At 49.6% G+C, this 137,818-nt stretch overlaps 6 protein-coding genes and 3 long non-coding RNA genes across 14 annotated transcripts; 7 read left to right on the top strand and 2 right to left on the bottom strand.

Moving 5' to 3' along the window:
- The first annotated feature begins 9,604 nt into the window (after window positions 1–9,604).
- Window positions 9,605–14,235, top strand: LOC138849087 (uncharacterized). The gene is made up of 2 exons (XR_011387506.1): window positions 9,605–11,686; window positions 13,733–14,235. It is a non-coding gene; the product is annotated as an uncharacterized lncRNA (long non-coding RNA).
- Window positions 14,236–17,462: 3,227 nt separating this feature from the next.
- Window positions 17,463–22,285, top strand: LOC138843259 (glutathione S-transferase kappa 1-like). Its single transcript, XM_070071383.1, has 8 exons — window positions 17,463–17,738; window positions 18,112–18,193; window positions 18,386–18,511; window positions 18,811–18,911; window positions 18,993–19,028; window positions 20,593–20,709; window positions 21,083–21,176; window positions 21,490–22,285. The coding sequence occupies exons 1-8, from the start codon at window positions 17,667–17,669 to the stop codon at window positions 21,531–21,533; spliced, it is 672 nt and encodes a 223-aa protein (XP_069927484.1). The 5' UTR covers window positions 17,463–17,666; the 3' UTR covers window positions 21,534–22,285.
- Window positions 22,286–23,294: 1,009 nt separating this feature from the next.
- Window positions 23,295–28,336, top strand: LOC138849086 (uncharacterized). The gene is made up of 2 exons (XR_011387504.1): window positions 23,295–25,771; window positions 27,827–28,336. It is a non-coding gene; the product is annotated as an uncharacterized lncRNA (long non-coding RNA).
- Window positions 28,337–31,636: 3,300 nt separating this feature from the next.
- On the top strand, window positions 31,637–36,894 carry LOC100349830 (glutathione S-transferase kappa 1). Its single transcript, XM_002711954.5, has 8 exons — window positions 31,637–31,967; window positions 32,341–32,422; window positions 32,615–32,740; window positions 33,040–33,140; window positions 33,222–33,257; window positions 35,214–35,330; window positions 35,702–35,795; window positions 36,111–36,894. Exons 1-8 carry the CDS (start codon window positions 31,896–31,898, stop codon window positions 36,152–36,154), a joined length of 672 nt encoding a protein of 223 aa, XP_002712000.3. The 5' UTR covers window positions 31,637–31,895; the 3' UTR covers window positions 36,155–36,894.
- On the bottom strand, window positions 33,508–50,750 carry LOC138849085 (uncharacterized). The gene is made up of 3 exons (XR_011387503.1): window positions 50,263–50,750; window positions 49,251–49,393; window positions 33,508–33,640 (listed from the first exon to the last, which is right to left on the bottom strand). It is a non-coding gene; the product is annotated as an uncharacterized lncRNA (long non-coding RNA).
- On the top strand, window positions 49,628–52,560 carry TMEM139 (transmembrane protein 139). Of its 2 annotated transcripts, none has more exons than XM_008258096.4 (3): window positions 49,628–49,762; window positions 50,609–50,858; window positions 51,059–52,560. In XM_008258096.4, the coding sequence occupies exons 2-3, from the start codon at window positions 50,626–50,628 to the stop codon at window positions 51,459–51,461; spliced, it is 636 nt and encodes a 211-aa protein (XP_008256318.1). In that variant the 5' UTR covers window positions 49,628–49,762; window positions 50,609–50,625; the 3' UTR covers window positions 51,462–52,560. The 2 variants fall into 2 exon arrangements, with proteins under 2 accessions (XP_008256318.1, XP_002711999.1); XM_002711953.5 differs by having other exon boundaries at window positions 49,762–49,884.
- A 199-nt stretch (window positions 52,561–52,759) lies between these two features.
- Window positions 52,760–76,023, top strand: CASP2 (caspase 2). Of its 4 annotated transcripts, XR_011387500.1 has the most exons (13): window positions 52,798–53,021; window positions 62,921–63,071; window positions 63,347–63,514; window positions 63,643–63,724; window positions 64,272–64,366; window positions 64,597–64,773; window positions 65,057–65,198; window positions 69,536–69,664; window positions 69,809–69,899; window positions 69,985–70,045; window positions 73,325–73,471; window positions 73,621–73,730; window positions 73,894–74,545. XR_011387500.1 is itself a non-coding variant. In XM_002711952.5 (11 exons), exons 1-11 carry the CDS (start codon window positions 52,948–52,950, stop codon window positions 74,023–74,025), a joined length of 1,356 nt encoding a protein of 451 aa, XP_002711998.1. In that variant the 5' UTR covers window positions 52,798–52,947; the 3' UTR covers window positions 74,026–76,023. The 4 variants fall into 4 exon arrangements, 1 of the variants encoding a protein (XP_002711998.1); XR_011387498.1 differs by lacking the exon at window positions 65,057–65,198 and having other exon boundaries at window positions 52,760–53,021; window positions 73,894–76,023; XR_011387499.1 differs by lacking the exon at window positions 69,985–70,045 and having other exon boundaries at window positions 73,894–76,023.
- On the top strand, window positions 69,485–115,238 carry CLCN1 (chloride voltage-gated channel 1). Its single transcript, XM_002711951.5, has 24 exons — window positions 69,485–69,499; window positions 81,175–81,491; window positions 84,407–84,527; window positions 84,915–85,046; window positions 85,484–85,612; window positions 85,832–85,965; window positions 87,914–87,991; window positions 89,006–89,084; window positions 95,626–95,751; window positions 96,072–96,156; window positions 96,392–96,493; window positions 96,812–96,896; window positions 97,469–97,618; window positions 102,294–102,363; window positions 102,541–102,651; window positions 105,262–105,475; window positions 105,712–105,845; window positions 108,145–108,377; window positions 108,676–108,796; window positions 109,035–109,114; window positions 109,312–109,350; window positions 112,466–112,570; window positions 112,662–112,748; window positions 113,227–115,238. Exons 2-24 carry the CDS (start codon window positions 81,312–81,314, stop codon window positions 113,605–113,607), a joined length of 2,976 nt encoding a protein of 991 aa, XP_002711997.2. The 5' UTR covers window positions 69,485–69,499; window positions 81,175–81,311; the 3' UTR covers window positions 113,608–115,238.
- Window positions 115,239–117,666: 2,428 nt separating this feature from the next.
- FAM131B (family with sequence similarity 131 member B) lies at window positions 117,667–124,032 on the bottom strand. 2 transcript variants are annotated; one of them, XM_051849011.2, is made up of 7 exons: window positions 123,872–124,032; window positions 121,249–121,358; window positions 120,904–120,939; window positions 120,515–120,608; window positions 120,063–120,260; window positions 118,497–118,640; window positions 117,667–118,288 (listed from the first exon to the last, which is right to left on the bottom strand). In XM_051849011.2, exons 1-7 carry the CDS (start codon window positions 123,897–123,899, stop codon window positions 117,816–117,818), a joined length of 1,083 nt encoding a protein of 360 aa, XP_051704971.1. In that variant the 5' UTR covers window positions 123,900–124,032; the 3' UTR covers window positions 117,667–117,815. The 2 variants fall into 2 exon arrangements, with proteins under 2 accessions (XP_051704971.1, XP_051704972.1); XM_051849012.2 differs by lacking the exon at window positions 123,872–124,032 and adding an exon at window positions 123,361–123,380.
- Between the last annotated feature and the right edge of the window lie 13,786 nt (window positions 124,033–137,818).

Below are 137,818 nucleotides of genomic sequence, written 5' to 3'. Positions count from 1 at the left end.
CCACCGGACCAGCAGAACTAGAGCAAGGCTATGCCTTGACCTGGGGGAGCGCTTACCCTTTCAGAGTTTCCTCCCCCGGCCCACAATTCACCTCCTGGGAATAAAAGCCCAGTGCTTCTCTCCCTGGCCTGGTATAACCTGCCTCTCCTTTCACATATCTCTAGCCTTCCTTCTCCCTCAATTCTTTGTCCAAAGTCACTGCCTCTGTCTGTGTCCACTGTGCAGTAATCAGAATGCCCAGAGTTTCAGGACTGTTTGACTCTGGGAATACTCCTTGATCATAAACTGGAACCGCACCTGGACACCTGTTGGGAGGCAGGTGCAGAGCCTTGGTTTGCTGTGAAGCTGAGGAGCGGCTGGCCTCTTACCCTTGCTCCTTTCCCCTGGCCTTTCTCATTCCATGCCCCATTTTCCCCGTAGTCCCCCACCACTGCCAGTCTTCATCTTCACTCCCCTTTCCCATGATTTCAGCATCTTCCATGATGTCGAATCATCTTTACCTGCCAAAACTTCCTTTTATTCAAAGTTTTGTGACATGTATGAAGGTAGTACAAAAAGTCTGTGGAACATGGAAATAAAGAGAAGTTTCTTTTGGTGTAACAGCATCTTGAAGTTGCCTGTGTAGCTAATATAAATAAAAATATGGGAAGATGTACAAACTTTAAAAAAAAAGGCAAATTAAAACAAAATATAGGAGCCCACGCTGTAGCGCAGCAGGTTAAAGCCCTGGCCTGAAGTGCCGGCATCCCATATGGGTGCCGGCTCTAGTCCCAGCTGCTCCTATTCCGATCCAGCTCTCTGCTATGGCATGGGATAGCAGTAGAAGATGGCCCAAGTCCTTGGGCCGCTGCACCCATGTGGGAGACCTGGAAGAAGATCCTGGCTCTTGGTTTCAGATCAGCTCAGCTCCGGCTGTTGCGGCCATCTGGGGGAGTGAACCAGCAGATGGAAGACCTCTCTCTCTCCATCTCTACCTCTCTCCATAACCCAGTCTTTCCGATAAATAAAATAATAAATAAATAAAGCTTCTCATAGATCAAACCTACCCAAAGCATAAGTAGACAAGTGTATGAGGGAAGAGGCTTCCTGTTGATATCCAAAATTGTGAATGACTTAAACATCTAATAGTCTGCTTGAATAAACTATGGTACATTAAGGTGGTAATGTTTCATAAACATTAGGAATTGTATCTGTTAAGAATTTTTAAGAGCACTGGAAATTCTAAAGATGTAAAATTACTGGGGAAAGATGAAACTAAATTGTGTGATCTTATTATGTCTTTTTTTTTTTTTTTTTTTTTTTTTTTTTGGACAGGCAGAGTGGACAGTGAGAGAGAGAGAGACAGAGAGAAAGGTCTTCCTTTTGCCATTGGTTCACCCTCCAATGGCCGCCATGGCCGGCGCGCTGCAGCTGGCGCACCGTGCTGATCCGAAGGCAGGAGCCAGGTGCTTCTCCTGGTCTCCCATGGGGTGCAGGGCCCAAGGACTTGGGCCATCCTCCACTGCACTCCGGGGCCATAGCAGAGAGCTGGCCTGGAAGAGGGGCAACCGGGAAAGAATCCGGCACCCTGACTGGGACTAGAACCCGATGTGCCGGCGCCGCTAGGCGGAGGATTAGCCTGTTGAGCCACGGTGCCGGCCTAGTATGTCTTAATGTATAAAAATATATTACAAAGAGAACTGACGCATTCTTAAAATGTATCAAAATCTTTACATTTTATCTATATACTTTCCATTTTTACTTGTAAACGTCTGCTTTTTTAATGATCACATTATGGTGAGCAAAAACAGATATTTAAGTGAAAAAAATTATAGACTGACATTTGAATATAATTGTGCCACTTTCCCATTTTCTCTAAAAGTATCAATTGCTTAACTTCATCCTGGTTCTCCTCCCAAGTTTAAGTGGCATAATCCCTTATGGTACATGCATATTTCCCAGCTCCACCCAGTCTTCCTTCAAAAATTTTAGCATCCCCTTTTCCTAACTCAATGGCCAACTTTAACCTTCATTGGAGAAACTCGACAATTATTTGATTAATCCTCACACTCATGATCCAGATTGAAATTTCTGAATTCCTTCTACCAAATAGAATTGAAAACAACAAAGGAGAAAGCCCCCAAATATAGCTGTATTTTTGTTAATAAAAGAACACATCCTCTTTTTTTTAACTTTTATTTAATGAATATAGATTTCCAAAGTACAGCTTATGGATTACATTGGCTTCCCCCCCCAATGACTTCCCTCCCACCCGCAACCCTCCCCTTTCCCGCTCTCTCTCTCCCCTTCCATTCTTATCAAGATTCATTTTCAATTTTCTTTATATACAGAAAATCAGTTTAGTATACATTAAGTAAAGATTTCAACAGTTTGCACCCACATAGAAACACAAAGTGAAAAATACTGTTTGTGTACTCGTTATAGCATTAAATCTCAATGCACAGCACATTAAGGACAGAGATCCTACATGAGGAGTAAGTGCATAGTGACTCCAGTTGTTGACTTTACAAATTGACACTCCTGTTTATGGCATCAGTAATCTCCCTATGCTCCAGTCATGAGTTTCCAAGGCTATGGAAGCCTTTTGAGTTCACCGACTCTTATCTTATTTAGACAAGGTCATAGTCAAAGTGGAAGTTCTCTCCTCCCTTCAGAGAAAGGTACCTCCTTCTTTGAAGACCTGTTCTTTCCACTGGGATCTCACTCACAGAGATCTTTCATTTAGGCGTGTTTTTTTTTGTTTGTTTTTTTTTTTTTTTTTTTTTGCCAGGGAGTCTTGGCTTTCCGTGCCTGAAATACTCTCATGGGCTTTTCAGCCGGATCCGAATGCCTTTAGAGCTGATTCTGAGGCCAGAGTGCTGTTTAGGACATCTGCCATTCTATGAGTCTGCTGTGTATCTCGCTTCCCATGTTGGATCGCTCTCCCCTTTATTTATTCTATCAGTTAGTATTAGCAGGCACTAGACTTGTTTATATGATCCCTTTGACTCTTAGTCCTTTCATTATGATCAATTGTGAACAGAAATTGATCACTTGGACTAGTGAGATGGCATTGGTACATGCCACCTTGATGGGGTTGAATTGGAATCCCCTGGTATATTTCTAACTCTACCATTTGGGGCAAGTCAGCCTGAGCATGTCCCAAATTGTACATCTCTTCCCACTCTTATTCCCACATTCCAGTTAAGTTTTAGCACTTAAGAATAACTGTGTATTAATTACAGAATTAAACCAGTAGTATTAAGTAGAACAGACAAAAAAAAAAAATACTAAGAGGGATAACGTATTAAGTTGTTCATTAACAGTCAGGGCTATGCTGATCAAATCACCGTTTCTCATAGTGTCCATTTCACTTCAACAGGTTTCCTTTTTGGTGTTCAGTCAGTTGTCACCGATCAGGGCGAACATATGATATTTGTCCCTTTGAGACTGGCTTATTTCACTCAGCATGATGTGTTCCAGATTCCTCCATTTTGTTGTAAATGACCCGATTTCATTGTTTTTTACTGCGGTATAGTATTCTAAAGAGTACATATCCCATAATTTCTTTATCCAATCTACCGTTGATGGGCATTGAGGTGGATTCCATGTCTTAGCTATTGTGAATTGAGCTGCAATAAACATAGGGATGCAGTTAACTCTTTTATTTGCTGATTTCATTTCCCTTGGGAAAATTCCAAGGAGTGATATTGCTGGTTTATCTTCAGGTTTCTGAGGAATCTCCAGACTGACTTCCATAGTGGCTTTACCAGTTTGCATTCCCACCAACAGTGGGTTAGTGTCCCTTTTTCCCCACATCCTCACCAGCATCTGTTGTTGGTAGATTTCTGTATGTGAGCCATTCTAACCAGGGTGAGGTGAAACCTCATTGTGGTTTTGATTTGCATTTCCCTGATTGCTAGTGATCTTGAACATTTTTTCATGTGCCTGTTGGCCATTTGGATTTCCTCTTTTGAAAAATGTCTCTTGAGGTCCTTGGCCCATCTCTTAAGTGGGTTGTTGGTTTTGTTTTTGTGGAGTTTCTTGATCTCTTTGTAGATTCTGGTTATTAACCCTTTATCTGTTGCATAGTTTGCAAATATTTTTTCCCATTCTGTCGGTTGTCTCTTCACTCTCCTGACTGTTTCTTTTGCAGTACAGAAACTTCTCAATTTGATGCAATCCCAATAGTTGATTTTGGCTTTGACTGTCTGTGCCTCCCGGGTCTTTTCCAGAAACTCTTTGCCTGTGCCAATATCTTGAAGGGTTTCTCCAATGTTCTCTGATAACTTGATGGTGTCAGGTCGTAGATTTAGGTCTTTAATCCATGTTGAGTGGATTTTTGTGTAAGGTGTAAGGTAGGGGTCTTGCTTCATGCTTCTGCACGTGGAAATCCAGTTTTCCCAGCACCATTTATTGAATAGACTGTCCTTGCTCCAGGAATTGGTTTTAGATCCTTGATCAAATATAAGTTGGCTGTAGATGTTTGGGTTGATTTCTGGTGTTTCAATTCTGTTCCATTGGTCTATCCATCTGTTTCTGAACCAGTACCATGCTGTTTTGATTACAACTGCCCTGTAGTATGTCCTGAAATCTGGTATTGTGATGCCTCTGGCTTTGTTTTTGTTCTACAAGATTGCTTTAGCTATTCAAGGTCTCTTGTGCCTCCATATGAATTTCAGCATCATTTTTTCTAGATCTGCGAAGAATGTCTTTGGTATCTTGATTGGGATTGCATTGAATCTATAAATTGCTTTTGGGAGAATGGACATTTTGATGATGTTGATTCTTCCAATCCATGAGCATGGAAGATTTTTCCATTTCTTGGTATCCTCTTCTATTTCTTTCTTTAAGGTTTTGTAATTCTCATCGTAGATCTTTAACGTCCTTGGTTAAGTTTATTCCAAGGTATTTGATAGTTTTTGTAGCTCTTGTGAATGGGATTGATCTTAGCAGTTCTTTCTCAGCATGGAATTGCTTGTGTATACAAAGGCTGTTGATTTTTGTGCATTGATTTTATATCCTGCCACTTTGCCAAACTCCTCTATGAGTTCCAATAGTCTCTTAGTAGAGTTCTTTGGGTCCTCTAAGTAAAGAATCATATCGTCTGCAAAGAGGGATAGTTTGAGTTCTTCCTTCTCAATTTGTATTCCTTTAATTTCTTTTTCTTGTCTGATGGCTCTGGCTAAAACTTCCAGAACTATGTTAAATACCAGTGGTGAGAGTGGGCATCCTTGTCTGGTGCCAGATTTCAGTGGAAATGCTTCCAACTTTTCCCCATTCAATAGGATGCTGGCCGTGGGTTAAGAACACTCTCTTCTAATCCAAAGAATTTCACACTTGTTCTTCGTCTCTTCCCACCTCCCCATCTCAACAGTAGTTACAGTGTGATGCTGGTTGACCATCCCTAATCCAAAATCTGAAACTTGCAGGGAAAAGTAGGTGGTAAGGGAGGAGGAGAGGTTGGATTTTATTTCACTTATTTAAAAACATTCTATGATTTGAGTGGTGACATGACACAAATGGAAAATGCCACAATGACTTCACATGAAAGATCACAGTCAAAAACATGGACACACTGAAAATACTGTATAAAATTACTTTCAGGATGTGCTTAGAAGATAGATATGAAACACAAGAGAGTAAATACTCTAAAATCCAAAACATTGAGTATAAATGATATCCATTCTGTATGGAATTTATAATTATATCAATGCTTAGGATTCAATACTGAACCATTTTCTTGCATTGCAATACAAATTCCAAGTTTACGAAATTGTTCTATGCTTCCAAAGCAAGTTTTTAGTATATGTATTTCTCGATTAAAATTCCTGGAGGTGATTTCTTTTAACAGGGTCAAACACAAGTAGTAATTTAAAAAAAAATAACGCATGTGATAAAAACATAACAATAAAAGCAAGGTATCAAGTGACAGGTAGATTCCTCCCTTGTCACTGCCATTCCTACTCTAGATTTTTGTGTATCCTTTATAAGGCATGCCACAGGTTTCACATACTCTCTTGATCCAATTTCTCCCAATGGTTGCCTGCTGCAAAACTGTAGTTCAATAACACAGGCAGCAAATTGACATTGCTAAAATTCCTTAACTTTAGTCAGCTTTCCCCATTTTACATCCATTAACTGGTGTGTTTATATTTAGTTCTATGTAACTTTATTACATGTAGTATGCTGTAACCACCACACAGTTAAGATGTAGCACATTTTGGGGCAGGCATTGGCACAGTGGTTAAAATACTCTGAGATTCCAGCCTGGGTAAGTGTCCTTGCTCCACTTCCAATTCCAGTTTGCTACTAATGTACACCCAGGGAGGTATCAGGTGTTAGCTCAAGTACTTAAGTTCCTGTGACCCATGGTAAAGAACTGAACTGAGTTCTGAGCTCCTGTCTGATCCAGCCCTGGCTCTGACAAGCATCTAGGGAGTGAACAGGTGGATGGACAATCTCTCTCTATTTCTCTGCTAATCAAATCAAATCAAATCAATCAATACATAAAAAAGACAAAACACATTTCCAGCATAAGGATCCCTCATGGTACCTTTTTATAGTGACAGACACCTCTGTCCCTCCCTCCCGCCTCCCTACCATTGGCACTCACTGATCTACTCTTCATAAAATGTCATTTGAAAAATGCCATATTGGGATGGGCATTGTGCCAAAGCCTGTAGTGCTGGTATCTCATAGGGATGCTGGTTGGAGACCTGGCTGCTCCACTTCCCATCCAGCTCTCTGCTATTGTGGGGAAATTAGGCACAGGAGGCAATTCAAAGATGGCGACTGCAGGGAAATTAGGCACACTTGGCAATTCACAGATGGCACCCAAAGGAAGTAAGGTGGGCGGTACCCAAAGTCATTTACCACCAAAGCTGATTGGCCATGCAGCATCAGGGGAGTCGACAACTGATGATGAGTGTACAGACATATGGCTGGTCCTGTAAAAAGTCACCCCATAAAATGACCTTTTAAGTAATTGGTTGGTCCTTATGCCCTGCTCCAGTAATCCTGCCATCTTGTGCTTTAAAAGGCTTTGCTACACACGCAATAAACTGAGGTCTTGCTTGCTTGACTTGGCTCCCCGCTGCGTCTGACTGTCTCCGGGATTGGGAGGCTAGGGAATGGGCGAGCGGCGAGCGGCACACTTAGCTTTCTTCGGACCCAGTCCATCCTCGTTTGGGTGGATTAAGACCCTGCATGCTATGGCCTAAAGGCCGTGGAAGGTGGCCCAAGTCCTTGGGCCCCTGTACCAATGTAGGAGACCCAGAAGAGGCTCGTGGCTCCTGGCTTCAGATCTGCCCAGCTCCGGCCGTGTGGCCATTTGGGGAGTAAACTAGCAGATGGAAGACTTCTCTGTCTGTCTCTACCTCTCTGTGGATCTGCCTTTCAAATAAATAAATAAATAAAAGAGAGAGAGAGAGAGAGAGAGAGAGAGAGATCCAACTTCTCTTCATCCTCACCAGCATTTGGTGTTCTTATTTTCTATTTTAGGGATCATAATGAATGTGCAGTGACAGCTTATTGTGTTTGATTGATTGATCAGTTAATTTAAAATGTAAAGTTGGGGGAGAGAGACAATCTTCCATCCACAGGTTCACTCCCCAGATGAGCACAACAGCCTGGGCTAGATCAGGCAAGAAGACAGGAGCCAGAAACTCCATCAGGCTGTCCCTCTTGGATGACAGGAGCCCAAGTACTTGGGCTGTCACCCACTGCTTCTCAGGCATATTAACAGGGTTCTGGATCATAAAAGGAGACAGCAAGGGAAATTTTGCATGAGCTGAATAGTAGGTGAAATTAAAGAATGAGTATAAATTTCATTAAGTGTGTTCATAGCAATATGGCTATGCACAAAAAAGTTCTGCTATGTGTTGTCCCCAGCAAAACTCCCATTGAAGCTTAATTCCTCAATGTAGATGGATGGATAAAGCAATTGTAGTACATATGTACAATGAAATACTATTCATCCTTTAAAAAGAAGGAAATTCTGTCATTTTGCAACAACATGGATAATCCTGGAGAGCATGATACTAACTGTAATAAACCAGGCACAGCAAGACAAATACCTCATTATCAAATTTATATTTGGAATCCAAAATGTCAAACTCATAGCCGTAGTATGGTGGGTACTAGAGGCTGAATGGAGTGGGGGCAGCAATAAGGGATATTGTAAAATCTGTACAGAGATTCAGGTAGATAGGATGAATCAGTATTTGACAACTGTTGCACAGTGTGATGATGACAGTGAATAATACTCTATATTTTAAAATTGTTAAGAGAAAAAATTTCGGGTCTCATTATTGTAATTGGTAAGTAAATCAGGTGATAGACAAGTTAGTTAGCTTGGTGTAATCATGCTACATTGAATACATATGTCAAGCATCACACCATATCCCATAAATATACGTAATTATGATTTGTCAATTAAAAATAAGGAATATATACACAAATGTTTGAATATATCTTCATAGTATATCACATTATTTATAAGGAGCCATATTTATAGTATGAGTTCTTTTTTAATTAATTTTTTAAATTTTATTTAGGTTATACAAATTTCATGTATTTCATATATACAGGTTTATGAACATAGTGATACTTCCCACCCTACACTCCTCCCACCTATGCTCCAATCCTTCTTCCTCTTCCCTCTCCCCTTCCCACTCTTAATTTTTACAAAGATCTACTTTCCGTTCACTTAATGATCATATAATTAACCCTGCACTAAGTAAAGAGTTCAACAAATAGTATGAAGAAAAAAACACTGTTCCTCAATGGAGGAAGAGACTAGGGCTGTAAACAATCATTGAATTTCAAAATGTCCACTTTACTCCAATACATTACATTTTAGGTATTCTATTAGTTATCTCAGATCAGGGAAAACTTATGGTATCTGAGTTTGGGGACTGGCTTATTTTAGTAAGTATAATGGTTTTCAGTTGTGTCTATTTTGTTGCAAAAGACACATTTCATTTTTTTTTTACAGTTGAGAAGTACTCCATAGTATAAATTCTTTAAAATGCTGAGTCACTCACTGGGATTAAACATGACAATAGGTCTGATCTGATTTCATCATCATTTAAAAAAAAATCATCTATTATTTTTCACTTTATGTTTCTGTGTGGGAGCAAACTGTTGAAATCCTTACTTAAGGTATACTAAGCTGATCTTCTGTATATTAAGATAATCGAAAATGAATCTTGATGTGAATGGAAAGGGAGAGGGAGTGGGAAAGGGGAGGGTTGTGGGTGGGAGGGACGGTATGGGGGGGGGAAGCCATTGTAACCCATGAGTCGTACTTTGGAAATTTATATTCATTAAATAAAAGATTAAAAAAAATGCTGAGTCAAATGGTTTGTGCATCTGCAAAGCAAAGATGTCACTAAACTGCCCTCTCTGGAGGTTGTACCAATATATACTCCCATTGATTATCTAAGAGAATGGCTTACCAAGATTCTCTGCCAATGCTGAGTCATCGAACTTTTTGATCTTTGCCATGATAACAGACAGAAAAAAAAAAAAAGACCCACAGTGTAATTTTAACTACCAATTTCTGTATGGTAGTTAAGGTTTCTTGTTATCCCTGCCTTTTTTTTTAAGAAGTTGAGATATCTTTTTTTTTTTTAAGATTTATTTATTTATTGGAAAGTCAGAGTTAGACAGGGGAGAGGCAAATGGCCGCAATGGCCAGAGCTGTGCCAATCCAAAGCCAGGAGCCAGGAGCTTCTTCTGGGTCTCCCACTCGGGTGCAGGGGCCCAAACTCTTGGGCCATCTTCTACTGCTTTTCCAGGGCATAGCAGGGAGCTGGAGCAGAAGTGGAGCAGCCAGGACTAGAACCAGCACCCATGTGGGATGCCGGCACTTACCAGGGCTTTAACCCACTGCACCACAGTGCCAGCCCCTACCTCTGCCTTCTTTCAAGAGATCAGCTCCATCTCACACCCTGTGTTGTTCCCCACCCCAGCTCCTGTATTCTTCCCCAGGTTTGGAAGCCAGTGGGCCACACCTGAAGAACCAGTATGTGGGCCGGCGCTGTGGCCCAGCGGGTTAAAGCCCTGGCCTGAAGAGCCAGTATCCCATATGGGCGCCACTTGTAGTCCCAGCTGCTCTGCTTCCTGCCCAACTCTCTGCTGTGGCCTGCAAAATCAGTAGAAGATGGCCCAAGTGCTTGGGCCCCTGTACCCTTGTGGGAGACCCGGAAGAAGCCCCTGGTTCCTGGCCCGGATCGGTGCAGCTCCGGCCGTTGCGGCCATCTGTGGAGTGAATCAGATGTCTCTACCTCTCTCTGTAACTCTATCTTCCAAATAAATAAAATGAATCTTTAAAAAATAAAAGAGCCATTATGGAGAAGCTCATCTCTGCCTACTACCCCCCACCTGCACCCCAGCCCATCTAAGATATAAAAGGGCCCAGCCTGCTGGGTCGAGGCCTCTGCCCTGTGTTTGGTCTGTGAGTATGATGGCAGTTGGTCAACCTCTGCGGATTCACTTTCTCTGAATAAATTGGCTCTGGCTGCGAGTTTGTGTTCTGTCTCCTCTCTGTTCTGCACTCTTTTTCCTAACATTTTGGTGCCCTGTGTGAGGAGGCACCAATCTGCACTCTTTTCCTAGTGGTATCGCTCTCTTATTAAAGTTTTTCTAATTGGTATTACAGGTAGCAGGAAAGTCTGTACTCCTAGATTTATAGTTTTTCCATAAGTCCCTCAAGTACTCTACTGGTTTCTTTTTAAAAACATTTGAATATTTGGCCCATCTAAAGTTGTTCCAAGTGCAAAGTCTAAGGTATGGGTCCAAATGCATTTTGTTGAAATCTCCCAGTTCTCTCAATACCATCTCTTACTGAATTGAAATGCAATTCATTTTTTAAAGATTTCTTTGTTTGAAAGGCAGAGTCACACATAGTTAGAGGGACAAAGACAGAGAGAGAGAGAGAGAGAGAGAGAATCTTCCACCTACTGGTTCACTCCCCAAATGGCCACAAGGGCCAGGGCTGGGCCAGGCAAAACCAGGAACCTAGAACTCCCTTTGCATTTCCCACATGGGTAGCAGGGCCCAAGCACTTAGGCCATCATCTGCTGCTTTCCCAGGCACATTAGCAGGGAGCTGGATTAGAAGTAGAGGAGCCAAAACTCTACCTGGAGCTCATATAGAATGCAAGCGTTGTAGATGATGGCTTAAGCCACTGTGCCACTATGTCAGCCCCAAAAAGCAATTCATTTTTAAATGAGTTCTAAATGATCATTTATTTAATCACTTGTCAATCATTAACTCCAAATTGCATGATTAAAGTTCGACTTGTTGAGGTTTCACGTGCAGATGATATGACTGGCTCATCTACGAAAGATGAGTATTTGGCTTTCGTTCACCACTCTTTCTCTCCCTCCTCCAATTCTGTCATGTTGAGTTCCTCTGCTGAGTCCTTCAGCTGCTTTAAATAATTTACTTACACCATGGTTTCTTGGTTCAACTGTTCTAATCAATATTTAGGTTAAATTAAACAAGCAGGAGCTATTGGCCTGAGGTTGTCTCAGTATGTTCAGTTCTTGCAAAATGAGCTGCAATCTAACTTAGTGTATGAAAAAACTGAACTTTACCTTAGGAGTCTCTTTTTCCTAAAAGAGCCAGGTGTCAATGACAAGGAGCCAGACTTCAGCCAATCACAGACGTTCCACTGATGAGCCCATGGCCAAATAAGGTAGACACCACCTCTTGTCAGCCAAGCTGTTTCTGTATTTGACTTTCCTGTTCTGTCTATAAACACGCACTGCCCACTTTGTGGAGGAGCTTTGTGAACTTTCTCTGGTGAGGAGTGCTTCTCAGTTTTGCATCCTTCTTTGCTCCAATGAAATATTCCATTTAATTTGTCTATACAGATTTTCTTTAAACACTAGATATCCCCTCGTCAATATGAATTTAATCACACATAGTAGTGTATATATTTTCGTTGTTGTTCCCACTCTATATTATCCACAACAGTACCCCACATAGTAATAATAGTAATAATAATGCCATATGGAGGTAGGGTATATAGACTTAGACCAATGTCCTATGATAGGTAAAATGTCCCTGATTCCACACTGATATAAATAACAGACTGAGTAAGTAAATAAATGAGAAGAAAGGATAACTCTCCTTTCATAATAATTCCAATGATCTTTTTAAAAACATTTATTTTTTATTTGAAAGGCAGAATTACAGAGAAAGGGAGACACACACACACACACACACACACACACAGAAAGAAAGAGAGAGAGAGAGAGAGAGGGAGATCTTCCTTCTCAAATGGTTGCAAGAGCCAGGGCTGGACCAGGCCAAAGCCAGGAGCCAAGAGATTCAACAGGGTCTCCCATATGGGTGCTGAGGCCCAAGAACCTGGGCCATCCTCAGCTGCTTTCCCAGGCATATCAATGGGGAGCTGGATTAGAAGTGAAGCAGCCAGGACATGAACCAGCACCCATATGGGATACAGATGTTGCAGGCAGTGGTTTAACCCACTATGATACAATGCCAGCCCCAAGAGTTCCAACAATTAAATGTAGAAGAAATGAAACAAATAGAAAATCGGGGCCGGCGCTGTGGCGCAGCAGGTTAAAACCCTGGCCAGAAGCGCCAGCATCCCATATGGGTGACGGTTCTAGTGCCAGCTGCTCCTCTTCTCATCCAGCTCTCTGCTATGGTCTGGGATAGCAGAAGAAGATGGCCCAAGTCCTTGGGCCCCTGCACCCATGTGGGAGACTTGGAAGAAGCTCCTGGCTCCTGGCTTCGGATCGGCGTAGCTCCGGCCGTTGTGGCCATCTGGGGAGTGAACCAGCAGATGGAAGACCTCTCTCTGTCTCTACCTCTTTCTGTAACTCTGTCTTTCAAATAAATAAAATAAATCTTAAAAAAAGTAGAAATAGAAAATCACTTGAATCTCACAGTCACAATGGCTGAAGGCAAGATCCACTGCTGGATGCTATAATTGTTGGTGAATGTTGAAGCCGTGGATTATTTGCAAAGCTATAAACATCTCTTAATTGCTGTGGTGTTTTAACACATGACCAGTCCTTTCATGTTCTACCCTTCAGAAGGTGAATTGACTCTCTCCAACTCCCCATCCTCACCCTGCACTGAGTAACCCCAAAGAATAGAGTGTGGAAAGGGAGAAATGGTGACTCTGGTGTAAACAAGGAGGTAGTCGGCAAGGAGAGCTGAGGTCCCCATACCCTCCTTGAAGCCCCACCTGTGCTACTCAAACTCTCCCCTCCCCATCCCCAATTCGACTTCATTCCTCCCTCCCCTGGCATGCAGCATAAAATCACAGTTTTGGAGAAACTATCACTCAGAACCAGCACCAGCCAAAAATAACCAGCACGGCTGCTGACTGCATCCCTGAGATGACCTTCAGTTAACAATGTCATTATGATAAAATTACCATAGCTGACACTCCTACTCCCATAATACACCTGATACCATGACACTTCTGAGATTGGCAAAGGGAGGCGGGCAGAGAAATAGGTGATACTCAGATTCCATCCCCAAACCCTGCCTCCTATGAATATGCAATTAAACTCAGCCCCAGACAGCACCCCCAATATCTCTAGATCACACACAGAGATGACCTTGAACATTTTTGAGTAGAGCTTACCTTCTAGCATGCCCAAACTTTCTCTGGAATGGGTACTTACGCTTTGCATGCAAATAAACATTGTTCCTCTGCTAACTTTACCAAAGTCTCCTCCTTGAATTTCTTGTTGTGAAGGAGAACAAACCCTGGATCCGGCCATCGGATGACACCTTGACCCAGCAACCCCACCACAAGTTGACAGTGGAGAAACTTGACAGTCATTCCTCCACCTGAACCAAGGGATCAAAGTTAACATCACCAGCGACTGCCCTTTGCTATGATGTGAGGAGAAGCTCATTCCACCTCTGGGATACTCTTCCTGAAAAGCCATAACTCCACAGGCCAGCGCTGTGGCACGGAAGATTAAAGCCCTGGCCTGCAGCGCTGGCATCCCATATGGGCACTGGTTCAAGTCCCAGCTGCTCCACTTCAGCTCCAGCTCTCTGCTATGGCCTGGGAAAGCAGTAGAAGACGGCCCAAGTCTGCACCCGTGTGGGAAACCTGAAAGGAGCTCCTGGCTTTGGATCTGCCCAGCTCATCTGGGGAGTGAACCAGCAGATGGAAGATCCCTCTCTGTCTCTACCTCTCTCTGTAACTCTGTCTTTCAAATAAATAAAATAAATCTTTATGAAAAAAAATCCATAACTCCACCCCAATCCTTCGGAACAGCTGACCAATACTTTTCAAAATGTTGGTCAGGTGTCAACAAGAAAAGGTGGAAGGTCAGTTAGACACCAGGTAAGACACACAATTCTACATTCTGTGTCAGCCTGCCTGGCTCCTGGCTTCTCCACTTGAGGGCACGGGGGAGTGAACCAGCCAATGGGAGTTCACTCGCTCTCTCTCTCTCTCTGTCTCTGCCTTCAAATGAATAAATGTGTTATAAAATTATTTATCAATAAAAACAAAACAAAAATCAAGAAATCTTCATAGGTAGGAGAAGATTAAAAACATGTCAAGTAAACGCTATGTGGTATCCTGGATTGAGTCCTGGACCAGAAAAGGAGCATTAACAGAATAAGCCAATGAAGCCTGAATAAAGTCTGTAATTTAGTTAACAGTAAAGGACCAATGTTAATTTCTCAGGTTTCATCTTTATACCACATTCATGTAACACATCACATTACGGGGAGCTGAGTGAGAAGTAATCAGAAACTCTAATCCCTTTACCATGTGACCAAGACTGTAGGACTTGGGCAGGGGAGTGTGGAACCACAGGAGCAGGAGCAGTGAGAATTGTGCTTGTTTTTCAAAGGATGTTCCAGGAAAAGCTGACTTCTCAACACTGTTCTCATGAAGCAGCAGACCACCACACACACACAAGCTTCAGAAACTACTTGGAGTCGTAATTGTGAACATACAACATATAAAGATGCACACTGCAAGCACGCAGGGCCCTCTTTTCTCCCCTTTCTACATCCTGGACAATCCCAAATGCCTCGCTGTAAAAGGCTTAGCAAACCTCTTCTCGAGAGGCAGTTTCCTTTTAAGAGGTTCACCTTCCCACCATCTCCTTTACTTCTCACAATAAGCTTTCTGCCATCAACTCAACTGGAAGCTGATGTTTGGCGATGCCAAGAGGGAGACTTACCGTATCTGCCAACAACTCTTCTGTAGGTCTAACATTATTTCCAAATGTATGTGCTTTTACGGGTCTGGTGTTGTGGCTCAGAGGTTAAATCACTGCCTGTGATGCCAGCTTCCTACATGAGCACAGATTCCAGTCCTGGCTGCTCCATTTCTGATCCAGCTCCCAGCAAATATACCTGGGAAGGCAGGAGAAGATGGCCCAAGTTCTTGGGCCCTTATCATCCACATGGAAAACCTGAATTGGGTTCCAGGCTCCGGGCTTCAGCCTGGCCCAGTCTTGGCCCTCGTGGCCATTTGCAGAGTGAACCAGCAGATGGAAGACCTCTCTTCTCTCTCTTTCTAACTCTGCCTTTCAAATAAATTAAAAATCAATCTTAAAAAAGAGTAAGTGATTGGCTTACTTTTAATATTACTGGTTTCTGTGGTTTAATGTGATTGTCTCCACTAAAGCTCATCTTGAGACTTGGTACTGAATGCAGCCGTGTGGAGAGGTATCAGGACCTCTAAGAGTGAATGGGTGGCTAAATAGGATGAATGCTGTTATCACAACAGTAACTTCCTCCTCTTGCTGGCTGAATTGGTTACGGAGGCAACTGGCTTGTTTCACAGTAAGGCTGGCACCCTCTCTCTCTGGTACATCTGCTTGTCTTCTAAAAATGCCTGCTCAGCACTGTTGCATGCACTTGTGCCCTGTGATGCTATCTGCCCTATTTGAACACAACACAAGGCCCTCCTCCCGAGATGCACTGCTAATCTTGGACTTCAGCCTCCAGAACCGTGAGCAAACTAGCCTCCTTTTGTTACAAATTACCCAGCATCAGGTATGGTGTAATAGGAACAGAAATTGGACTTACATTGTAGACAAACTTTCCATATTGTATATTCTATTTCATGTGGAACTATTCCTTGTTTCCTTGTTTCCTGATGGCCTGGAGTCAATTTTCTGGTGAATACAAGTAAGAAGGAGAATATTATGTGTTTTCAATAAATTTAGTAATGTAAAGAAAAAACTTGGGGGCTGGCATTGTGGTGTAGTGGGTAAAGCCACCACACATGACACCAGAATCCCATATGGACGCTAATTACTCCACTTCCGATCCAGCTCCATGCTAATGCACCTGGAAAAGTAGCAAAAGATAGCCCAAGTGCTTGGGCTCCTTCACCCTCATGAGAGATCTGAAAGACACTCCAGACTCCTGGCTTTGGCCTGGCCCAGATCTGACCATTGTGGCCACTTGGGGAATGAACCAGCAGATGGAAGATTCTTCTCTCTGTCTCTTCCTCTCTCTGTGGAACTCTGACTTCAAATAAATAAATAAATCTTTTTAAAAAGAAAAAGAATAAGATTAAGGGGATTTTAAAAATTCTATCTTTTTGCAGTAAATGTAAGCCTAATACAAAGCAATAAACTATTTGCAAACAAGTGGATCAAGTCCTAAAGTTATTGCTGCAGTAAAACCTCCCTACGCCCTTATAGTCCCTCTTTATTTCACTCTATAGAAAGAGAATATATTGATTGTCAAGTATGTGCCAGGCACTGCGCCAAACTCTGAGAAAGGGACCCCAAGAAGTCTGTAACTTGGGAACTTCTTACTCTGGCCCTCCCAAGCAGTTCACGCAGCTACCAAGGCGCAGTCCTAGTAGGCGACGGTTACTGCAGCCCCTCCGATCATCAGAACTCCACCCGACCTGGGTGGTGTGCAGCCCCATTTGCAGGACAGATGGACGATATGAGGTGCACAGGGGGCCAGGGGCCTGCCCAAAGGGCAGCACAGCGACCTGAGCTGCGCTGCAGGACGCTCAGACCCCGTCTGCGACCCTGAATCCACCCCAGAACAGGGCGGCGAGCCAGGTGCCTGGCGTCCTACTCGCCACACCTACTGCAGGGCCCTGTGATCTCCTTCTGCTGCCCGCGGGGCACCCGCGGCTCGCCCCGCCCTCGGCCCCGCCCACCTTCGGGCCCGCCCCTCGGATCCACCTAACGCCCCGCTCGGCCCCGCCCCCCTCGGCCCCACCTCACGCCCCGCCCCGCCCTCGGCCCCGCCCCTTGGGCCATCTCACGCCCCGCCCTCCCTCGGCCCGGCCCTCGGTCCCACCTCACGCCCCACCCCGCCGCCGCCCCTCGGGCCCCACCTCACGCCCCGCACCATCCTGTGGGTCCCTCCCCGCTGCACCCCTGCTGGGCACACGCGGCTCGCCCAGTCCTCGGCCCCGCCCCTTGCACCTCGCCCCACCTCCCGCCCCGCCCCTCCCTCGGCCCCGCCGCTCGGGCCCCGCCTCACTCCCCGCCGCCTGGATGGGCCCTGGGCAGTTTCTCGCGACTGCGGCTGCGCGGCCAGCGCCCTGGGCGGTGCACCCGGGCAGGCCGGAAGTTTCACGTAGCCCGCTGGGCTCCTAAGGAAGGTCACGGGCGCGGCTCTTTTGCCGGGCCTGCTTCACCTTGAACTTTGCCGTGACCTGAGCCCACAGGAGCTGCAGCATGGGGCCCCTGCCGCGCAGCCTGGAGCTCTTCTACGATGTGCTGTCCCCCTACTCCTGGCTGGGCTTCGAGGTGACCCGCGGAAGCCCCTCGGCAAGGCCTGGGGGGCGAGGGCACAGGGAGGGGTCCCGGCCGCAGTGCGCTGTTGTGCAGGGTAGAGCCCGGTCCCAAGATGAGCCTTTGCTTCCTGAGAGGATATAGTTCCCCACGGTGCAGCTCCAGCGGATGGAGGGGTCCAGCCACCCCTGGCCCCGCTGGCAGCATTGGGGTCAGGAGCATGGGAAGCGCCCGCCGGCGCCTGGGTCCTGGAGTGCGTTTCCAGGAGTGCATGGAGGGTTGCAGGGCGCCCCGGGGACCGGGCCCCGCGCGTGGGGCCTCAGCGGATCGGCTGCCATCGCCGGCCCTTCAGTCTTGGCCTGACCCGCTGGCCCTCCTCGCGCCACAGGTGCTGTGCCGGTATCAGAAGCTCTGGAATGTGCAGCTGCAGCTGCGGCCCAGCTTCCTTGGAGGGATCCTGAAAGACAGCGGTAGGAAGAGGCCTTTGGGGAGCGGGCCTGGGACCGGGTGGAGATCTGTGTCTCAGAGAAGCTGTCCTCAACTGGTCTTTCAGTGGCACCTCAGCCAGTCATTTGTCCTCTGCCTGAGACCCAGGACGGGTCCCTCCACGCCTGGGACCCCTAGGTCTTCTCTCACCGGGGCACCCACCTGTCCCCTGCCAGGAAACCTGCCTCCAGCCGAGATTCCCCGCAAAACACAGTACATGAGAAGCGACCTTCAGCGCCTGCAGCAGCTGTTCCAGGTTCCCGTCCGATTCCCAAAGGATTTCTCTGGGCTTGTTGGAAAAGGTGAACAGAGTGGGATGCGGGCTGACACTCACGTTGAGGGCAGAGAAGTGAAGAGAACGAAGTGCAGGAATTGGGGGCCTGGGACAGCCTTCCTTGGAGCACAGTTGGGGAGCTTCAGGCCCCCAGCTGGGTGGGCAAAGGGTAAAAGGAGGGGAGGAGGAGCAGGGCGAGTTGGGTAGGAGAACCGCGGGTGAGAGGCTGCAGGTGATTGTCTGGGGCAGTGTCAGAAGCGGGAAAAGGGAGGCCCTCCATCAGGACACAAGAGAGGAGCTCTCACCATGAATGGCTGTATTCCACAGGAAGTCTGTCTGCCATGCGATTCCTCACTGCCGTGAACGCCGAACAGCCAGAGATGCTGAAGAAAGTATCCAGGGAATTGTGGATGCGCATCTGGTCCCGGGTGAAGGCTTGACTCTGCAGTCCACCCTCCAGGCCCTCCCTGTCCACACCCCTTTCCTGCTGAGTGTTCTCTCCTTCCCAGGATGAAGATATCACGGAGCCCCAGAGCATCCTGGCTGTGAGTGTCCCATACCCACACCCACTGCTGTTGCTGGATTGAGGTCACTCGGTATTTAGGGGTGAAGAGAACCCATAGATAGATTTGAGAGCACACCAAAGAGATCATTTTCTTTGGGAGAAAGGATGAATGTGTTTGAAGAAATTACTGAAAAGCTGGAACTAAGGATTCTCAGAAGAATAGTTCATGATTGATCTCAGAATAGTTCATGATTGAAAAGGCAGGTGCACAAGAAACAATGTGTGGGTAGGATTTATTTGATAAAAGAAGTAAATGAGAGGTGATAAACAATGAGAGCTTCCGATGGGGACAGATAGAGAATTCACGAGTGTCTGAAGCCGCAAACACAACGTCACTAATACATGCGGACTGGAAAGCAGGAGCTAAAAACAAAACAAAATGAGATAACTGATTCCAAAATGATACACAAGCTGAGTGAGAACACATGGAAAGAACTCTGGAGGCAGCCAAAAACATGAGCATAAAGGCTGGGTTTTCATATGGGATTAAGTCAGGCAATGCATTACAATATTTGTCTTCCAGTTTACAATAAAATACTTGAGGCACATTCAATTTCAATATACAAAATGTCACATCACATGAAAAAATGTGATCCATGTACAAAAACAGGCTAATACATCTTTAGTGTCTCTACTCCTGCAAACTATATATGTGATTTTTAGCCTTCTTTTTTTCTTTACTGAGTATTCAACAATCATTTGCCATGCCATTTTTAACTCTTTGAAGGTATAGTTCTCCATTCTACATGGCCTTTCATTCTGGCCTTATTTTTGTGTCCCTGACCATTCTCTTTATCCATTGTTGAATGCTTGGTCTGGGACACGATCCTCATTTAGCCAGGTCAGTGGCAGTGCCTCACTGGCATGGACTGCATGGCTGCGTGCATCCCCTTCCGGGTCTAGGATGTCAGGTTGCAGAGGCTGTGTGTTAGCCTCACCCCCTCATAAAGTCTGATGCAAACATTCTAGAAAAGAATGCATGGCGGGATTTTCAAAATTGTCCAAGAAGGTTCTCATGAGAACCATTGAGCCCCAAGTAGCAACAAGCCCTAATGAAGCCTGGTCATTCCCTGGAAGCCAGGCAGTGGCTGCAGCCTTGTGGATCCTTGTGAGGTCCCAGGATAGTTCCTGGGATGAGAGCCCAACCCTTAGTTCAGACAGCATGAGAGACTACAGAATTCTAAAATAGGAAACGCAAGTGCCCTGGGCTTGAATTCTGGGGACCTGGCTTCTAGCATTGGCTCTGCTAAAGACAGGCTCTGTACCTCTGAACAAGAAACGTGTCCCCTCCCACTGTAGGCATTTGTGAAAGGAAGCGGTCAGGCTATGTTCCCCAGGACCCCCACATTCAGTTTCTGTGAGTGACTCACCCTCTGCTGCATCCACTCATTTGAAGGTTTGGGCTAAAGGAAGAGATCCACACTTGTGGCAGATGAGGGCATTGCCAAGAATACTTTAGTGCAGAGATGGAAACCCCCGAGTTTTCTCCAGAGCTCCAGGCCCCACAACGCTGACATGGCTGTCCTCCCACCACCTGCCCTCAGGCTGCAGAGAGGGCTGGTATGTCTGCAGAGGACGCCCGAGCACTGCTAGAGAAGACAGCCACACCGCAGGTGAAGAACCAGCTCAGGGAGACCACGGAGGCAGCCTGCAGATACGGGGTGAGCAGCTGTGTGTCTTCCCAACCCGCACCCTGAAGACAGAGACAGACTCTCTGGCTGTGTCCCGCTTTCCTGTCCAAAAGGCCCCTTCCCAGCCTGCGTCTCCCTGTGTCTTCCCGGACGCCCCTCCTCTTCCCCCTTCTTCTGCCTGAGCCTAGGGGGAGGAAGGGAAAGGGTTAGATGGTGAGGGAAGCATAACACATCTGAGACTTAGACACAGAAGTTGCACCTGAGGCCATGGAGCCTCGTATCAGTCACCTCTGGCTGCTTTGCTTCTGTGAGCCCAGACAGTACTTGTCTGGAAGGCTTCAGCCCCAACCCTATAGCACCTGCTCCATCGTCTTCCTCCCTGCACTGTAACTGCTTTCTGCAGGCCTTTGGGCTACCTATCACCGTGGCTCACGTGGATGGCCAGACCCACATGTTATTTGGCTCTGACCGCATGGAGTTACTGGCGCACCTGCTGGGTAAGTTAAAAGTTCCACACCTAACTAACTGTGATCCCAGTCCCACCCCTGTTATTCCATGTGAACAGAAGAAGAGGTTCAGAGCAAAAAGAATGTCCTTGCAATTCCAACAACATGGTCTTGTACAGGCATGCTGCTCAAAGCTGAATGTGGAGGGATGCCCCTCCCCAGCCTCCATCCCATCTGAGAAAAGGAGGCCTCTGGTGTTGAAGCCAGCAGGGCTCTTCCTAGAAAGCCATGGCCCCTTGGGCCACCCTGTGCTGTCAGCACACCTAAGAATCGTGTGCGGACTAATGTGAATTTCTTCATCCAGGAGAGAAGTGGATGGGCCCTGTGCCTCCAGCCCTGAATGCCTGACTTTGAGACTGCCCTGGGGAAACTCCTGTTCAGAAGTGCAGAGCTTCTACTGAACCACTCCTCCACTATGGTACTGGGATCGGGTTTCTCTGTCGGTTGGAGGTATCTCCTGTGGCCTTGGGGATTCACATCCCCACTTCCCTCAGGGGTGCCAGGAAGGGCATCTACCAGGAATACAGCCTGATGGAGAATGGTATGGTTGTTCCTCAAAGAATTTAAAACAGAACTACTGAATTATCCACTCGGATTCTATGTCCAAAAGAAATACGAAATCCAAAAGTATGTGAAAAAGATACCTGCACTGTCATGATCGTCTCAGTGTCAGCCAAATTGTGGAAACAGTTTAAGTGTCCACCTGTCCATGAATGATAAAGTAAATGTGGAAGGGCCGGCACCACGGCTCACTAGGCTAATCCTCCGCCTGTGGCCCAGGCACCCAGGGTTTTAGCCCCGGTTGGGGGGCCAGTTCTGTCCTGGTTACTCCTCTTCCAGTCCAGCTCTCTGCTGTGGCCCGGGAGCGCAGTGGAGGATGGCCCAAGTGCTTGGGCCCTGCACCCGCATGGGAGACCAGGAGGAAGCACCTGGCTCCTGGCTTCGGATCGGCACAGCGCACCAGCCACAGCACACGGGCCATGGCAGCCATGGGGGTGAACCAATGGAAAAGGAAGACCTTTCTCTCTCTCTCTCTCTCTCTCACTGTCTAACTCTGCCTGTCAAAAAAAAAAAAAATAAAGAAAAAGAAAGAAAGAAAATGTGGTATATATACTTGTGGCATGAGTTTCAAAACTTTTCTGGGGGCTGGCATTGTGGCACAGTGGATAAAGCTGCCACATGTGATGCTGGTGTCCCAATGTGGGCCCAGGACCGAGTCCTGGCTGCTCCGCTTCCAATCTAGCTCTGCTGATTAGCCTGGGAAGGCAGTGAAGATGGCCAAGCATTTGGGCCCCCGCACCCACATGGGAGACCTGGAATGAAGCTCCTGGCTCCAGTCTCGCCCAGCCCTTGCTGTATTGTGGCCATTTGGGCAGTGAACCAGCGGATTGAAGACCTCTTCGTCTCTCCCTTTGTTTCTCTCTAACTCTTCGTTTCAAGTAAATAAAATAAATCTTAAAAAGCCTTTTTTTCTGCACTGTGATAAACTTTATTTTTTAATCCGTATTCTCCACAAAATTTATACAAACTTAATATTATTCAGTCTTAAAGAAGAAAAATTATGTCATTTGTGACAACATGATGAACCTTAATTTAATGAACCTTTAATTTAAAAAAAAGAAGATACCAAAGTGTATAAACCAAAAGGTCTCATTTATATGTATAATCTAAAAGAGTAGAACTTAACACAAATAGTAAATATAATTTCCAAATGCTGACATGGTGAGATGTTGCTCAAAGCAAATAAAGTTACAGTTACAATAATACAGTTGAGAAATCTGCACATCGTGGTAACTGTAGTTAATGTCTATTTTTAAATCACCGAAAGAACAGCTATCAAATATTAGTAATACATAAATATGACATGTAAATGAGGTTCAGAATGAAAGTAAAAGTCCAAGTGGAAGGCAGGGTTTGGGGGTCCATTGTTTTCCTTCTCCGAGGAGTCAGTCTTTCAAACTGATTCCTAGGTACAAGTGTAAGTGAACGCAGGAAGAGTAGTGACTCAGACCTGCGGAAGAATGGAGTAGAGAGGCTGGAAAGCCAGCTGGTTCGTGCTCCTGACTCATCTCCTGCCATCAGCCCTGGCCTAGAGAGCCCCTCCAGTAACTGGGGAAAACTAAGCCCATGTTCAAGGGTGTGACTGAGTAGCTGTATCATCCTGGAAAAGACGAAAAATGGTGTTTGGGGCAGGGAAAGAGAATTGAGGGAGATCGGGGATCATAAGATCTGAGTCATTGACTCAGTATCCACCAATTGCCCATAAATGATATGACAAGCATTTACTGCCTGCTCCTTGTGTCATACTGAGATGTGAGCAAACCTTACTCTCCCATGACGCACTTCCAATCCCCACCTTCCCAGCAGTCTCCCCTCCCCAGAGTGTAATTTTAACTACCAATTTCTGTATGGTAGTTAAGGTTTCTTGTTATCCCTGCCTTTTTTTTTTTTAAGAAGTTGAGATATCTTTTTTTTTTTTTAAGATTTCTTTATTTATTGGAAAGTCAGAGTTAGACAGGGGAGAGGCAAATGGCCGCAATGGCCAGAGCTGTGCCAATCCAAAGCCAGGAGCCAGGAGCTTTTTCGGGGTCTCCCACTCGGGCGCAGGGGCCCAAACTCTTGGGCCATCTTCTACTGCTTTCCCAGGCCATAGCAGGGAGCTGGAGCAGAAGTGGAGCAGCCAGGACTAGAACCAGCACCCATGTGGGATGCCGGCGCTTACCAGGGCTTTAACCCGCTGCACCACAGTGCCAGCCCCTACCTCTGCCTTCTTTCAAGAGATCAACTCCATCTCACACCCTGTGTTGTTCCCCACCCCAGCTCCTGTATTCTTCCCCAGGTTTGGAAGCCAGTGGGCCACACCTGAAGAACCAGTATGTGGGCCGGCGCTGTGGCCCAGCGGGTTAAAGCCCTGGCCTGAAGAGCCAGTATCCCATATGGGCGCCACTTCTAGTCCCAGCTGCTCTGCTTCCTGCCCAGCTCTCTGCTGTGGCCTGCAAAATCAGTAGAAGATGGCCCAAGTGCTTGGGCCCCTGTACCCTTGTGGGAGACCCGGAAGAAGCCCCTGGTTCCTGGCCCGGATTGGTGCAGCTCCGGCCGTTGCAGCCATCTGTGGAGTGAATCAGATGTTTCTACCTCTCTCTGTAACTCTATCTTCCAAATAAATAAAATGAATCTTTAAAAAATAAAAGAGCCATTATGGAGAAGCTCATCTCTGCCTACTACCCACCCCCCGCCCCCCGCCGCACCCCAGCCCACCTAAGATATAAAAGGGCCCAGCCTGCTGGGTCGAGGCCTCTGCCCTGTGTTTGGTCTGTGAGTATGATGGCAGTTGGTCAACCTCTGCGGATTTACTTTCTCTGAATAAACTGGGTCTGGCTGTGAGTTTGTATCTGTCTCCTCTCTGTTCTGCACTCTTTTTCCTAACATTTTGGTGCCCTGTGTGAGGAGGCACCAATCTGCCCTCTTTTCCTAGTGGTATCGCTCTCTTATTAAAGTTTTTCTAATTGGTATTACAGGTAGCAGGAAAGTCTGTACTCCTAGATTTATAGTTTTTCCATAAGTCCCTCAAGTACTCTACTGGTTTCTTTTTAAAAACATTTGAATATTTGGCCCATTTAAAGTTGTTCCAAGTGCAAAGTCTAAGGTATGGGTCCAACTACATTTTGTTGAAATCTCCCAGTTCTCTCAATACCATCTCTTACTGAATTGAAATGCAATTCACTTTTTAAAGATTTCTTTGTTTGAAAGGCAGAGTCACACATAGTTAGAGGGACAAAGAGAGAGAGAGAGTGAGAAAGAGAGAGAGAGAGAGAGAGAGAGAGAGAGAGAGAATCTTCCACCTACTGGTTCACTCCCCAAATGGCCACAAGGGCCAGGGCTGGGCCAGGCAAAACCAGGAACCTAGAACTCCCTTTGCATTTCCCACATGGGTGGCAGGGGCCCAAGCACTTAGGCCATCATCTGCTGCTTTCCCAGGCACATTAGCAGGGAGCTGGATTAGAAGTAGAGGAGCCAAAACTCTACCTGGAGCTCATATAGAATGCAAGCGTTGTAGATGATGGCTTAAGCCACTGTGCCACTATGTCAGCCCCAAAAAGCAATTCATTTTTAAATGAGTTCTAAATGATCATTTATTTAATCACTTGTCAATCATTAACTCCAAATTGCATGATTAAAGTTCGACTTGTTGAGGTTTCACGTGCAGATGATATGACTGGCTCATCTACGAAAGATGAGTATTTGGCTTTCGTTCACCACTCTTTCTCTCCCTCCTCCAATTCTGTCATGTTGAGTTCCTCTGCTGAGTCCTTCAGCTGCTTTAAATAATTTACTTACACCATGGTTTCTTGGTTCAACTGTTCTAATCAATATTTAGGTTAAATTAAACAAGCAGGAGCTATTGGCCTGAGGTTGTCTCAGTATGTTCAGTTCTTGCAAAATGAGCTGCAATCTAACTTAGTGTATGAAAAAACTGAACTTTACCTTAGGAGTCTCTTTTTCCTAAAAGAGCCAGGTGTCAATGACAAGGAGCCAGACTTCAGCCAATCACAGACGTTCCACTGATGAGCCCATGTCCAAATAAGGTAGACGCCACCTCTTGTCAGCCAAGCTGTTTCTGTATTTGACTTTCCTGTTCTGTCTATAAACACGCACTGCCCACTTTGTGGAGGAGCTTTGTGAACTTTCTCTGGTGAGGAGTGCTTCTCAGTTTTGCATCCTTCTTTGCTCCAATGAAATATTCCATTTAATTTGTCTATACAGATTTTCTTTAAACACTAGATATCCCCTCGTCAATATGAATTTAATCACACATAGTAGTGTATATATTTTCGTTGTTGTTCCCACTCTATATTATCCACAACAGTACCCCACATAGTAATAATAGTAATAATAATGCCATATGGAGGTAGGGTATATAGACTTAGACCAATGTCCTATGATAGGTAAAATGTCCCTGATTCCACACTGATATAAATAACAGACTGAGTAAGTAAATAAATGAGAAGAAAGGATAACTCTCCTTTCATAATAATTCCAATGATCTTTTTAAAAAGATTTATTTTTTATTTGAAAGGCAGAATTACAGAGAAAGGGAGACACACACACACAGACACACACACACAGAAAGAAAGAGAGAGAGAGAGAGAGAGAGAGAGAGAGAGGGAGATCTTCCTTCTCAAATGGTTGCAAGAGCCAGGCCTGGACCAGGCCAAAGCCAGGAGCCAAGAGATTCAACAGGGTCTCCCATATGGGTGCTGAGGCCCAAGAACCTGGGCCACCCTCAGCTGCTTTCCCAGGCATATCAATGGGGAGCTGGATTAGAAGTGAAGCAGCCAGGACATGAACCAGCACCCATATGGGATACAGATGTTGCAGGCAGTGGCTTAACCCACTATGATACAATGCCAGCCCCAAGAGTTCCAACAATTAAATGTAGAAGAAATGAAAGAAATAGAAAATTGGGGCCGGCGCTGTGGCGCAGCGGGATAAAACCCTGGCCTGAAGCACCAGCATCCCATATGGGTGCCGGTTCTAGTGCCAGCTGCTCCTCTTCTCATCCAGCTCTCTGCTATGGTCTGGGATAGCAGAAGAAGATGGCCCAAGTCCTTGGGCCCCTGCACCCATGTGGGAGACTTGGAAGAAGCTCCTGGCTCCTGGCTTCGGATCGGCGTAGCTCCAGCCATTGTGGCCATCTGGGGAGTGAACCAGCAGATGGAAGACCTCTCTCTGTCTCTACCTCTTTCTGTAACTCTGTCTTTCAAATAAATAAAATAAATCTTAAAAAAAGAAGAAATAGAAAATCATTGAATCTCACAGTCACAATGGCTGAAGGCAAGATCCACTGCTGGATGCTATAATTGTTGGTGAATGTTGAAGCCGTGGATTATTTGCAAAGCTATAAACATCTCTTAATTGCTGTGGTGTTTTAACACATGACCAGTCCTTTCATGTTCTACCCTTCAGAAGGTGAATTGACTCTCTCCAACTCCCCATCCTCACCCTGCACTGAGTAACCCCAAAGAATAGAGTGTGGAAAGGGAGAAATGGTGACTCTGGTGTAAACAAGGAGGTAGTCGGCAAGGAGAGCTGAGGTCCCCATACCCTCCTTGAAGCCCCACCTGTGCTACTCAAACTCTCCCCTCCCCATCCCCAATTCGACTTCATTCCTCCCTCCCCTGGCATGCAGCATAAAATCACAGTTTTGGAGAAACTATCACTCAGAACCAGCACCAGCCAAAAATAACCAGCACGGCTGCTGACTGCATCCCTGAGATGACCTTCAGTTAACAATGTCATTATGATAAAATTACCATAGCTGACACTCCTATTCCCATAATACACCTGATACCATGACACTTCTGAGATTGGCAAAGGGAGGCGGGCAGAGAAATAGGTGATACTCAGATTCCATCCCCAAACCCTGCCTCCTATGAATATGCAATTAAACTCAGCCCCAGACAGCACCCCCAATATCTCTAGATCACACACAGAGATGACCTTGAACATTTTTGAGTAGAGCTTACCTTCTAGCATGCCCAAACTTTCTCTGGAATGGGTACTTACGCTTTGCATGCAAATAAACATTGTTCCTCTGCTAACTTTACCAAAGTCTCCTCCTTGAATTTCTTGTTGTGAAGGAGAACAAACCCTGGATCCGGCCATTGGATGACACCTTGACCCAGCAACCCCACCACAAGTTGACAGTGGAGAAACTTGACAGTCATTCCTCCACCTGAACCAAGGGATCAAAGTTAACATCACCAGCGACTGCCCTTTGCTATGATGTGAGGAGAAGCTCATTCCACCTCTGGGATACTCTTCCTGAAAAGCCATAACTCCACAGGCCAGCGCTGTGGCACGGAAGATTAAAGCCCTGGCCTGCAGCGCTGGCATCCCATATGGGCACTGGTTCAAGTCCCAGCTGCTCCACTTCAGCTCCAGCTCTCTGCTATGGCCTGGGAAAGCAGTAGAAGACGGCCCAAGTCTGCACCCGTGTGGGAAACCTGAAAGGAGCTCCTGGCTTTGGATCTGCCCAGCTCATCTGGGGAGTGAACCAGCAGATGGAAGATCCCTCTCTGTCTCTACCTCTCTCTGTAACTCTATCTTTCAAATAAATAAAATAAATCTTTACGAAAAAAAAAAAAAAAGCCATAACTCCACCCCAATCCTACAGAACAGCTGACTAATACTTTTCAAAATGTTGGTCAGGTGTCAACAAGAAAAGGTGGAAGGTCAGTTAGACACCAGGTAAGACACACAATTCTACATTCTGTGTCAGCCTGTCTGGCTCCTGGCTTCTCCACTTGAGGGCACAGGGGGAGTGAACCAGCCAATGGGAGCTCACTCGCTCTCTCTCTTTCTCTCTGTCTCTGCCTTCAAATGAATGAATGTGTTATAAAATTATTTATCAATAAAAAGAAAAGAAAAATCAAGAAATCTTCATAGGTAGGAGAAGATTAAAAACATGTCAAGTAAACGCTATGTGGTATCCTGGATTGAGTCCTGGACCAGAAAAGGAGCATTAACAGAATAAGCCAATGAAGCCTGAATAAAGTCTGTAATTTAGTTAACAGTAAAGGACCAATGTTAATTTCTCAGGTTTCATCTTTATACCACATTCATGTAACACATCACATTACGGGGAGCTGAGTGAGAAGTAATCAGAAACTCTAATCCCTTTACCATGTGACCAAGAGTGTAGGACTTGGGCAGGGGAGTGTGGAACCACAGGAGCAGGAGCAGTGAGAATTGCGCTTGTTTTTCAAAGGATGTTCCAGGAAAAGCTGACTTCTCAACACTGTTCTCATGAAGCAGCAGACCACCACACACACACAAGCTTCAGAAACTACTTGGAGTCGTAATTGTGAACATACAACATATAAAGATGCACACTGCAAGCACGCAGGGCCCTCTTTTCTCCCCTTTCTACATCCTGGACAATCCCAAATGCCTCGCTGTAAAAGGCTTAGCAAACCTCTTCTCGAGAGGCAGTTTCCTTTTAAGAGGTTCACCTTCCCACCATCTCCTTTACTTCTCACAATAAGCTTTCTGCCATCAACTCAACTGGAAGCTGATGTTTGGCGATGCCAAGAGGGAGACTTACTGTATCTGCCAACAACTCTTCTGTAGGTCTAAGATCATTTCCAAATATATGTGCTTTTACGGGTCTGTTGCTGTGGCTCAGAGGTTAAATCACTGCCTGTGATGCCAGCATCCTATATGAGCACAGATTCCAGTCCTGGCTGCTCCATTTCTGATCCAGCTCCCAGCAAATGTACCTGGGAAGGCAGGAGAAGATGGCCCAAGTTCTTGGGCCCCTGTCATCCACATGGAAAACCTGAATTGGGTTCCAGGCTCCGGGCTTCAGCCTGGCCCAGTCCTGGCCCTCGTGGCCATTTGCAGAGTGAACCAGCAGATGGAAGACCTCTCTTCTCTCTCTTTCTAACTCTGCCTTTCAAATAAATTAACAATCAATCTTAAAGAGTAAGTGATTGGCTTACTTTTAATATTACTGGTTTCTGTGGTTTAGTGTGGTTTGTCTCCACTAAAGCTCATCTTGAGACTTGGTACTGAATGCAGCCGTGTTGAGAGGTATCAGGACCTCTAAGAGTGAATGGGTGGCTAAATAGGATGAATGCTGTTATCACAACAGTAACTTCCTCCTCTTGCTGGCTGAATTGGTTACGGAGGCAACTGGCTTGTTTCACAGTAAGGCTGGCACCCTCTCTCTCTGGTACATCTGCTTGTCTTCTAAAAATGCCTGCTCAGCACTGTTGCATGCACTTGTGCCCTGTGATGCTATCTGCCCTATTTGGACACAACACAAGGCCCTCCTTCCGAGATGCACTGCTAATCTTGGACTTCAGCCTCCAGAACCGTGAGCAAACTAGCCTCCTTTTGTTACAAATTACCCAGCATCAGGTATTGTGTACTAGGAACAGAAATTGGACTTACATTGTAGACAAACTTTCCATATTGTATATTCTATTCTATGTGGAACTATTCATTGTTTCCTTGTTTGCTGATGGCCTGGAGTCAATTTTCTGGTGAATACAAGTAAGAAGGAGAATATTATGTGTTTTCAATAACTTTAGTAAAGTAAAGAAAAAACTTGGGGGCTGGCATTGTGGTGTAGCAGGTAAAGCCACCACCCATGACACCAGCATCCCATATGGGTGCTGATTACTCCACTTCTGATCCAGCTCCATGCTAATGCACCTGGAAAAGTAGCAGAAGATAGCCCAAGTGCTTGGGCTCCTTCACCCTCATGAGAGATCTGAAAGACACTCCAGACTCCTGGCTTTGGCCTGGCCCAGATCTGACCATTGCGGCCACTTGGGGAATGAACCAGCAGATGGAAGATTCTTCTCTCTGTCTCTTCCTCTCTCTGTGGAACTCTGACTTTCAAATAAATAAATATATCTTTAAAAAGAAAAAGAATAAGATTAAGGGGATTCAAAAAATTCTATCTTTTTGCAGTAAATGTAAGCCTAATACAATGCAATAAACTATTTGCAAACAGGTGGATCAAGTCCTAAAGTTATTGCTGCAGTAAAACCTCCCTACGCCCTTATAGTCCCTCTTTATTTCACTCTATAGAAAGAGAATATATTGATTGTCAAGTATGTGCCAGGCACTGTGCCAAACTCTGAGAAAGGGACCCCAAGAAATCTGTAACTTGGGAACTTCTTACTCTGGCCCTCCCAAGCAGTTCACGCAGCTACCAAGGCGCAGTCCTAGTAGGCGAAGGTTACTGCAGCCCCTCCGATCATCAGAACTCCACCCGACCTGGGTGGTGTGCAGCCCCATTTGCAGGACAGATGGACGATATGAGGTGCACAGGGGGCCAGGGGCCAGCCCAAAGGGCAGCACAGCGACCTGAGCTGCGCTGCAGGACGCTCAGACCCCGTCTGCGACCCTGAATCCACCCCAGAACAGGGCGGCGAGCCAGGTGCCCAGCGTCCCGCTCGCCACACCTGCTCCAGGGCCCTGTGAGCTTCCGCGGCCCGCAGGGCACCCGCGGCTCGCCCCGCCCTCGGCCCCGCCCACCATCGGCCCGCCCCTCGGATCCACCTCACGCCCCGCCTGGCCCCGTCTCCCTTGGCCCCACCTCACGCCCCGCCCCGCCCTCGGCCCCGCCCCTTGGGCCATCACGCCCCGCCCATCCTCGGCCCGGCCCTCGGTCCCACCTCACGCCCCGCCCCGCCCTCGGCCCCGCCCCTTGGGCCATCACGCCCCGCCCATCCTCGGCCCGGCCCTCGGACCCCACCTCACGCCCCGCCCCATCCTGTGGTTCCTCCCCGCCGCACCCCTGCGGGCACACGCGGCTGTCCCTGTGCTCGGCCCCGCCCCTTGCACCTCGCCCCACCTCACGCCGCGCCCACCCTCGGGCCCGCCCCGACGTACCTCGCCTGGGAACACACCACTCGCCTGGCCCTCGGGCCCCGCCCCTGGTCCCCACCTCCCGCCCAGCCCCTCCCTCGGCCCCGCCCCTCGGGCCCCGCCTCACTCCTCGCCGCCTGGATGGGCCCTGGGCAGTTTCTCGCGACTGCTGCTGCGTGGCCAGCGCCCTGGGCGGTGCACCCGGGCAGGCCGGAAGTTTCACGTAGCCCGCTGGGCTCCTAAGGAAGGTCACGGGCGTCGCTCTTGTGCCGGGCCTGCTTCACCTTGAACTTTGCCGTGACCTGAGCCCACAGGAGCTGCAGCATGGGGCCCCTGCCGCGCACCCTGGAGCTCTTCTACGATGTGCTGTCCCCCTACTCCTGGCTGGGCTTCGAGGTGACCCGCGGAAGCCCCTCGGCAAGGCCTGGGGGGCGAGGGCACAGGGAGGGGTCCCGGTCGCAGTGCGCTGTTGTGCAGGGTAGAGCCAGGTCCCAAGATGAGCCTTTGCTTCCTGAGAGGATATAGTTCCCCACGGTGCAGCTCCAGCGGATGGAAGGGTCCAGCCACCCCTGGCCCCGCTGGCAGCATTGGGGTCAGGAGCATGGGAAGCGCCCGCCGGCGCCTGGGTCCTGGAGTGCGTTTCCAGGAGTGCGTGGAGGGTTGCAGGGCGCCCCGGGAACCGGGCCCCGCGCGTGGGGCCTCAGCGGATCGGCTGCCATCGCCGGCCCTTCAGTCTTGGCCTGACCCGCTGGCCCTCCTCGCGCCACAGGTGCTGTGCCGGTATCAGAAGCTCTGGAATGTGCAGCTGCGGCTGCGGCCCGCCCTCATTGCAGGGATCATGAAAGACAGCGGTAGGAAGAGGCCTTTGGGGAGCGGGCCTGGGACCGGGTGGAGATCTGTGTCTCAGAGAAGCTGTCCTCAACTGGTCTTTCAGTGGCACCTCAGCCAGTCATTTGTCCTCTGCCTGAGACCCGGGACGGGTCCCACCACGCCTGGGACCCCTAGGTCTTCTCTCACCGGGGCACCCACCTGTCCCCTGCCAGGAAACCTGTCTCCAGCCGAGATTCCCCGCAAAACACAGTACATGAGAAGCGACCTTCAGCGCCTGCAGCAGCTGTTCCAGGTTCCCGTCCGATTCCCAAAGGATTTCTCTGGGCTTGTTGGAAAAGGTGAACAGAGTGGGATGCGGGCTGACACTCACGTTGAGGGCAGAGAAGTGAAGAGATCGAAGTGCAGGAATTAGGGGCCTGGGACAGCCTTCCTTGGAGCACGGTTGGGGAGCTTCAGGCCCCCAGCTGGGTGGGCAAAGGGTAAAAGGAGGGGAGGAGGAGCAGGGCGAGTGGGGTAGGAGAACCGCAGGTGAGGGGCTGCAGGTGATTGTCTGGGGCAGTGTCAGAAGCGGGAAAAGGGAGGCCCTCCATCAGGACACAAGAGAGGAGCTCTCACCGTGAATGGCCGTATTCCACAGGAAGTCTGTCTGCCATGCGATTCCTCACTGCCGTGAACGCCGAACAGCCAGAGATGCTGAAGAAAGTATCCAGGGAATTGTGGATGCGCATCTGGTCCCGGGTGAAGGCTTGACTCTGCAGTCCACCCTCCAGGCCCTCCCTGTCCACACCCCTTTCCTGCTGAGTGTTCTCTCCTTCCCAGGATGAAGATATCACGGAGCCCCAGAGCATCCTGGCTGTGAGTGTCCCATACCCACACCCACTGCTGTTGCTGGATTGAGGTCACTCGGTATTTAGGGGTGAAGAGAACCCATAAACAGATTTGAGAGCACACCAAAGAGATCATTTTCTTTGGGAGAAAGGATGAATGTGTTTGAAGAAATTACTGAAAAGCTGGAACTAAGGATTCTCAGAAGAATAGTTCATGATTGATCTCAGAATAGTTCATGATTGAAAAGGCAGGTGCACAAGAAACAATGTGTGGGTAGGATTTATTTGATAAAAGAAGTAAATGAGAGGTGAAAAACAATGAGAGCTTCCGATGGGGACAGATAGAGAATTCACGAGTGTCTGAAGCCGCAAACACAACGTCACTAATACATGCGGACTGGAAAGCAGGAGCTAAAAACAAAACAAAATGAGATAACTGATTCCAAAATGATACACAAGCTGAGTGAGAACACATGGAAAGAACTCTGGAGGCAGCCAAAAACATGAGCATAAAGGCTGGGTTTTCATATGGGATTAAGTCAGGCAATGCATTACAATATTTGTCTTCCAGTTTACAATAAAATAGTTGAGGCACATTCAATTTCAATATATAAAATGTCACATCACATGAAAAAATGTGATCCATGTACAAAAACAGGCTAATACATCTTTAGTGTCTCTACTCCTACAAACTATATATGTGATTTTTAGCCTTCTTTTTTTCTTTACTGAGTATTCAACAATCATTTGCCATGCCATTTTTTTGTGTGTGTGGTTTTTTTTTTTTTTTTTTTTTTTTTTTTTTTTTTTTTTTTTGACAGGCAGAGTGGACAGTGAGAGAGAGACAGAGAGGGAAAGGTCTTCCTTTGCCGTTGGTTCACCCTCCAATGGCCGCCGCTGCAGCCGGCGCACCGCGCTGATCCGATGGCAGGAGCCAGGATCCAGGTGCTTTTCCTGGTCTCCCATGGGGTGCAGGGCCCAAGCACCTGGGCCATCCTCCACTGCACTCCCTGGCCATAGCAGAGAGCTGGCCTGGAAGAGGGGCAACCGGGACAGAATCCGGCGCCCCGACCGGGACTAGAACCCGGGGTGCCGGCGCCGCAAGGTGGAGGATTAGCCTATTGAGCCACGGCGCCGGCCTGCCATGCCATTTTTAACTCTTTGAAGGTATAGTTCTCCATTCTGCATGGCCTTTCATTCTGGCCTTATTTTTGTGTCCCTGACCATTCTCATTTCCATTGTTGAATGCTTGGTCTGGGACACAATCCTCATTTAGCCAGGTCAGTGGCAGCGCCTCACTGGCTTGGACTGCATGGCTGCATGCGTCCCCCTCCAGGTCTAGGATGTCATGTTGCAGGGGCTGTGTGTTAGCCTCATCCCCTCATAAAGTCTGATGCAAAAATTCTAGAAAAGAATGCATGGCGGGATTTTCAAAATTGCCCAAGAAGGTTCTCATGAGAACCATTGAGCCCCAAGTAGCAACAAGCCCTGATGAAGCCTGGTCATTCCCTGGAAGCCAGGCAGTGGCTGCAGCCTTGTGGATCCTTGTGAGGTCCCAGGATATTTCCTGGGATGAGAGCCCAACCCTTGGTTCAGACAGCATGAGAGACTACAGAATTCTAAAATAGGAAAGAAAGTGCCCTGGACTTGAATTCTGGGGACCTGGCTTCTAGCATTGGCTCTGCTAAAGACAGGCTCTGTACCTCTGAACAAGAAACGTGTCCCCTCCCACTGTAGGCATTTGTGAAAGGAAGCGGTCAGGCTATGTTCCCCAAGACCCCCACATTCAGTTTCTGTGAGTGACTCTACCCTCTGCTGCATCCACTCATTTGAAGGTTTGGGCTAAAGGAAGAGATCCACACTTGTGGCAGATGAAGGCATTGCCAAGAATACTTTAGTGCAGAGATGGAAACCCCCGAGTTTTCTCCAGAGCTCCCAGGCCCCACAACGCTGACATGGCTGTCTTCCCACCACCTGCCCTCAGGCTGCAGAGAGGGCTGGTATGTCTGCAGAGGACGCCCGAGCACTGCTAGAGAAGACAGCCACACCGCAGGTGAAGAACCAGCTCAGGGAGACCACGGAGGCAGCCTGCAGATACGGGGTGAGCAGCTGTGTGTCTTCCCAACCTGCACCCTGAAGACAGAGACAGACTCTGGCTGTGTCCCGCTTTCCTGTCCAAAAGGCCCCTTCCCAGCCTGCGTCTCCCTGTGTCTTCCCGGACGCCCCTCCTCTTCCCTCTTCTTCTGCCTGAGCCTAGGGGGAGGAAGGGAAAGGGATAGATGGTGAGGGAAGCATAACACATCTGAGACTTAGACACAGAAGTTGCACCTGAGGCCATGGAGCCTCGTATCAGTCACCTCTGGCTGCTTTGCTTCTGTGAGCCCAGACAGTACTTGTCTGGAAGGCTTCAGCCCCAACCCTATAGCACCTGCTCCATCGTCTTCCTCCCTGCACTGTAACTGCTTTCTGCAGGCCTTTGGGCTACCTATCACCGTGGCTCACGTGGATGGCCAGACCCACATGTTATTTGGCTCTGACCGCATGGAGTTACTGGCGCACCTGCTGGGTAAGTTAAAAGTTCCACACCTAACTAACTGTGATCCCAGTCCCACCCCTGTTATTCCTGTGATCAGAAGAAGAGGTTCAGAGACAAAAAAAAAAATCCTTGCAATTCCAACAACATGGTCTTGTACAGGCATGCTGCTCAAAGCTGAATGTGGAGGGATGCCCCTCCCCCAGCCTCCATCCCATCTGAGAAAAGGAGGCCTCTGGTGTTGAAGCCAGCAGGGCTCTTCCTAGAAAGCCATGGCCCCTTGGGCCACCCTGTGCTGTCAGCACACCCGAGAATCGTGTGCGGACTAATGTGAATTTCTTCATCCAGGAGAGAAGTGGATGGGCCCTGTGCCTCCAGCCCTGAATGCCTGACTTTGAGACTGCCCTGGGGAAACTCGCTGTTCAGAAGTGCAGAGCTTCTGCTGAACCACTCCTCCACTATGGTACTGGGATCGGGTTTCTCTGTCGGTTGGAGGTATCTCCTGTGGCCTTGGGGATTCACATCCCCACTTCCCTCAGGGGTGCCAGGAAGGGCATCTACCAGGAATACAGCCTGATGGAGAATGGTATGGTTGTTCCTCAAAGAATTTAAAACAGAACTACTGAATTATCCCCTCGGATTCTATGTCCAAAAGAAATACGAAATCCAAAAGTATGTGAAAAAGATACCTGCACTGTCATGATCATCTCAGTGTCAGCCAAATTGTGGAAACAGTTTAAGTGTCCACCTGTCCATGAATGATAAAGTAAATGTGGAAGGGCCGGCACCGCGGCTCACTAGGCTAATCCTCCGCCTGCGGCCCAGGCACCCAGGGTTTTAGCCCCGGTTGGGGCGCCAGTTCTGTCCCAGTTACTCCTCTTCCAGTCCAGCTCTCTGCTGTGGCCCGGGAGCGCAGTGGAGGATGGCCCAAGTGCTTGGGCCCTGCACCCACATGGGAGACCAGGAGGAAGCACCTGGCTCCTGGCTTCAGATCGGCACAGCGCACCAGCCACAGCACACGGGCCATGGCGGCCATTTGGGGGGGTGAACCAACGGAAAAGGAAGACCTTTCTCTCTCTCACTGTCTAACTCTGCCTGTCAAAAATAAAGAAAGAAAAAGAAAGAAAGAAAATGTGGTATATATACTTGTGGCATGAGTTTCAAAACTTTTCTGGGGGCCGGCATTGTGGCACAGTGGATAAAGCTGCCACATGTGATGCTGGTGTCCCAATGTGGGCCCAGGACCGAGTCCTGGCTGCTCCGCTTCCAATCTAGCTCTGCTGATTAGCCTGGGAAGGCAGTGGAAGATGGCCAAGCATTTGGGCCCCTGCACCCACATGGGAGACCTGGAATGAAGCTCCTGGCTCCAGTCTCGCCCAGCCCTTGCCGTATTGTGGCCATTTGGGCAGTGAACCTGCGGACGGAAGACCTCTTCGTCTCTCCCTTTGTTTCTCTACAACTCTTCGTTTCAAGTAATTAAAATAAATCTTAAAAAGCCTTTTTTTATGCACTGTGATAAACTTTATTTTTTAATCCGTATTCTCCACAAAATTTATACAAACTTAATATTATTCAGTCTTAAAGAAGAAAAATTATGTCATTTGTGACAACATGATGAACCTTAATTTAATGAACCTTTAATTAAAAAAAAAGAAGATACCAAAGTGTATAAACCAAAAGGTCTCATTTATACGTATAATCTAAAAAAGTAGAACTTAACACAAAGTGTAAATATAATTTCCAAATGCTGACATGGTGAGATGTTGCTCAAAGCAAATAAAGTTACAGTTACAATAATACAGTTGAGAAATCTGCACATCGTGGTAACTGTAGTTAATGTCTATTTTTAAATCACCGAAAGAACAGCTATCAAATATTAGCAATACATAAATATGACATGTAAATGAGGTTCAGAATGAAAGTAAAAGTCCAAGTGGAAGGCAGGGTTTGGGGGTCCATTGTTTTCCTTCTCCGAGGAGTCAGTCCTTCAAACTGATTCCTAGGTACAAGTGTAAGTGAACGCAGGAAGAGTAGTGACTCAGACCTGCGGAAGAATGGAGTAGAGAGGCTGGAAAGCCAGCTGGTTCGTGCTCCTGACTCATCTCCTGCCATCAGCCCTGGCCTAGAGAGCCCCTCCAGTAACTGGGGAAAACTAAGCCCATGTTCGAGGGTGTGACTGAGTAGCTGTATCAGTCTGGAAAGACGAAAAATGGTGTTTGGGGCAGGGAAAGAGAATTGAGGGAGATCGGGGATCATAAGATCTGAGTCATTGACTCAGTATCCACCAATTGCCCATAAATGATATGACAAGCATTTACTGCCTGCTCCTTGTGTCATACTGAGATGTGAGCAAACCTTACTCTCCCATGACGCACTTCCAATCCCCACCTTCCCAGCAGTCTCCCCTCTGAACCCCAGGAGCACTTTGCACCTTGCTCTCAGCGTTTGTCACTTTGTACTTTGTCTTCCAGATAGTTGGGTCTGTCTTTGCTCCCTGGGAGTCTGCTTGTTGTCTGATCTATTGTTGCGTGCACCTTAGAGTATCGTCTTAGCAAGCAGAGGGTAGCAGTTTGTGGCACCCAAGTTGGATAACTCACTTCCTCTGAGCGTGAGGAAGCAGGTGCTCCTGCACTGATAGTCAGGGTATGAACTGTTACAACCTCTTTGGGCAATTTGTGACCTTATCTGTCAAAAACTTCACTTTGAGGAACTTTACTTATCCATATATGTAAATAAGGGTACCTATAGAAAGGTATTAATTGCAAAAGTCTAAAACAATCTGGTTATCAGTTGAAAGCCATTAGAAAAATTACAGTGATATATATGCATTTTAAAAGAACATAATGGGTAGGAAGAGATAGCAATTTTTGCCTTGGGATTGACTGGGAAGGGATATGAGGGGTCTTTCTAGGTGATAGTCATGCTTTGAATTTTAATTGGGGTTGAGGTCACATACAGTAGTATGTGTCTTTATCAAAACTCATGGAATTGGCCGGCACCGTGGCTCACTAGGCTAATCCTCCACCTAGTGGCGCGGGCACACCGGGTTCTAGTCCCGGTTGGGGTGCTGGATTCTGTCCCGGTTGCCCCTCTTCCAGGCCAGCTCTCTGCTGTGGCCAGGGAAGGCAGTGGAGGATGGCCCAAGTACTTGGGCCCTGCACCCCATGGGAGACCAGGAGAAGCACCTGGCTCCTGCCTTCGGATCAGTGTGGTGCGCCGGCCGCAGCGCGCCAGCCATGGCGGCCATTGGAGGGTGAACCAACGGCAAAAAGGAAGACCTTTCTCTCTGTCTCTCTCTCTCACTGTCCACTCTGCCTGTCAAAAAAACAAACAAACAAAAACTCATGGAATGGTCCACTTAAAATTTGTGTGTTTCACTAGGAAACTTTTCCTTCAAAGGAAAACATTAACTGTGAAAAATACTGGACTGTGAATACTCTCACACATAATGAAGTTTTCAAACAGAAGTCTGATAGCTGCAGCTTTGAAGTATGTCAAAAAATAAGATGTATTGATCATATAAGGATTCGACAAATGAATACAAATGTAATAAGCCAAGTAGAACGTAATGTTAATTGTCAAATATAGGTGGTGAGTACATGCTCTGTTTTTAATAATTCATAATAAAATCTATACATGTTGATCTGTACATATTGATAAGGAGAATCTTCAACACAACATTGTTAAATAGAAAAAGCAAGTGTAAAGCAGTATCTATGGCATGTTCCCATGTGTATACAAGCCTATATTGTTGCATATTCATCAGCTCTTGGGGGCAGGGATGGAGGGGATGGGTTTCAGAAAAATCTGGGAAATTGATCGTCACTATGGGAAGGAGACTGAGACAGGTTTGGGGGCATTAAGGAGTAAACTGTGTACTGTAGCTCTTTTACCTTTTAATTTTTACATCACGATTATAGATTATTTTTAAGTAACTAAATCATATTTAAGTAACCTACATCTTTAATGTTTGTGGGTTTTGTTGTTAACATCCACACATGGTACTGTCTTTCAAATGAGTGTTTCATATCTCTACCTACATCCTAAAACCATGGAAGCCAAAATTAAATGGATTACCTCCCCTAGGCCGATACCCTTAGAGTTTAGCCCAGCACCACTTGTAAGTTACAAACCAAGGCTCCACAAGGAAATCAGGTCCCAGCTGTAGGACGGTGCCCCCTACTGGTCCACACAGATTTGTCTGTTACACTCAAACCAAGACTGTGGCCTTGGCTGCAGTTCACCATGCTGGAAGAGGAGATGGGAAACTGGAAAGCTTGGGCTTATTTTCACTGATTTATAGATTAGAAACTGAAGCTAACTAAGGTTATAAGCTAAATAAAGTTATTTACCCAAGGTCACACAACTAGTAAGTAGAACTGAGATTTGAAACTACGCTTGACCATCTCCAAAACATATACTCTACCATGACTCCTCTTTGTTCATACTTAGGATATACAGGTGGGACTCTGTTTCCGACATCTATAGATATTTCTAACAAACAGTGCTTTCATTGTTGTTACTCTGCAATAACCAGGCTCAATTTCTCAAATTCTGGTGTTGCTTTTTGTGGCTTGGTGCTGAATATCTGAGCTAGAATGATTGCCTAAATCCCACTGTTGACTCAACTCTCTCCTAACAAGCATTGTACAATATTAAAACTAACAACTGGGGCTGGCGCTGTGGCACAGTGGGTTAACGTCCTGGCCTGAAGTGCCGGCATCCCATATGGGTGCCGGTTCAAGACCTAGATGCTCCATTTCCGATCCAGCGCTCTGCTATGACCTGGAAAAGCAGTACAAGATGGCCCAACTCCTTAGGCCCCTGCACCTGTGTGGAGACCCAGAAGAAGCTCCTGGCTCCTGGCTTTGGATCGGCACAGCTCCGGCCGTTGCAGCCAACTGAGGAGTGAGCCATAGGATGGAAGACCTCGCTCTCTCTCTGCCTCTCCTCTCTCTGTGTAACTCTGACTTTCAAATAAATAAATAAATAAATCTTAAAAAAAGATTAAAAAAAAAAAACAACTATGGCAATAGCATATATTTATCATTACATAAATCCCAGAGGCGTTATGGTTGGTTGGAAGCAATGAGGCAATAAACGGAAAAACACATTCTGCTGAATTAAAAGTTCAAGGGGGCTGGCATTGTGGTATAGTAGGTAAAGTCACCACTGGTGATGATGGGCACTGGTTGGTCTCTCCTTCTGTCTCTTTGATTTTCAAAAAAAAAAAAAAAAAGTACTGAGTTTGTCTTAGCAAAACAATTCATCTATGTACTTTCTCTGGGTTGATTTCTTTCTCTGTAGATGAAAAGTGGGAGTCAGACTTATCCCATGTGATTGCCATTAAGAACCAAATGAGATAAGGTATGTGGCCCAATCAATTATTTCTACCCAAAGATGTGTATCTGTGACCACCAGTGTCCACTTAAAAGTCACCTGCACTGGGTTCTATGATTGTTCAGTTAAAATTGCGATCTTTTGTTATCGTTCCTAATTAACTGGTAACAAGTAAGCATCCTGATGGAGAGCCTAGAGTCTCATTTCCCCATGTTTCCTTCTACATGGATAACCTTCCTTTGTCTTCTGACAGTCTCCTTTACTCCTCTTGCTGTCTGAAAGCTTAGTCTTTGCTCAAGATGCCAAAGAGTGAGGGAAAATAGCATTGAATGGCTCCTCCAGGGAAGATCACTGTAATGATCTTAGAATACCACATGTGCTTTGTTAAACTGCCATTTTGAAAGCAGCCAGAAACTATGTTTGAAGCGGGATGATGCTATGGTTATGAACCAGGGTTCTGGGCTCAGATTGTGAGTTCCAATCTTGACCTTGCCCCTATATAGCTACCCACTTTGCTCAAGTTTCTCACCTCATTCATAAAACAGATATAATTATGGTAACTACCACCTATTATACACACCACAGTGACTTAAGTTGTATACCAGCACAATGAGCAGCACACACTAGACATTCCACATGTATTGGCCACAGCTATAAAGCTGATCCAGATTCAGAAGCAAAATTAGCAAGACAAAGCCATAGGGACAAGCACACAGTGGGAGGAATCCAAATCTCACAAGATGTCTGTCAACCATCTTGGCTTCCCTCTTGTTCTCCTTACCCTACCACCTCCCTTCACCACCACCCTGCAAAATGACATTTGTGGGAGTAGTGGGTGGAGTGGAGTGAGTCAACCTCTCAAGGGGTTTGTCAAAGGCAGGCACGAAGAAGGTGGAGTAACCAACGGAATAAAGTGGTGCCTTCACATTTTGCTAAGGATATAAATTGATGAAGATAAAGCACAACCTTGGGGAGACAGTTTGGCCACTTTTTTTTTTTTTTTTGCAGGACAATAAAGACTCATATTCTCCTATTTCAATGATATCACATTGTAAAATCATCCTGAAGAAATAATCCAAGAAGGAAAAACTACACAGAAGACATTCATTGCATTGTTTTTTCAAGTTTAACTGAAGTATAATTCACCTTTCTAAAGTGTACAATTCAGTGGGCTTTCTTTTTACGGTTTATTTACTTATTTGAAAGGCAAAGTGAAAGAGAGGGATCTTCAATTTGCTGACTCACTCCTCAAATGCTTGCAACAGCCAGGCTAAAGCCAGGAGCCAGGAACTCCATCTGGGTTTCCCACATGGGTGGCAGGAACCATTATCTGCTGCATTCCAGGTACATTAACAGGGAACTGCATCAGAAATGGAACAGCTGGGACTTGAACTGGCACTTCAAAACAGGATGCAGGCATCCTAAGCAGCAGCTTAACCTGCTGTGCCACGTCTGCTCCCAGAGTGTGTGTGTGTGTTAACTACCTTCATAGAGTTGTGTAAGCATCACTACAATTTTACGTTTCAATTGCTCCAAAATAAACCCACTATCAGTTCTGCTCCATTCCTAACTCCCTCTCCTCAGCCCTAACAATTTCTTTTTGTTCCTTTTTTTGTTATTTTGACTTTAATTAGTTTTTAACAGACTCAATGTGATTTACAGAGGCAATCCTTTTTTTTTTTCTTCAAGATTTTATTTATTTATTTGAAAGGCAGAGTTACAGTGAGGCAGAGGCAGACAGTGGGGGGTCTTTCATCTGCTGGCTCACTCCCCAAATGGCCACAATGGCAGGCTGCGCAGATCCAAAGCCAGGAGCCAGGAATTTCTTCCTGGTCTCCCATGTGGGTAAAGGTGATGTAGGCAGGCATACAGGATAAAATTGATTGGGTTTGTGAGCTGCAAGACCACGCCTTCACCACGCCCCTGTGTGACCTCATGCCTCTACCTGACCACACCTGTGTGCCCCATGCTTCCTGGCCTACATGTTCCTCCACATGGCTGGCTCCTGATACTCGGTATGAACCCAGATTTCTATTTTATACAGGGCCCTCACTCTCCTATATATTTCTCTCATGAATAAAAAGCTTAAGAACTTATCCATGCTGCCTTGTTCATTTATGCCGGTATTCAGAATTCTCTGAATATTGGGCAGAACCCACACAGGCTTATTAATACTGGGGATTCATTAATAAGTACACAGTGATATCATATGGCACCCCATATTCTGATATCACTCAGTCCAAGGACCTGTGTCATCTTCTGTTGCTTTCCCAGTGGCATTAGCAGGGAGCTGGATTGGAAATGAAGCAGCTGGGACTTGAACCGGCATACATATGGGATGCCCGCACAGCAGGAGGCAGCTTCACCTACTATGCCACAGCGCTGGCCCCATATAATTCTAAGAATATAATGATATTCCCTTCCTCTCTCCTTCCCCCCACAATTCTCACTTCTCACTTTCTTTTTTTGTTTTTGAGATAACATATTTTAAAATTACATTACAGTAAAAAAGCTTGATACTTCTCCAAATAAGAAGTTTAACAATAAGAAGTTTAACTCCGGTGCCGCGGCTCAATAGGCTAATCCTCCGCCTTGCGGCGCCGGCACACCGGATTCTAGTCGCAGTCGGGGCGCAGGATTCTGTCCCAGTTGCCCCTCTTCCAGGCCAGCTCTCTGCTGTGGCCAGGGAAGGCAGTGGAGGATGGCCCAAGTGCTTGGGCCCTGCTCCCCATGGGAGACCAGGAGAAGCACCTGGCTCCTGGCTTCGGATCAGCGCAGTGCGCTGGCCGCGGCAGCCATTGGAGGGTGAACCAACGGCAAAGGAAGACCTTTCTCTCTGTCTCTCTCTCTCACTGTCCACTCTGCCTGTCAAAAAAAAAAAAAAAAAAAAAGAAGAAGAAGTTTAACAAGTAAAAAGCAAAAAGATCCCAGTTTAGTGGGAATATAGACAACTGCTATAAATAATAATTGAAAGGAAAATGACCATTTCACCCATATACAGTAAATTTTTTTTTTTGACAGGCAGAGTGGACAGTGAGAGAGAGAGACAGAGAGAAAGGTCTTCCTTTGCCGTTGGTTCACCCTCCAATGGCCGCCACGGCCGGCGCGCTGCGGCCGGCGCACCGCGCTGATCCGATGGCAGGAGCCAGGTACTTATCCTGGTCTCCCATGCAGGTGCAGGGCCCAAGTACTTGGGCCATCCTCCACTGCACTCCCTGGCCACAGCAGAGAGCTGGCCTGGAAGAGGGGCAACCGGGACAGAATCCGGTGCCCCGACCGGGACTAGAGCCCAGTGTGCCGGCACCGCAAGGTGGAGGATTAGCTTAGTGAGCCACGGCACCGGCTCGCAGCATCATTTTTAATAACAAAAAGAAATTGAAAAAAGTCCAATGTTATTGAGTAACATATCATAAAGATATGCTGGTGAAATTACGGGATATCCATTCAACAAAACACTGTAAGGTTGTTAGAAATTACTATAATACAAAGTATATCAATAGGCAAAATGCATACTATGTAATGCCATTCCTGATTACCATTGTTCCTCATTCCTACCCCATCTGAGCAAGCACTCCTGTGGTCTCCCCATTTTGAGCGCTGGTTAGTCAATGACGGGTAAGATCCCCGGGGGACAACCTAAGACAGGCACAACCACGTACGGAGACCACATGGAAACGGGGTCAACAATGGTATGACCAAGGATCATGCCTTCCATTGCTCAAAAATAAACAAAAAGGGGGAAATATGGTGGAATGAAAAGGCCATGCCAAGATGGCCCCTGGCAACGGAGCCTGCCTGGCAACAGGGTGTGATTGGATGGCTTCAGAAACTGCCTGGCAACAGGCTGTGATTGGTTAGGGCATAAACCGCCCCTTGACCAGATTGGCTGCCTTGGCTAAATAAGCTGCTGTAGCAACTGAAATAAACGAGTCTGCAGGCTGCTCGCCTCTGGCCTGCTTTCAACCGACTCCCAGGGTCTGTGTGGTGACTCCATGCCTCTTGCCCCCACTGTGCTCCTACTCTCAGAACGAATCCACAGCAACAACAGAGAAATATGGGGAGAGACAGAGAGATTTTCCATCTGCTGGTTCACTCCCCAAATGGCCACAAGGGCCAGTGCTGGGCCAGACCAAAGCCAGAAGTCAGGAACTTCTTTCAGGTCTCCTACATGGGTGCAGGAGCCCAAGCACTTGGGACATATTCCATAGCTTTCCAGATACATTAGCAAGGAGCTGGATCAGAAGTGGAACAGCTGGGATTTGAACTGGTGCCCACATGGGATGCCAACATCACAGGTGGTGGCTTTCCCCACTACACCACAATGACAGCTCCGTGAATGTATTCTTAACTGGGATATACTCTGGTTTGTATGTGGCCAGTTAGGAAGGAACTGTAAACATTTTAAATGGCCAAGTTAGGATAATGAGATTGTAGATCTTCTTTTCTTTAGCTCTTAAATATTTTGTAACATTTATTTTAGCAGATGTAATTTTTATAAAATCTATTTTAAATTATTGGAATAGAGAATATATTAAAGAGCACAGCAAGCTCACAGTCCAGCTTCTCTAATTTAGAGCCAGTTTTTTTTTTAATTACTTGCTTATTTATTTGAGAGGCAGAGAGACAGAGAAAGGGAATCTGTTGGTTTATTCCTCAAATACCTCAATAGCCAAGGTAGGGCTAGCCCACAGCTCCAAGTCTGGAACTCAATCCAGGTCTCCCACATGGGTTGCAGGGACCCAACTATTTAAGCCATCATCAGCTGCATCCCAAAAGATACATTAGCAGGAAGCTAGAATCAGGGGTAGTTGGGATTTGAATCCAGGCACTCCGATATGGATTCCCAGTATCCCAAATGGCTGCCCATACATCCAGTTCTTATCTCAACAGAACTTACAGCCTAGAGCTACAAAGCTCCCACCTCTCCCAGAGTGCAGAACCCCTCACTGCAGACCTTCAGGACCATAGCCTTTGGCCTCTTGCCTCTTAGTCCCCTGCCACCAGTTCACTCCTTAACAAAGCCCAGTTATTTATCACACAATCAATGACCCTGAGCCAATTTCCTCCTATTTGTATATTAGCTGTTGATCAAAATCCTGATTCCAGTCATACTCTTCTCATACGAGCTGAATATAAGGAAATTGATGAAAACAAAACCACCAGCTCTTCTCCCCTTCCCCATTCTTCACACAGAGACACATCTGCAGATACTATGGCCTTCCATGAGTCCTCCCTTTGCCCCTATCAGTCTGACACAGGATTATAAGATATCCCACCACTACCCACACATACCTGAGTGTACTTCAAAAAGATTATGGAGGAGCAGGCCTGGGTCACCATCATCCCATATCAGAGAGCATCTGGGTTTGAGTCCTGGCTCCCCATTCTAGCTGCCTACTAACGGGCACCCTGGGAGGCAGCAGGTAATGGTTCAAGTACATGGGTACCTGTCACCCATGTAGGAGACCCAGAGTTCTGAGTTCCTGGTTTCAGCCTGGCCCAGAGCCAGCTGTTGAGGGCATCTGGGGAGTAAACCAGCAGTTGGAAGATCTCTCTCTCTCTCTCTCTGTCTTGCTTTCAATAAATAAAAACAAATTTTTTAAAGTTTGTGAGAGGCCGGCGCCGCGGCTCAATAGGCTAATCCTCCGCCTTGCAGCGCCGGCACACCAGGTTCTAGTCCCGGTCGGGGCACCGGATTCTGTCCCGGTTGCCCCTCTCCAGGCCAGCTCTCTGCTGTGGCCAGGGAGTGCAGTGGAGGATGGCCCAAGTACTTGGGCCCTGCACCCGCATGGGAGACCAGGATAAGTACCTGGCTCCTGCCATCGGATCAGCGCGGTGCGCCGGCCGCAGCGCGTCAGCTGTGGTGGCCACTGGAGGGTGAACCAAGAAAGGAAGACCTTTCTCTCTGTCTCTCTCTCTCACTGTCCACTCTGCCTGTCAAAAAAAATAAAAATAAAAAAAAATAAAGTTTGTGAGAAACGGAATTACAAGTAAATTTATTTTGGTCCCAAAATTTTGAAACTCATGCGCATGAGAGACCTGCAGAAAGTTCAAGGGAAATGCATATTATGAAGAAATTATAGGTGGATTTCAAGATTTTTTTGTACCAAGCCAAACATCTTTTAATTCAATTTTTCCACACTTTCTGAAGTTCCCATATACATGTTCTACTATTTACTGACAATATATTCATTCTGTTTCTCTCTCTCTCTCTCTCTCTGTCTCTCTCTGTCTCTCTCTCTCTCTCTTGCACACCCACATACTCCACACACACTCTCTGCTGTAACTGCCCAGGCTAGGTCGCCACTACAGTGAGGCCGCTGAAAGGGTACCTTCTAACAAAGCAGCAGCTCTACTGAGTGAGCACTAACTATCGGTCTGGAATGATGTTATTTGAAGGGACTCAGAGATGATTCCTCAACCACTCACCAAATGCTCACAGTGGAGGAAAAATAAGTCAACAGGAGTTGGTAAAGGAGTTGGTAAAGGAGTTGGTAAGGGAGTTGGTAAAGGAGTTGGTAAGGGAGTTGGTAAGGGAGTTGGTAAAGGAGTTGGTAAAGGAGTTGGTAAAGGAGTTGGTAAAGGAGTTGTTAAGGGAGTTGGTAAAGGAGTTGGTAAGGGAGTTGGTAAGGGAGTTGGTAAAGGAGTTGGAAAGGGAGTTCGCAAGGGAGTTGGTAAGGGAGTTGGTAAGGGAGTTGGTAAGGGAGTTGGTAAAGGAGTTGGTAAGGAGTTGGTAAGGGAGTTGATAAAGGAGTTGGAAAGGGAGTTTGCAAGGGAGTTGGTAAGGGAGTTGGTAAAGGAGTTGGTAAGGGAGTTGGTAAAAGAGTTGGTAAGGGAGTTGGTAAAGGAGTTGGTAAGGGAGTTGGTAAGGGAGTTGTTAAGGGAGTTGGTAAAGGAGTTGGTAAGGGAGTTGGTAAGGGAGTTGGTAAAGGAGTTGGTAAGGGAGTTCGCAAGGGAGTTGGTAAGGGAGTTGGTAAAGGAGTTGGTAAAGGAGTTGGTAAGGGAGTTGGTAAGGGAGTTGGTAAGGGAGTTGGTAAAGGAGTTGGTAAGGGAGTTGGTAAAGGAGTTGGTAAGGAGTTGGTAAGGGAGTTGGTAAGGAGTTGGTAAGGGAGTTGGTAAGGAGTTGGTAAGGGAGTTGGTAAAGGAGTTGGTAAGGAGTTGGTAAGGGAGTTGGTAAAGGAGTTGGTAAGGAGTTGGTAAGGAGTTGGTAAGGAGTTGGTAAGGAGTTGGTAAAGGAGTTGGTAAGGAGTTGGTAAGGAGTTGGTAAGGAGTTGGTAAGGAGTTGGTAAAGGAGTTGGTAAGGAGTTGGTAAAGGAGTTGGTAAGGAGTTGGTAAGGAGTTGGTAAGGAGTTGGTAAGGAGTTGGTAAAGGAGTTGGTAAGGAGTTGGTAAGGAGTTGGTAAGGAGTTGGTAAAGGAGTTGGTAAGGAGTTGGTAAGGGAGTTGGTAAGGAGTTGGTAAGGGAGTTGGTAAGGAGTTGGTAAGGAGTTGGTAAGGAGTTGGTAAGGGAGTTGGTAAGGAGTTGGTAAGGAGTTGGTAAGGGAGTTGGTAAAGGAGTTGGTAAGGAGTTGGTAAGGAGTTGGTAAGGAGTTGGTAAAGGAGTTGGTAAGGGAGTTGGTAAGGGAGTTGGTAAGGAGTTGGTAAGGGAGTTGGTAAGGAGTTGGTAAGGAGTTGGTAAAGGAGTTGGTAAGGAGTTGGTAAGGAGTTGGTAAAGGCTGGTACAGCTGCAAGCAAGAATGCTGCGGGTGCTCTGCAGCAAGCAGCACCTGGAGGTGGATGTTGAAGAATCAAGGGTTAACCACGGGGCTGGCGCTGTGGCACAGTGGGTTAAAGCCCAGCCTGCTTTCCCAGCATCCCTTAGGGGCACCAGTTTGAGTCCCAGCTGCTCCTCTTCCGATCCAACTTTCTACTACAGCTGGGAAAGCAGTAGAAGATGGCTCAACACCTTGCGTCCCTGCAACCACATGGGAGACCCAGAAGAAGCTCCTGGCTCCTGGCTTCGAATCAGCACAACTTTGGTCATTGTGGTCATTTGGAGAGTGAACCAGCGGAATAGAAGATTTCTCTCTCTGGCTCTACCTCTCCCTGTAACTCAGAAAAATAAAAATAATTCTTTAAAAAATAAAAGAGTTAACCACCAGCATACCCACCAGCACCTCTGCCAGGTCTGCAGGAAGCAGGGAGTCCACAGAAATGGCACTAGGACAGCAGAAGCAGGACACAGCATTCCACAGCCACACTTTGGCTCACTGCGTGCAGAGCACTGAGCGGTCTACAGAGATTAGATAAGCCACTAGAGAGAGACAGACATAAAACAAATTAACCAAAGGGAAGACAAACTGCTTTGAGCTGTGATTAACATCCCAGTGCGTTGAGAAGTGAGAGGGAAAGGTTAATTCCAGTCCTAAGAACGAAGGTCACTGGGAGTTGGTGGGGGGAGGGTGGCTCTCATTAGGGCGCTGCTTGAGGGGGTGGAGTTAGTAAAACCTTTGGAAAAATCAAGGTGAGGCGGTAGTAGGAGGTCAGCCTTGGGCAGGACAAGGAAGGAGAAAGACTGGGCAGGAACTGAAGGGCTGGGCAGGAGAGGGGGCAGGGCCAGTAGGCTCCACCTCTTCCCTTCCCCACTCCCTCTGCAACCTGTTTTCTGCAGTCTGCGAGACAGGTGAGCAAGGAACTCCGGCAGGCCGGTGTGAGGGCGGGCGGGCCATGGGACTGGAGTGTGAGGAGGTGTCTGCGACTGCTTGCTCTGTGGAGTTCAGGGAAGTCCTGACAGACTGGTTTGAGGTAGGGGCTGCTCTGGGTTGCTGTGTTTCAAAGACAAGAAAAGGCTCCCAGCCTGTGCAGGAAATCTTGAAATCTGAGTTTAGTGAGTCAGGATCGGCAGAGAGTGGGGGTGACCCTGGCAGATCTGGGGAACAGGACAGGAGTTACCAGGGCCTCCAGCCATTACCACAGGCTGCTGTCGGTGACACTCATCCTTACGCAGTTGTGTCCCTGTGACTTGTGCTATGTGCACATTCTGTCTCTAGCTGATTGCAGGGGAAATGAGAGCACAGGGTCAGGGAGGGTATGTGGCGCACTGACTCCAGCAGGGCCAGACTGAGGGCCTCTGACTGGGAGGTAGGAGCAGTAACGGAGAAACGGCAGGGCCTGCCCCATCACCTGGATTCCAAAGATGCCAGTGTGCACTGAGTTCCCAGCAGGGCCTTCCCGGGACTGGATCCTGGATGGTGTTGCAGAGGAATGCAGCCGGGAGGGAAGAAGGAGCAAGGGGGGAAGCAGAGCTGTGACACAAGAGGCCTGGAGGTAGAACATCCTGGCCATTCCACATCTACTGCCACCGAGGGAGAATTACAGAGCTGGGGGGACCTCTACGGGTCACGTATGTGATTTGAGATGGAAGAACCTGAAAACCAAACAAAGGAGTAGAGTATGTTGACTTTGGTATTAGATGTAGAGGTGATGTCAATTGCTGGTGCAGACACAACAGCTGTGTGTCTTTTTGCAGGAGCCTGGGGAGGGGCCATGGTGCCAAGCCAGTTGTGGGGGAAACTGGAGAAGCCGTTCCTCTTCCTAGGCTGCGCCTCCCTCCTCCTGGGGCTGGCTTTGCTGGGCATTCGGCCGGACATTGCCTCGGTTGCTTATTTCTTTTTCTCCGTGGGTGGCTTGTTTTTGCTTGGCTGCCTCCTGTCCTGTTTTCTGGAATTGGGGTTCCGAGCAATGCAGACAGAGAGCCCAGGGGCCTCAGACAATGCACGGTGAGTTGAGGGAAATATACCCTGGGCCCATTCTCTCTGTTCCTCTAGTCTTTCAGATATATTGTCTGCTTCCTTCTGTCTCTGGTATCACTGAGGTGAGGGGTCAGGGGCTAATGGTCTTTGATGGGTGGAAGACAGGAAAAGGAGGGGGGGAAGCTCCTTTCGGGAAGCCACCAATGACCTTATCTCTCCTCCCTTAGGGACAATGAAGCCTTTGAGGTGCCAACCTATGAAGAAGCCGTTGTGGTGTTGGAATCCCAGTGCCGCCCTCAAGAACCAGATCAGCCACCCCCGTACAACAGCATTGTCATCCCCCCAGGACTTGAGGGAGGACAGCCTAGCCCTCCAGAGGAGACGAGGAGAGACAGACTGAGAAGGCGAGTAGGCTCAGAGGGGTCTATGATGCAGAGAGGAAACCCTGGAAGAGCTCCAAACAGTGTTCGGCCTCGGGTACCACGGGTTGTATCCACCGCTCCAGATCTGCAGAGCTTGCGGGAACTCCCCAAATCAGAGCCTCTCACTCCACCCCCTGCCTATGACGCCTGCTTTGGTAACCCTGAAGATGACAGCGTTTTCTATGAAGACAGCTGGACACCACCCTAAAGGACTCTCCCACGACTGATCATCTCTCCACACCAGACCCACCTATTCATCCGATCAACATTTCCCTGTGTCTACTATGCGTGAGGAACTGTTTCTCCCGGACATCACAAACGGGGACTTGAACCCAGAGGGGAGGAGGCTACGGTAAGCCCTTTCCCAACTGGGATGAGGGTGGCGCCATGAGTCTCCTGGCACCGTCCGGTGACCTACCCTATGTTTAGTATTTCAGTAGATTGCCCAGAGAAACTGGAGGAGGAAGTGACATCTAAATGTCAAATGTGTCACAGGTTTCTACTGCAGGTGCTCTGCCTCCATTAGACCCCTTAGACTAACAGCCTCGTGAGGCATTGCCCTCATTGAAAAATGAGGATTCCAAAGGTCAGGGGAGTTCGACTATTTGCACAAGGGCGCACCGGCAGCAAATATAAAAAGCTTGAACTTCTAATTCTGAAGCCTATTGTGTTTTCAATACCAGATAACGGGAAGTCAGGCCACTCCTACATCTCGCAATCTCTGTCTTGGGAGAAAACAGAGGTAAAAGGCTTTATATCTAGATAGAAGGAGGAGGGGAGTTGTCTACAGACGGGGCGGGCCGAGCTTGGCTGGGAAGACTCCTTGCAAAACGAATCAAATAATCAACGTCGTGTGCACAGCGGCCCAGGCACCGCTCATCGGGTCCCCATCGCTCTTCAGGCCCCAACTGGGGACTTCCAGGTTTGACGATGCCGGATGTGAGTGGCAGAAAAGGATGAGCACATGGGAGCTCCTTGGAGAGCCACGAGGCACAGATTCTAAAGACTCCCCCTCTGGGGTCGTCTATGTAAAGCTCCCGGGTCACCTGCGAAGCGTCTCCAATCGCTCAGCCGCCTATCCCCGAGCGTTACCCAGGCCCCTGCCCTGCTTCCTCGGAGCCCACTAAGGACACGAGGCTTCCGGGGCTATGCTGTGGGTGCTGGCCCCGGGGGCGACGACATCATTGCTGACCCCGGCCTCCTCGCTGACCTTCACTGCGCAGGTATTTGTCTAAGGCCTTCTGGGCGTCTCGCCATCTTCTCCGCAATCTGGGCCTCAACATGTCAATAAAGTGAAATACACGACCGCCCTTACTCAGTGATGTTATTGCAATGGGGGGAGGGGGCGGAGAAGTGGGTGGCACCAGGGGGAGGGGGCCGTGATTTCCGCGGGAACCAGCAGCCAATCGGATTCCCAGGTCGGACGGCGCCTCGCTCTTTCCCCGCCCCTTCCCCTTCCGCCGAGCGCCTTCTCGCATCCCATTGGACGGCGCGGTCCCCGCGAGAGCTCCGGGGCCTGCGCTCGTACCAGGGACGGCGGGGGCGGAGCCGGCCTGGTGTCGGGGAGGATCAGGGCGTTTGTAGGGCGCAGGCGCGGGGTGCGCCTCCGGCCGGGGGAGGGATGCAGAGGAAGCGACGGCCGGGGGTTTGTTTGGGTTGTGGGCGGTACGTGCACAGCCCGGGAAAAGCGGGAAATGGCGGCGCCGAGCGCGGGGTCCCGGGCCAGCCTGCAGCAAAAGGGGCTGCTGGCCGCTGACAGGGGGCGCAGGTGAGTGGGCGAGGGTCTCAGGGGGGGTTGATGGGGAACAGGAGAGGAGAACGCGGGTCCCCTCGGGGCCTCTGCAGACAGCCGAGCCCACCCTGCTGGCCCAGCCGAGACCCCGTACGACCCGAGCCCCGGCACGTTCTCGCCCGGGCCTCTCGGCCTTGTCGACTCGCAGGCTTTGTCCAGCCCCGCGGGGCCCCGAGTGAGGGTCCCTCTCTCTGGTGCTGCTCTGGGCGCCGCATCCTCTCCCCCGGCTGCCTCGGAGGAGCACGTCCTCTGCCCCGAGGCGCTCGAGCTGTCCGGGCTGGATCGACTGTGTCCGAACCCGCTTGGCTTTGCGCATGATGACGGCCGCACAGGCTTTGGGGTGCAGTTTGCGCAGCACGAGGGGCTCCCGGGGCTCCCTGTAGGACTTGCGTGCCCACGTCTTTGTTCCGTGGCGGACGTCGCCCAGGAGGACGTGTCTTAGTGCTCTCTGGTCCAGACCCAGCAGAATAACGTGGGACGTCGGTACGGGAACCTTGAGGACATCAAGACTTTAGGATTCTTCTGCCCTTCGCGTTCTCTCCTCCCCCCTCCCCTGCGAAGTGTGTCCTTAAGTTTTGGATGATTGGCCACTGTGGGAGAGTTAAAATGTAAGGCTGTGCTCGAAGGAGCAAGTGTGCAGAGAGAAGACAGTCCTTCGGGTTCAAACTCAGGGTGTCGGGTGAAGATTCAGGGCTAGAACTTGAGGGTTAGTTGGGGAGTGAATTACTGAGTTCTGAGTGTGCATGCGATGGCCCAGGACTGGCTAGTGAGGGGAGTGCAGTCAGGGGAGGGAGGCCCGAGGTCCCCCCCCAGGACAGGCTGGTGAGGGGAGTGCAGTCAGGGGAGGGAGGCCCGAGGTCCCCCCCCCAGGACAGGCTAGTGAGGGGAGTGCAGTCAGGGGAGGGAGGCCCGAGGTCCCCCCAGAACAGGCTAGTGAGGGGAGTGCAGTGTCAGGGGAGGGAGGCCCGAGGTCCCCCCCAGGACAGGCTAGTGAGGGGAGTGCAGTCAGGGGAGGGAGGCCCGAGGTCCCCTCCAGGACAGGCTGGTGAGGGGAGTGCAGTCAGGGGAGGGAGGCCCGAGGTCCCCCCCAGGACAGGCTAGTGAGGGGAGTGCAGTCAGGGGAGGGAGGCCCGAGGTCCCCCCAGAACAGGCTGGTGAGGGGAGTGCAGTCAGGGGAGGGAGGCCCGAGGTCCCCCCCAGGACAGGCTGGTGAGGGGAGTGCAGTCAGGGGAGGGAGGCCCGAGGTCCCCCCAGAACAGGCTGGTGAGGGGAGTGCAGTCAGGGGAGGGAGGCCCGAGGTCCCCCCCAGGACAGGCTAGTGAGGGGAGTGCAGTGTCAGGGGAGGGAGGCCCGAGGTCCCCCCAGGAGAGGCTAGTGAGGGGAGTGCAGTCAGGGGAGGGAGGCCCGAGGTCCCCCCCAGGACAGGCTAGTGAGGGGAGTGCAGTCAGGGGAGGGAGGCCCGAGGTCCCCCCCAGGACAGGCTAGTGAGGGGAGTGCAGTCAGGGGAGGGAGGCCCGAGGTCCCCCCCAGGACAGGCTAGTGAGGGGAGTGCAGTGTCAGGGGAGGGCAGGCCCGAGTCCCCCCCCCCCAGGACAGGCTAGTGAGGGGAGTGCAGTGTCAGGGGAGGGAGGTCCGAGGTCCCCCCCAGGACAGGCTGGTGAGGGGAGTGCAGTCAGGGGAGGGAGGCCCGAGGTCCCCCCAGGAAGGCTAGTGAGGGGAGTGCAGTGTCAGGGGAGGGAGGCCCGAGGTCCCCCCCAGGACAGGCTAGTGAGGGGAGTGCAGTGTCAGGGGAGGGAGACCCGAGGTCCCCCCAGGACAGGCTAGTGAGGGGAGTGCAGTGTCAGGGGAGGGAGGCCCTAGGTTCTCCCCCCCAGGAGAGGCTAGTGAGGGGAGTGCAGTGTCAGGGGAGGGAGGCCCGAGGTCCCCCCAGGAGAGGCTAGTGAGGGGAGTGCAGTGTCAGGGGAGGGAGGCCCGAGGTCCCCCCAGGACAGGCTAATGAGGGGAGTGCAGTCAGGGGAGGGAGGCCCGAGGTCCCCCCCCCAGGACAGGCTAGTGAGGGGAGTGCAGTCAGGGGAGGGAGGCCCGAGGTCCCCCCCAGGACAGGCTAGTGAGGGGAGTGCAGTGTCAGGGGAGGGCAGGCCCGAGTCCCCCCCCCCCAGGACAGGCTAGTGAGGGGAGTGCAGTGTCAGGGGAGGGAGGTCCGAGGTCCCCCCCAGGACAGGCTGGTGAGGGGAGTGCAGTCAGGGGAGGGAGGCCCGAGGTCCCCCCAGGAAGGCTAGTGAGGGGAGTGCAGTGTCAGGGGAGGGAGGCCCGAGGTCCCCCCCAGGACAGGCTAGTGAGGGGAGTGCAGTGTCAGGGGAGGGAGACCCGAGGTCCCCCCAGGACAGGCTAGTGAGGGGAGTGCAGTTCTCCCCCCCAGGAGAGGCTAGTGAGGGGAGTGCAGTCAGGGGAGGGAGGCCCGAGGTCCCCCCAGGAGAGGCTAGTGAGGGGAGTGCAGTGTCAGGGGAGGGAGGCCCGAGGTCCCCCCAGGACAGGCTAATGAGGGGAGTGCAGTCAGGGGAGGGAGGCCCGAGGTCCCCCCCCCAGGACAGGCTAGTGAGGGGAGTGCAGTCAGGGGAGGGAGGCCCGAGGTCCCCCCCAGGACAGGCTAGTGAGGGGAGTGCAGTGTCAGGGGAGGGAGGCCCGAGTCCCCCCCCCCCAGGACAGGCTAGTGAGGGGAGTGCAGTCAGGGGAGGGAGGCCCGAGGTCTCCCCCAGGACAGGCTGGTGAGGGGAGTGCAGTCAGGGGAGGGAGGCCCGAGGTCCCCCCAGAACAGGCTGGTGAGGGGAGTGCAGTCAGGGGAGGGAGGCCCGAGGTCCCCCCCAGGACAGGCTAGTGAGGGGAGTGCAGTGTCAGGGGAGGGAGGCCCGAGGTCCCCCCAGGAGAGGCTAGTGAGGGGAGTGCAGTCAGGGGAGGGAGGCCAAGGGTCCCCCCCAGGACAGGCTAGTGAGGGGAGTGCAGTCAGGGGAGGGAGGCCCGAGGTCTCCCCAGAACAGGCTAGTGAGGGGAGTGCAGTGTCAGGGGAGGGAGGCCCGAGGTCCCCCCCAGGACAGGCTAGTGAGGGGAGTGCAGTGTCAGGGGAGGGAGGCCCGAGGTCCCCCCCAGGACAGGCTGGTGAGGGGAGTGCAGTCAGGGGAGGGAGGCCCGAGGTCCCCCCAGAACAGGCTGGTGAGGGGAGTGCAGTCAGGGGAGGGAGGTATGAGGTCCCACCCAGGGCAGGCTAGTGAGGGGAGTGCAGTGTCAGGGGAGGGAGGCCCGAGGTCCCCCCCAGGACAGGCTGGTGAGGGGAGTGCAGTCAGGGGAGGGAGGCCCGAGGTCCCCCCAGAACAGGCTGGTGAGGGGAGTGCAGTCAGGGGAGGGAGGTATGAGGTCCACCCAGGACAGGCTAGTGAGGGGAGTGCAGTGTCAGGGGAGGGAGGCCCGAGGTCCCCCCCAGGACAGGCTGGTGAGGGGAGTGCAGTCAGGGGAGGGAGGCCCGAGGTCCCCCCAGAACAGGCTGGTGAGGGGAGTGCAGTCAGGGGAGGGAGGCCCGAGGTCCCCCCCAGGACAGGCTAGTGAGGGGAGTGCAGTGTCAGGGAAGGGAGGCCCGAGGTCCCCCCAGGAGAGGCTAGTGAGGGGAGTGCAGTCAGGGGAGGGAGGCCAGAGGTCCCCCCCAGGACAGGCTAGTGAGGGGAGTGCAGTCAGGGGAGGGAGGCCCGAGGTCCCCCCCCCAGGACAGGCTAGTGAGGGGAGTGCAATCAGGGGAGGGAGGCCCGAGGTCCCCCCCAGGACAGGCTAGTGAGGGGAGTGCAGTGTCAGGGGAGGGAGGCCCGAGGTCCCCCCCAGGACAGGCTGGTGAGGGGAGTGCAGTCAGGGGAGGGAGGCCCGAGGTCCCCCCCAGGACAGGCTAGTGAGGGGAGTGCAGTGTCAGGGGAGGGAGGCCCGAGTCCCCCCCCCCCAGGACAGGCTAGTGAGGGGAGTGCAGTCAGGGGAGGGAGGCCCGAGGTCTCCCCCAGGACAGGCTGGTGAGGGGAGTGCAGTCAGGGGAGGGAGGCCCGAGGTCCCCCCCAGGACAGGCTGGTGAGGGGAGTGCAGTCAGGGGAGGGAGGCCCGAGGTCCCCCCCAGGACAGGCTAGTGAGGGGAGTGCAGTGTCAGGGGAGGGAGGCCCGAGTCCCCCCCCCCCAGGACAGGCTAGTGAGGGGAGTGCAGTCAGGGGAGGGAGGCCCGAGGTCTCCCCCAGGACAGGCTGGTGAGGGGAGTGCAGTCAGGGGAGGGAGGCCCGAGGTCCCCCCAGAACAGGCTGGTGAGGGGAGTGCAGTCAGGGGAGGGAGGCCCGAGGTCCCCCCCAGGACAGGCTAGTGAGGGGAGTGCAGTGTCAGGGGAGGGAGGCCCGAGGTCCCCCCAGGAGAGGCTAGTGAGGGGAGTGCAGTCAGGGGAGGGAGGCCAAGGGTCCCCCCCAGGACAGGCTAGTGAGGGGAGTGCAGTCAGGGGAGGGAGGCCCGAGGTCTCCCCAGAACAGGCTAGTGAGGGGAGTGCAGTGTCAGGGGAGGGAGGCCCGAGGTCCCCCCCAGGACAGGCTAGTGAGGGGAGTGCAGTGTCAGGGGAGGGAGGCCCGAGGTCCCCCCCAGGACAGGCTGGTGAGGGGAGTGCAGTCAGGGGAGGGAGGCCCGAGGTCCCCCCAGAACAGGCTGGTGAGGGGAGTGCAGTCAGGGGAGGGAGGTATGAGGTCCCACCCAGGGCAGGCTAGTGAGGGGAGTGCAGTGTCAGGGGAGGGAGGCCCGAGGTCCCCCCCAGGACAGGCTGGTGAGGGGAGTGCAGTCAGGGGAGGGAGGCCCGAGGTCCCCCCAGAACAGGCTGGTGAGGGGAGTGCAGTCAGGGGAGGGAGGTATGAGGTCCCACCCAGGGCAGGCTAGTGAGGGGAGTGCAGTCAGGGGAGGGAGGCCCGAGGTCCCCCCCAGGACAGGCTAGTGAGGGGAGTGCAGTGTCAGGGGAGGGCAGGCCCGAGTCCCCCCCCCCCAGGACAGGCTAGTGAGGGGAGTGCAGTGTCAGGGGAGGGAGGTCCGAGGTCCCCCCCAGGACAGGCTGGTGAGGGGAGTGCAGTCAGGGGAGGGAGGCCCGAGGTCCCCCCAGGAAGGCTAGTGAGGGGAGTGCAGTGTCAGGGGAGGGAGGCCCGAGGTCCCCCCCAGGACAGGCTAGTGAGGGGAGTGCAGTGTCAGGGGAGGGAGACCCGAGGTCCCCCCAGGACAGGCTAGTGAGGGGAGTGCAGTGTCAGGGGAGGGAGGCCCTAGGTTCTCCCCCCCAGGAGAGGCTAGTGAGGGGAGTGCAGTGTCAGGGGAGGGAGGCCCGAGGTCCCCCCAGGAGAGGCTAGTGAGGGGAGTGCAGTGTCAGGGGAGGGAGGCCCGAGGTCCCCCCAGGACAGGCTAATGAGGGGAGTGCAGTCAGGGGAGGGAGGCCCGAGGTCCCCCCCCCAGGACAGGCTAGTGAGGGGAGTGCAGTCAGGGGAGGGAGGCCCGAGGTCCCCCCCAGGACAGGCTAGTGAGGGGAGTGCAGTGTCAGGGGAGGGCAGGCCCGAGTCCCCCCCCCCCAGGACAGGCTAGTGAGGGGAGTGCAGTGTCAGGGGAGGGAGGTCCGAGGTCCCCCCCAGGACAGGCTGGTGAGGGGAGTGCAGTCAGGGGAGGGAGGCCCGAGGTCCCCCCAGGAAGGCTAGTGAGGGGAGTGCAGTGTCAGGGGAGGGAGGCCCGAGGTCCCCCCCAGGACAGGCTAGTGAGGGGAGTGCAGTGTCAGGGGAGGGAGACCCGAGGTCCCCCCAGGACAGGCTAGTGAGGGGAGTGCAGTGTCAGGGGAGGGAGGCCCTAGGTTCTCCCCCCCAGGAGAGGCTAGTGAGGGGAGTGCAGTCAGGGGAGGGAGGCCCGAGGTCCCCCCAGGAGAGGCTAGTGAGGGGAGTGCAGTGTCAGGGGAGGGAGGCCCGAGGTCCCCCCAGGACAGGCTAATGAGGGGAGTGCAGTCAGGGGAGGGAGGCCCGAGGTCCCCCCCCCAGGACAGGCTAGTGAGGGGAGTGCAGTCAGGGGAGGGAGGCCCGAGGTCCCCCCCAGGACAGGCTAGTGAGGGGAGTGCAGTGTCAGGGGAGGGAGGCCCGAGTCCCCCCCCCCCAGGACAGGCTAGTGAGGGGAGTGCAGTCAGGGGAGGGAGGCCCGAGGTCTCCCCCAGGACAGGCTGGTGAGGGGAGTGCAGTCAGGGGAGGGAGGCCCGAGGTCCCCCCAGAACAGGCTGGTGAGGGGAGTGCAGTCAGGGGAGGGAGGCCCGAGGTCCCCCCCAGGACAGGCTAGTGAGGGGAGTGCAGTGTCAGGGGAGGGAGGCCCGAGGTCCCCCCAGGAGAGGCTAGTGAGGGGAGTGCAGTCAGGGGAGGGAGGCCAAGGGTCCCCCCCAGGACAGGCTAGTGAGGGGAGTGCAGTCAGGGGAGGGAGGCCCGAGGTCTCCCCAGAACAGGCTAGTGAGGGGAGTGCAGTGTCAGGGGAGGGAGGCCCGAGGTCCCCCCCAGGACAGGCTAGTGAGGGGAGTGCAGTGTCAGGGGAGGGAGGCCCGAGGTCCCCCCCAGGACAGGCTGGTGAGGGGAGTGCAGTCAGGGGAGGGAGGCCCGAGGTCCCCCCAGAACAGGCTGGTGAGGGGAGTGCAGTCAGGGGAGGGAGGTATGAGGTCCCACCCAGGGCAGGCTAGTGAGGGGAGTGCAGTGTCAGGGGAGGGAGGCCCGAGGTCCCCCCCAGGACAGGCTGGTGAGGGGAGTGCAGTCAGGGGAGGGAGGCCCGAGGTCCCCCCAGAACAGGCTGGTGAGGGGAGTGCAGTCAGGGGAGGGAGGTATGAGGTCCACCCAGGACAGGCTAGTGAGGGGAGTGCAGTGTCAGGGGAGGGAGGCCCGAGGTCCCCCCCAGGACAGGCTGGTGAGGGGAGTGCAGTCAGGGGAGGGAGGCCCGAGGTCCCCCCAGAACAGGCTGGTGAGGGGAGTGCAGTCAGGGGAGGGAGGCCCGAGGTCCCCCCCAGGACAGGCTAGTGAGGGGAGTGCAGTGTCAGGGGAGGGAGGCCCGAGGTCCCCCCAGGAGAGGCTAGTGAGGGGAGTGCAGTCAGGGGAGGGAGGCCAGAGGTCCCCCCCAGGACAGGCTAGTGAGGGGAGTGCAGTCAGGGGAGGGAGGCCCGAGGTCCCCCCCCCAGGACAGGCTAGTGAGGGGAGTGCAATCAGGGGAGGGAGGCCCGAGGTCCCCCCCAGGACAGGCTAGTGAGGGGAGTGCAGTGTCAGGGGAGGGCAGGCCTGAGTCCCCCCCCCCCCCAAGGACAGGCTAGTGAGGGGAGTGCAGTGTCAGGGGAGGGAGGCCCGAGGTCCCCCCCAGGACAGGCTAGTGAGGGGAGTGCAGTCAGGGGAGGGAGGCCCGAGGTTCCCCCAGGAGAGGCTAGTGAGGGGAGTGCAGTGTCAGGGGAGGGAGACCCGAGGTCCCCCCAGGAGAGGCTAGTGAGGGGAGTGCAGTGTCAGGGGAGGGAGGCCCGAGGTCCCCCCAGGACAGGCTAATGAGGGGAGTGCAGTCAGGGGAGGGAGGCCCGAGGTCCCCCCTCCAGGACAGGCTAGTGAGGGGAGTGCAGTCAGGGGAGGGAGGCCCGAGGTCCCCCCCAGGACAGGCTAGTGAGGGGAGTGCAGTGTCAGGAGAGGGAGGCCCGAGTCCCCCCCCCCCAGGACAGGCTGGTGAGGGGAGTGCAGTGTCAGGGGAGGGAGGCTCGAGGTCTCCCCCAGGACAGGCTGGTGAGGGGAGTGCAGTCAGGGGAGGGAGGCCCGAGGTCCCCCCAGAACAGGCTGGTGAGGGGAGTGCAGTCAGGGGAGGGAGGCCCGAGGTCCCCCCCAGGACAGGCTAGTGAGGGGAGTGCAGTGTCAGGGGAGGGAGGCCCGAGGTCCCCCCCAGGACAGGCTAGTGAGGGGAGTGCAGTCAGGGGAGGGAGGCCCGAGGTCCCCCCAGGACAGGCTAGTGAGGGGAGTGCAGTGTCAGGGGAGGGCAGGCCCGAGTCCCCCCCCCCAAGGACAGGCTAGTGAGGGGAGTGCAGTGTCAGGGGAGGGAGGCCCGAGGTCCCCCCCAGGACAGGCTAGTGAGGGGAGTGCAGTGTCAGGGGAGGGAGGCCCTAGGTCCCCCCCCCCCCCAGGACAGGCTAGTGAGGGGAGTGCAGTGTCAGGGGAGGGAGACCCGAGGTCCCCCCAGGACAGGCTAGTGAGGGGAGTGCAGTGTCAGGGGAGGGAGGCCCTAGGTTCTCCCCCCCAGGACAGGCTAGTGAGGGGAGTGCAGTCAGGGGAGGGAGGCCCGAGGTCCCCCCCCCCCAGGACAGGCTAGTGAGGGGAGTGCAGTGTCAGGGGAGGGAGGCCCAAGGTCCCCCCAGGAGAGGCTAGTGAGGAGAGTGCAGTGTCAGGGGAGGGAGGCCCGAGGTCCCCCCAGGAGAGGCTAGTGAGGGGAGTGCAGTCAGGGGAGGGAGGCCCGAGGTCCCCCCCACAGGACAGGCTAGTGAGGGGAGTGCAGTCAGGGGAGGGAGGCCCGAGGTCCCCCCCAGGACAGGCTAGTGAGGGGAGTGCAGTGTCAGGGGAGGGAGGCCCGAGGTCCCCCCCAGGACAGGCTAGTGAGGGGAGTGCAGTCAGGGGAGGGAGGCCAGAGGTCCCCCCCAGGAAGCAGGAATCTGGTGGGCAGAGAGAGAACTGAGACTGGTGCTGGATACCTAGGGGAACTGGTTCAGGAGAGAACGCCGCTGGTAAACCGGAGGCAGAGGCCTGCTTACCTGTTTCATGATTGTTAGTGCTTTGATGTGCCTCAAGGTGAGTACTAAATGAGATTGTTGACTTGGGTGGATTTTGTTGGAGAGGTTTTTTACTGTAGGTTTGGGGTTGTTGGGAACACTTTGATTCTCGACTCTCGCAGGTACTCTGACTGTACCGTAACCAGTGTGTTTCTCTGAGCCCAGTGCATCCACCCTGGAGATGCGTGGTGTTTCCTTGACTTAAGGTGCATGTTTTTCTTTCGTCATGATCACATCTGTGAAATCAACATGCACCGTTAAATGGGTTTTAAATATATAAACTGAATCTATTATATCCCTTTCCCATTGCCATCAGGCTCTTTGTTAAAGCAGACTGGAGAACTCTGGACTTATGTGAATTAGGCACAGGTTATAAATCTTGGAAATGAGATTCTTTTAGTTCACGAACAGAAGCTTGAACTCTTTGCAAGTCAATACCAAAACTAAGCATCCTAGCAGTAAACACATCTCTAGTAAAATAAATTATCAAAATAATTTACCTTTACTTTCTTTAACTCTATAAATGAATTCAAGTCTTTTTGATTCTGTCATTGATATTTATTTGCTGTAATTCTGTCATAATTTCTGTTTACATCTTGAAGAATTCATTGTTTTTCATGTCATTTTGTCACAGGAACTTAACATTTTAAAAAACATGATTCATATTAATAGGTTAAGAGAGTGTCTGATTTTCCATTAAACCTGGCCACTGGCTTCAGTTTCTGTTATTGGATTAAATTGCTCCTTACTTGAGATCCTGTAAAGTTTTTTACGTCACGCTCAACAACCTATATAAGAAAAGGTACTTAACTTCCACCACTAGTCTCAATATTCACCATAGTTGAACATGGTCCACAAACGATTATATATCATTTCCTTAAGATCAGAGTGTAAGCGCTGGTACATCTTTGATTTTTAACCACTCAGTAGAATGTGCCCCATCTTGGTTACTGTAAGTCCTATTCTTGATTTTCCCACTCATTCCGCTCTTCCGTGCCAGGTCTTGGAGTTGACAGCTTTGCCCTCTACCTTTTATCTGTAGGATAACGGCAGTGTGTGGCATGCATCCAGACCATCAGGAAACTCTGAAAAAGAATCGAGTGGTGCTGGCCAAACAGCTGTTGCTAAGCGAACTGTTGGAACATCTCCTGGAGAAGGACATCATCACGCTGGAAATGAGGGAGCTCATCCAGGTATGGAGACGAGACGCCGCTCGGGCTGGTGGGTGGGAACGAGTGCGAGTCAGTGTGCAGAGGCTGCGCTGCCTTCTGAGGGGAGGGGAGCTGCCTCTCTGCCCTGGGGCACTGGACAGAAAAGATAGCTAACGCAATGGGAAGGGCTTCACTCGCATTTCTGTAAAAGGATTCCTTAGGAGGATGAGGATGTACTAGGAAGCTTAGGTGAAGAAATAGAATTACAGCTGCAGCAGTAAGTACATATGACGCCATGTTTTATTCCTTCTCCTTAGGCAAAAGTGGGGAGTTTCAGCCAGAATGTGGAACTGCTCAACCTGCTGCCCAAGAGGGGTCCCCAGGCTTTTGATGCCTTCTGTGTGGCACTGAGAGAGACCAAGCAGGGTCACCTGGAGGATCTGTTGCTCACAACCCTCTCTGGCCTTCAGCATGTGCTCCCACCGGTACGGAGCCTCACAGATGTGTCTTGGGCAGGGTTAGTTTGGCTAGAAATTTTTGAGACAGGGGTGGGGGAACTAGATTTTGTTTTGTTTGGATGGGGCCCATCATGGTGAGTCCTGATTTCTTACAGTTGAGCTGTGACTACGACTTGAGTCTCCCTTTCCCAGTGTGTGAGTCCTGTTCCCCTCACAAGCAGCCCCGCCTGTCGACAGGTGAGAATTGTGGGATAAAAGGGGTTCTCCAGATGGACTTCCCTTTTTTGGATTGTTACCTGATTTTGCCCTGAGACTGACTTTGTAAGGGGAGTAATTCAGTGAATTTGCCAGGGGCTAGCAGCACAGTTTAGAGAGGGCTTGTTTCCCTTCCAGCACAGATAATACTCTTGATGGTAACTGGCCCTTTGAACAACTTATATGGGTAGGAAATACTGGCCTGTCTTCTCAATAAGGCTGAATGAAAAAAGGCCATATTTGAGGCCACCAGCATAGCTGATTAGAACCAGTTTTGGTTTTTTGTTTTTTGTTTTTTGTTTTTTTTCAGATAGCCCATTCAGTCATTCAGTGGGGTGAGGGCCTGCCACTTGCAAGCCAAGTGCAAAGGACCCAGTGGTGAGCTAAAGCTAGCAGGGTCTCTACTCTCGGGGAGCTTACAGATGAGGGAGGGACACCAGTATTTTATCACAGCCCCAGGTCACAGCGGTGCACTAAGATTGATACTTAGGTTGTATGCTAGATGTTTGGCTTTCTGTCTACACCACAGAAACTGAGGAACGCTCCCTAGACAATGGAGATGGCCCTCCCTGTCTTCAGGTGAAGCCTTGCACTCCTGAGTTTTATCAAACACACTACCAGCTGGTGAGTCTTACATAATGACGAAGGGAAAAGATTTGAAATGAGATCCGCTTTTTTGGGCACCTGGACCTAGTGTGCATATGTTTCTGCCTTGTTAGAAAGTCTTTGCTGTTAAATTAGTGCCTTCTGCAGGCATTTGCTTTCATCTGGTGGGGCTCAGAAATGTCTGTCTAGGGGGAGTCATAGGTGATGTCACCAAGAAGCTCATGGTCTAACTGGCCTCCCCTCCCCAGGCATATAGGTTGCAGTCCCGGCCTCGTGGCCTGGCATTGGTGCTGAGCAATGTGCGCTTCACTGGAGAGAAAGATCTGGAATTTCGCTCTGGAGGGGATGTGGACCACAGTACTCTAATCGCCCTCTTCAAGCTTTTGGGCTACAACGTGCATGTTCTGCATGACCAGACTGCGCAGGTACCTGAGGCAGAAAAGACGGACATACCCATTAGAGGGCTGGGCAGTGCTTGGGACCAGGGCGTCTCCTGTTCCTGCTGGAATATGTCTTTGAAGCTATTTACTCCTGTGTTTTCACTCACTCTGTTAAGCCTCTCTCCTTGCAATCTAGTAAAAATAATTGGGGCCAGCCAGCTGTTTCAGTGTTGATGTCTCAGGGTGGCTGTGCTTCCGTGGGGTAGTAATAGTCCAGGGTTAGGTTCTCACTTTGACATGGTTAGAAACCTGACTCCCGATCACGCAGGAAATGAGGAGATGCTGAGATTCACCCTGACCAACTTGGGAAGGATATTCATAAGCTGGGACTACAACAGGGGACCCTGACTTCTTGGTTGGTGCTGCTACTTAGGAGTATAATTGTTGTTTAAAAGACTACTTTGGCAAATGTAAGTCTTGCAAATGTTTGCTAGAATTATCCATGTAAATGCTGTTTTATGGCAGTGTAATGGATTAACTCATTGTGTCTCTTCATCCTATATATAGGGAACTTATTTTTTTTTTTTTTTATTTTATTTATTTATTTTTTTGACAGGCAGAGTGGACAGTGAGAGAGAGAGACAGAGAGAAAGGTCTTCCTTTGCCATTGGTTTACCCTCCAATGGCCGCCGCGGCCGGCGTGCTGTGGCTGACACACCGCGCTGATCCGATGGCAGGAGCCAGGTACTTATCCTGGTCTCCCATGGGGTGCAGGGCCCAAGGACTTGGGCCATCCTCCACTGCACTCCCTGGCCACAGCAGAGAGCTGGCCTGGAAGAGGGGCAACCGGGACAGAATCCGGCGCCCCGACCGGGACTAGAACCTGGTGTGCCGGCACCACAAGGCGGAGGATTAGCCTAGTGAGCTGCGGCGCCAGCCCTATATAGGTAACTTATAAAGACTTAAACTGAGCATAAGTATGCCCCTTAGGTAAATATTAAAACAAAAGTAAATATGTCACTGAACTATTCACAGAATTATAAACTTGGAATGTATTGGCTGAAGAAAAGTACTATTATTCTGGAATCAAAGAGTTGATGTAAATTTACCAATAGGCTGTTACTGGTTTCAGAATATGAATCCTGAAGGTAACAGAGTCAGTAATGTAGCCTGGTAATTCAGGTTAACAAGGGCTGACCCATAGTGATTCGCTGGAATCTAGTCCAGAAGCAGTGCACCTTAAGATATAACTTGGGACCATGCAATTTCCCGTTAGCTAAACTTGCCTTTTGGGGTGTTAGTGAAATTAAAGTTTCCAAGTGATTCTCTTTGATCTGTTCAGATAAGGGTCATTGTTTTGTGTTTAGCATTGTTTATGGTTATCGTTTCTTTTTCTTAGCTGTCCTGCTTCTGTGCAAGTAATTATGTATTTGCTATACTTTTGGTAAGGCCAGTTTCATCAGGAGATACCTAGGTGTTGCTCTTCTCTTGCTATTTTTGCCGGCTTCCCAGTAATAGCCATGCAAAGTAAATCTACCCTCGCTTCAAAGCAGCGGCTGGAAGAGCTGCCTCCGTCACCAAGTTTTCAAGTGGGTTACGAGCTTTCCTAAAGACTGCTGCACATGAAGGGATCGAGGATAGGATATCCACCAGGGTTCTCACAGAAGGGGTCCTGGTAGAGGGCTGTCTAACAACATGCAGTGTGGGTGTGTTTTCTCAGGTTTTGACCTAACCATTCCTTTTACTCGAAATATATTAGGCCATGCTTTCCCAAATCGTATGCAGTTGATAGGGATTTTATATGCCTGGTAGACTGAATACTGAGTTGCCAGAACAGCTATATACTGCCATGTTTTTTCAGAGACATTCAGTAGATTAGATGATGAGTCTGTGAGCCCACTTCATGAATACTGTTTCCATGTATGTGAAACCTCATTGCAGATACAAGGACCTATTGGATTTTAATCCTCTGGTTACATTGTTCTGTAACTAAATTACAATAGAGTTAAATTTGAGCACTTTGTAATAGGAAACTAAGTTCACTCGCTACCAGCGATTTTTAAAATGTGGACTTTGAGTTCATGGTACTTCAGGTAGATGCAGGAGTCTGGGCGCCAGCAGAAAAGGAAGTGTGTCCTATTTCACTCCAAAGGGCCGAGCGAGACAGTGCCCTCCATGGTAGCCCAGAGGAAGAAATGCCTGGGCAGAAATGGAGGGAGTGAGGCCTAGGCTGGCCTGGAAGTGGAGAAGCTGCTCCAGAGGAAGGAGTGATGATGGCATCCTAGACACGGGCAGCAGTGCACTGCAGAGAAATGTGTGTGTCGTCGTTTGGTGCGTGGAGTCTCTGCTCGTGGTACCCCTTTGCATGGACTACTCCTTCACCGCGATCATTTGGTGAGCAAAGAAATGGAACCAAGAAAATTGGAATCCTTTCTCGTCAGACTTTTTTATGTTAGAGATACATTCCATTTAAAAACAGGAAGTAGTATGATCAGTCCTAGACAACCCTCTTGACAGTGTTGCAGAGAACACTGGTATTCCAGCTGCCTGAGTTATGTTTTCTGTTTTGTCTTTGTCATCAGATTCGCACTGCCTTGACTTCATGGGGTTGTTAGTTCTGTACTTGCCGTTTACCTTATTTGGGGGAGTCAGAGGCGTTTTAGAAGTGACAGATTTCTCTTTACCTTGTGATTTTGTTTTGTGACTTGGCATTGGGGTCATAGACTGCTTTGGATGATCTATGGGGCCTACCTGGAAAACAGCTACTCGTACGATCTTGCATATAACTTCAGAAGGTTCACGGGTTGCTCTCTTCACATGTTTGCCAAAGACACATCCAGGAGTTAAGAACCCTGCTATTTATAGAAGTATGGTAATTTTATCAAAAATAAGTTGCAGATCCTATTTAAAGCTGTGCTACTTGTGGAAAAATCCCCCCAAGTGATTAATTCCCGTTTACTGGTTCACTCTTAATTAGGTTCAAGTACAAACTGTGTGTTTGGGCTTTGTTGTTCTCTATTTACTGACCAAATTTCACTCAGTTAAAAATACTGATGAGTAGGTAGGTGCCCAAGTATGTTAACTCTTTCCAAAATCCTTTAACTATCGTTATGTTGAATTCTATTATGGTCAGCTCCAGAGGAGTCACAGTTAGGTATTCTCTTCAGATTACATGTTCTTGAAGCAAATGGTTATCTCTTAATTACCTTAAGATTCACATTACCATGGTTGGCTTCTGTTTGTATATCTCAGTTATCTGCAAACAGAGTACAGTCCTCAAGTTTTAACAGATCTGAGTCACCTGGAGGCATCGTAAAAAACGTTTGCCAGGGCCCAGGATTTCATATTGTAAAGTTCCTAGGCGGTGCTGCTGTTGCAGCTTCAGGCCCACATTTTGAGAACCACTGCAGCATGCCAAACAGGTATGCATTTTATTCGGGGTTGTATGTGGTGAATGTTGAAAACGTGTTGTGGAGGCCGGCGCCGCGGCTCAATAGGCTAATCCTCTGCCTTGCGGCGCCAGCACACTGGGGTTCTAGTCCCGGTCAGGGCGCCGGATTCTGTCCCGGTTGCCCCTCTTCCAGGCCAGCTCTCTGCTGTGGCCAGGGAGTGCAGTGGAGGATGGCCCAAGTCCTTGGGCCCTGCACCCCGTGGGAGACCAGGATAAGCACCTGGCTCCTGCCATCGGATCAGCGCGGTGCGCCGGCCGCAGTGCGCCAGCCGCGGCGGCCATTGGAGGGTGAACCAACGGCAAAGGAAGACCTTTCTCTCTGTCTCTCTCTCTCACTGTCCACTCTGCCTGTCAAAAAAAAAAAAAAAAAAAAGTGTTGTGGAATGGATCTGCTTAAATACCACATCCATCTTCATTGTATTTCAGCAGATTCATAATAAATAACCTTGTTTCCTCTCCATGTCAGATGAGAGAAAAGACCTGAACATTTTAAGATATAGAGGAAAATATGGTTTTAAAAATTTGGACCAGATTATTTCCTGTTAGGTACAACGTAACTTTGTGTTGGATGGCCCAGGTGCCTAAGGTGGTGGTATCTTACATGGCCAATTAGTGCAAGATAAACAGGATTCTTTAGTTGCTCTGCAAGTTGACCATTTCGTTGAGAAAACGATGACATTATGACTCTATATGTACATTATGTGCCAGTCACAGTATGAGTCCTTTCTATGAGATATCTCTGTCACAGACTTAGAGAATGTCTACTAGTAATTGTTTTCTTATGAAGTAGAACTTGGAGCCTTGAGGGACTAGGTAGCTTGTTCTCTTTGTGAACCAGGTCCAAAGCTAGATCCATGTGATCCTGGAGGCCATGTCCGTCGTCACTGCTCGGCAGTCCAGAGCCCAGCACTTGGGCTGACAGCACCGCTGTCTCTGAGTACTTAGCAACCCCAGGCAGCAGACTGCAGGAGTCCTGTTACCCTCCCCTGTCCTGATGCTGTTGACCCTCACAGAGCAGCAGAGTAGGTGTGTTACTCATTCAGTCTGAGCTCCGAGGTGGTCCTTGTGCCGTTTATGTACAAGAACGCTTGCTGTAATGAAATCCAGGAGTTCATAACCCGTGTCAGTGAGTCTGTGAACCTGTGGTCAGAGTTTGGGGTCTGAAGGCATGTGCATTTTTCTGGTGAGTCCATAGCTCCTCAGAGGGTCTCTGGGTTCTCTTGTCATTGCCACAGAAAATTGAGGAAACAATTTACCCTCCAGTAGCTTAAGGTTTCAGAGAGAAACCAAAGGTTGCCGCTTATACTGGTGCTGACCACAGTGAACAGCACTGAAAGGCGTCTGTCTTTCTTCTAGGAAATGCGAGAGAAACTGCAGAATTTCGCACAGTTACCTGCACACCGCGTCATGGACTCTTGCATAGTGGCACTCCTCTCGCACGGTGTCGAGGGTGGAATCTATGGTGTAGATGGCAAACTGCTCGAGGTGTGTGATCCTGTGGAGGCCAAGTGTTGACACCGGGACCCCTCACCCCCGCCTGTCCGTCTTTGCAGTCATGACTCCCCTTGTATGCGAGGACTTCTGCAGGCCCTGCTGTCTTAACCACCTCTCCTCCATTTCTTTTTGCAGCTGCAAGAGGTCTTTCGGCTCTTTGACAATGCCAACTGCCCAAGCCTGCAGAACAAGCCCAAGATGTTCTTCATCCAGGCCTGCCGCGGAGGTGAGTGCCCTGGCAGACCAGCACTTGGGTGGTGGCTCCTGGGCAGCCTCCCACCAGCTCTCACTTTCCTGTTTGCTCCTCTCAGGTGCTATTGGATCCCTTGGGCACCTCCTTCTGTTCACTGCTGCCACCGCCTCTCTTGCTCTGTAAGTGTCTCCCGATGCATGGGGTGTGCTGGGACTTGGGCAGCCCAAGGCTCTCAGGCTGGTCAGCTCTCTGTGCACCACCATATCCTGTCGTCAGGACTCTTGTTGGCGTCCGCCTCCTTTTCTGAGAAGTCTGGCTTTTCTGTGCTTATTAACTCTGATGTGCGTTCTTTGTTGCTACTCATGCTGGCTAAGGGTTTTCTGTCTGTCTTCTGTCCCCCTCACCTTATCTCCTTCCCTTTTTCTTTCTCCTCTCCCCTCCGCTTTCTCCTTTCTCCTGGTACTTCCTGTTCACCTGCACTTCACGCTCTCCTCCTTATTTCATGGACCATACAGGATAGCAGTACAGAACCGTGTCGGCCTGGGACTTTCTCTTTCCTTTTCTTTCCCTTCTCTCTCGGTTGCATGCAGTCTGCCCTACCCCGTCCAGAGCTGGGACTGCGTGATGAGGCCCAGATGATGCACGGGCATGCTTCTCACCCTGCAGGAAAACAGTTGTAATTAAGAGTTCTAACTTGAGAGTCGAGCTGTCTCTACCACTTAATAGCTATGTAAAGTTAGCAAAGTTATTGATGTCCCTCCCCCAGTTTCCTTGGCAAAGCGTGCTTGGTCATTATACCTACTTTATCAGCTGGTTGTGATGATTGACGGGAACTGTGCACTTCAGGGCTTCCTTAGCACTGTCCCTGGCTCCTAGTAAGTCCCCCAGAAATGCCAGATATAACTTTTAGCCTGATCAGTGTGCTCAAAGGACTTATGGTTTAGTTTAAAGGTCACTTTGTCCACACTGTTGTGTGGCCAGTGGCTAATTTTTTCTTTTTAAAGATTTATTTATTTATTTGAAAGTCAGAGTTACCCAGAGAGAGAAGGAAAGGCAGAGAGAGAGAGGGAGAGAGAGGTCTTCCATCCGCTGGTTCACTCCCCAGTTGGCCACAGTGGCCAGAGTTGTGCAAAGCCAGGAGCCAATAGCTTCTTCCAGGTCTCACACGCGAGTGCAGAGCCCCAAGGACCTGGGCCATCTTCTACTGCTGTCCCAGGCCATAGCAGAGAACTGGTCAGAAATGCAGCAGCCAGGACTCGAACTGGCACCTATATGGGATGCTGACACTATGGGCAGCAGCTTTACCTGCTATGCCACAGCGCTAGACCCCCCAGTTGCTAATATTATTAGCCTGTTAATCTAATGTCTCCACAGAGTATGTTGCTGAAGTTCTATGACGTGACTAGGACTATAGTCAGAACTATCAGAAAAGCAGAAGGCAATGTGCCCCTCTAAGGAGCCCATCAGTTACTCAGGACTAAAGCAGATATGCATGAGATTAGTTCAGAGGCCTTGCATAAGCAAAGGCAGAACACGTAACACCCAGACTGTATCTGAGAAAGGGTAGCCTAAGAATAGGATTTTAAAGTGAGATCCATTTGAAGGGATTTTGCAGGTAGGGTAAGGGTTATTTTGGACCCAGAATACTATGATTTATATAGAGGAGGAGACAGAGTCTTTCCTGGGAAAAGGGACAGGATAGCATGACAGGCACACAGATCTGAAAGGACACACAACGCCCAGATCTAATGAAGAGCTCATTATCTGGGTAAGTTGGAGTGAGGTACAGCTGATTACAAGCCTTTAGTCACGGCTGAGGTTTGGGTTAATAGTACAGAGCTGGTAGAAGTGTAAGTAAGAAAGACTGAGATGAATTTTTCTCCAGGAAGGTCTCCATGGCAGGGGCTACACTAAGGCAAGAGTGTCTGAGGGCAGCGACTTAGTTTTTCACTCACTGCTGTGGCCTCAGGCTTAGAGCACACCCTGACCCTCAGTAACACTTATAAATATTGAATGAATGGGTGACACACGGTAGCACTTATAAATATTGAATGAATGGGTGGAAGTCTGCCTATAAAAGTGTAGCAGTAGAGTGAAAGCAGATGAAAGGGTGTTGTGAAGAAAGAGCCCAACAGCATTTATTGATTAATAGCTCTGCTCTGAATTCAGGAGATGAGCTTGCCTGTCTGTTGAGGGACATATTTCTCTGGGCCTGTTTCCTTTAGGAGTCAAAATTTTCTCCTCCGGCATTCAGAGTTGTATACAGTATTGGACCTGTGTAGCTAGAAATTGCCCTGTCTGTAAATAATCTTGCTGTATCTCTCTAGCTTCTCTTTAAAAATTAAATCGTCCAAGGGATAACCAGTAGCCGGTTGTTTCTTTGTACACTTGCACTCGCCCATCTTCTGCTGTGTTTGGTTGATATAATTAACATCTGTGAAAGTGCTGCGCCTTGCTCCAGTTGACCAGCTCCTATTCTGGCCTGTAAGCTCCATAAGGACAGGAACTCTCTCTTTGCGAAATCCCTAGGGCTTAAAGTAAAGTAATACCTGGCAACATGGCGGTGGCCCCATACGCTGTTACTAAAGCAGTGAATCAGTCCTTTTCCCCACACCTCTTCAAACATCCCTTCCTGGTGAGCTCCTATGAATGTGGCATGGGGCAGAAGTGCTGTAAACAGCACTGTCTCTTCCCTTTGGTCTGTTGACCTGGGAGTCCTCCACCCACCACCAAAGTAAAAGAGCAGTGTCAAAAATAAGAATCTGCCTTGGGATATATAAGGCCTGGATCAAGATTTTAGGCTTGTGCTCAGGATGTGTTGAGACTCTACTGCTGAAGTTGTACAATGTTTTCTTTTCCCCCAATTCTTAGAAAATAAATTATTCCAATTTTAAGTTTTTCCTTTTTTAAAGTTCTCTTCGATCTTGGATGCTTATTATAACCCATGAAATTAAGGATTAAAATGACCTTGGGAAAAGCTGGTTACACTTTTATAATTTTTTGTCACATGGTTTGAACTTGATTCTTTCCTATGGCATACATGTAGTAATTGTATCTTTATTAACTTATTTTCTTATTTATGGAATAAAAATGTATAGTATTTGCATACTTCATTGAAAGCACTGTGACTTCCAGGTAAATTGCTGTTTGAACAAGCGAGTTGTGGACTCAGGAGTTTTGAATCTGTTTATAAAGGTTGTTTGATTTGGTGCTGTGTCTGTCTTACCCACAATGGGAAATGCTCCGATCTCCTCTGTGTGCATGACCCCCGACTGAAGGATGCACGCTGCAGAGTAATGACCTTTCTTTTTCTTCAACTCACCAGTCATAGATTGGAGACCACAGCTGAAAATGGCTCTTTCCAGTCAAGGTTTCAGGGATCTTGGGTTTGCCTGTGACAGGCCCAGGAAAGATGGGAGGAAGTAACATGTTTATCCATTCTGTCTGTCTTTCTACAGATGAAACTGATCGTGGGGTCGATCAGCAAGATGGAAAGAACCAGGCAGGATCCCCTGGGTGCGAGGAGAGTGATGCTGGGAAAGAGCCGCTGAAGATGAGGCTGCCCACTCGCTCGGACATGATCTGTGGCTATGCCTGCCTCAAAGGTATTTTGAGTTCCAAAGAAGTAAGATTATGCACTCCTAGACTCGGGTTCTCATGCAGGGGTCTGGGGGTGCAGCAGGGTGCCGTGGGTGTCTAGTTTGGGAAGTCAGCTGTGTCCTGCACACTGTGGCTAATGGTGTTCTGGATGCAGGGACTGCCGCCATGCGGAACACCAAGCGAGGTTCCTGGTACATTGAGGCACTCACTCAGGTGTTCGCCGAGAGGGCCTGTGACATGCATGTGGCCGACATGCTGGTTAAGGTAAGTCGGCTCAGGCTGGCTCCGCGAAGCTCTGCCTCTCCGCGGGCTGTTCTCCCTTTTCCTCCTTGGTGCTATTTTCGTCGTTTTACTGCTCTTCCTGTTGTGCGGCTTTCGTGAAAATACAGGATTCTCAGACTTTGGACCATTGGTTCTGCCCTTGCAGGTGAACGCCCTCATCAAGGAGCGTGAAGGCTACGCCCCCGGCACAGAGTTCCACCGGTGCAAGGAGATGTCTGAGTACTGTAGCACTCTGTGCCGGCACCTCTACCTGTTCCCAGGACACCCTCCCACGTGATGCCGCCTCCTCCTGCCAGCTGGAGGTGTGACAGAGCCCTTCTTCCTTCAGGATGCACCGTTTCTGTTTCCTCCCCCTCAGGGATATGGGAATCCCCAGTCTTGTTTCCTGTGCCCATCGTCTGGTGTCCGCCTTTGAACTTGACAGGCCAGTTCCTTTTGTGTGACGCTGTTTCCTCGCAGGGCTGACTGACTGGACTGCAGTCGAAGAGCCTGGCCAGGGACTTTATGGGAAGTGTTGTGGGGAGAGGGCATGAGTTCTTGCATGTTGTTCAGTTCCTGCCCCTAGGGCTTCCGTAGGGGCCAATTTGGGCATTGCTTTTTTTCCTTCAGTTCAGTGTCTCAGAGATCACCTGCTGTCTTCTTTTGTATCCCCAGTTGGCATTTTTGTGTGGCTTTGAAGAACCAGATGTGATTGGAGATGCGCCGTGTGTGTGTGGGAATGGCCTCTATGGAAGAACAGTCTTCCTAAAGCCCCCTTGGCTCTCCTGGGATCCAAGCATCCAGTCTTTTCAGCACAGGTTAGGGTCTGGATCCACACACCTGGACCTCATTGATCTTTGTCCCTGGAAAGCCTGAAGATCTCTTCATTGGTCATTCTTTCTGAGCTTTGTTACTGGACTCAGCCTTGTGGGGAGTATCGGTAGAAGGCCCTGGGGTGCTGCTGAGTCTCTCCCTATCTTCTTCTCTCCTGTGAAATGTCCCTCTACCCTTACTTTCCTCACTTCCACGCAGTCACCTGTACTCATGTCTGCAGTTCTGGAATTTTCTGCAGAAACGATCCCTTGCTGTTAGCTCTGTTACCTCTGTGTCACCCCTGCTTCCTGTCCTCCCTCTTTAGCAGCCACCACCGGCTGTGTCTCAGATACTCCTTCACTGGGTCATTTGGCCGCAGACATATGTATTTCGTTACTGTTTTGTGCTTCCGTGTTGCATTGCCCTTTGATCTTACGCAGCCTTGTCTCTTCTTTCTGCTTCAGTGAGGCTGTTGCTTCCACCTAGAAAGCTCTGCTTGTCTCTGCTAGTATGAAACTTGCCGATTCTTTAAGGCCTTTTTGTTTCTATCCTGCGCTCTTCTGTTTATCCTCTACAAATGTTAGGTGCAGGCTGGTTTCCGGCTTTCTAGTTTTTAAATTCAAAACTGATGATGTCATCCCGCCTGCCTGACCCTGACTTCCTATTACATCTCATAGAAAATCCAGACGCCTCACCCTGGTTCTCAGATCTGCTTCCTGCCTTCCCTCTGAGCCTCATTATGGTGATTTCTTGCTAAGCTCAGCCATGGGGGCCTCCTCTTAGCTTCTCAGACATGCTGAGCTCTTTCCTGCCCCCTCCAGGATGGCATCTGTATTTTTCAAATAATGGTTTAAATGCCACTTTTCTTGCGGAAGGCTTTCCAGGTCATTCTGTAAATAGTTTTCTCCTGTTTGTTACTACATCCTGTTTATTTCCTTCATTGCACTCACTGCAATTTGTAGTTATGGATTTGCATGTTTTACTGGTTCATTTTTCCTCCTGTGCTACCCTGTAAGCTCATGGGAAAAGAAACTTTGTCTCTTATTTACTAGTATGTGCCCAGTGCCTGGCACTTACGAGGCCTTGAATAAATGTTTGTTGAATGAAGAAAGCAAGTGGCCAACTCTGCTAGAATCATACTTTTTGACAAAATCTCCTTTTTGACAATATACATAATTTAGTATTTGTACTGTTTTTTCCTTGTGTTGTGTTTTTATCCACTGGTATCTGCAGCTCCTTGAAGAACTGTTGTGTGAGAGACAACTTCCTTCACATCTCCCGTGGTGCCTGGCAAAATGCGAGGCCTGTAGTAGTCAAGGTGCTCAATAAGTGTTTGTTCTGTGAGCCAAGAGATTTGAAGACTTGCTGCCAGGTCCAAGTCTGCATAGCATGGAGTTTTGAGTAATCCTGACCTTCCCACTTCCCACTGCCAGGTTTTTGTATTGCCATTGGGTGCCAAATAAATGCTTATATTTGTTACTGCTATGTGTCTTCTGTCTTTGTTTCTGTAGATATTCCGTCTTCTGACATCCACGTTTTTCCATTTTTTTAGCCTCTCACACTGCAACTTTCCCCACACCCTACAAGGCACACCTAGAGCTAAAGTCCATTATTTTGCACACATACACACACATGTGTGTGGGCCCATCTCAATTGGCATGGTCCTTGGATTTCTCAGTCTGTTGAGGAGGGAGAGTCATTAGCAAGCAGTGTTGGTGTTGGCTAATTTAGATTTTTAGGATGGAAGGTGAAGTAACAGATTGGGCTGGACTAGGAGGTTGAGAAGGCTGGGATAGAAGAGTGTGTTTCTCACCTGCTCCAAAGTAGATGTAAGGTTTTTTTAGAGTGAGCCTAGATTGTAAGCATAGGAGAGATGTATCTTAAGCAGTGGTCTGTGAGTTAGGGAATACTTGGTACATGCCTGGAGAGGCAAGTGTGCAGGTGCATTTGGGCTATGGGTTTAGTAGGAGGAAACTTTCATGGAAATGTTTGTGTAGGGAACAGCTGTCGAACCTGGTGAGAGTTGCTGAAAGTATAGAGGAAATAGCTGTCTAGAAAGAGACGATTTGAGTTGGCCTGAATAGAGAGGAATTTGATATAGAAGAACTTGGGACCAGAGGATGTGGAAAATAAACAGGTTGTTTGTATTGCAAGAAAAAGGGGGGATGACCTTAAAGGAGAAAGAAATGCAAACTCTAGGAGAGGCTAAGGAATTGTTGGTGTGGGAAAGCTTTTGGGAGGTGTGATGTGTTGGAATTAGAGAGCAGCATTTGTCTCTGAGCTGGATGCCATGTCCTTCCTACCCCCGCCCTTGAATGCGGGTGTCGTGTTCCGTTTTACAGCCCTGTTCCCTGCACTCCCCTCCCCCCCCAACCCCACATTGCTTACCTCTGCCAGGGGATTCTCTTCTAAAATTATCCCCCTCCCTGAGCTGGGGGCTGCCCTCTGCTGCCCTTCCCCTTCCTGTTTGCTCAGATGGAGAAAAGGAAAACAGGAAATGAAACAAACAGAAGATCAGACCAAAGCTGGGATACAAAGAAAAGAGGAAGGCATTAATAGGAGCTGCAACCAAAGCTCAGTAGAGCTTTCCATTTCATCTTCCGCACAGTCCCAGGAGGGAGTCATTTTCCTATTTTTTTCACAAATGGAAAATGAAGCTCAGACTGACTTACCAGAAGAGGAGCAAATGTAGCTCACCTAAGGGCATGGATTCTAAAATTGCGAAGACCTGGTTGTGAATACTAGGGCTGCCTTTGTAGCTAACAGTAAGCCTCAGTTTCCCCTTATTTAAACATGAAGAAATTGTTTCTGCCGTTAAAGGTCTCTGGCGGTTACATGTGATGTTACAAGGAGGCCTAATCTGCAGGACTTGGGAGAGGAGCAAGGCTTCTTTCAGAATAGGGCAAGACCCAGTAAGTTGGAAAGATGACCACCTGGAGGTATACTGAAAAGATGATCTGCTGTCTGCATATGCAAAGGGAAAGTGATTACTGAAAACATCCTTGAAGGGTTTGATGGTTGTGTTCCCCAGTAGGCCGGGGAGGCTGGCATCTGAAAACAGGTGTAATCCAGACTTAGAGGTGCTGAGGGGCTGTAGCTCATACACAGCCATCCATACTCCCACACAGGATGTGGGAGTCTTTATCCAACATTCCTACAAATAGCTTGTATTCCCTAAGCCTGCATTTTTTAAAGGAGTGAAGAGGTTTGTTGTAGTTGTTAATGTTTTTGTTCATCTTGAAAGGCAGAGCAGTAGAGAGAGGTTCTCTTCCATTTGCTGATTTACTTCCCAAATGCTGCAGGAACCAGGGCAGAGCCAGGATGAAGCCAGGAGCCAGGAGCTCCATCCAGAACCCCCACAGGGGGGCAGGGGCCCAAGCACATGAGCCATCACCTGCTCTTCCCAGGATGCATTAACAGGAAGCTGAATTGGAAGTGGAGTAGCCAGGACTCCAGCGTGCACTCCAAATATGGGATACAGGTTTCCCAAGGGAAGGCTTGGCTCAGTGTGTCACATTGGCCTCCCTGACTATGCTTTAAGCATTCAGTGCCGTGGACCCTAGAATATGGGAAATGCAAACGTGTATGCTCACGACTTTGCTTCCAAAAGTAGGAAACTCAGGATCTCACAGAAGCCCTCTTTTGGCCCTGCGATAAACTTTGTTTTCTAGTTCCCTTGCAGGACAATAGCCCATAGGGTTTAAACTTCCTAATTTCATGCAAGGTTTTCACCCTCAAATTCTTACCCTTCAGTGCTAGCAGGCTGTAGGTGTCCTGGATCCTCCTAATTTCAGAATGTGGGTTTTAGAATTGCTCTCCTACATTGCATGTCTCTACTCCAGTGCCTGCCTCTCCAGTCTCTTCAGTGTCAGTGTTCCTGGCCTGCCTGCTGTTTTAGGGACATTCCCAGGACTAGGGAGGAAGGAGTAATTCATCTGATACTTGTTTCTCAAGGTTATGAGGTCCCTGAAGAAACACCAGTTGCAGAGGAGCCATACTCTACAAAGAGGTGAAAATCTTTGATGTTCCTGAAGCCCCTCAAAGAACAGGATTTTAACATCGGTACTCTGTTTTCTCTATTAAGAAAGCAGTCCTTTCGTTTCAACCAGCCCCTTAGAATTCTCCTTATTTTCTTCCTGTATAAAGGTGGCTGTCATCACAGAACTTTTAGTCCTTCAAATCACCATACATTTGCAATCTGGGTGGGTAATAGGCCTTGAGGTGCTTTTCTTTTTTCCCATCTTCATTGGTTTATGATTAACAAGTAGGAATTATACATATTTAAGATGGATAACTTGATGTATTAATATGTATACGCTGTGAAATGTATCACAAAGGCTAGCTAACACATCTCATCGTTCCTGTGTGTGTGTATGGGGAGGGGGGGGAGCGGAATCATTAAGAGCTGCCCTCTTCGGCCAGCATCAACACTGGCACCTGATACTTCAGTCCTGCTGACTGTTTCCAACCCAGCTCCCTGCTAACACATCCAGGAAGGCAGTGGGAGATGGCCAAAGTACTTGGACCCTTGCCACCCATGTGGGAGACCCTAATGGAGCTCCTGGCTGCTGGCTCAGCCTTGGCCATTGTGCCCATCTGAGGAATGAACCAGTGGATGGAAGATCTCTTATTCTGTCTTCTGTCTCTCCCTCTCTCTGTCACACTGCCTTTCAAGTTAATCTTTAAAAAAAAAAAAATTCCTCTTAAAAAAGTTGAGGTGTACAATGCAGTGTTGTTAACTACAGGCACCATGTACGTTAAATCTCCAGGACTTACTCATTCTGCATAGCTGAAACTTTATACCCCTAACCAACATCCCCCAGTACCCTCCACCCCACCACCATCACCAGTCCGGGCCCTGGCAACCAGGGTTCTACTCTACTATGAATTCAGTGGTTCATTCAGGTAGATGCCACATATAAGTGAACTCCTACAGCATTTGTCTTTCTGCGCCTGGTTTATTTTACTTAGCATAATGTCTTCCAGGTCACCCATGTTGCAGATGGCAGGATTTTCTTGTTTTTATAAGGCTGAATAATATTCCATTGTGTATATGTACCACATTTTCTTTATCCACTCATCTGTTAACAGAGGCTTAGATTCCATATCTTGCTGTTGTGAATAACACTTCAGTGAACATGGGAGTGCAAATATCTCTTCAACATTTTGATTTCATTTTCTTCTACCTAGAAGTAGGATTGATAGATCATATGATAGTTCTGTGTGTGGACTTTTAAAGAAACTCCATACCATTTTCTGCATAATGCCTGTACCAATTTACATTCCCACCAACAGTCCACAAGGGTTCGCCATTTCTCTTGCCAACACTTATCTCCTGATAACAGCCATGCTAGCAGGTGCGAGGTGTTGTCCCAGCAGGTGATTCTGATGTGCTCTGTGCTGGTGATTAGTGACACTGAGCGCCTGGAGAAGTTGCTTTGATGCTATACGTGTTTCTTCTTGCTTTGGGTAGCTCCACTTAGCCTAGATCAAAATCACTCATAAGACCAAGTATTTGGTTTACCTGCACAGCAGTCCCTGAATTCAGACTGTCCTGGGACAGAACCCACTTGATGAAGTATCCTAAGCTTCGTTTTGTCCCAGTTTATAAGTTTTATTCTACAATAAGGAGTTCACATGGAGAGAATTCTTAGGAAAATAAATGAAGAAAAAAAAGAAATACATGACGCCAGATAGAGTAGCTTGGCCTTGGCCAAAACTATTTATTGACCTGAATAGGGAAGCGTAGCTGAGAGTACTTCCCCGTCACCTTTTACGTGTGTGGGCCTCATCATGAGAAACACTCCTTCCCACCTTTGCCTTCCCTGTGACCCTGGCCTACTTCCCTTTTCCCCTTTATCTCACGCACTCTGATAGAACTGCTGTGTGTACATCCGCACAGCCTCCATGAAGCTCAGTCCTCATAAATCTGGGCTGATAGTGTGGCTGACACATAGGAGTCTGGGAAGAGGGAGGAATTCTAGAACCCAGGGCTCTCCCCCCTGCTTTCCACAAGCCTTCCACACCCAGTGGGTGACAAGGGTGGGATCGGGGAATGGCACCAAAGTGTTATTAGCAGCCTCTGGCAGAGAGGACAGAGAGCTGGAGGGGCAAAGTGGAAACGGGCTGTGCTGGGAGAGCTGGCCAGACAGAAGTTGATGAACCAGATGAGGACTAACCCTTGAGGAGACCCAGAGCTGGGATCAACCCAACAGGGAGGGATGGCAGAGAGGCATCAGTTGCTCTCCCAGGTGAGTTCTGGCTCAAGTCTTTCCAGACCTCTGAGTCACTTCATCCAGCAGCACACCCTTCATGGTCCATGCACTCGAGAAGAGAGGTGGGATTCTGGGAGGGCTTCAGTGTGGACCCGGCTCTGCACACAGGTTTACCAGCTTACCAAGAAGTTTCCCATCCTGGGCAGGGCAGTATTTATAGAGGGACCAGAGGTGTGGGGCTGGAAGCCTTCTAGTGAGTAAGGAGGGGAACAGAGCTCCTGGCTTGCAAAGGGAATTCCCTGTGGGGCTGTCCCTCAGGTTGTCTCCCCAACCCCCACCCTGCACTGCTCTCACACCTGCTTCGACCCCAGGCAGATCAGATGTGGCAGTGGGGGGGGAGGGGGTCATGTGGTGGAGAGGTAGCTATAAATAGCTGGAGGTGGGCATGCTGCCCCAGACGCCTTGGGGACAGGCAGGAGCAGAGGCTTAAGGAGCTGCGCTGGGGCAAGGACGGGGCAAGCAGGCCAAGGCCTGGCCAGGGCTGGAGGGGGGGAGCATGGAGCAATCCCAGGCACTGCGGCATGGGGGTGAGCAGAACTGGTGGGGCAGTGCCCCCCAGTACCAGTATATGCCCTTTGAGCACTCTACCAGCTACGGACTGCCCTCTGAGAATGGGGGCCTCCAGCACCGACTTCGAAAGGACACAGGCCCTCGTCACAACGTTCACCCCACACAGGTAAAGCCTGGGCGGGGAGGGGGGTAGACTGGGGAGCCTCAGTGGTACCAGGGATTGGTAGAAATTAGGAATAAGATGAAAATAGAGAGCAATGTTATTTCTTAAAAAGTTAAAGCATGTGTGTTCAAAAGCTGAAAATCTTTCCAAGGTCTGGGGTCACCTAGCTATGCATTTACAGAGAAATACATGAGCTTTTACATAACTTTTGCTAACAGAATAGATGAAACTGTGGGAAATGGCAGAGCCACACGTGCGTGGAAAGCCTGGGCTTATGTAACTTGCATGGAGTGATTTGTGTAGGAGCACACACCACCGGGTGCTGCTAGTGTCTCCACACGCTCACCCACGTACAGACACCACCAGATTTCTGCCATCCGACCCTTGGCAGAACACACACACAAATGAGTCCTGCAGAAGGCAGGAGAAGGGAGTTGGGGAGAGGATGGACTGAGTTGTTCATCTGCAATCCAAGACCTACCTGCCACACGAAAGCTTGGTTACATTTCATGCACGAACCTATCAGCTGCAAAGGCACCTGGAAACTGCAGCAATGTGATCCCAGCAAGAGGAGCTGCAGACAGATTACGGGTGTCCATGGGTCCTTGTCCTCCAGGAGTGGACATCGGCAAGTGACTGACATCTGGGAAATGGGGACTAGGATGGGCACAGCTCAAGGAGAGGTGTGAAACTGGCTTGGAAAAATATGAAAGCTATGATGAATAAGTATGGCAGAGGATGGAGTATGTGCAGAGAGACCAGATATCAGAGTTTAAAGGCAGTTTCACTAACAAGGAGCCTGCAGTTTCTTTCGGTTTAGGGGTGGGAGGGGGTGGTTCATGCAGGTGATTTCCGCACTGGGGGCTAAGGGGATCCACTGTCAGTCCCTAACCAATCCCCTGGTGCAGAGGTGCCTCCTGGAAATGGTTGGGGGGCAGTGAGGACACAAACATCAGTGTAGGGTCCAAGAGTGAGTTGCAAAGGCTACCTGGAGATGGTGGGGTCCGACTGAGGCCTTGACTGGATAAAAGACCCTCCAGGTCCGGTGCTGTCTCGCCCAGGTCCGAGATCTGGGTGAGACAACAGCTTGAGTGAAATGCAGTTATGGCCCTCACTAGTGACAGTGGGAAAGCTGGCAGAGCAAGCCAGAAGCCATGTTGGAAAGAAATGGAAAGTTCGTTCTGGAGTAGGGTTGGACTGGTTTGCAGAGGGCCCTGAAAGCAAAGAAGAGGAGTTTGGAGTTAAGTTTAATTTTTATAATGGAAATTCCAGACTTGCACAGAAACAGAATGGCATGATGAACCCCAAAGTTCCCAATAGCTGTCAATATTTTGACACTGTTGCTTCATCTATCCTTCCCACTCCCACCCTCACCCCTCCACACACACTGGTGTACTTTTTAACAGATCCCAAACATTGCATCACTTACACTTGAGTTCTGATTTCTTCCTGGCCCTCTCGTAACCCTGCCCTAACACCGTGGTGGTGAGCACTGGATCAGCCAGGGCAGATCTGGCTCTGGTGGTGTCTTCCAACGGCTTTGGCGCTCAGAGAGCTGGGGCCTCTGGGAGAGTCTTCCCTGTCTGGGTCCCAGCTAGCGTTTGGAGGAAAGCTCTGCCTCCCTCAGTCATTAACCTCATCCCGCAGAGGAAACGGCCGTGAGCATGTGCCTATTCAGGACTGAGGCACAAAACTGCCGCTGGTATTGTGAAATCAGGTTTCCTCCCAGGCCCTCCCAGGATCAGCAATGACCTCGCCTGACCCTGGTCTCACAGGACAGTCCGTGTAGTGGGGGTGGGGCAGGATACAAGTGGGTGGAGCTCTTGCCTGCCCCCCGCCCAACACACACACACACACACACACGCAGACACACGCTGTGCATTGGGAGGAGAGGGGAGGGCCACCAGGTCTGCGGGTTGCTGCTTTGTCCTCTTCACATGTTGGTGGGGGCCCCATTATCTTGCTTTGGGGAAAAGATTGATTGGTTTTCCCAGGACTGCTGCTGCTTGTGCTTACAAGCACTAGAGATGAGCTTGACAGAGGACCCTCGTACTTCAAGAAACGCTAACCACCACGGCAAAGTGCAGCCAAGAGAGAGTCATCCGCTGGCTAAGCCATTCTTCACCCTGTCCACACTGGCTTCCCAGGGGGCAGGCGGGAAACTAGAGACATCCATGCAGAAAGCATGGTGAGGGCCGGCGCTGCGGCTCACTAGGCTAATCCTCCACCTTGCGGCGCCGGCACACCGGGTTCTAGTCCCGGTCAGGGCGCCGGATTCTGTCCCGGTTGCCCCTCTTCCAGGCCAGCTCTCTGCTGTGGCCAGGGAGTGCAGTGGAGGATGGCCCAAGTCCTTGGGCCCTGCACCCCGTGGGAGACCAGGATAAGCACCTGGCTCCTGCCATCGGATCAGCGCGGTGCGCCGGCCACAGCGCACCAGCCGCGGCGGCCATTGGAGGGTGAACCAACGGCAAAGGAAGACCTTTCTCTCTGTCTCTCTTTCTCTCACTGTGCACTCTGCCTGTCAAAAAAAAAAAAAAAAAAAAAAAAAAGAAAGAAAGAAAAGAAAAGAAAAAAGAAAGCATGGTGACACATGAAGTACCTCCCTGATCTGGATTCCCAAGCTCGGCACAGTTCTCTGTAGCTGTTCTGTAAAGCAGAATTTGGCCTCCTTGATGAAGGCTACTACCATGGTCCAACATGAGGAATGTATGGGTAGAAGTTGGGGATGGACAGACAAGGTGCAGCATGGGAAACGTGTGAATGGAGAGTGGGGAATTGAGGGAAGCAAAGCTGCATGGAGTGCTCCAAACCCAGAATTCAGAAGAGCAAGTTCTGTTTTGTTGGAGATCATGTGCTGCCCTTTATCTGCTCAGTTGTTCTTCAAGAAGACAGACACTGACCACTCTCTCTCCACACAGATTTATGGCCATCACAAAGAAGAACTGTCAGATAAGGAGCGAGGCATGGGAATGCCCAAGAAGATGGGCTCCCGTTCCACCCTGGACAGCAGTGATGAGGATCACTATTCTAAATGTCAAGGTGATGGGGACTGAGGCATAGAGGACAGGAGTGGAAGGAGGTGCAGGGATTAGGAGGATAACTTGGATGCCCCGATGTGCATACTGTTCCCAGAGCCCTTCTGAGAAGGTGCCTCCGTGACTGCCTCCACGCTTCACCTTGTTCCCTCCTATCCCTCTCCCAACCCCAGAAATCAATGTAGAGAGGAGTGCAGACATCCGTGGGGGACTGGGCTCTGGAAGGGAAGGAGTAGCAGTTGGCAGAGAGGTAAAGAGAAATCCAGGCACTAAGCTGAACAGACAGGACCCTAAGGGCCCAGTCCCTCCCCTCTACTCTGCAGTCATGCGCCCAAAGCAGGGACTGGTCAGCTGCTGTTCTCTTTGGTTTGTTACCTTTTTCTCTTCCCAGATTGTGTCCGCCGCCTGGGACATGTGGTGAGAAGGAAGTTAGGGGAAGACTGGATCTTTCTGGTGCTTCTGGGCCTACTGATGGCTCTGGTCAGCTGGTGCATGGACTATGTCAGCGCCAAAAGCCTTCAGGGTTCGTTCGGCTTCCACCCTGCCCTCAGCCTCTCTCCAGCTGAAGTTTCCACTGAGCACAGTGTGTTTGGGGATCTGCTGGGTCTGCAGCCCCAGACAAGCCCGAGCTGGGGCCCACACTCATTTTTCATGCCCCTTCCACCCAAGCTGCAGGTGCCATTCTAATGGGTGTCCAGCTTGTCACGGTTTCCCCCAGGGCTGTCCCAGGTTCAGCACTGAAATGCTGAGTCCTGGGAACTCCTTCAGCTCTGGGCACAGCCATGGGCTGCCTCCCCCCAGGACACTTCCCCTGCGGACACTCAGGTTTCCCACATGTAAAGTGAGAGGGGTGGCACCTGGGGAGGGGCAGGTGGGAGGACTGTGTCACGGGGACACACCCAGTGTGCAATCCTGTGCCACCACCACCATCACTCTGACCCCAGGTGTGTGTCCCTGCAGCCTACAAGTGGACATACGCTCAGATGCAGCCCAGCCTCCCTCTGCAGTTCCTGGCCTGGGTCGCCTTCCCGCTTACGCTCATTCTCTTCAGCGCCCTCTTCTGCCACCTCATCTCTCCCCAGGCGGTTGGTGAGAACTTCCTGCGGCACCCCTCAACCCGGTGGGCCTGTCCCCCATGCCCTTGGTCTTCCTCCTGCCCCCACTCCCCTATAGCCCTTTCCTAGCTCTGCTGTTGTCCTCCTCACCACCGATTCTCCCTCTGCAGCCCCCGTTTCCACCTACTGAATGTTCATTTCCCGTGGGATTTCCAGCTTGCACCTGCACATAACCTCTCTGCTACCCTTTCAGGCTCTGGGATCCCTGAAATGAAGACAATCCTTCGTGGGGTTGTCCTGAAGGAGTATCTCACAATCAAGGCCTTTGTGGCCAAGGTGGTTGCCCTGACCGCTGGGCTTGGCAGTGGCATCCCTGTGGGGAAAGAGGTGGGTCTGCTTGCTGAGGTGTGAGCTGGGAGAGGTGCTCATGGGACAGAATGGTGCTGAGTCTAGAGGGCACCCTGGAGAGGAAGCGGGCGGTGCCGATCCGGAATAGAGCCTGGGCCAAGGTGCAGGAGTGGGGAAATGCTTTGGATGGTCCTAATCCTGGGGTGGAATGACACAAAGACCAGAGCTGGGGAGTCAGAGTGACATTCAGGCTGGGAATCTGTGCTGTGTACTGCAGCTTCCCTGGCCTCCACCCCTGTGCCTGTGGCAGCCCCAAGTTGTGACAATCAGAATGTCTCTAGACATTGCCAAATGCCCCCTATAAGGCAATATCTCCCCTCATTGAGAACCAGTGCCTTAGTGGTGACCCAGACCAGTTCCAGGTGGCACACTCAGGTCCCCTTCAGTCCTATTCTCACAAGCATTCTTTGTCCTCTGCCATTGGCACTTCCCACGGCAGCATCTTGTGAAAATGGAATCAGGCACTTCTGACCTGTGGTCAGGAGCTTCTTGATGGTTTTCCATCCCACTAGAGTGAACTCTGAACTTGTCACTGTTGCTTCTGAGACCTGTGCTCACCTCATTCCCTCCTATCTGTCCAGTCTTTGGTCCTCACTGTTTGATCCACAAGACTTTCTTCCTGCCCCCTGTCCACTCGAAGCCTGTCCCCTTCTCCGGGCAGCTGTGCGGCAGGTCCCTCAGCCTGGAACGTTCTTCCTCCTGATTCCATCGTGGCTCACTTCATCCAAGGCCTTTCTCAGTTATAACCAGTTCCGGGAGGCCTCTCCAGACCACCTACTCTGAGCACATGTCCCCATCCCATCCTCATCCATCCCAGCTCCCCCCTCCCTCTCCTTTATTTTCTTTGCTGCCTGAAAGAATCAGAATCTGGTTGAGGGCGAAAGCAGTTTATTCAGAGTGGGAGAGAGGACTGAGCCCGAGAAAGCTGTCGGACATCAGCTAAGTAGACTGCTCCACTTGTCTTTTGTTGGACATGGTGTTATGCCCTTCTTCCCGGCTTGAATATGTGCAGGAAATCAGGTCTGTGAGGCACATTTAGCCAATATTCATTCATTTATTTATTTGAAAGAGTTAAAGAGAGAGGGGGAGAGAGAGAGAGAGATGAGAGAGAGAGAGAGAGGGAGGGAGAGAGAGACGGTCTTCTATCTACTGGTTCACTCCCCAAATGGCCACAAATGGCCAGGGCTAGGCCAGGCCAAAGCCAGGAGCCAGGAGCTTCATCCAGGTTTCCCACGTGGGTATCAGGGGCCCAAGCACTTGGGCCATCTTCCAGTGCTTTCCCCCTGCCATTAGCAGATATCTAGATCAGATATATTAGCAGATATCCAGGTCAGCTGGGACTTGAAACAGTGCTCACATGGGACACCAGCATTGGCAGGCGGCGGCTTTACCCACTGTGCCACAGTGCCAGCCCTGCATCATCTGGTTCTTCAGCAAAGGGTTAGCACATCGTGTGGCACATGACAAGTGAGGTCACTGCTTAAAGAGCTACACTGTGTGTCCACATCCAGTGTAGTCCACCCACAGGAGGAGCAGACCTTGGGCGACTGACAGTCTTCCATCACATCCCTTGGTTGTCAGGCTGACCCCTTTTGTCCCATTTTGCTTTGTGTGGCTGGAGCAAACGCGCCTTAGTTGGGAGGTGAGGGGTGGAGCTGAAGCCTCCGCGCAGCACAGATCCGTCCGGCCTCCTTGGGCCTCTGCAATCTCCATTTCATTCTGGAGATTTCATTTTGTTCACAGCTTTATGGGCACATTGTGTCAGATAATGCCAGTGGCTGATCTGGGACGAGATGACCCCTGGCTGGTCCTTACCCTTCCTTTCTGGGGTGGGGCATCGCGAGAGCAGACCTCCCCAGAGCAGGACACGCTAGCTCTGCAAGCACAACCCCTCACCCCAGTGCCTGGCTCTCTTCGTCTCTTCCAGGGCCCTTTTGTCCACATTGCCAGCATCTGTGCTGCTGTCCTCAGCAAGTTTATGTCCGTGTTTTGTGGGGTCTACGAGGTAAGGCTGGAGCAGGACAGTTCTGTAGGGGTCAGCTGGTGGGCAAAAGCCAGATGTGTGTGTACAGGGAGTCGGGCCGGCTGCCTCTGCTCTGGGCTGGCTGGCGTGCTGAAGGGGGCATCGCACTAATCCATGCACCCTCTTCTCTGTGCCTACTTCCAAAACCCATCCTTCTCCCTCTATGCTGATCTGTGTCAGGCCTGCCCCCTGCTGCCCGTGCAGGTCCACACCCCCCCATGCCACTTCCCCTCCGCCTTTCCCTCCTGTGCTGCCCGTCCCTTTGCAGCTCCTGATCCTCCATTGTCATCCTGCTGACTAATGCCCACCTGTCCTACCCCACCACCTTCCTGGTCCTGCGTGCTTCTCTGTTGCAGACCGTGCCTGGGCAGCTTGACCTCCTGGTGCCAGCCTGCGCAGTGGGCGTGGGATGCTGCTTTGCAGCCCCTGTTGGAGGCAAGTTTCACTTCCTCCCTACCCCGGTTGCCTGAGCCAGACCTGAAAGGGGAAGTGGGTGGCTGTCGTAGCATTGGGGTGGAAGGGGTGGTGCTCACCAAAAGGACTGGTGAGTGGGCATCCAGGGAGTGACCGTTGATCACAGCCCCGGTCTTCAAGCACCTGGATTTCTCCACCCAAGGGCTGTGATTCTTTGAGACCAGCTGCTGTTTCCTACAGGCCTCGTTAGTACTGCTCTGTCTGGAATCCTTGCCAGTCTGTTACTGCCACTTCTCACGATGGATGTCTCCATCTCTAGACCTTCTCTAGGGATCATTTATTTGCCTAAATTTTATTTTTCTGTTTTTTGACCTTATGCTATGAGGTCACTTCCTGTTTGCCAAACTCGCTGGGTTTCTCATAGCCTAGGAGTAACAAGGGGCGATGGGACCGTGGTGATTCCCTGTGACTTTGGCCTCTCATTCCTCCTTATTCCCTGTCCCTACTTGTTCTCCTCTCCTCTCTTTGGCCCTCTTCCCCTCTCCTCCCACCTGTCTGTCTGTCTGTCTCTCCCCCTAGTAGCAGCCATACTATTACACTGACATCCTGACGGTGGGCTGTGCGGTGGGAGTCGGCTGCTGTTTCGGGACGCCACTTGGAGGCAAGTGACGCGTCCCCTCCCACCCCAGCCCTGCTCGAGTTTGCTCCTAAGTGCTGGTGTTGCCAGTGTACTTGTTCTAACGGAACAGCTAACTCTCAGGGGGCATTTAGTGCCTGCCAGGCTGCATTTTAAGCATTTATTCTGGCCGAGGACTCTGTGAGACAGGTATTCTGGATGAGAGGCAAGAGCTGAATTACAAAGAAGGCGAGTGATCTGAGCAAGGTCATTCCGGTAATCAGTTGCACAGCCAGGAATTTAAACGAAAACAGTCTCCACAAAACATATTTGTATTATTGGATATTTTTGCCCTACACTTACTGCGTCCTGTAACGGGATTCTGGATACTTCCTGCTCCAAGGGAAACTTTCATTGTGTTGTATTTCATTAAGGATGTAGGAGTCTGGGCAGAGCTTATTAGTTAACAGCAGCCACCCTCTCATCTTGTGGGGATGATTTTTACTCATTCAGAAACTTAATTCTCAATACACTGGAAGTGATGTAACTCAGATTCAACCTGACCAACTCAGAAAAGTTATTTATGAACCAAGGCTCCGTGGGACCTTTGCATCTTGGTTGATATTGGTATTTATAGGTGTCTAATGATTATTTAGCAGATTATGGTAATTTCCCTTTATCCACAGGGGATATGTCCCAAGACTCCCAGCGGATGCCAGAAACTGCAGAAAGTACCAAACCCTAAATATATGGTGTTTTCTCCTATACATGCATACCTATGATAAAGTGTAACTTATAAGTGGGCACAGTAAGAGATAACAACAAAAACTAATGATAAAGTAGAACAATTATAGCAATATGTGAATATGGTCTCTCTCAAAATATCTTTTTTACTATATTAACTCTTCGTATGATGATGATGTGAGATGGTACAAAGCCTGAGTGAGGAGAATGTTAGGTGAATGATGTAGGCATTATGACATAGCATTAGGCTACTACCTAAGGGTGACAAGCATGGCGATACCATGACTTTCTAGCTGACAACCGTAATGGTGAAGTGACTAACAAGTGGTAGCATGGATATGTTGAACAAAGGTATGATTCACATCCCGAGCCAGACAGAGTGAGACGGAGAGAATTCCATCACACTACTCAGAACAAAGTGCAATTTAAAACTTACTGTTTGCTGGAATTTTCCATTTTATATTTTTGTATCATGCTTGTCCTTGGATAAACTAAAACCATGGACACTTACCAAAACCATTGGTAAGTGGGGCATGGGGGAATTACTGTAATGGTAAGCTTTAAACAAGAAGTACTTACAGGGAATTTTAAAGGATAATTGTTCCCTAATAACAATTTAAAGCTGTTTATCCCTTTTGTACATGTATAAGGTGAGATTTCAGATTCTTTCCTTATCATGAATGACTGAAAAATGGATATGGTGAGACAAAGCACTTACATCTGTTTATTTATTCACCCAACCAGTTGCAGCCAGAGTAACAGAGCAGGGATTATATAGATCGTTCACTTGGATTCACTGGTGGTAAAAAGGACACCAAGTTGACAATTGAAGAAACAGAATTACAAGAAAGGCATACGCTCCTTAAATGACCAGCTATTAGAGATTTCTTTTCAATTATGAAAATGTAATCAGTCTCTGCACAGAGTAGTCCTTCATGTAGCTAAAATTACCTGTCTCAGGAATGACATATGGACAAGAGTTTAAAGTCAATGAAAATGAATCATGCTACCTTGTGCTAACAAAATGCACAGCACAAGGAGATCCAGTGAGCAAAGGCACCAGCCGGCGCTCTGTTTGTATATGCAGTGTCATCTCTGGTCATTACAGCCATTAGTCCCTGTCAGTGAAGGACAGCGTGTTTGAATCTCTTCATGTGTTTCTACATATTCACACTTACATTTATACCACTGTTCACCTAAGGCTTAAGGAATGTTTTATATAGAAATAAATAATTGTTTGCTTCATATTGTCTTTAATCAGATTTTTTTTTGAAGATTCATTTATTTATTTGAAAGGCAGAGTTACAGAAAGGCAGAGGCAGAGAGAAGGAGGTCTTCCATCCACTGGTTCACTCCCAAATGGCCACAATGGCCAGAGCTGGGCCGATCCGAAGTCAGGAGCCAGGAGCTTCCTCTGGGTCTCCCACATGGATGCAGGGGCCTAAGGACTTGGACCACCTTCTGCTGCTTTGCCAGGCACATCAGCAGGGAGCTGGATTGGAAGTAGAGCACCTGAGACTTGAACTAGCACCCACATGGGATTCCGGCAGTCCAGGCAGCATCTTTGCCCACTATGCCACACTGTGCCAGCCCCAGCTAGATCTTTTAAAATGAAGAAAATTAGCGTTTTCTTCATAAAACTGGAATTTCTGAGGTGAATAAGGAAGGAAGGGTCTTCTTGGTCCTGTGTAGAGTATGGCAAAAGTAAACACCATAGGGAAGTTATAGATAGCACATTGTTCCTGACACAAGAAATTGTTCATCATTTAGAAATTAAAGTGCTCTGTTCATGTTGTTTGTATTAAGTAGCAAATGATAAGTGTATTTGCAGGTAGCATTACTTGAGTTCCTTTATAAATATAGATGAATTCTGAAAGAAAAAAAATTAGTGTTAAGATAGCACTATATAGGCAGTTGTTAATTTTTTTTAAAAGATTTATTTATTTGAAGGCAGAGTTGCAGAGAGAGAGTCTTCCATCTACTACTGGTTCACTCCCTAAAAGGCCACAACAGATGGGGCTTGGTCAGGCTGAAGCCAGGAGCCAGGGGCCTCCTCGAAGTCTCCCATATGGGTGCAGGGGCCCAAGTACCTGGGCCATCTTCCACTGCATTCCCAGGTGCATCAGCAGGGAATTGGATTAGAAGCCAAGGACTCCAACCCATGCCCATATGGGATTCTAGCACCGCAGATGGTGGCTTAACCCACTATGGTACAGTGCCGGCTCCAGCTGTTAATTCTTAGCACTGATGAAACAAATGTAATTCAACATTCTACTAAAATGTTAAGTGCCTTATTTCTGTATGTCCCAGGCACTATGCTTGATCCTGCACTCTACAAGGTATTCATGGTTGAAAGGGTAGTCAGGCAGGCAAGTGCATCAGACACCACTCAGATAAGTGTCACACGGTAGCCTAGACAAAGTGCAAGTGGGAACTTTCCTCTAAGCTGCCTGGAAAGGCCCATGAAGCTTCATAGTAGTGTTTGATTTGAGGTTTAAATAATAAGTAGGACATTCCAAGAAAGACAGTGAGAACAAGGTATCCAAGCTAGAGGAAAGAGCATTACAAACTCAAGTCCTGGGGAATTATAACTACAATAGATGAGTATTTCTTGGGGGTACAGGACATCATGCACTAGAATGTATATTTTATTCTTTAGGCTAGGATTTGCCCAAATGTGTTTTTTTCAGAACACAGTTTTTTATGGTGTTTTTAGATGTAACATATGAAAATGGTTCCAAGGTCAAATCAGAAAACACTTGCTTTAACAGATTTTTTTAATTGGAAAAATCATCAGGCCATTTGGTTTGCTGATTTACATTATGAATATCCAAAATAGAATCTAAGGCAGTATTTCCCAAAGAACCCCTTTTGCAGGGACTATCTCTTGGGACTTGTAGTAGCTCTTGAACCTGACTTTGGGAAATGCTGTCATGGGTAAATTGAAGCCATGAAAGAATTTTGAAAAAATATGTGACATGGCCAGCTTTGCATATTCATCCAGTCTCTTTGGCACAGGCAAACTGGCCTGTGGATTAGCAGGAATAACCCAAGGTTAACAAGAAGACTATTGTCATAGTCCTCATGCTAGATAATGAGAGACTAAATGCAGAGGCAGAAGGGAGAGAGAATAGGATAATAAAGGTGAGCAGTAGAAAGTAAAACCAATGCCACCTGGTGATTGATTTCACCTGAAGCTGTGAGGCACAAGCAAGGAGAGGGTGCAGGCCAACAGCCAGGTTCCGATAAGGGTAAGTTTGTAGATAGTAGTATTAGGAACCAAGATTGAGAGGAGGGAAAGTGAAGCAGAGCAACTGATTGATTTCATTTTGAGCACATTGAGTTCCAAGTTCCTGTGGCATATGCATGTGAAATCAAGTGTGCAGCCGGGATGATGGGTCTGAAGCTCAGGACGGGGCTGAAAGCACAGCAGCATATAGGTGCAGCTGACACCGCGGGCATAAAGGAGGTTGAGAGAAAGGGTGGCTATGGGTAGCAGGACTGAGAGAGCAAGGGCAGAGTCCTGGCCTCAGGAGAGGCACAGGAGCTGCCAGAGGAGACAGAGAAGGAGTCTAGAGTGAGAGAAGAGAGGGTGTTCCAGAACCTGTGAGGTAAAGTTTGCAAGAGCTGTTTGTGTTTTTAATGCGTTGTTTCCTTTTAGCTGCACATTTAATGTCTGGCTCAGTCTAGTATTAAAATTAGCTCTCATTCCTGAGCATGTAGTGACAGACTGCTAGGGAATGTGTCCCAGATCCACATTGTGGGAAAGAAAACCTAGCCCGGGATTTCAAAAAATCGCTGTAAATAAAATTTAAGTTGGATATTTTACACCCAGGCAATTCAAAACTGACTTTGCTTTTGTTACTGGTTAGAGAGAGACTCCTTCCACCTAATCCCCGCTGTGTCAAATCTTCCGTTAAGGCCAAGAGCCAGCTGTCTTCCCTGATATGATTTAGAGAGCAGGGCAGGAAGGGTGGTTGGAAAACTCTGTTACCCATCGCTTCACTCTGTTTTCTGAAATTCCACCCATTCTCTTCTGTTCTCTTTTTCCTTTCCTGGTCTTTCCTCTCTTGCTCATCGTGAGACTAGGCACTGCGCCCTGATGATGCCCCTGGCACTGTAGTAGACATCGATTTCCAAGGAATTTCCAGCCCTAGAGAAATTGTGTCAGAAATGTGAACACATAACTAGATCTCAGTGGTGCTGATGGTCCACAAATCTGAGCGAACGTGGTGATGGATGCACGGTTTCTACCGGAGGAGCACTGGGGATGGCTTCCTGCACAAGGTGACATGGAGCTGGCCACAAGAAATTCTAAAGTGCAGCAGCCACTCCACGACGGGGCGGCCGGCAGGTGTGCATGATTCAGTGTGGACGGCACCTTTGGAAGAGCAGGTGAAGCTGGGGAAGGATTAGAGAGAGGTGACTTATAGAACAGGGAGAAGAAACCCTCCTGGGATCTGAGACGCTGCCTGAGGAGTGAGCAGGTGGGGGGCTGTGGGCTAACTAGCATGTTCACCACTGAGATAAAAAGAACAAATCTTGCTTATGCCATGGTTTGACTTGAGGCCACCACATCTCCCTGTATCGAATTATGTACTGCTTTTCCTTGGTTCTCCCTCCTCGTTTTTGGTAAAGATGAGATTTAGCTAGGTTTTAGGTAGTTTTGTTTTTACTCTACATCCAACCAGAGTCCAAGCATCTTGTTACTTCAACGTTGCTCCTTATGCTATCAGTGTTCCTTACTTTGTCCCTACCCATTGTTGTATTTATTCTATATATCTACTTCATTTTCTACCCCAGCATCTATTCTCAGAAACAGTACTAGCTAGAAGGACTAATTAGCTTCCCTTTTTCCTCACCCACCTTCTTCAGTATGCTTTATAAAATCTTCTAGCTTTAGTTTTCCCCCTAGCTTTGGCCCTTTTGAGGTGAGTGTTTTATATTAGTTTCCTTTTTAAAGTTTTTGGATGACTCCCCTGCCTTCTTTTCTCGAAATATTGAGTGTTGTCAGCTGCTACAAAGCCCCGCCTAGTTTCCTAATTTCTTTCTTCTAAAGGTCTCACAAGGTATCGAAAGGGGTCGATAGGAGACAGATGGGGCTGTGCAGATCCTGAGCTCTGCCCGGCAACTCCTTCTCTGGAAGCTTTCTCGATTTCCAGCTCTCTGGAGAGTTTTCAACTACTTGTAACCCTCCAGGGGCATCTAACAGTCATGAACCCCTTGCACCTACATTCAAGGAGTGAGCAGGCATGGAACTGATCCTCATGTTTTGGTGGCTGAGCGTCCATCTCATCCCTGTCTTTTCTGTATCTTATTAAATACATCCTCATCTTCAAAAATATAAATTAAAAAGCTAGGGGCAGGCATTTGGTGTAGTGGTTAAGATGCTGTACGGGACACCTGCATCCCAAATCTGATTACCTTGGTTCAAGTTCCAGCTCTTCCTCTGATCCAGGCTCCCTGCTGGTGTGCACCGTGGGAGTCAGTGGGTGCTGGCTCAAATCCTTGGCCCTGCCCAGGGAGACTTGGATCCAAAGTTCTGGGCTCTTGGTTTCGGACTGGCCCAGCCCTGGCTGTTGTGAGCATTTAGGGTATGAACCAGTGGATTGGAGAATCCCTGTCTCTCTGCCTTTCAAATAAAATGAAAGTAAATAAATAATCCTGGTGTGAAGAGGTATGTGGTTAGAGCGTGGAACTCCAAGAGGTCATGGCATTCCAGTACTGCTCTTCCCAGCCGCTAATCAAGTTTTAGCAAAAGCTCCTCAGGTCCGAGGGTGTGGAGTGTGGGAAGTAGCCTTTCCCTTCCTCTGCACCTGACCCTCCCGTGCTGCCCCTGCAGGAGTGCTGTTCAGCATCGAGGTCACCTCTACCTACTTTGCAGTTCGCAACTACTGGCGAGGATTCTTTGCGGCCACATTCAGTGCCTTTGTGTTCCGCGTGCTGGCAGTGTGGAACAAGGATGCTGGTAACAGGCACTCTGGGGGAAGAGGTCGTCTGAAACAGGGGTGCTGGAAATGGGGTGTGGAGGGAAGCTCCATAGGGGGTCTGGAAAAGGAACAGATTTCATTGTTTGGGAAGTGGGACCAAGGCCCAAGGGTATAGGACATGGATACAGGTCATGGAGTGGGGGAGTAAAACCGTAGATGTGGTAGGAAAATGGAAATGAAGGAGAGAACTTGGGGTTCAAGGAAGGAAGGAAGGAGTGCTTGAAACTGGTAGCCTCTGTTGCCCTGTTGGTGGGTCTCTGTGAAGCCCCTGCTGCAACGCTTGCCTTTTCATCCTTAGTCACCATCACTGCTCTGTTCAGAACCAATTTCCGAATGGATTTCCCCTTTGACCTGCAGGAACTCCCAGCCTTTGCTGTCATTGGGTCAGTGGGGTCACCTGCTCTGGGTGTGGTGAGCAGGGAGTGGGGTGAGGCTGTGGATTGGAAGAGACCCAAGCAGGGAAGAAGGTGGGATGGGAATAAATAAAGGGTAAATTGTAGGGGAGGTGGGTAAAAAGGGACGGGGGACAGCCTGGCGTCTGTTTCTGCACAGTGGCCAGGTCCAAGGGAAGAGGGGCTCACGCCTGCAAGGTTCCAACCCTGTAACTTGCACCCTCAGGCTTTGCTGTGGGTTCCTGGGAGCTGCATTTGTGTATCTGCATCGCCAAGTCATGCTCGGCGTCCGGAAGCACAAGGCCCTCAGCCAGTTTCTTGCTAAGCAGTGAGTCACTGCCCTTCCTTTGCCCTACCCATTTGCTTTCTGGTTTCTGTAAGAGTTCTGCCCTTTTTATCTTTGTGGAAGGCATTAAATGACTGCAGGTATCTCCCATTAAAATATAAGGAAGCCCTGATACTGTGAGTAGGCAGCAAGTCATGTGGTCTCCTCTTAAAGATTATATTTTGGCAACGAGAGCGCTCTTTGTTTCAGGAGCTGAGGCTACCATGGGCGACAGGAAACCTGGGCTCGCCAGAGTCAGTGTGGTAGTCACTGGGGGTCGGCTGAGTTGATGGGGAGGGCTAACTCCGGTTTCTTTTCCAGCCGCCTGCTGTATCCTGGAATTGTTACCTTTGTCATCGCCTCATTCACCTTTCCACCAGGAGTGGGTCAATTCATGGCTGGAGAGGTCAGCTCCAGGGGAGTCCGAGGGTGGGGGTCAGGTCACTGAGCCGATGACTAGGTTACTAAGCTAGGACAGGGTCCCCAGTGGAGGGGAAGAGGCAACACAGATGACCCTCAGGCTTCAGAGTGTAGATCATTTTGCCCCACGATAGAAAAAGGCAACCCTTGAATAATGAGACAGGGGAGTAGGGCTTCTTTTTTGTTTGTTTGTTTTAAAGATTTGTTTTATTTATTTGAAAGAGTTACACAGAGAGAGGAGAGGCAGAGAGAGAGAGAGAGAGAGAGAGAGAGAGAGAGAGAGGTCTTCCATCTGATGGCTCACTCCCCAATTGGCCGATCTGGAGCCAGGAGCTCCTTTAGGGTCTCCCATGCAGGTGCAGGGCCCAAGGACTTGGGCCATCTTCCACTGCTATCCCAGGCCACAGCAGAGAGCTGGATCAGAGGAGGAGCAGCTGGGATTAGAACCAGTGCCCATATGGGATGCCTGCGCTTCAGGCCAGGGCTTTAACCGACTGTGCCTCTGTGGAGTAGGGTTTCTAAAGAAGAACCTGTTGCTTCTGCCGCTTCCTCTCACAGCTGATGCCCCGTGAAGCTATCAGTACCCTGTTTGACAACAACACGTGGGTAAAGCACGTGGGTGACCCCAAAAGCCTGGGACAATCAGCTGTGTGGATTCATCCCAAGGTCAACGTTGTCATCATCATCTTTCTCTTCTTTGTCATGAAGGTACTGCTCCCCCACACTAATGACCCCTGAAACCTCTGTTTTCAATGTAGGAACTAACTCGGGGTTTGCATAGTGTAGATGGTCTAGAACTTCATCTGGTTGTCGTCCAACCTAAAAAGACATCATTTGGAAACCACAGCCCAAGTGAATTGCTCATCTATAGACATGAACCAGTATCTGGGTTAATTGCTCCATTCATGTCAACTTTGTGGTGTTTGGCATAATTATAATAACCTTCCTAATGGTTCCTACTTGTTAAATTATTAAGACATTACAGCTGCCAAGAAGACAAGGACAGATAGAGTTTAGCAAGATTTAACTGTGTAAGAGCCTCAGATTAATTAAACCACATATTAGATAATTCCTCCCACATACTAGATAATTAGGTTCTGCATTCTCCTCTTATCTGATTATTCATTTTTAGGTGATTTGCACATTTGTTTTTTCCCCGTTTGTGGGTAATCTCTTTTGAAGAATTTCAAAAGAGATAAGTCATTTTTATTAGTGACTATAAACTATCTTTATAAATGTTATTCTCTCTTTAGGTAGTGAGGTTATGAGGATTTTGCCATTTTCTTGCCTTTTTTTTTTTTTTTTTTTGACAGGCAGAGTTAGAGAGAGAGAGACAGAAAGGTCTTCCTTTTTCCGTTGGTTCACCCCCCAAATGGCTGCTACGGCCGGCGCACTGCGCTGATCCGAAGCCAGGAGCCAGGTGCTTCCTCCTGGTCTCCCATGCGGATGCAGGACCCAAGCACTTGGGCCATCCTCCACTGCCTTCCCAGGCCACAGCAGAGAGCTAGGCGGAAGAGGAGCAACCGGGACAGAATCCAGCACCCCAACCAGGACTAGAATCCGGGGTTCCGGTGCCGCAGGCGGAGGATTAGCCAAGTGAGCCACGGCACCGGCTGGATTTTGCCATTTTCAAGTCATTTTCTTCTAACTTCAATTAGGAAACAAAAGTTGATCTCTTTATATAAGTTCTTTTTCATACGTGCCCCCCGAGGATTGTGTATTTATAGAAGTCTCAATTGCTGCCTTATACAGAGACATTTTATTTCCACCCTTGCTGTGACAGCTAGTACAAGTGCTGATTAGTTCTCTCCTTTTTAATGATTACCACTTACTAATATTATGTCTTGCTTAAATATTTCAATATCTTCCTGTATTAGGGTTCTCATTTATACATTTGTCCACATGAACATTCATACTTTGGACTACTTTGCTATTAACCTATTTATGATACCTTTTATGAATATACATGTTCCCAGGATATGAGTCACTAGTTATATTTATATTGTAATTATTACAGCAGGTTCATTTTCTCAATTATGTTATATAGCACTCACTATGTGCCAAGTACATAATACTTGTTTGTAGATCTTTGGCTAATCGTTCACTTGCAGTTGAAAATTATTTTAAAATTCCCTTCTTTGTTTTTCCCCTGCTCATTTAAGATACTTGCCAGTGATCTCATGATTAGAGATGCTTGATGCTTGACACACGAGGTTTCAACTTCGTCACTCCCAGTCTCAGGGTTTGCTGTCAGTTTCTGGAAGTTTTATCTCTGTTATGTTCTTCCTCAGTCTCCACTACATGGATTAATTGGGTCAACAGCTTCCATATTTTACATACCCACTTTAGAAATGTAATCATCTTTTCATTTCTTCCTTCAAAATATTTTATATTTTTATCATAAAGAAGTTCTCAGTGTCGTGTTAGGGATTTGATTTTTGGACTTTTCTTATAGAGTTCATCTTCTGTAATTTATGAACCCTAATTTCCCATTATTCTTTGTTGAGTGTACAAGCCCATCTACAGTAACCAAGTCCAACTCTGATGGGATGCTAGAATTCATTGTCTAATGATATTAACTGTGTTTTTCTTATATACCTCTAGACTGAGATATATGGTAACACAGACCGTATATATTTTAAAATGTTAAGATTTTGAAAAACACAATTCTGTTTAATTTTCAACATTCCTACTTTCCCTGCCCCCCCCCATTCCATCTCCCCAGATTCCCAAGTATGTATCTGGATTCCACTTCACAGATGAGCGCTTATTTTGAGAAAAGTACTTGGGTCATATAGGAAGACTCAACTGTATGTCACCATCATTAATTTCTGACTGAATTATATCCTTGATAATGTGCATATCAAGAAACTCACCTCCTGGGCTGTCTTTCATGCTCAGTAGCTTGCAGCAGGCCTGTGATGCATATAAACATAAACCACTCAGTGCTCCCACCCATGGTACTACCCAGTTATCACTGCTTTCCAGTACTTCACTTTGTAATCACTGGACACACAACTGTGCCCTTATTTTTTTCCCAAAGTGTGGGAAATAGGACACATGGCCAAATTAAAATACAAAAGTGACAAAAACTGTTTTTCCACAGTCTGATTTGAACTTCAGCCCATGTGGTCTTCTACAGTGTCAGTACAGGCAGAAAAGATCCTCATCTCAGCTCTTTCATAGCACTGATGAAGGGAACCTTCATCAACCTCTAGACAGAGAAAGTGCGATCATGGTATCAGTCAAGGGCTTTTACAATGAAATGAATATAATTACAACTTGTCAGCTCCCCTTTCAGAAGATGAACGTTATCACCAAGTATCATTAAGGTGTCAGCACAACCTGGGGCTCTGTAGAATTCTTTTTGCCTTGTCTTCATACCACTCCTTCTTCAAAGGGCTGAAATAGAGTGAAACCTTTGATAATGGATTTCTGGTCTCCCTGTTCTCTAGAATTGGATGTTTAAAATCTTGGGAATTATCTGTGCTCCACATCACTTCTGTATCTTTTCTCTCATGTGCTAGAGCTTAAAAAAATATAGTGGGCTAATCTCATGTGTCATCCTTTGTGTTAAATGAATGGATAACTTCAGTGCCCTCTGATCCTGATGCTGCTCCTACACATCTCTTGGAGGATAATCTAAGATTCATCTTCTGACATCAGAGTGATTGGCCACCTTTTATTTGTGTTACTGGAGTTTTCAAATTAACTTGAGCCCACAAAATCCCCTATGGCTTTCATGTACTTGTTTCAAAGAGTTGGAACAGGGTAGTTCAAGGAATCACTTACCAGGCTTAAAGTGCAAGTGCCTAGAACTGTCTCCAGGCAGTCTGATGCGTAGCGTCCCATGGGGCTGGTCATCTGCATTTTAAACAAGTTTGCCCTGGGTAAGTGTTCCTCTTAGGTGCTTTAGCAGATATTAGCTTTGAGAAGGCCTTTTCTGCTTTACATGAATACAGGGATGCTTCAAAAAGTTTGTAGGAAAATGGAATTGTGCAAAAAGCTTAGGAAATCCATGGATAAGTTTTTACATTGCACATTTCCACGATCTTTTGGGAGACTCTGCATATTATTTGACCAAGTAATCTTCTGTCCTTCCTACCTACTGCCTACCTTGTCTACCGACCTACCTACCTACTTAAATTTACTGAACACTGTGCCTATGCACAGAGAAGGCAGAAATAACAAGATACACTCTCTACCCTCTCTAGTGTCCTCATTTTGCATAGTAGACTTTGTACTTTGCTACTGTTTTAAATAGTTATGTTCTCTCTTGAAAAAATACAAGCTTGGAGCTCTTGGGATGCAGTTTTCTCAGGGTCCTTGTCATTACCTCTTGACATCATCCCTGGTTTAGGAGAATTCTTCTTAAGATCGGGAAATTGAGAAATTTTTTTCCAATTGGTTTACAATGCAATGGGTACAATTTTAAAATAGTAAATACTTTAATCCTGATAGTTTATTCTGACCTTTAGCTGCTACTATCTTGCACCTAATTAGTCTGAGATACTTTTCCCAGATTGGCTTGCTTGTTTTGGAAACAATTTGCAAACAGTTGCTTAGTATATATTATGTCTTATACTTTTATTTTTTTACAGATATTCCAAAAGTTCAACCGATATTCCTTTTTCCATTCTATTTATCAATTCTTTTGTACTCTTTTCCTCAGAATACACATATTGCTTTTGCTAAAATTGTCCCGATTACTACTGGACTACAACCTTACAAATTGGCCCTTAGAGATGTTTTCTATTATACCTGCTGACTTATCTGGCTTTCTCAATTTGCCCATCCAGTATGGTTGGAGACATCTGATTTTTGATATTTGCTTAGGTGATTTAACGTCAAAGCAAATGATCCATGTTTTTCTGGGAGGTTTGCCATTTAGATGGCTTTGTAAATGGTTATAGCAAAGCTAAACTGATCACACACTAAGTTACTAAGACATTAAGATATCTGCCTCTTAGAGGTGGGCCTCCTTTTCAGAAACATAACCTGACTAGGAAAAGGAATGCTTCAGCTTCAAGAGTTTCAAGCTACACTGTTGAGGTGTATTTTCTAGGCTAAGTAGAGACGGTGGGCAGAAGTCCTTTGGCGGCTGCACTCCCTGTTCTAGATTGCCAGAAGGCAAACACAGTCACTCAAAGCAGAAGGGATTTGGGATAGCCAACTTTTTTGTCATGTTGTGTTTGGTGAGCTCTTAGCTTAACAGCTCCGTGTTTTCGATTCTGGAGGACAGGTGAAAGACAAGAAGGCTTCACTATCCAGGATTTCTGTGACTCTTGAAGCAGGAAGGAGGATAGAGGGAAGGGAGTTGGCTGTGTATGCATGTGTTCCGGGCCAAGTTTAGAGGGTATTCTGATGCTTCTTTTCACCCTAGTTCTGGATGTCCATCGTGGCCACCACTATGCCCATACCCTGCGGAGGCTTCATGCCCGTGTTTGTGTTAGGTAAGTTCTGATGGGAGGCCTGGGCTCTTCCCGAGAGCCTCAATCCAGATATGGAGAAAGTAAGGAAAAGTCTGTGATGCTGCAGGTCTTTGTCTTAGCATCCCAGGAGAGACTGGCCTGAAACCATGCAGGATAAGGAACTTGGATCTCATCACATCCTTCCACTTTTCTCTCTAGGAGCCGCGTTTGGAAGGCTGGTAGGAGAGATCATGGCCATGCTATTCCCTGATGGTATCTTATTTGATGGCATTATCTACAAGATCCTACCTGGGGGCTATGCAGTAATTGGTGAGACACATTCCCATCCCAAGCACTGAGTTCCCAAAATGCCTACATTCAGACTCTCCCATTATATCTTCATTCTAGGTACATAATATCATATTTTTAAAAGATTTATTATTTTATTTGAAGGGCAGAGTTACAAAGAGGCAGAGAAAGAGAGAGGTCTTCTATCCACTGGTTCACTCTCCAAATGGCTGCAATCGCTGGAGCTGGGTCGATCTGAAGCCAGGAGCTTCTTCCGGGTCTCCCATGTGGGTGGGGTTCAGGGGCCAAGGACTTGGGCCATCTTCTACTGCTCTCCTAGGCCTAGCAGAGAGCTGATTGGAAGTGGAGCAGCCAGGACTTGAACTGGTGCCCATGTGAGATGCCTACACTGCAGGTGGCAGCTTTACCTGCTATGCACAGTGCCAGTCCCATATGTTTTTTTTTTTTTTTTTTTTTTTGACAGGCAGAGTGGACAGTGAGAGAGAGAGACAGGGAGAAAGGTCTTCCTTTTTCCGTTGGTTCACCCTCCAGTGGGCCCTGCGGCCGGCGCGCTGTGGCCGGCGCACCGCGCTGATCCAAAGCCAGGAGCCAGGTGCTTCTCCTGGTCTCCCATTTGGGTGCAGGGCCCAAGCACTTGGGCCATCCTCCACTGCACTCCCTGGCCACAGCAGAGAGCTGGCCTGGAAGAGGGGCAACCGGGACAGAATCCGGTGCTCCGACCAGGACTAGAACCTAGGGTGCCAGTGCTGCAGGTAGAGGATTAGCCTATTGAGCCGCAGCACCGGCCCCCATATAGTTTTAATTTAGTACTATTTAATTCTATTTTATCCACATAATCAGTCCTTGGCTCTGACTCTCATTAGCTCATATTGAACTTCTATAAGGTTGGTTTCATGGTGTTGAAAGGGGATTATGGAGATAAAAATGAGATAATAAAAGTGAATACACTAGGATTGTGTGTGCATGTTTGATAAGGATTCTTTTTCCTTCCTAAGAATCATGGGACCAATAGTGCAGGTGACTGGCTCAGATTCACTCAACCTGAACTGTGCCAGTACTGATGGAGACTGAAAGCAGAGCAGTAAGAGCTGAGAAACATGAGCTCTCGATTTATTCCTGCCAGGTGTTACCTAGATGATCCTAGAGCAGGTTAGCTGCTTCACTTAGTTCTTTAATCTAAAATGACTTCTGAGATAGAGCCACTTCTAATGCAGCAATCAATTTAGTCCCCAGGGTCATTATGCCTCCTCCCTCCCTTCTCTTTTTACCAAAACCCCATAACACATAAGGCCATGCCTCCCCTTTTAGAGAAACACTAATAGCTCATATGGTACCATTATCATAGTCCCTTTACAAAAGCTGTGTTCATAAATCAAAGTCATATCCTCTTATTCCCCATCTTCATACCTTTCGGATCACCCTCCCTGGTGTACCTTGTCCAATATGTTTTGTGATAGTTTGGTTCCGAAATACATTGCATGCACCAGCAAGTAATGTTATGCCTTCAATATATCCCATTTGTGACTTTTTCTTGTTACATTTTCTTTTCTTTTCTTTTCTTTTATAATGATAAGGCCCTTTATTTCTTTTCTTTTCTTTTCTTTTTTTTTCTTTCTTTTTTTTTTTTTTTGACAGGCAGAGTTAGTGAGAGAGAGAGAGAGACAGAGAGAAAGGTCTTCCTTCCATTGTTTCACCACCCCCCCAAAATGGCCGCTATGGCCGGTGTGCTGTGCCAATCCAAAGCCAGGAGTCAGGTGCTTCCTCCTGGTCTCCCATGCGGGTGCAGGGCCCAAGCACTTGAGCCATCCTCCACTGCCTTCCCGGGCCACAGCAGAGAGCTGGGCTGGAAGAGGAGCAACCAGGACAGAACCAGTGCTCCAACCGGGACTAGAACCCAGGGTGCCGGCGCCGCAGGTGGAGGATTAGCCTAGTGAGCCATGGTGCCAGCCTCTTGTTACTTTTCATGTATACTTTCCCGACATTTTCCCCATAGGATATTTCTACCATATATTAAATGAGAAATACAGTTGATATATAAGTCAGAAAACAAACAAAATAGGCAAGACCAATTCTGTCTTCACAGAACTTCTAGAATCCATAAAGGTTTTGATCTGTAATGGCCTTAGAAATCATTTAAGGACTCCTTTTGCTTTACAGAGGAGAGCACAGTATTCTACAATAATTAAGATCTACTCATACAGTTGAGAAATAATAGAATCGGGATCTTACGCAGATCTTACTTATCCAAGTCCACAGCATGTTCTTGGCTTTTCACTGCATTCAATCATTAATTATTTTCATCAAGATAAAGTGTCTAACTGGATTTTAAAATGTTTAGTTAAGATTCATTCAAACTTTTAAAAGCGAAGAATGGATAGGACATCAATATCTTTACATTAAAAATGAAAATTTTGACACAAATTTTTTTATTTGCTGAAAGTAACAGAATATCAAAATGATGATTTTTCTGACAGTTCATCATTTTAGTTTCTACTGTTAATAATTATTGCATGAGTGTTGGCACTGAAAGAGTCATGTTTCCCATCCTGTATCATTCCATCACATCCCTCTGTGTCCGGCCTGCCAAGGGCGTCATCCCTAATCCACTGGTGTATTTTTGTGTCATTATAGGAGCAGCAGCATTGACTGGCGCCGTGTCCCACACAGTCTCCACAGCTGTGATTTGCTTCGAATTAACGGGTCAGATTGCTCACATCCTACCCATGATGGTGGCTGTTATCTTGGCCAACATGGTGGCTCAGAGCCTACAGCCCTCCCTCTATGACAGCATCATCCAGGTCAAGAAGCTACCCTACTTGCCTGACCTTGGTTGGAACCAGCTCAGGTCTGGGACACTAGCTGGGATTAGTTCATATTTGGTGGGGGGTGGGAGGTTCTGAGGTTGAGATTGAAGTCAGGGTCAGTGTTTAGGAGCATTGTTTTTAATTATTTCCTTGTTCCCATGTACTTAATAAATACTGTAAGTGACTGAGTTCATGGCCAACCTCATGGAAGGAACGGAAGGGATAGCAAAAGTATAGATAAGGTGGGGTTAACCCACCATGCTTTCTCCCTCCATAGCAAATTTACAATCTTTGTTGAGGACATCATGGTACGTGATGTGAAGTTTGTTTCAGCTTCTTGCACATATGGGGAATTGCAAGCCCTGCTCCAGACCACCACAGTCAAGACTTTGCCACTGGTCGATTCAAAAGGTTAGTGAGAAGGAACGAAGCATACTCCTGAGGTGAGACAGAGAAGCCAGTGTGGTATGGGTTTGTCTTTAGGGCCATCCAATCTGCTATGGGAAGCCCAGCTTGCACTCCTTAGAGAACACGGTCATGCTCAAGGAAGGGAAATTACAGCCATACCTCATGCACAGGAAGACAATTAAACTCCAGTTAAAGAAACATAGTTGACTCTCATTCACAGTAGCCTTGTTCTAAAAGTCGCCATGAGCACACATGGAATTATCAACTGCTGTACTGAACAGCTGCTTCTAGAGGAGGTACAAGGATAGGTTCCTGCGGACCTCTGGTCACATTCTGTCATTTGTTTCTGTTTAAATGCAACTTATTTAATGGGTGTAATTGACTCATTAACACTGAACTCACCAACAACAGTGCTACAGCTCATGCCTGAGTGAAGTGTGTCCAACACACAGACGTCTCTCCTTCATGAGGCACATCCCAGATTCCTTCCTGAGCATAGAGATATGAACTAGACAGCACTGCAGCATTATGTTGGGGCCACTGTAGGCAGCAAAATCACCAACACTAAGCACAAAAATGTTGAAAATGTGGCATTAAATGGGCTGCAAAAAGAACGCTTATTTAGGAAAACTAAAACAAGAAGGCAGAGCACTGCTTTGCTCAACCTCAGCTGGGAACACAGGCACTGGGCAGCTCGAATTTTTGGTTGCTCTGCATATGTCTGAATTACAGTAAACACACTTCCAGTATTGACTTCGGGTTGTATTTTGGTGACCAGGCAAATGAACAGTTAGGGAACCCATGAAGAATGAGCATCAGCTATCAATCTCACGGCCTGTCACAGGCCCTTTGCCACTTAACTAAACCATACCTGTCCTTTTTTTTTTTTTTTAAGCGTCTTCTGACCAGGTTCTTTTTTATTTATTTATTTATTTATTTTTATTTTTTGACAGGCAGAGTGGACAGTAAGAGAGAGAGAGACAGAGAGAAAGGTCTTCCTTTGCCGTTGGTTCACCCTCCAATGGCCACCGCAGCGGGCCCACTGCAGCCAGCGCATCGCGCTGATCTGATGGCAGGAGCCAGGTACTTATCCTGGTCTTCCATGGGGTGCAGGGCCCAAGCACTTGGGCCATCCTCTGCTGCCTTCCCGGGCCACAGCAGAGAGCTGGCCTGGAAGAGGGGCAACCGGGACAGAATCCGGCGCCCCGACTGGGACTAGAACCCGCTGTGCCGGCGCCGCAAGTCGGAGGATTAGCCTAGTGAGCCACGGCGCCGGCCCGTATCTGTTCTTTAATGCCCAACTTGAGGAGCTGTTAGCGTTGCACTTGGAGGGGAGGTGTGCGTGGTTTCCGTAACGGTGATTCACGTTAGTTCACTCTCTCCCTTCACCTCCCTTCCCGCCCACCTCCAGCATTCAACCTGCTTTGTATTATTTCTGACTGTGGTTTACATATCTTGTCTTTCTCTCTAGATTGAGTTTTTTGGAAGGTAGAGACTATAACTTCTCTATCCCCAGAGTGCCTTGTTATAGATATTTATTGGCTAGTCAATAGTTGAATATTTCTCTAGTGTTTGAATACGTGTAACAGAAAAATCATGTAGGATCATTTGAAGTCATTGAGACTGTTACCTTTAATTTCAATCATCAGAATCTCCAGTTTTCTCACATATGATTGGTTCAAATATTTCCTTACATCTCAGATACATCCTAAAGCAGGGAGTGAGGTGCAAAGAGATGCAGGCTTTCATAATAAGGACTAGGACTTCACCAGTCTTAGTAACCCTGTGCAGTTTCATGGCCTTAACACTTAAAGAAAACGTGACTGATAGCAGAATTTCTATAAACATGCCAAAGACCCCAGGAGACAGGCATTTTGTTTCAGCCCTAAGGCCTAGGTTCTTTAAGTACTGAGATCTCAGCAGGAGTCTCCCGTTCCCCTGTTCCAGGATAGAGGAGGTAACCTGTGAATTCCCGAGACGGCTTCCAAAGTGTTCCCATCTCAGCGTCCCAAAGGCTTCCCCTCTCTCTGTGTGGCCAGGGTTGAGTGTCTCTTCATACCTTTGAGCTCACCTGGTTGTAAACAGTCTGTAAGGGCTGCGTGGAAATAAGAACACATTAGCATCAATTAGCGTGCTTGCAAGTGCTAAATGGGTGACATGAAAGGCTCGGGTAGGTCCGGCCTGCTCGGTCTGACCCGAGGTTGCAGGAAGAGAGGACACGCCGCGCAGGGCTGCCGCAGCTCCCGAGCGGGCAGAGCCTAGGGTAGCGGGGAGGCTCAGGCTGAGCGTGCATCTTCCCCAGATTCCATGATTCTGCTGGGCTCCGTGGAGCGCTCGGAGCTGCAGGCCCTCCTGCAGCGCCACCTGAGTCCTGAGCGGAGGCTGCGGGCGGCGCAGGACATGGCGCGCAAGCTGGCCGAGCTGCCTTTCGACGGCAAGGCGCGGGGGCTCCCCGGCGGCGCGCCCCAGGGCCGGCCCGAGTCCTTCGCCTTTGTGGATGAGGATGAGGACGAGGACCCCTCCGCCAAGACCGAGGTGACCGAGCTGGGATAAATCGGGGCAACGGGACAGGCGTCAGCAGGGGTCGCCAGCGACATCTCCACCGGTCGGTGATGGCTGGGCTGGGCTGTGACAGGAGCAGGGAGGGTAGGTGAATTCTGCATCTGGCGCGAAGGGACCAGTGCCTGGGGCCCAGGGACAGACGGAGGTGCGGGAATTCTGAACTGGGGGTGTGTACGGGGGGCAGAGTTAGGCTTCCCTGCACCCGTAGCGGTAAAAGCAGAGGAACACACAAGGCAGCCTCTTCTCTGAGAATTTGTACCGTTTCTTACAGCTGCCTCCACTTCCTCCACCCCCTGCTCCTCAGCCCTTCCCTGCTGCGCCACCATCCTCTGAAGAGCCCAACGGGCCCCTGCCCAGCCACAAACAGCAGCCAGAAGCCCCAGAGCCTGCAGGTGAAGACCCTCGACATGGCCCCTGTGGGTATCTGCACCCCCCTCCACTCAGGGCCACCCTAGGAGGAGGTGCTTGGTCATCTTTCTCTGTATTGCCCGGTCAAGAGTGGGGGCAGAGGTGGATGTAGGGGAGAAGAGAGGCGTCTACAGAGGGGGCAAGTACAGTCCTCCCAGGAGCCCCTGGTCGTGTCCTCTGGGACAGACACCATTTCTGTTTCCATCCGCTCACACCTCTCAGGTGGAAGACCCTCCATCTTCCAGTGCCTGCTGCGCTGCTTGCTGGGCAGATCTCGCCCTGCGAAGAAGAAAACAACCCAGGTGAGAGGAGATGTGTGGCGAGGACGAGGGCAAGGGAGGCTGACTCAGCAGCAGGGCAGGGACCCCGCTGAGGAGCTGACCCACCGGAGGGGCTGATGGTTTGGAAGGAGGCACGTTGTCCCGGACTGGGAGAAATGGCTGTTGGCCAGCGTGGGAAGACAGGGGATGGGACTTGCACCTGTGTCTTTCTTCTCTAGGATCCCACCGATTTAGTGGACAACATGTCACCTGAAGAGGTACGTAAGGGAAGCAGCAAGCTGGGCTGGGTGTTGTCACGGAAGATGCTGCTAGCTTTTTCTTTTTTAGTAATTGTGTTGTCAGAATGGAAATACATGCGTGTAGACAGGAAAGCGTGTTAAGAGGTTGGAATAAGGTAGGATTGTGGAGGGACATGGTGGCATTCTCAGGACAAACTCATCTCAGAAGGGGTAAGCTTTGAGTGTCCACGTGTGAACGGTGACACGGTGCTAAAATGAGCTTTGAATCTTTTAGAAATAAGGGATGTCTGACCAGGCAGTGGCTACTCAGGATAGACAAGCTTCCCTGATGTAAAAGGGCACCACGGAGCCAGCCCTGAAAGAAAACAATGGGGAAGATTTACATCGGAACTACAAAGGGGGAGGGCGCGCCCTGAGACTGCTGGCAACTGGAAGTTTTCAGGCAGCAAGACTTGGGAAGAGCTTGGACGCAAAGGCGGATGGCAGTGGTGTGTGGTCAGGACAACGGCCTATTACCTAGGGGAGGGAGCTATCAAGTCTGTGAGAGAGAAACCAAGCATGCTTAGTGCTTCTGGTCACGGGGAGTGAACTGGATGAGAAGCAATGGTCGGGAATAGGCAGCTAAATAGTGCCAATCAGAACATGCCCTAGGAGTTCCGGGGGAACCGGAAGAATCCATTAGCAACTATTCTGCACAATAAAAGATATGCAGGCTCCCTGCGAAGACTGGAGAGGAAGAGCTTTTACAGCATGTAGCTGATGAAAAACCGTGACGGATACCATTTTAAAATAAACATCCTGTTGGACGTGCAGAATAAATATGTACTGAAGATTGAAAGCACTTCAGGTTAGAGAAAGGGGTTGTGAGTGACAGGAGAGAAGAGAAACCTTCCCTCTCTCCCCTTTCCATCTTACACACACACTTCTGACACATGCCTTCTGGAAAAGTCAAATAGATGGTTGCAGAAGAAGAAGAGCTACCTCTGCCCACAGGTGGGAATTGGAAGGGCCATAGCTGCGATTGAGGAGTACTTTGCTAGGCTGCTGAATCCAACTAGATAGACAGAGAGAGAGAGAGAGAGAGAGAGAGAGAGAGAGAGATATAGATAGATAGATAGATAGATAGATAGATAGAGATAGATATATAAAGATAGAGATAGATAGAGATAGATAGAGAGATAGAGATAGAGATAGATGGATAGAGATAGAGAGATAGAGATAGATGGAGAGAGAGAGAGAGAGAGAGAGAGAGAGAGAGAGATGTACCAAACAGAGAAAACTAGTTAGGCAGGCAGTCTCGCTGTTTAACAACTGCTGGAAATAAAGTGCAGCCAGGTATAAAAAGGAGATCTGTCACACATTTCTAGATTATGTCTTTCCCCAGGAAGACTTTAAGTCCCTACCAACTCCTATGTGACCCAGCCAGGGTCAGTGTGACACATTGGAGGTCCAGAAGATCCAATAGCAGTGAGGATCTTTTGAACATGATTTTCCAACCAGATCAGATGACACTGTTGACAATACCATGTTGTTGATATTGACAAAAAACAGTAAGAGAGCAGTGTGGAAATTGTGAAAAAAATTTGGTTACAAGTCGCCAAAAGTCCCTGCTATGATGTGTTTAATCCTGCGTAATCTGTTTAGAATACACCCAGTTTAAGCTCTGGTTTCTAATTGGTGCTACACTTTTTTGAAGACCTCCTCTTGACAAAAGCCAAGGAGTGAGGGGGTATACCTGGAATATGATACCTGGCCAAAGTTAGAAGCCCAGTGCCACCAGGACTGATTGCAATCTTGGACAAACAACTTAAGCACCCTGGGTCTCTGTTTCCTTATCTGTAAAGTGAAGATACTGGGGGGGGGGGGGGTGCAGAGAGGATTAAATGAGTTGCAATTAGAATAATGCTTGGGACAGAAGTGCTCCATAAACACTTGCTGGAAATGTTGCTGCTGTAGCTGTCACTAAGGCACAGCTGGAACCTCAGATGGCCAAGGGGACAGGATCAACCAGACCACCTGAGATCCCCCATACACAAGTCCTGTTGACAGCATACCTAAGTGGGCATCTGTACTGCACCATGAGGGCTGGTTAAACCCTGTGTGAACCTTTAGTCAGGAGGGTGAGAGTTTAGAGATGTGATAGTGGCCCAGAACTGTCGGCAAAGGACAGACAGGTGGAGGGAACACCACTGTGGACACACACCAGACACCAGAACTGGGGACAGTCTTCCGTGACATGCTGTCTAGCATGAAGGCTGTGCATGTGGACAAATACATCATGCAGAGGGTCCTGAAGAGTGATTTTAGACAACTCCAGGTTCACTTAGGAAAGCCAGAGGTATAGTGGGTCATTTGGAATCTTGGGGGTATTGGCGTGCCTGTCAAAGCATAGCTGGCCTTTGTACGTCTGTCACAGACAACAAAAACAAGCAAAACCTAACCAAAAATGGCTTTGCTCAATCAGTTAAATGCCATGCCATCCGGCTCAGCCCTTTGAAATCCACAAGCATTTGCTGTGTTCTGTCTCTCACCCTCTCAAGGAGCTCATGTCCAGTGGGCAGAGGTGAGATAAATGCCAGTGCTGGAGTCTGTGGCCAGCGCCTTGTCGGAAAAGGAGACACCTACAGTGTACTGTAGGAATTGCGTGCGGGGTGTGGGAAGTACAGGGAATGCACGCAGTACTGGGATGGGGGGCAGGGAGGGAAATCTGGTGCTGAGAAGAGACATTTGGGGGGTGTGTTTGGCATAGAAAGTGGTCTGGTTTGTCCGGGGTGAACCAGTATATGGAAGTGCTCGCTCTCTCAAACAAAAACAGAAGTAAAAATAGAAAGACTGGAAATGGAGGTTGGAAATCACAGATGCTTGAGGCACTGCAGGCTGGCAGGGTCGGGGGACCAGAAGAGGGAGTGATGTTCCAGGTGCCTGAGTGAAGGGTGGGTTTGGAGCCTGATGGGTGAGGAAGGCAAAGGTGTGGTCCCCTGGGGAGAAGGGGCAGCTGCTGATGGGAAAGAATCCTGACGGTTCCTACAGGCAGGCTTCCGGCCTGGCTGGGAGGCTCCCTTAGGATCAGAGCAGGTGGCACCTGAGGCTGGGGGGTCCGTGGTTTTGCTGACTGCCCTGCTCTGCCCCACAGATCGTGGCCTGGGAGCAGGAGCAGCTGAGCCAGCCCGTCTGTTTTGATTGCTGCTGCATCGACCAGTCTCCCTTCCAGCTGGTGGAGCAGACCACGCTGCACAAGGCGAGTGCTTGCTGACTGCTCGGGGCTGCAGCGCGGGCAGGGGAGGCAGGCGGGCGCGAGGCCCACACTGACCTGTGCTCTCCACACCCAGACTCACACGCTCTTCTCGCTCCTGGGCCTTCATCTCGCCTACGTGACCAGCATGGGGAAGCTCAGGGGCGTCCTGGCGCTGGAGGAGGTAATAGCAGTGGGTGGCACTTGAGCAGTGGGAGGAGGTTGTGTGGTCACTCCAGGAATCCCCCTAGGTTTCCCTCTCTGTTTCTCAAGCAGAGATTGGAGGGCAGTTGGAGGCAGCAGGTGGGAGGCAGACACCAAGCCTATTGTGGCCTCAGTCCTCCTCCCCAGGTGGGCCTCCTGTGGTCTTCCCTGGAGAGTGTGGGTTTGAGATGGGGGTTCAGGCCTTAGGCACAGTTTCCTGCGGGTGTGCTATGGGGAGGAGGGCAGAGGTGGGTTGTAGCTGAAGCAAGGCCCATGGGGGTCTGAGTCGGGGGAACAGGAGACCGCCGCTCTACAGGCAGCTTTTGTGTCTTCTCCCTTTCGTTGCTCAGCCCTTCTCTCCCCCCACCCCCGTCCTTTTGCCCTTCCTTGTATGCTCGTCTCTCACGTCTGTTTTCTCCCACTGCCCCATCTTCTTTCCTTCTCCCTCTGCACCCCAGCTGCAGAAGGCCATCGAGGGGCACACCAAGTCCGGGGTGCAGCTCCGCCCTCCTCTTGCCAGTTTCCGGAGCACAACTTCAACTCGAAAGAGCCCTGGCGGACCACCCCCTCCTGCAGAGGGCTGGGGCCTGCCCGAAGACGGAGCCGGGGCCCCAGGAGCAGGAGATGTGGCACCTGCGCCCCCAGATTCCCCCATGCCGTCACCCTCCCCCGAGCCCCCTCTCTCCCTGGCCCCAGCCAAGGCAAGGGGCGAGCTGGAGGCAGCCGAGGAGCTGGAGCTGCTGGAGAGTGCAGGGCCGGACGAGGAGCTGGCGGATATCTTGCAGGGCCCCAGTCTGCGGTCCACGGACGAGGAGGATGAGGATGAACTGATCCTCTGACCGTCACTCTGGACTGTGCAGACTGCTGAGAGGCCCATGCCAGAGGGTGGATTCGCACGCGGCGGACGAGAGGCCACGTCGATACTTTGGCACCCCCCCACCAGGAATGCTTTTTTAATGTGAGAGTGATGATCTTAAAGGAGTCAGCACTCAGGCAGAGAGGAGCTTGGTCAATCACCTGGATTGCTTGCTCCAATCCCAGGCGGGCAGGTGCTTCAAACCCAGGTGAGCCCCCTGGTATTCCATGGGGCTTCCTGCGTCTCCTGCTGTGGGGGTGGGGAACACCCTGCCTCCTTTATCCCCACCCCCCACAGTGCCCCAGCGTTCTTGTTCCTGTGCCTCCCTGGCCTTGCCTGCCTGTCATTCAGTTTCCAAAGCGTGTGGCTGAGGGGAAGCCTGGAATGAGTGTGGACCTTCAGGTACCACATTGGAGGAGGAGATGGGACCACCTCATGGTCTTGTGCATTGACCACCCTGGGATGTGCCTCCAAACCATCCACGGTTGCTTCTCTGGGAGTCCCCCAGACCTCCCACATGCCCACACTCCTCACCAACTCCACAGACCCCACCCTGGCTCCCAACACTGTCTCCAGTCCAGAGCCATGACTAGGGTTGTGAAAGGCCAACCACATTCCCCCTCCTCTGTCCCCTGCTTCAAGCAGGGAGATGCAAACCAAGGCACTATCGAGGGCCGCCTCCTAGAAGAGAAAGGCCGCCAAGGCTCCACGGGGAAGGGGCAGGTGTCTTGTTGGTACCCCATCGTGTCCGTGGTATTCTCCGAGTCCCACTGGCAGGAAGCCCTCCCTTCACATCACAGCTTCCTGGGCCTCCGGTTTCCCCAGCTGCTCCCTGAAGATGCATCCTTGTTCACCCCGCTGCGGTTATGGACTGTCCTGTAAGGGTCAGCTCTGCCTTGGAGCCACTCTGGCTCGGGCTTCTCCTGCGAAGCACCCAGGCTCTGAGCACAGAAGGCCCTGGGTCACTCAGACACTTCCTCAGGTGCTTCCTGCAGGGGTGGAGGGTTGGAGTGCAGGGAGTGGCAAGGTGCAGAAACCTGGATGCACGCCCAAGGCTCTCCTCCACCAGCCCCGTATGCCTGTTTTGTTCTGCAGTTGGGTCCCTCTCTAACATTCTCCTGCTGCCCTTCCCCCGTGTCCAGTCTTCTCCATCACCCAAATAAGACACTCATAGCCAGAGGATGCCACCACATTGTGTTTAGTGTCACTGAACACAGCCTCTGGCCCTCTCCAGCATCACGTCCCTTCCACCTCCCCAGGCCAAGAGAGAGACACTGAAGCCTGAGAATGGGGACTGACGGTGGGCACAAGCCCGTGCCCGTGTATATATGCTGTTTATGTATATTTATATAGACTCCTCTCTGTAATAATATATGTCATAGAACCTCTCTTGGGCCTGGGATGGGGATGTTACATTAAGAAAACATGCTAAGACTGGCCCTTCCCAGTCCTGGAAGACAAAGTGTGGGATGGATAAGCAGGGGCAAGGAGAACACAATGAACTCGTTCCCCAAGATCCCCTCCTCCATACATGGGTAGGAAGCTGTGGGGGCAATGGAAGGGGAGGAATGGAAGATCTGGGTTTTCATTTAATAAAGTCAATTGAAAAAGAAAGTGCATAGGTCCCCCCACCCCCAAAGAAAATCATTTAGCAAGAGCAGTTTCATTCACAGGAATAGAAAAACAGCCCTGCTCCAGGACTGCTGTAACACGTGCTGCACAGCCTTTAACCCCAAATAAAAAGCAACCCTTCCCCACCCCCCAGCAGCCTCTTCCTGCACATGCCCCTCCCCTCCTGCTAAAATAGGCTAGAAGCAAACCCCATGCACCCTGCCCCAGCACCAGGGAAGCAGTCCCCCCTTCCAAGAAGAGTCCCCAGATGGTCCCGGGCCAGCTCCTGGGGTCTTCTCTCCCTTCAAGGTGGGTTGGGGTGCCTCAGAACGGCACACCCCACCTGCTGCCTCCAGACCGCGGCAGTGTGCCAGCACCCTGGCAGTGCCACGGCCCTGCTCACGTGTGAACCCGAGATCTTTAGTCGCCTTTCCTCAGGAACCATTTGTCTTCTTAGGCAAGGGAGAGCGGGAAGAAAGCTGCTCGAGTCTGCCCTTCCTAACTCCCCAGGGCCCTGAGCAAAAAGCAGCCGTAATAATGAACGCACTCGCTGGACTGGACACCCACTGAGATCCGGTGAAGACTATGGAGCACTAAGAGACGGAGATGAAGAAGATAGAGCAGGTTGCACAGGCAGAGAGACCCCCAGGGAGAAGGGTGACGTGAACATGCAAACCCCCACAGGGCCTGTGGCAGGAGACTGGGCATGGTCGTCCTGGACCACTTCCCAAAACTCCTAGATGAGGTGCTGGTACGCCAAGTCAGGAAACATCCATAAACACAGCGGCTGCCTCCCACTCAGGCAGCGTTATCTGGGATAAGTGACTGCTCAGCCACGTGGGCTCACCACACCTACTCCTAGGCTTCCTCCAAGCACCAATCGAGATGACCATCATCCCCCTCCCCTGAAGACACAGGACTGCTGCCCGTATGTGTACAAGTGTGTGAACTTGATGTGGAAAGGCAGGGTCAAAGATGGACAGAAACCCCCCAACTCTCAACCTCCTCATTTCCAAGCAATCACAGTCCGGGACTTAAGGGTAAGGGGTGGTTTGTGCCCTGGGGACAACTGTGCTCCCCTCCCAGCAGAGGACCAGAGCATGGGTAGGATGCTGGAGCCTTAGATGGGCACAAGGAAAGAGGAAAGCTGGGCAGTGAACCTCTCAGGCTTCTCTCTGCCCCAAACACTGCCTATGCCAAGGGCCAGGGGTGGGCTACTACTGAGAGAGGGGCCAGGCGCTTGCCAGCTCTCCTCTGCCCATCCCTGCAGTCATGTGCTCTCACAACAGTGCTGGCATCCCATGATGCTCTCAGCACCTCTCCCCCTCCGCCCACCCCCTCTGCCACCCGAGAGTGGAAACAGTGTGGGCAGGCAAACTCGTGCCTCACTGTAAACCATCCTGGAAGTAAGACTGCACAGATTCTCCTCTCTTCCTCCGACAGGCGGTCTCGGGAGGGAGGGAGGACACCGTGGAGGACATCTTAGGAGTCCTGGGAGGAACTGGCGGAGGGACAGAAGGAGCTGAGCACCTGCCTGGCCTCAGCCGCCAACCCAGCATAGCCTACGGAGTGACAGCACCAGACTCCTCCCTCCACCCTGCTCAACCCTGAGTCCCCAGTAAGTTATAAAAATGTAGAAAAGGCAAAGAGAAAAGTGTAAACAGCTCCAGAGAATTAGGGGTGGGTGGGGGGAGACACAGCCTCCATGCTTCCCCCCCCACTGGCAGGGACACCTGCATCCTGTGTCAGCATATCTGAGACGGATATCGCCTCACCCTCAGGGTCAAGGCTCCTGGAGCAGGGGACAGAAGAAGGCAGAAAAAGGAGCAAGACTGGAGCAGCCAGCCCCAGCTGGGTCTTTTCCCAGATCCTGAGAGTCCTCCTTCCAGCCACATTAGTTCTTGGTCTCATCAGTGACCCTCTTGTCTCTGAACAGGCCTTGCTGTAAGGAGTCACGCTTGTGCCCCCAATAAACCCCAGTAGCCACGTCCACCTTCTCCTCGAGTCCTGATCTTAGAAGCCCAGTCACCCGCAGAGGGCAGCCACACCACACTCAGCAGGCTGTCAAGGCCACGTCAAGGCCATGTCCAGCAGCCCCTGAGCTCTGCTGCTTGCAGTAGGGAGGGGTTGGGGCCACAGCCAGAGGAAACAGTTGGGAAAAGCAAGAGTGAAATGGAACAGAGGCATTCAGACAGCACAGCCAAGGCTCCTGGAAGACGACATCAGGGAGTGGAGAGCTGCGATCCAGTCTCCAGCACAGCCACTGCATGCCCCTGTCCTCAGGCTGCACACTCTGGAGACTTCATGGGCACAGACTTGGAAGCCCCGGGCTGTGGACCCCTTCTCCCACAGCTATGCCAAGTTCACAGCCTTCCAGTCGCCTGGGTCTCAGTCCCCAGACCTGTGGTTTCTGGAGTTTAAGCCTGGATGAAACCCAATCCCGGTCCTCCACTTGCTGGGCAAGGACTGGAAGCTCCCAGGTTCCCCGCTGTCTTCTGCCCAGGTTCAGCTGTGCTGCAGGGGGTAGGGAGGGTACGGGTTGCAGCCATGCCCCTCAGGCAGGAGTGGAGTGGGAAGAAGCTAATTGTTGGCCTCACCCTCCTCCTCATCGAAGGACTGCACACCCGAGGATGTGACGTCAGACACCTTCCGACTGAGAGCAGTGGACATCTCAGGGTCTTCTCGCGGGGAAAGAGACTCCAGGTCCCGGCATCCCGCATCCTCTTCCTCCTCAGGGGCCAGTGGCCTCTTTTCCTCCTCGGCAGAGCCCCTTGCCAGGTCCACCCCGCCCACCCCTGGAGCCCAGTCAGTGTCTCCCCCCAGCAAAGGTGGAGGCTCCTGAGCAGAGTATCCCGAAGCAGGTTGGGAAGGTCCCATGTCATGCAAGCTGGGCTGTGAGTCATCAAATGCAGGGCCAAGATAGGATCCTGTAGCCGGAGAGGCAATGAGGGACTGGTCGCTTGCTTCCCAGGCATCCGATGAACCCAAACAGTACATGCCCTGGGACACATAGGAGTGAGGCCAGCCGTCCATGGGGGCTTGAGCAAGGCCATCTGTAAAGAGAATGAGGGTGGTTGGTGGGCCACAGAACAGCAAAGGCAGTGCAAACAGACAGCACCAAGGAGTGAGGGGAAGGCAGAAAAGGTACATGGAGTAGGGGACACGGTGGGACAGTTGAGACAGGCAGGAAGCCTTGAAAGAGCAGAGGTGAATGGAGGTTGCCTAGATAGCTGGAGAGGCTTTTGAGGCCATGTCTCTCACCCTGACTCTCCATCAACTCCTGGTAGTTGTCACTGTAATTGCAGCCCAGTGGCTCCTGGGTAGAGTTGACACTCATGTCCTCACCATCCATAGACGACCAGGCCATAAGTGTGGCTTCTGAGATAGCAAACTGTTCCATGACGCCTGTGAGAAGAAACACTGTCACCACAAGACACCTCCAAGGACTTTCAGACACACAAATGGGGCAAGGGTAAATCTTAGTGCAGCTAACTGTTCCACAGAAAAGCAAGCAAGTCACTGATCTAATTTTGATTTTTCTAATAGCCCATCTAAGAAAATTATAAGTAAACAGTTGACATTCATTTTAATAATATATCTTATTTAACCCAACATATAGTAAGCATTATCATTTCAACATATAATCAATATAAAATTAATGATAGTTTATATTTCCTTTATACAAAGTCTTTGAAAGCAGTTAGTATTTTACACTTACAGCACATCTCCATTCGGACTAGCCACATGTCAAGTTCTCAATAGCCACATGGGGCCATTGGCTAGTGTATTGGACAGCACAGCCTTTGCATATGCCCCGAAACAAGGCAAAATCGTGGGGGACTTCCCAGAAGGCCAGATTTAAGATTCCTAGGGGGAAAGAGTTGGGGGTCTTCTGGTGAAATATCCTAAGGGATTAAAATGAGGGATTTCCAGAAGTTTAACTTTGAAGGACTTTAGGGATCTTACTATTGGTGGTCAAGGACACAGGAAGCTACATGGAGGCGCTAGATCAACAAAGAGTATCAGGGGCTTGTGGGTCTACAGTGATATAAAGCTCAGGGACTGGAAGGAAATGGGAGGGTACCACAGTGGGAATGGCTGGACTAGCGGAAGGCATGAGTAAGTTGAAGCTTACGTTGCTACTGCACTACCCGACCTCCCTAACTGTCCTCTACATGTCTGCCCCCTCCCCACTGATACTCCTCCTACCACCCACACCACCAGCACGAAGACACTTCCCCTGTCTGCCAGACCTGTCACTCTTCCTAGGTGTGTGCACAGGTATTCCTGCATGCTTGTCATCACATCTGTACTACTTTCCTGGAGTACAATTAGCCCTCTTCCGTAGATCACCACCTCCCCACCCCAAATTCCCTTCATCACCAAATGTTGTCACAAGTAATGAGTCTAGTAAGTGAATTCATGGCACAAAATGCTAATGGACAGAGTCTAGAAGAGATCCCCAAGGGCTTTTCTTCTTGTACTTCTAGAAATATGAGCAGAAGCAGAGCCTTTTAAAGCCCAAGGCCCTATGTTCTCCCCTGTACTAAAGGAATGCAGGGGTTGGACAGTCCCACAACATGGGAGAGAGGGGCCCACAAATCCCATCTAATTTTCCCTTTTCGGAGATGGCAATAAGAATAGGCTTGAGGGCACCTATTAGGATGAGAATTAACAATTCAGAATGCTTAGATTTACAGCTGTTTGGGGAATGTAAGGCTATGGTCAACACACGGACCTGGCCAATCCTGCCACAGGGGATCTGGCTAGAGGATCAGTCTCTGGCCATCCCTACGACTGTCTCATGAGGGTTCAGAATACAAGTACCTGCCAGAAACCGCGCCTCCTTCTCGCCATCGCTGAGGTCAGAGTAGGCGTCCGTATCCCTGCGCACGGCCTCGTGGCTGTGTTGTGGTTGAATGGCTGGTGCCTTCCCCCAGCCCTGCCACTCAATCATGTGGGCTACCCGGCCTTGCCCCATGGCTGTGGGCTTTGTCACATGGTCCTTCATGCTTCGTGAGATCCCTAAGGAGCCAGACATTCTCCACATGGTCCAAAATGTCACACAATATCCATGCCAGGCCCTGCCCACCAGCACCGCCCCAGTCACATGGGACGCCATTCCACTGGGGCATGTATGAGGGTGCATTGCAGGATGGGAGAGGCCGGACACTAAGAGATCAGGAGTGTGGGTGTCCGGCCTGCGGGAGCAAGGGGATTAGGACCAGGAGGCTTTAGGTATTCTCCTGCGTGGGGGCGTCCCAGGTCAGGAGTCTCACCTGAGAATGACGACTTGGCCAGGGCCCCGATGCCGTAGGCGTTAGAGTTTCGCTTAAGCTTCGGAAGAATGGAAGTGGTGTCCTCCATGGAGAGCTGGGATAGGAAACATGGGAGGCAGGGCAGAAGAATAAGAAGGCAAGGGGGTGCCTTAAGTATGGAGGAGAGTCCGTGGTTTCCAAGAAGGACATGAGGTAGGACAAGTGATAAGAAAAACCATCATTCCTCCCAGTCCCAGGGAGGCATGTGCCCCAACCACGCTTGTAAACCGGAGGGCAGATAGAGAATGCAAGGACTCTCACGGTGCACCATGTTCTCTGGGAGCTCTAAGGGAGAACACGAGGAAGGGGAGTCAGGGTAGGTCAGGGGAAGTAGGGGCAGCTGTACTCACGTTGATGCCATCCCAGGAGAAATCCGTTCGAGTTTGCTGTGAGGAGAGAGGAAAAGGAACGGGTATTCCAGGCACTTCCAGGATTGCAAGTAGCCCACCTTCCTCTGAGGGACTTCCAGAGGCACGGAAGTGGGGAGGCGGCACCCCAGTGGGCAACGTTTGGCATGCGCTTTGAGGAGAGCAGAAAGAAATCTTCTGGAAAAGAGCTAGCGTTTGGGATGCTGCCTTGGGATTTCCAGAGAGAATTCAAGGGCCAGGCAGCCGGAGAGGGGATCTTTGTTCCTGACAGTTCTCAGAGTCCCTCCGAGGTCGCTGAGCGAGGGGACTGAGCAGCGAGGGTCTCACCTCTGTAGACGGCCGGTGGAGGCTGCTCCCGTGCAGTGAGCTGGTGCTGTCCATGTTGATTTGGTCGGCATCCTTCAGGCCCTTCCAATCCACTGCGATCACCTCGTTCCCTGCGGTGGCCGGAAGGTTAGCTGCCCTCCTGGGCCCCCCTTGGGCGCTCCTCTCTGCAGGCGCGGCCGCGCGTGAAGACCAGCCCTCCACACACCACTCCTGACCGCACCTTCCTTTTACGACCCTACTGTTCCCAAGGTTTTGGCGAGGGAAGTAAGGATGCTAAACCAACCTGCTCCTGTTTCACCCAACTGAGAACAGCACACCCAGAAAACAGTTATTTTTGGTTGCTTAAAAACTTATCTGGCCGGTGCCACGGCTCACTAGGTTAATCCTCCGCCTTGCGGCGCCGGCACACCGGGTTCTAGTCCCGGTCGGGGTGCCGGATTCTGTCCTGGTTGCCCCTCTTCCAGGCCAGCTCTCTGCTGTGGCCCGGGAGTGCAGTGGAGGATGGCCCAAGTGCTTGGGCCCTGCACCCCATGGGAGACCAGGAGAAGCACCTGGCTCCTGGCTTCGGATCAGCGCAGTGCGCCGGCCGCGGCGGCCATTGAAGGGTGAACCAACGGCAAAGGAAGACCTTTCTCTCTGTCTCTCTCTCTCACTGTCCACTCTGCCTGTCAAAAAAAAAAAAAAAAAACACAAAAAACTTATTTGCTGCTGTCTACACAGGGAGGGGTCCCGAGTTCTCTTTGGGGGTTTCCCCTGGAGCCGGAATTTTCACTTGGCCATGTCAACAACCATGGGCAGAGCATCCCCACTGGGAAGGGAGGAATGTGCCTTCTCTAGTGCCCCCCATAAAGTCAGTGGGTCCTTCTGACAGGAAGAGGACTTGGCGCCAACAGAGGGAGGGTTGGAAGCCGGAAGCCGGGAGAGTGGAGGAAGAGAGGGGTGAGGTGGAGACTGCATACCTGCCAGCTGGGAGCCAGGTAAGGGATATAAGAGCAGCGACAGGACAGAGTGGACAGGGAGGAGGACTTTTAAAACAGGCCTGAAAGGCACAGGGATTCCAGTGTGACAAGGCAGAAGCTCCTGGGAAGGAGTGACAGGGTTTGGTGGCTGACTGGGAAAGTGGAGGGCTGGGGCGCAGGGTGGTAGCTTCTGGAGCAGCCATGGGGGTGACGGCAGAAGGAGGCTGCCCCACCATCCACCCTAAGATCCTGCAGACACGCGAAGTTTCATGGTTCCGAGAGGCCCACTTTTGGGAACAGGAGGATGGGAGGAGGCACTCCTCACGCGAGAGCATGGCAGGTACCCATGGCGGGGGGTTTCGGTGCATTGGACCCCGCCAAAGTCGGCCTGCTCTCCCTTGGGGCTCCAGGGCAGCGGCCATATGGGTCAGATCAGAGGCTGCGGCTGGAGGGGGAGAGGAGAGCTGGACCTCTGGACACAGACAGCAGGAGTGGGGCAGGCAGAGAACCATCTCTGAGGAGAGGAGAGATGGGGGGGCACAGTGGGAGAGAAGGAGGGGAGGTGGCCTCGGTGGGAGAGGGAGAGCTGAGTCAGAGCCTCAGGCGGTAGGGAGTAGAGGTGACTGCCGAGGAGGAGGGGGGTATCCATGGAAATAAACCGGGTCTCAGAGAAATCAGGCTTCCGGGGAGTGAGTTTGTTTGTAATAATAATACGAATTATTCTCTCAGCCTGAGGTCACTGAGCTCGTCGTAGGCGGGAGAAACTGGGAGTTGGAAAGGGGAAAATTGGGGGTTTGGGGAGAGGGCTGGATGAATTCCTTGAGCTACAAAAGTGGAGTGGGGGCAAGGGGGCGGTGGCTAGGCACGGGCTGAAGGGAGCCGACGGAAGGACGCCAGGCGCCGCTCAGCCCTCCCCCAGTCAAAGGTAAATAAAGAGCGGGCCCCGCCCCGCCAGCCCCCGCGGACAGGTGCAGTCGGGTCCCGGGCCCCACCCTTTCTGAAAGGGGGCTCCCCACCCCTCTCTGTCCCTCCAGACCCCGGCCTTCTCCCCGCGTCCCCCCCCTAGCCCAGCCCAATCCCTCCGGGAGTGGAACCCGTGCCCCCCAGGGAAGCACCGGGCTCATCCCGCCCCCGCCCCAGAGGGAAGACGCACGTGAACAAAGCCATTCGGGGGAGGCAGGAACGACGGAAAAAGACAGCCGAGAGGGAAGGCGAGGGGCAAAACACCCATGCCAGATGGAGGGCGGCTGGGGGTGGGGGCGGGGGCGTGCGAAGGGCCCGGGCGACTGAGAACCAGGCAGGGGGGCTGCTCCACCCGCCCGGGACCGAGGCGGCGCCGGGGACGGCGGAGTACGGCGGAGGCCCCGGGGTTTGGGGAACGGAGCTCAGCGCGGAGCGCAGGGGCGGCGGAGGGCGGTGATGGAGAGATGCCCGGGAGAGGCAGCGCGCCTGCGGGAGGGCCACGGGCACGGCCAGGAGCCGGGATGCACGCGAGATCCGGAGGCGCGGGCGGACAGCGGGGAGGACGCGGGGAAGCAGGGGTCGCGAGCAGGGAGGCAAGTGGAGGCGCGAGGCAGGGCCGGCGGGTGCGGAGCGAGGGACCCCGAGGGGCTAGGGCGGGTGGGGGAGGGGCCAGGGGACCCCCGCGCGCCCGCGGTACCCACCCACTGTCCGCGAGCCGATGCAGCCCATGGCTCTGGGGGCCTCGGGGCCGGGCCCTCACCGACTCGGGGCGCGCGCCGGGGGGAGCACCGGGAGCCGCGCCGCCGCCCCAGCCGCTCTGCAGCGCCGCGGCTGTCTCCGCTCGGCTCCGCTCCCCCCTCCCCTCTCCATCCCTCCCCACGGCAGCCTCAGTCGCCGCCGCCGCCGCCGCCGCCGCCGCCTGGCTCCCCCGCCCCGGCTCGGCTCGCTGGCGGCGGCCGGGGAGGGGGCGGCCCGGGGATTGGCTGCTTGCGGTCCCTCCCCACCCCTGCCTCCGATCCCCGCCGCGGGGCGGGCTGCGGGCCCTCCCCCACCGGTACCCCTCCCACGCGCCCAGCCTGCTCCGACCTAGCCTTGAGCCCAGGGCTGCTCGCCCGGGGTCCTGCCGGTCACCCGGAGAAGGCCTGGCTGGGGTCCCAGCGGAGGGGTCTGAAACCTGGGGCCCGCCCTTGGGGTCTGGTGGGTGGACTTTGAGGCCAGGTTTGGGGTGCCTGAGACAAAGTGGGGAAGGGGTGCGACTAGAGTCGTGGATGCCAGATTCCGCAAACACTTGTTTTCTCCCTGGGCTGCATCTGGGACACACACACACACTGGAGCGTGATTGGATAGACTTCGGACTGTTCTGCGGTTGGTGTGCGCTATGTTGTCCATCCAAACAGATCGCGAAGTCTTTGCTGATGGATCGTGTGTGATGCTTCCCGGGGCTCCGTGCTCGCTGGACGCCCGGGATGGAGGAGGGGAGGGCAGGGTTAGGGTTAGGATGGAGGAGTGTGATGAGCATAGTTCAGTCGCAGCTATAGTGGGTATTAGCCTACTCAACTTTTCGGAGCCCCGGTCTGCTGGGATGAACGAGGGCGTGGGTGTCCTGGAGCAGTCGTGGGAGTAGAAGAGAAGCCTCCGCGTGGGGGGAGTGGGCCAGGTAGATACCAAAGGCCCCTCCCAAAGGGAGGGAGCTTGGGGCTAAGCTGATAGGGTTTAAGGGGGCACTATACTAAAAGCAGCAAGAAGTCAAGTTCGGAAAAGCTGCGCGAGAAAGAACAAGGAGAGCCTTCATTCTGAGCAGTACCCAGAAAGCCCGAAGAGAGCAGACCAGGTCAGCAGGGAGAGAGAGAAGGCAGGAGCCGGTCCAGAGTCTGCCGGCTCCCCGTTGGCTTTGATGGCCCGTCGGGCACGGCAGAGGGAGAGTGGGCTGTGACAGGGCAGGGGAGCGCCAGTCTCACAGTCTCACCGGTTAGATGAGGATTGGGGACTGCAAAGTGTGGAATCTCAGGTGAGGACGTGGGACAGATGCTTAGCCTGTTGTTTGTTGCTGTCACAAATTACCTGAGACCGGGTAATGAATGAAGACTGGAAGTTTATTTGGCGTGCAGTCTGGAGACTGGGACGTGACCAAGAACACCGCCCCAGATCTGCGTGGTGTCTGCTGAGGGCTTTCTTGCTGCAGCAGGCAGGGCAAAGGGCGTGGTGAGACAGAGCACCTGGGCTAACCTGGGTCTGAGAAAACCACTGAGGTCAGGGGGGGATGGGGACACTCACGCCCTTATCCCACTCTACTCCCCTCACCAGACCCCACCTCCAAATGCCACTAAGTTTGGGGATTAAGTTTCCAACATAGGACCTACTGGGGGACATAGTCAAGCCATAGCAGATACTGTTAACCTAATTGCAAATCTGTGAGGCAGAATTATGGAGAGAAAACCCATCTCTGGTTTAGCTGCATGAAGAAACAACAACCTAAATCTACATGTAGAAAGCCAAGGGGGTGGGACTGGCATTTGGCAGTGGATTAAGCCCCTGCTTGCAGTGCTGGCATCCCACATGAGCACGGGTGCCAGTCCAGGCTGCTCCACTTCCAATCCAGCTCCCTGCTGATGTGCCCAGGAAAATAGTAGAAGATGACCCAGGTCCTTGGGCCCCTGCCAGCCACATGGGAAACCCATATGGAGTTCCAGGTTCTTGGCGGTAGCCTGACCCAGCCCTGGTTGTTGTGACCATCTGGAGATAGAACTAGTGGATGGAAGGTATCTTTCTGTCTCTCCCTCTTTGTAACTGCACCTTCCAAATACATAAAATAGATCTTTTTTAAAAAATGGAGGAAAAGAGAAGAATCCGCTGCTTAGATTTTACTAATGAGGCTAGTTTGTGGCAGGATCTGATTCTCTTTTGACAGTGCAGAGAATGAATAGGCAGTTTCTTTTTTTGTATCTACTATTGTTGGTTATCTAAAGGAAGTATCAAATGGTTTCTGCCCTCATGGAATAGCTGTACAGTTATCACTTGGCATCCTCGGGAGATTGGTCCCAAGACCCAGCAGCTAAGAAAATTCCAGAGGTGCTTTATTCCCTTGCATAGAGTCATGAAGTATTTACATATTACCTATGCACACCCTCCTGTATACTTTAAATCGGCTCTACATTGCTAACAACACCAAATATAATACAGTGCTATGGAAATAACTTGCGTTGTTTAGGGAATAGAGGGAAAAGAAAAAAAAAAGCCTATTGAGGGTTGATAATATATCGCTTAGCTGCAAAGAAAGAAAATGCAGAGATGGTGAAAAAGTAAAAAAGAAATAGCCTGCATCACTCCTGCGATGTTTTCCGAGTGGAGAAAACACTGACGGGAATACTATCGCTGCTCATCCTTTCTCCCTAAGCTGCCCTGTGCTTGTGGTGCTCCCAGAGTAATATATATCTATATATTTCTACGTTTCTTGTACTGTGGGCCAAACATGGATACCAACCACTTCCCTTGGTCCCATTAACATAACTATATTAGGCTGGGTCTAGCCAAATGCTTTAAATCAAGTTCACATGAAGGATCCCAGGTCTTAGAGACCCAGTACCATCCCACATTCTGTCTTGAAGGCATTTCCAGCATCAAAGGAAAGTAAGATATCGTAGACACAGTCCTGGCCAGCTTCCCTCCTGCTCACTGCAGGGCTTCTTATTCAGGAATCCTCTGACGTATCACTATTTAGGGGCAGTCTCTGAATCTCATTGCCATCTTCTGAGCCAAGGCCAAAGATTTCAGTTCTGGTAGGAACTGGAACAACCTTCCCGGAGGACAGTTTGACAGCACTGATCAAAAAATCTTTAAAATATGCATTGCTGTTCTGGTTGTTACTAAGTTGTGACACAACTATTCCATTTATAGAAATATCCTAAGGACATAAAAATAGAATGTGGATGAAGATTTAACCTACAGCATTCATCAGAATAGTGTTTATGTCATTACTGTATAATGAAGATTGTACATAACACACACATGGAAACCTGGGAGTTAATTAAGTAATTTTTGGTCTATGTCTATGCTAAAACACTATGCAGCCAATACTAATATTTTGTAATTGTATTTGTTGAAATGGAAAATGCTTCATGATATACTGTGATATTAAAAAGCAGGCTATGATGTAAGGATTAGAGTGCATCAATTTTTTGTTTAAAAATCACACACATGCACACTCACACGTTGTTCCACCCAAGTAACTTATGATATTCCCTGGGGAAAGCCCATGTTTGCCAAATCTCCATCCTGACTCATAGATTACAGTTTGACCATCCATGAAATCGCAATATTAACCACTTCATTTCTGAAGTCTAAAAATATCAGACTTTGGCAGAATGCTCCAGTGTGGCACCGACACTTCCTTAGCGGTCTCCTTTGGGACGCTGCCTCAAGGTGAGCTTACACCTTCCACTCTCTCTGATGTTGCTGGTTCATGCTCCTAGTCTCCTGGGGATAGAACTTGTAGAAAAAGAACTGACCAGTTCAATGATACCATCTAAAACAGGAGTTCTTGTCCCAGCATCCATGATTCAACGTCTATAACGCTGGATGGGGGAAAAACCCACACCTTTGTATTCACTAACTTGTCATTGGAATTTTTTTGCTTCAACTAATTAAAAATTAAAATTAAAAATAAAAAAAGAAATGTGCTTGTTTCAGTTGCACAGGTAGCAAATCACAGTAGCATTAAAAGTATTGTTTTGAGTCTGTATCAACAATAAAAATCACAGATGTTTATATCACCTAATAGCTGTTGTAGGCTTTTTGCAATATCCTTTTTATTCATTACAACTTCGAAATTATCATAGTATTGAACCTGACTATAATTTTGTTTGATGCTTTTATAAAGGAGCAAATACATAGCATATCACAATTTTACAAGAATTATATTTTGATATAATTTAGTTTGATTTGTAATCATATATATTTTATTTTACACATTTAATATTATTCTGAGAGGGACATCATGGGCTTTTCAATCACCAATAGGATCCTGGCACTTCAGTTGTGAGGGCACTTCAAAAACTTCATGGAAAATGGAATTTAAAAATAAGCTTATTCAGATGCAAAAATTCTTTGACATCTGTGCATATGAAGTGTATTAGTCAATGTTTCATTACTAATACCTAATACCTAAGATAATCTCCTTACAAACAAAAAGAATTGCTTTGACTCATGGTTTTGGGGGTTCACAGTCTAAGATTGGATAGACGGCTATGTGAAGCAAAAGGATGAAAGTTGTGGAGAGTGTATGAAGAAACCATCACTTGACAAGCCAGGAATCAGCCAGAGTGACTAAGCCCAACTTGGCTTTTATAAACAGCCTCTTCTGATGGTATGCCCCATTGATTTACGCTTACCTACAAACATCATATTTGGATTAAACTTCTACCTCTTTAGCATCACCAGCACAACCTGGGATTTTTAATCTATAAATGCCTGCATGAATTCAGGAGTCACATCCCATTCAAGCCATAGCATTCTGCCCCTGGCTCCCCAACACGCATGTTCTTCTCAGCTGAAACATACAACCACTCCATCCCCAATAGTTCCAAACTCAGTCCAGCATTAATTCCAAGACCCAAAGTTACATTTGAGACTCAAGGCAAACTCCCTTAGCAGTGAGCCTCTAGGTCATGTACTTCCAAGACAAAATGGTGGAACACATTTCCACTCCAGAAGTGGGGGATAATCATCCCAAAGCAAGAACAAAACCAGAAGGGCAGACATTGAATCGTAAAGTTCCATGTCCACTATTCTGGATGTGATAGCTACCCCAGGGCTTGAGCTCCTGTGCTTTGCTGGTCATAGCCTATTATTTTTTTAATAGAATAGACTGGGATTTTTTGTTTTTTAGATTTATTTATTTTGCTTGAAAGTCAGAGTTACACAGAGAGAGGAGAGGCAGAGAGAGAGGTCTTCCATCTGCTGGTTCACTCCCCAATTGGCCACAATGGCTGGAACTGAGCTTCTTCCAGGTCTCCCACGCAAGCGCAGGGGCCCAAGGGCTTGGGCCATCTTCTGCTGCTTTCCCAGGCCATAGCAGAGAGCTGGATAGGAAGTGGAGCAGCCGGGTCTCGAACCAGCACCCATATGGGATGCCGGCACTACAGGCGGTGGCTTTACCCGCTACGCCACAGCACCGGCCCCAATAGCCCATGTTTAAGTGCTCACAGGTTGTAGTCTTGTCTCTGCAGTTCCACCAGGCCTTGCCCTGGCGGGGATTCTCTGCAACAGGTCTGTGTCCTAGCGCAGGCTCTCTGCAGTGATTCTGTTCCTGAGACAAGCCTTTGCCTGGCTCCCAGGTTGTCTGGGACATCCTCTGAAGTTGAGCTTATGCCCACAGTCCCACTGGTCTGTGCCCACACAGCTGCCCTCTGAGGCTGCCCACAGATGTCTGTGGCTTCCCAAGGAGGGTGTTTCCCATTACTGGTCATTTTACCTCCAGGGGTCTGCACTTGGTCTTCTCCTGCATCTTCACTGCGCATCACCCCAAGAGGAGCTCCGTTAGGACCTCCAGCCCTGCAGCCGAACTCTGGTCTCCCAGGCTTGCTTTAGAAATCTCAGTAGAAGCCACCGTGACCCCATCTCTTGCATTTTGAGCATCTACAAAACCAGCATTATGTGGATGGCAGCATGAGCCAACCTGTGCCTGCCTGAACAACAGTTACAGCCTCAGGTCGCTTCTCAGCTGACAGCAAGGAAACAAATCCCAAGGTAGTCTCAGGCAAGCTCTATGAAAATGCCCTGGGGCGTCACAAAACAATTAAATACTTCCAGGTCTCTAGCCTGGGATGGGAAGGGCAGCCTTGATGGTAGTTGGGGGTCCCAAGGTTTTGCCTATTAGTGACTTTCTTTTACCTGAACTAATCTCTTTATTAAGTGGTTCCTTCACCTCACCTGCAGTGCTGAACACACTGTTTCTTTCTTTGTACCTTCTCTGGAATTTTCCAAATCTTCCTGCTCTGCTACGTTTTGCTCCTGATTTTCACTGTAAGACTGTGTAAAAGTTGTCAATAATACCCACGTCACACCTAAACACTTTGCTATTTTGGAACATTCTCAGCCAACTTAACCAGTCTACCACCTTTAAGCTTGGCTTTCCAAACTCACATGGACACGAAAAGGCCAGGTTCTCTGCCTCGATGTAACAAGGATGGCCTCTAGTCCAGTTCCTAATGGAGTCTTCTTTTCCATCTGCGACCTTGTCAGCGGGCCTTTACCATCCGCATTTCTCCCAGCATTCTGGTATTTTTAGCCTTCATCAGAATTGCCCCTAGCCTTCTGCTTATAACATTCTGGATTTTTTTTTCTAGTCTGTTACTCTAAACTGTCCCAAATTTCTCCAGCGAACCAATCCCAAAGATTGCTCCATACTTTTAAGTACGGTTAGTAGTAATGATCCTACTACTCAGGATAAATTTTCTGTATTGGTCATTTTTTCATTACTATAAATAAAAACCTAATGCAATCTACTTACAAAGAAAAGAGGTTTATTTTCATTCATGGTTCTGGAGGGTCACAGTTCAAGATCAGGCAGCCCTTGGTGTGGTCATCTAGTGAGGCCACAGAATAGCCAATGGCAGAATGTGTGGGGAGAAATGATTACACAGCAAGCCAGGAGACAGAATGTTAGGCCCAACTAGGCTTTTCTAGCCAAATGCTTCTAAGGGCATGTCCCCAAAGACCTGAGTACCTCCCACAAGGCCTACCTCCTAAACATCCCAATAGGATTAAGTTTCCACCTTCTCAGTACCACCGACATGAGACCCTGGGGTTTAAACTTTAAACATCTGCCTGCATTCAGGAGCCACATGCCATTCAAGCCATAGCACAGAGGTCTACAAGAGGTTCATAGAAGATGAACATTATGAAAGAACTATGCATAGATTTTAAAAAGTTTTGCACCAAAAATATGGTTATCTTTTAATGCCACTTACGTGTGAATGTTTTGAAGTACTCTTGTATTTGGTGGAGTTTTTCCAATTCCACAGAAGCCTAATCCTATTGACAGTCCCAAATGAAATGACCAAGCAAGACACTGACAGCTGATTGTGAAGCTGGAGTCTCCAGGAACAGTGTAGGTGCGTTTCAGTGCAGGTGTAGTTTCAGCTACAGGACTTTTCGAAATAGAGCACCAAAGTGTCAACAAAGAGAGAGACAGTACCGAAATACAACAGCTTACTGGGGCAATTCTTTTGTTTTAATGGGAGACGTTACATCACAGTTAAAGACCATGAAAAAGTCCTACTTACAGGGGAAGGTTCTTTTTTTTTGTTAAGATCTATTTTTATTTATTTGAAAGAGTTACAGAGAGAGGTAGAGACAGAGAGAAGTCTTCCATCCATTGGTTCATTCCCCAGATGGCTGCAATGGCCAGAGCTGAGCTGATCTAAAGCCAGGAGCCAGGAGCTTCTTCCAGATCTCCCATTCGGATGCAGGGGCCCAAGGACTTGGGCCATCTTCAACTGCTATCCCAGGCCATAGCAGAGAGCTGGATCAGAAGAGCAGCCGGGACTAGAACCGGTGCCCATATGGGATGCTGGCGCCTCAGGCCAGGGCTTTTACCCACTGCGCCACAGCACCAGCCCCCAGAGGAAGGTTCTAAGTACAAGAGATGGAAAGATGAATAGTTACTGAGCATAAAGTCCTAAAGCAGTCACAGAAAATGGGGATGAAGCTCCGAGAGAGGTATTAGGCTGAACATCAGCAACCCAGCTCTCCTATTTTAGCAGAAGAAAAGATGAGCAGATACCAGTAGGGTCATGTTTAGTGTTGGAATGATGAGGAATTCTCATCTGATGACATCTATTAACTCTGAGAAGTAAAAGGCAAGATCATCTACCAACAGGAAGCAGGAGAGATTAAGAAAACAATAAAAACAGATTACCCCGCAGTTGACAGAGTTTTCAGGCTATTCTTCCAACAATGAAGACATTATCTTTGCATTGCAGTTGAGAAAACCAGGGTGTAGAAGTTTATTTTTTTAAGATTTATTTATTTACTTGAAAGGCATAGTTACAGGGAGGGGGGAGAGAAAGAGAGAGAGAGAGAGAGAGAGAGAGTCTTCCATCTGCTGGTTCTCTTCCCAAATGTCTGAAACGGTCAGAGCTAGATCAGGCCAAAGCCAGGAGTCCAAGCACTTAGGCCATCTTCTGCTGCTGTCCCCAGCAGATTAACGGGCTGCTGAACTGGAAGTGAAGAGTGGGATGCAAACTGGTGCTGACTGGGATGTCAGCATTGCAGGTGGTGGCTTAACCCGCTGTGCCATAGGTTAACTTTTTTGTCCCAAGATGACCCAGCCGAAAAGAGAAGTAGCTAGAGCTCAAGTTCAATTCCTCAGATAGCAAATCCGTCCTGGATGGTGTAGGAAAGAGCTTTATGTTCTTTTTCATTTTTTAAAATAATTAGAGTCCGTTCAGCACATTTTAATTATAGTACATTCATTCTTGACTTTCTTTAATTAAGGTGGGCCTATAAGCTGAAAAGAGTGAAATCATACATCTGCTTGAATTCCTGAATTCTGAAATGGAAAGCAGTTATCTTCCCTCGGAGTGATTGTCACAACAGGTCTTCGGTGCTGTCATAAAGTCTTGGTGACAGGAGTGTCCCAGTTGCTGCTTATCCACATCTGTGAATGATGTCAGAGTCTGCATCTCAGGCCATCAGGAGGCTACTTGGGAAGCCCCATGCTCACTCAACTCTCAGACACCTTAGTAGTCCCCAGGAGGCCCTATTTGCTTAAGGCATCAGAAGATGCTGGAGAATCCCAGTAGAAAGAGTTTTGGGGTCTCAGTGGAATTCACAGGGTTTTAGAACAAGGAGTGATGGAAGTCTGTATTGACTGATTGATTGGTTGATTTGAGAATGGGAAAGAAAGAAACCCATTCACTAGCTCACTCTACAAGTGCCTGTAGGAGCTGGATGTTGGCTGGGGCTGGACTCAGGAATGCAACCAAGGTCTCTCACATGGGTGCCAGGAACCCAGTTCCATGCACCCTCCTCATTGCTTCCCAGGGTCTGCTTTGGCAGGAAGCTGGAGTCAGGAGCTGGAGCTGGGAATTGAACCCAAGGACTCTGATGTGGGACATGGGCATCCTAACCACTAGGCTAAATGCTGCCCTGTATTTTTTTTATGAAGGAGTAATTCCAGCGCTCAGTACTCAGTGAACAGGAGGCCCAAGAGTGATGTTGAGGAGCAGTAGGCTGCTGGCAATGAACCTCAGTCATACACAAGGACAGACACAGAGCTAATTCATAGATGAGTGGGGTGTTGGTAGCGTGTGAGTTCTATTTCCACAGAGTAGGAAGTGGCCACAAAATCTGTCCTGATGGTCTATGAAGTCTTTTTTTTTTCCAAAGATGTATTTATTTGAAAGTTGGAGTTACAGAGAGAGGTAGTGACAGAGAGAGAGAGAGAGAGAGAGAGAGAGGTGTCTTCCATCCGCTGGTTCAGTCCCCAAATGGGCTGCAACAGCCAAAGCTGAGCCGATCTAAAGCCAGGAGCCAGGAGCTTCGTCTGGGTCTCCTATGTGGGTGCAGGGGCCCAAACACTTTGGCCATCCTCTGCTGCTTTCCCAGGCACACTAGCAAGGAGCTAGATCAGAAGGGGAACAGCTGGGACTCAAACTGGTGCGCATAAGGGATGTTGGTGCTGCAGGCAGGGGTTTTAACCCAATGTACCACAGCACCGGCCCCAGTCTATGCAGTTCTTGCCCCATCTCCCTCTCCACTGCCTCAGCTGGATTCCCAGAGTAATCAACAGATAAGAGTCCTGGCCGTTGTGCTGGGGCAGGGCACTTCCCCCAAAGCAAGTGTGCTGAGGAAGAAAAGAGTTCCTTCTGAGGTAGCTAGTCAGTCATACTGGCCCCTCTGTTCCACAGGAGAAGTCTGGTTTCAGTACTGGGACTGGGGACAGAAAGGTCTCATTGGACCTCTCACCGAGGGAGAGAAAACTCTTCAGACCAGCACAGGTCATTGCTTGTTTGAGGTTTAAATTATTTATTTATATAAGGCAGAGAGACAGACAAATAGAGATCTCCCCTCTTCTGGTTCCGGCCAGGAGCCCCATCTGAGTCTCCCACAGGGGTGGCAGGGATCCAAGTACTTGAGCCATCACTTCCTGCCCTTCAGGGTGCACATTTGCAGCAAGCTGCAGTCAGAAGCAGGGCCAGGACTCAAACCCAAGCACTCCAGTATGAGATGTGGGCACCCAAAAGTGTGTGTTAACCACCGTGGCAAACACCTGCTGCTTCTTTGACTTTTGAATGAAGTTTGAAACCTTTGCAAAACTTTGGAGATCAAAGGTGCTCTCATTCCAATGTGTAGTTGTCAGACCAGGAAGCTCATTACCATGGGCCATGCGGCGAGCTGTCTCCCTGGTGCAGTCCCCAGCGACACACCTCCGTGAGCCAAAGCCCCTCATGGCTGGGTCAGCATCACTGACTCCACCTTCCGCGGGATCCTGGGGGACCCTTCAGCAGAGGGGAGCGCCCAAACAAATGTTTTCCTGGGGACACGCGGAGGGTCAATGCTTCAGTTATTGACAGAATGGATCTGCCCTGGCTTTTCCCTGGGAAGCAGGTCTATGGGAAAGGCTGGAAGAGAACTAATTCAGATTTAGGAGCTTTACCCAAGTATTCTGATGAGAAAGCCAGCCCAGGGCTTCTGGACTATGGGGCTCCTGCATCTCGACAGAAGTTCTAGAAGCATGTCAGTGCTCTCCCACTACTTCCTGCTCAAGTCCCAAAGCACACGCAGGACCTCAGGGTGCCATCATTGTGACCAGTTCATAGGCAGGATGCCAGCACCAAGGAGGCAGAGCCTAGATTTGGGGCAATCATGAGTCAAAGGTCAGGTAAGCAATAAAACCAGAGTTCATAAGTCACAGAGAGAGGAACCAGCTGGAAACTTCAGAGGCTAAACAAATACTCAGCACTCACACCTCCCAGAACATTGACAGAGAAAGGCAAGGATCAAACATGTAACATGGAGCAACCGTTTATTCCAGCTTTGGTGTCCTGCCTGTCAGTTCAATGCCTCCTCCCTCAGGGAGAGCTAATGAGAACCTTGAACCATCAGTGACAGCTGACTGGCTGGCATTTACAAACTCAGGAGGAGAGGAACAGCTATTGTTGCATCATACCTGGGCCTCCCCACCTCCCTTTCACCTTCATCTTTATGCACAGCTCTTCTGGGAGGGATATCCTGCCTTGTGCCTGGAGCTTCGTTACCATCTGTCAGACTTCTCTGTGGCTAAGGTGACAGCTAACAGCCCACCTCTCTGATTCCCAAGCATACTTGCACTCCAGCTTCCCCAGCCCCATGCCTTTCTTAGTTTTGGGGATAACTCGCAGCCTCAGCTTGGATTCTTCTTGCAAATCCTTGCTCCGTTGAAGATCCGGTTTCATTCCAAAGTCTAAATGTCTAACACTCTTTCTTCTTTCCTGCAACTGGTCCTGGGCCTCAGCTGTGTGCTTAATGGGTAGATGTGGCTCCAGTCTGCTGTCTCCTTGAAGTGAGCCCACGAAAGTCATTTTCCTCACAGCTAAAGTGGATGAGCAGGGCATTAACTACAAATTGTTGCGTGTTAGAACTGGATGAAGCCCCTGGCTACACTTTCACACACAGGAAAATACGTCTCTCGGATCTTCACAGTCACACAGCTAGTAAATGGCTGAACTGTGACCAAAATTCAGGCCCTCTAATTCTTAGCCTAGCATTTATTTTCCTTATCTAATGATGCATCCCTGATCCTATGTTACATTATTGTTCTATGATTTTCTTATTATATCATTAAATGTAATTGAAATAAGCTTAGTTTTCATCCTCTGTTTACTCACAGAGACTGATTCACTCCTTGCAGACAAAATGTGTTAAAAAGAACAACGTGTTAAGAGTAGATCTCATGGTAAGTGTTATTACCACAATAAAATTAAAAGAAAAAATGTCATTGTTCTTTCTAACTTAGGGACTGCATAGCTAACTGTTGGCTTGTTCTGGGTGTTTAAGAGTAGGTGTGTAATCACAGTATTTGGGTCATTGTTTGTTTAGGGTTTTGTCACAGTGAGAAGTTGCTAGGGACAGAGCATTTACTCTCTTGGGTGGGAGTCCACCTTCGGGCTGTTCATTCACTGACTCAATCATTCTTGGACCCACCCAGATGTGAAAGTCCACAGGAGGCCAGAAACTTTGAACTTCAGGTGATGGGTGTGTGTGTTTCTTTCTTGAACTAAAAGGAAGATTACATAAGTAATAGGCATTCATCTTATTTTATTTTATTTAAGTATCTTTTAGTTCCATTTTCCATAATCTTATTTATTTATTTTAAAGATTTTTATTTATTTATTTTGAAAGTCAGAGTTGTAGAGAAAGAGGGAAAGACACACACACACACACACACAGAGAGAGAGAGAGAGAGAGAAAGAGAGACAGAGAGAGGTCTTCCACTGGCTGGTTCACTCCCCAAATGGCAGCAATGGCTGGAGCTGGGCCAGTCTGAAGCCAGGATCTAAGAGCTTCATCTGGGCCTCCCTTGTGGATGAAGGTGCCCAAATACTTGGGCCATCTGCGGCTGCTTTTCCCAGGTGCATTAGCAGGGAACCGAATCAGAAGTGGAGCAGCCAGGACTCTAACCGGAGCCCATATAGGATGCTGACATTGCAGGCAGTGGCTTTACTCACTATGACACAATGCTAGCCCCACAGGCACTCATTTTAGAAAAAGATTAAAAATGCAGGGAAGCAAAAAGGGGACATTAGAAGTTCTCATGCTCTTTGTTACGACATTGATGTTGCGATGCATTTCCTTTCAAACACCCTCACATACATATATGAAATACATGGCTGGTGGTAGTTGAGCTGGATTTTGCTTCTGAAGGTGGAGAGCTGGGGGGGGATGGGATGTCAGGTGCAAGCAATTTCCTCATCCTAAGGTGGGAGCTGGAATTTGCCAATTGATCTCTGTCCCTGTATCTCTCTAGTTCCCTTTACAGCCATACTTACTGAAAGAGCTACCAAAATAAAAAAGATAAAATAAAAAATAAAAGGCCGGCGCCATGGCTCACTAGGCTAATCCTCCGCCTTGCGGTGCCGGCACACCGGGTTCTAGTCCCGGTCAGGGCGCCTGATTCTGTCCCAGTTGCCCCTCTTCCAGTCCAGCTCTCTGCTGTGGCCCGGGAGTGCAGTGGAGGGCCACAGTCCTTGGGCCCTGCACCCCATGGGAGACCAGGAGAAGCACCAGGCTCCTGGCTTTGGATCAGCGCGGTGCGCTGGCCACAGCGGCCATTGGAGGGTGAACCAATGGCAAAAAGGAAGACCTTTCTCTCTCTCTCTCTCTCTCATTGTACACTCTGCCTGTCAAAAATAAAAAAATAAAATAAAATAAAAAAATAAAAAATAAAGAACTACCTACACTATCTTCCCCATTTCCTTACCTCTGTGCACTCTCAACCCGCCCAAGCAGGCATCTCCATGCTACTGACACAGCTCACACAGGCTCTCGCACATTCTCCTCGGCAACAGATTTTGTTCATCTTTAATCTTACTGGGCACATCAGGAGCATTTCAGTCCCTGGACTACTCCCCGCATTCCCAAACACTCTCCTGGATTCCCTCCTGCCT

This window comes from Oryctolagus cuniculus, chromosome 3, assembly GCF_964237555.1.
Source record: "Oryctolagus cuniculus chromosome 3, mOryCun1.1, whole genome shotgun sequence".
In the NCBI taxonomy this organism is placed as follows: Eukaryota; Metazoa; Chordata; class Mammalia; order Lagomorpha; family Leporidae; genus Oryctolagus; species Oryctolagus cuniculus.
This window is presented reverse-complemented; position numbering and strand designations above follow the sequence as displayed.

Bases quoted from the DNA above. Each gene is read 5' to 3' on its own strand.
- LOC138843259 (XM_070071383.1), top strand. From the start codon at position 17,667: ATGGGGCCCCTGCCGCGCAGCCTGGAGCTCTTCTACGATGTGCTGTCC. The intron at 18,194-18,385 runs GTAGGAAGAGGC...GTCCCCTGCCAG, and splicing joins AGGGATCCTGAAAGACAGCG to GAAACCTGCCTCCAGCCGAG. The intron at 19,029-20,592 runs GTGAGTGTCCCA...ACCTGCCCTCAG, and splicing joins AGCCCCAGAGCATCCTGGCT to GCTGCAGAGAGGGCTGGTAT.
- LOC100349830 (XM_002711954.5), top strand. From the start codon at position 31,896: ATGGGGCCCCTGCCGCGCACCCTGGAGCTCTTCTACGATGTGCTGTCC. The intron at 31,968-32,340 runs GTGACCCGCGGA...CTCGCGCCACAG, and splicing joins ACTCCTGGCTGGGCTTCGAG to GTGCTGTGCCGGTATCAGAA. The intron at 35,331-35,701 runs GTGAGCAGCTGT...TGCTTTCTGCAG, and splicing joins AGGCAGCCTGCAGATACGGG to GCCTTTGGGCTACCTATCAC.
- TMEM139 (XM_008258096.4), top strand. From the start codon at position 50,626: ATGGTGCCAAGCCAGTTGTGGGGGAAACTGGAGAAGCCGTTCCTCTTC. The intron at 50,859-51,058 runs GTGAGTTGAGGG...CTCCTCCCTTAG, and splicing joins GGGGCCTCAGACAATGCACG to GGACAATGAAGCCTTTGAGG.
- CASP2 (XM_002711952.5), top strand. From the start codon at position 52,948: ATGGCGGCGCCGAGCGCGGGGTCCCGGGCCAGCCTGCAGCAAAAGGGG. The intron at 53,022-62,920 runs GTGAGTGGGCGA...TTTTATCTGTAG, and splicing joins GCCGCTGACAGGGGGCGCAG to GATAACGGCAGTGTGTGGCA. The intron at 73,731-73,893 runs GTAAGTCGGCTC...CTGCCCTTGCAG, and splicing joins TGGCCGACATGCTGGTTAAG to GTGAACGCCCTCATCAAGGA.
- CLCN1 (XM_002711951.5), top strand. From the start codon at position 81,312: ATGGAGCAATCCCAGGCACTGCGGCATGGGGGTGAGCAGAACTGGTGG. The intron at 108,378-108,675 runs GTGACCGAGCTG...CGTTTCTTACAG, and splicing joins ACCCCTCCGCCAAGACCGAG to CTGCCTCCACTTCCTCCACC. The intron at 108,797-109,034 runs GTGAAGACCCTC...CACACCTCTCAG, and splicing joins AGAAGCCCCAGAGCCTGCAG to GTGGAAGACCCTCCATCTTC.
- FAM131B (XM_051849011.2), bottom strand. From the start codon at position 123,899: ATGGGCTGCATCGGCTCGCGGACAGTGG. The intron at 121,359-123,871 runs GTGGGTACCGCG...CGGCCACCGCAG, and splicing joins CATCGGCTCGCGGACAGTGG to GGAACGAGGTGATCGCAGTG. The intron at 120,940-121,248 runs GTGAGACCCTCG...CTCTCCTCACAG, and splicing joins TCCACCGGCCGTCTACAGAG to CAAACTCGAACGGATTTCTC.